The 107,863-nt window shown below is 50.7% G+C and overlaps 3 protein-coding genes across 14 annotated transcripts; 2 read left to right on the top strand and 1 right to left on the bottom strand.

Annotated features, from left to right (window-relative positions):
- The first annotated feature begins 18,766 nt into the window (after positions 1 to 18,766).
- On the top strand, positions 18,767 to 38,863 carry LOC127587029 (cdc42 effector protein 2-like). Of its 9 annotated transcripts, none has more exons than XM_052045169.1 (4): positions 18,794 to 18,827; positions 21,773 to 21,892; positions 28,070 to 28,274; positions 37,503 to 38,863. In XM_052045169.1, the coding sequence occupies exon 4, from the start codon at positions 37,653 to 37,655 to the stop codon at positions 38,358 to 38,360; it is 708 nt and encodes a 235-aa protein (XP_051901129.1). In that variant the 5' UTR covers positions 18,794 to 18,827; positions 21,773 to 21,892; positions 28,070 to 28,274; positions 37,503 to 37,652; the 3' UTR covers positions 38,361 to 38,863. The 9 variants fall into 9 exon arrangements, with proteins under 9 accessions (XP_051901126.1, XP_051901129.1, XP_051901124.1 ...); XM_052045164.1 differs by having other exon boundaries at positions 21,773 to 21,970; XM_052045168.1 differs by lacking the exons at positions 18,794 to 18,827; positions 21,773 to 21,892 and adding exons at positions 18,905 to 19,236; positions 22,553 to 22,602.
- Positions 38,864 to 50,800: 11,937 nt separating this feature from the next.
- Positions 50,801 to 96,541, top strand: LOC127587024 (zinc finger protein ubi-d4-like). Of its 4 annotated transcripts, none has more exons than XM_052045152.1 (12): positions 50,801 to 50,875; positions 63,259 to 63,419; positions 64,887 to 64,994; positions 66,064 to 66,227; positions 69,255 to 69,347; positions 70,004 to 70,088; positions 82,205 to 82,336; positions 87,731 to 87,769; positions 88,972 to 89,100; positions 91,529 to 91,641; positions 92,253 to 92,334; positions 93,007 to 96,541. In XM_052045152.1, exons 1-12 carry the CDS (start codon positions 50,826 to 50,828, stop codon positions 93,087 to 93,089), a joined length of 1,239 nt encoding a protein of 412 aa, XP_051901112.1. In that variant the 5' UTR covers positions 50,801 to 50,825; the 3' UTR covers positions 93,090 to 96,541. The 4 variants fall into 4 exon arrangements, with proteins under 4 accessions (XP_051901112.1, XP_051901110.1, XP_051901113.1 ...); XM_052045150.1 differs by having other exon boundaries at positions 82,205 to 82,342; positions 93,007 to 96,443; XM_052045154.1 differs by lacking the exon at positions 50,801 to 50,875 and adding an exon at positions 56,671 to 56,753 and having other exon boundaries at positions 82,205 to 82,342; positions 93,007 to 96,443.
- A 4,110-nt stretch (positions 96,542 to 100,651) lies between these two features.
- On the bottom strand, positions 100,652 to 101,779 carry LOC127586917 (muscarinic acetylcholine receptor M5-like). Its single transcript, XM_052044945.1, has one exon. The coding sequence runs from the start codon at positions 101,777 to 101,779 to the stop codon at positions 100,652 to 100,654; it is 1,128 nt and encodes a 375-aa protein (XP_051900905.1).
- Positions 101,780 to 107,863: the final 6,084 nt, after the last annotated feature.

The following is a 107,863-nucleotide window of genomic DNA, read 5'->3' as shown; positions in this document are numbered from 1 at the left end:
ATTCTCTGCACATCCATGTGCCTGTCTAAGAGCCTCTTAAACCCCTCTATCGTATCTGCCTCTACCCCATCCCTGGCAGCACATTCCAGGCACTCACCACTCTGTGTTTAAAAAAAAATCTGCCCCACACATCTCCTTTGAACTTTCCCCCTCATCTTAAATGCATGCCCTCTATTATTAGACATTTCAATCCTGAGGAAAAAGATACTGGCTGTCTACTCTATCTATGCCTCTCATAATCTTATAAACTTCTATCAGGTCTCCCAGTTATGGAAGAAGGAAATGCAGCAGCCAATTTGCACAAATATTTATTCATTGGTCAAATGTACATCACAACACACAGAGAAATGCGTCTTTTTGCGTTACTAAGAATGTGCTGGAGGCAGCCTGCAATTGTCGCCACTCTTCCGGCGCCAACATAGCATGCCCACAACTTCCTAACCCGTACATCTTTGGAATGTGGGAGGAAACCGGAGCACCCGGAGGAAACCCACGCAGATGCGGGGAGAACATACAAACTCCTTCCAGACAGCAGCTGGCTTTTGATCAGTTGGTGTTTTTGTGCTATTGGTTGAGGGATGAAAGTTGGCCGGATCACTGGGTGAATTCTGTTGCCAGTACTGCTGTGAGAGCTTAAGCTTCAACTGAGTTTATCCTACCTTAAGGAGGAACACCAGATTGTAGAGTCATACAGCATGGAAACAGGCCCTTCGGCCCAACTCGTCCATGCCGACTATGTTTCCCAGCGAGCTCATCCCATCTGCCCACATTTGGCACATAGCCCTTTAAACCTCTCCCATCTATGGACTTATCTAGACGGCTTTTAACCGTTGCTGATGTGCCTCTCAATCACTATTTCTGGCAGCTCATTCCAAATACGCCCCACCCTTTGCCCCGATGTCCCTTTTAAGTCTCTCACCCATGATCTTAAACCTATTTTAGTACCCCCTTCCTGGGAAAAAGACTATGTGCTTTCACCCTGTCTATGCCCCTCATGATCTTATACACCTCTATCAGGTTGTCCCTCATGATCTTATACATCTCTATCAGGTCACCCCTCAATCTCCTATGTTCCAGGGAATAAAGTCCTCATCTACACACCCTCTCCTTGTAACTCAGGCCCCCAAGTCCAGGCAACATCCTGGTAAACCTTTTCTGCACTCCTTCTAGTTTAATAACATCTTTCCTATAACAGGGCGACCAAAACTGTGCACAATACTCCAAGTGCGGCCTCACCAACATCTTCTACAACTGCAACGTAACATCCTGACTGGTGAAGGCCAGCGTGCCAAGCGACCTGTGATGAGCTACGGGCTAGTTGGTAGAAATCACATAATCTGAATCCTTGGAGTTCATTGCTTTAAATTTGGCGCTGAATGTTGTTTTTAATATAAAGAGCAGCTGAAATTCTGTGGCATCACTGACAGAAAGGGAAGCTTCTGCACAGAAAGGACCTGTCACTCACATGGGCCAAGAGTCCTCTGTAGGATCTGGAACCAAAGAGGCTAGGGTAAAACTTCGGAGAAAAGTTCAACGCAGCCCTCATCAAACATGTCAATAAACAAAACCTTTTGTAATGAAGAGCAGAAAATGATTCAGGAAGAACTCAGCAGGCTGGGCAGTATCTACAGGGAGAGTCCCATCCGTAATTTTCATTAGAACAGGGTAAAGCGGGAAATCGAATAAAACCTTCCAGGTGGAGACACGAGAGATGGCAGACGTTGGAATCTGGCGCAACATGCAAAGCGCCAGAGGAACTCTGCAGGTCGGGCAGCGTCTACGGAGGAAAATGGACAGTCGACATTTCGGGTCGAGGCCCTTCATCTGGCCTGAAAGGTATGAGGAGATAGCGTAAAGAGGTGGAGGGGAAGGAGTGGAGCAAGAGCTGGCAGGTGAGGGGGGGGATAGGCAGGTTGGGGAGAGTGGGATTGGTGTCAGAAGCTGGGAGGTGAGAGGTGGAAGGGCTGAAGCTGATGGAATCTGATTGGAGAGGAAGGTGGGGCGTGGAATAAAGGGAGGGAGGTGGAGACGGGAAGCAGTGGGGGTAGTGTGTGGCTGATGGGCAGATGGAGAGGGAGGGGAGAGAGAGTGATGGGGGGCCACGTGGATCGGGAGAGGCAAGGTGACAGGGGGGCCACGTGGATCGGGAGAGACGGTATTGGTTTAATATTGTCACTTGTACTGAGGTACAGTGAAAAACTTGTCTTGCATGCTGATCGTACAGGTCAATTCATTACACAGTGCAGTTACATTGGGTTAGTATAGAGCGCATTGATGTAGTACAGGTAAAAACAACAGTACAGAGTAAAGTGTCACAGCTACAGAGAAAGTGCAGTGCAATAAGGTGCAAGGTCACAACAAGGTAGATCGTGAGGTCAGAGCCCATCTCATTGTATAAGGGAACTGTTCAATAGTCTTATCACAGTGGGGTAGAAGCTGTCGTTGAGCCTGGTGGTATGTGCCCTTGGGCTCCTGTATCTTCTACCCGTTGGAAGAGGAGAGAAGAGAGAATGTCCCGGGTGGGTGGGGTCTTTGATTGTGCTGGCTGCTTCGACAAGACAGCGAGAGGTAAAGACAGAGTCCAAGGAGGGGAGGCTGGTGTCCGTGATGCGCTGGGCTGTGTCCACAACTCTCTGCAGTTTCTTGCGGTCCTGGGCAGAGCAGTTACCGTACCAAGCCGTGATACATCCAGATAGGATGCTTTTTATGGTGCATCGGTAAAAGTTGGTGAGAGTCAAAGGGGACAAACCAAATTTCTTTAGCCTCCTGAGGAAGTAGATGCACTGGTGAGCTTTCAGACAGGGAGCGGTTACCAGAAGTCTGAGAATTCAATGTTCCTGCTACCAGGTTGGAGACTGCCCAGGCAGAATATGAGGAGCTGTTCCTCTTATTTGTGGTACAAAACCTTCCAGGTGTTTGTAACTCTGTGAACTGGTTTGCACCTCCCACAGATATCTGTATTTCTTAGTTACACAGGACAGGAATATGCCCTTTGGCCCAACACGTCCCTTCTGGCCATCTCTCTGGGCTCAGGTGAAGGGATGACCCCAAAATCAAAGTTATAAAAGGCTGAACAAGCTGGAGCTCTTTCCTCTACAAAAGGATGGTTGGTCTGTGCAGATCCTGAAAGTTGGAAGTGTTGATAGTGATAGACAGAGGGAAAGTTTCCACTGGCAACCATAAATGTAATAAAGTCACTAAATACAGGAGGGAATTCAGGAGAAACTTCTTTATCCAGAGTGGGACTAGGAGGGGTTGGGTGTGTAACATGCATTTAAGTGCAGGCGAGAGGGGAGAGAGGAATGTGGCCTTTAACGATCTCTGGATGTCGAACAGCACTTTACAATCAATTGATGCCCTTCCTGGTGAACGGCCTCGACCCAAAATGTCGACTCTTTATTTCTTTCCATAGATGTTGCCTGACCTGCTGAGTTCCTCCGGCAGTTGTTGTTACAATCAGTTAAGTACTTTTTGTGTCCCTGATTGTTATAAAGGGAAGACATCGCTCATTCTTGTCCAATCCAACAAGCAGAGGTCAGTTCCCGTTATCACCTTCCCCACTTAGCAGATTCCAGCCTGTGTTCCTGCCTATCACACCCCTAGCTGTCTCCACCTTCACCCTCCTCTTAGCTGGCATCATCTGCCTTTTGTTTCCTTCTGCCTCCCCCTATCATCTGCCTGCTTCTTGTCTCCCAGCTCCACTTCTCCCCCTCCCCTACCCGGCTCAACCTGCCCATCAATCTTCACCCCACCTCGGTCCACCAATCACCCACAGGCCCCTGTCTCTCACCATTTTCCCCCCCTCTCCTCTCTATTACCGGTCATCTCGTCTCCCAACTCTCAGTCCTGATGCAGGGCCTCGACCCGAAGCTTCGACAATTCCTCTCCCCCTTACAGATGCTGCTCGACCCGCTGAGTTCCTCCAGCAGATTGTTCGTTGCTCCAGATTCCAGCATCTGCCGTCTATTATGTCTCCAACAGAGGTATGATAATCTTGTAGGGCCAGGGATATAAGTCAGCTCCAGGAAACCAAGGAGAGCTTCCCACCTCCCTGAAGATGGGTCATGGACTCCTTTACTAACTCAATGTAACTTCACTGTGTAATGAATTGACCTGTACGATTGGTATGCAAGACATGTTTTTCAGTACCTTGGTACAGGTGGCAATAATAAACCAATACCAATACACCTGTCTGAGAAGGGAAGCTGGGATCTTTGATTTAACATCTTTGGCACTAACACTTCAGAACTCCTCAGACATTGGAACACTCCCTCTTTGCTGCTTCCTCAACAGCACAGTGCTGCTTCAATCCTCTCCTTCCAACTCTGCAGTGCTCCCTTTGTACCATCCTTCCACAGCAGAGTGTGGTTAAAACTCTGGTCAGACCACACTTGGAGTACTGTGTCCAGTTCTGGTCACCTCATTATAGGAAGGATGTGGAAGCGTTGAAAAGGTGCAGAGGAGATTTACCAGGATGCTGCCTGGTTTAGAGAGTATGCATTATGTGGAGAGACTAAGGGAGCTAGGGCTTTACTCTTTGGAGAGGAGGAGGATGAGGGGAGACATGGTAGAGGTATACAAAATATTAAGAGGAATAGATAGAGTGGACAGCCAGCCCCTCTTTCCCAGGGCACCAGTGCTCAATACAAGAGGGCATGGCTTTAAAGTAATGGGTGGGAAGTTCAAGGGAGATATCAGAGGAAAGATTTTTACCCAGAGAGTGGTTGGGGCATGGAATGCGCTGCCTGGGGTGGTGGTGGAGGCAGGTACATTGGTCAAATTCAAGAGATTGCTAGATAAGCATATGGAGGAATTTAAGATAGAGGGATCTGTGGGAGGAAGGGGTTAGATGGTCTTAGGCGAGGTTTAAAGGTCGGCACAACATTGTGGGCTGAAGGGCCAGTATTGTGCTGCACTGTTCTATGAGTGGTCGCTCAGCACTGTCCCTCAGATGGAAGAGAACTGTCCTGGTACAATGCCCCCTCAGTACTGCCCTTCCACCAGCGCAGAATTTGTTCAGTACGTCCCTTCAGACGATGGAGTGGTCTCTCAGTACAGGCTGTTTCCAGGTTACGGACAGCCTTCCATACAAACGAGCTCCCATAATATTAAATTCAAGAGTCCGACGTACGTGCATACATTCGTTCCTGCAAACGGCAGAACCAGTTTTCTCCCTTTTTCGACACACAGCGTGCTGAGAAAACGGAACATGGAAGTGGTCGAGGCAGGTACAGTTACAACATTTAAAAGACACTTGGACAGGTACATGGATAGGAAAGGTTTAGAGGATTATGGGCCAAACACAGGCAAATAGGACTAGCAAAGTTGGGCAATTTGGTCGGCATGGATGAGTTGGGCCGAAGGGCCTGTTAGCTCAGAAACAGGCCCTTCGGCTCGGTGTAACTCTGGGCATCTATTCAAAAGCAACACACACAGTGCGGAGCAGGCAGCACCTAAGGAGGGAAATGGACAATCAGCATTTAGGGTCGGTTGGAAGTGACAAAGGGCTGAAGAAGTGGAAGAGACATCGGAGAGGACAGTGGACCATGGAATAAAGGGGAGGAGGGGGACTGGAGGGAGGAATGCGTGGGTGATGGGCAGATGGGGGGTGGAAAGAGAAGGGGCGATGGGGGCCGGTGGGATAAGGGGAAAAAAGGGGGACAGAGGGGAGTGGTTACTGGAAGTTGGAGAAATCGATGTTCACGTCATCTGTTCAAAACCTCCCTTTAGTCCCTTTAGTCCCTCCAGAACCTGTCACTTCAGCTAAGCTTGCAGATGACTATTCATTGCTCTAGACATTTAGGAAACAAAATATCAACATGCACTGATCTAAAGTCCAAAGTTTTATTAGTTTGAGAAGTATTTGTAGCATAATACACTGCTGACAACTTGTTTATCAATGGCAAAGTTAATGGTTTTGTGGTTTCCCTTGTTTTGAAACTTCTAGTAAACTGGAGTTGAGCCTGTTGATGTTTCAGACCCTAAACTGCTTCCTCAGTACCTCAGTTCCATTTGTGCCTGTGCAATGGAAGGGAACACAGCTTCCAAACCTGCCCTGAGTTCTGGCACAGTGTGTGAAATACGTCAGCCTGATTCGTTTTGGAGCAACGTTAGTTTGGATAAGCTCTGGAAGAGAAAAAGCCTGTTACTTTTTGGAACCTCTTCAATGATGAAGTCCTAAGCATCTTGGAATGCTGCGGCGAGTTTTTAAAAAAAGACAATTTGAAGATGGAAAACACAAATGTCAGGTAGGTTTAACCAAATTGAATTGACACCAAATGAATATTTTTCCAACCTCTATTACAATAGAAACCTTACTTCCAGCCAGGCGTCTCCCATGAGATTGCTAAAAGAAATTTCAGTTCATATTTGAAGTCATGTCTTTGGCTGATTTTTGTCTTTATACTTTCTTAAAAATCACACACTTCAAAGGCAAAGTCGAGTTTACTGTCAGACGCACAGGTGCAATGTAAAACTTACTTGCAGCAGCATCACAGGTATGTAGCATCAGAAAAGCAGCATTCACAAGAAAAACATAAATTATACACAATTTTTACAAGACAGAACACAAATAAAACAAAAAAAAAGCAAAGTGCATTTTAGTGCAAAGTGGTCCTAGTGTTGTTAAACTGTAGTGATTAGGGTTTTGCCAGTTGGTTCAAGAACCGAATGGTTGAAGGGAAGTCGCTGTTCCTGAACCTGGTGGTGTGGGGACTTCAGGCTTCTGTACCTCCTGCCCGATGGGAGCTGCAAGAAGATGGCATGGCCCGGATGGTGGGGATCTTTGATGATGGATGTTGCCTTTTTATATGTTATTTTTATTCTTTTTTGCCACGTTTATAGTTTCATTGAATTGGTATCTCAATATTATTTTCTGTTTAAGAACAAGTACATAGTTCCCTGCAAGTGGTGACACAGGTAGACAGGGTGGTGAAGAAGGCGTTTGGCATGCTGGCCTTCATCGGTCAGGGAACTTGAGTACAGGAGCTGGGACATCATGTTACAGCTGTACAAGACGTTGGTGAGATCGTATTGTGTGCAGTTCTGGTTGCCCAGCTATAGGTAGGATATCATCAAACTGGAAAGGGTACAGAAAAGATTCACAAGGACATTACCGGGACTGGAGGGCTTGAGTTTTCAGGATAGGTTGGGGCTATTTTCCTTGGACTGCAGGAGGCTGAGAGGTGACCTTATAGAGGTTTATAAAATCATGAAGGGTATAGATAAAATGAATGGTCGCTGTCATTTTCCCAGGGTAGGGGAGTCTAAAACTAGAGGGCACAGGTTTAAGTTGAGAGGGGAAAGATTTAAAAGGGATTTGAGAGGCAACTTTTTCACCCAGAGGGTGGTGGGAATATGGAATGAGCTGCCAGAGGAAGTGGCAGAGGCGGGTACAATAACATTTAAAAGACATTTGGACAGGTACATGGATAGGAAAGGTTTAGAGGGATACGGGCCAAATGCGGGCAAATGGGACCGGCTTAGATGGGAATCTTGGTCAGCATGGACCAGTTGGGCCGAAGGGCCTGTTTGATCCCCTATATCTCTATGGATGTATGCAACGTGAGGTTCAAGGTGTCACACACAGTAGGGCAAATGTTGCACGGGAAACATAGTTAAGGGCCTTTGCTCCGTGGTGACAAGGAACTTGGGGAGGTGGCAGTGGAGAAAGAGATGAGGATCAGGGAATCAGAGCTTCAAGGGCTGGGTTGAGACATGAGGGGGTGGGTGGCGGGGGAGAAATTGGCTGAGGGTGAGTTGGGATTGCAATCGTGGTTAGATGAGGGAATACTGGTGTTGGTGGGTCCCTGAGGAACAACAGCAGAGAGTAAAACTCCAATAGTCCAGCACCCTCAACTCATTTCTAATTCACTTTTATATTACTGTATATCATCCAGAACATAAGAAATAGGAGCAGGAGTCGGCCATCTGGCCCGTCGAGCCTGCTCTGTCCTTCAATAAGATCATGGCTGATCTGGCCGTGGACTCAGCTTCACGTACCTGCCTTTTCCCCACAACCCTTTATTCCCCTACTATGCAAAAATCTATCTAACTGTGTCTTAAGTATATTTAATGAGGCAGCCTCTACTGCTTCCCTGGGCAGAGAATTCCACAGATTCTCTACTTTCTGGGAAAAGCAGTTCCTCCTCATCTCTGTCCTAAATCTATTCCCCCGAATCTTCAGGCCATGTCCCCTAGTTCTAGTCTCACCTACAATAAATTTTGCAATGAAACAAGTCAGTTTAACAGGAGCATGTGAAATAGGGCTCAGCAGATGTGAATCGGGATCCTGGAGAGTGTTAAGGGAGGTTGGGAAATGGCTCTGAGTTGTTTAAAGGTAGAACGGGGAATGGGGCCATGGTGTATTTAAAGGGATCACAGGAAAGCTCAGCCAGGGGGTCATTGTAGGGGCAGCACGGTAGCATAGCGGTTAGCGTGACGCTATTAAAGCGCCAACGACCCGGGTTCAATTCCCACCGCTGCCTGTAAGGAGTTTGTACGTTCTCCCCATGTCTGTGTGGGTTTCCTCCGGGTGCTCCGGTTTCCTCCCACATTCCAAAGACGTACGGGTTAGGAAGTTGTGGGCATGCTATGTTGGTGCCGGAAGTGTGGCAACACTTGTGGGCTGCCCCCCAGCACGTTCTTAGTAATGCAAAAAGACTTATTTCACTGTGTGTTTTGATGTACATGTGACTAATAAATAAATATCTTATCATTGCCAAACCCTCATCAGTGGATTATCAGAGTGTTACTGTACACAACTGAAAGGCAACCTACCTGTGGTGGTCCCCAGCAGCAGACTCCACAGCCTTGGCTCTGCTCTGAGTAGGCCCCTACTCTGAAGTGACTATCGAGTTCAGAATCAGGTTTATTATCACTGACATATAGAACATAGAACATTACAGCACAGTACAGGCCCTTCGGCCCACAATGTCGTGCCGACATTTTATCCTGCTCTAATATTTATCTAACCCTTCCCTCCCACAGAGCCCCCCATTTGTCTATCATTCACGTGTCTTTCTAAGAGTCTCTTAAATGTCCCTAATGTATCGGCCCCCACCACCTCTGCCTGGATTGGAGAGCACGTCTTATGAAGATAGGTTGAGTGAGCTAGGCCTTTTCTCTTTGGAGAGAAGATGAGAGGTGACTTGAGAGGTGTACAAGATGATAAGAGGCATTGATCGAGTGGACAGTCAGAGACCTTTTCCCAGGATGAAAGTGGCTCACACGAGGGGGCATCATTTTAAGGTGATTGGAGGAAGGTATAAGGGGTATGTCAGGGGTAAGTTTTTTTACACAGAGAGTGGTGGGTGCGTGGAACGCACTGCCGGCAGAGGTTGTGGGGGCAGATACATTTAAGAGACTCTTAGATAGGCTCATGAATGATAGAGAAATGGAGGGCTATGGGAGAGGGAAGGGTTAGATAGATCTTAGAGCAGGATAAAATGTTGGCACAACATTGTGGGCCAAAGGGCCTGTACTGTGCTGCTGTGTTCTATGTTCTATTCTTTTTCTGGGATGCAAGTGTTGGAGGTTAAGGCCAGCATTTATTACCCATCCTTGATCCTCCCCCTGAGGAGGTGGTAGCCGGTGACGGTGGAGGGAATTCTTGTCCCTCTCGGTAACCCCTGGACACAGCCAGAGGCAACAGATCCTACGCCCAGGAGGAGAGGGGAGGAAACTTTGCAGTTTAAAAATACAACAGGCTGAAGGAGTGAGGGATTTAACCTCAAGGGAATTAGCTGAGAATCTGCGCTATGTCTTAAACGATTGCTTTATGGCCTTGGATACTTTCCATCTGGATTTTTTTAAATCTAACTCATTCTTGCAGAATATTTTGCAACTCCCTGAGAGGGAAAGTTTTAAGTATTAGGAAAAGTTGACTGAAATTTCATTCTTTTATTATATTACGTTTTCTATGCTTGCAGAAAATAAAAATACCATGTTGTCCACTTACCGTGAGGTATAACCTCCTGACCAATCAAGAACCCGTCAATCTCTGTGACTTGGCCTCCACAGCCCTCTGTGGCCACGAATTCCACAGATTCACCACCCTCTGGCTGAAGAAATTCCTCCTCATCTCAGTTCTAAAGGGACGTCCCTTCATTCTGAGGCTGTGCCCTCGGATCCTGGACTCTCCAACTGATGGAAACATCCTCTCCACGTCCGCTCTATCCAGGCCTTTCAGTATCCGGTAGGTTTCAATGAGACCCCCTCTCCCCACCCCTTCATCATCGGACACAGAACAGTACAGCACAGGAACAGGCTCTTCAGCCCACAAGACAAGACAAGATTTCTTTATTAGTCACACATACATCGAAACACACAGTGAAATGCATCTTTTGCGTGGAGTGTTCTGGGGGCAGCCCGCAAGTGTCGCCACGCTTCCGGCATGTAATAACGTTGCATTAACCGTTACACCACCATGCCTGCCCTTAGGAATAGTAAAGGGGAAAAAATCACTGGTGGGAGTTGTCTATAGGCCACCAAATAATAACATTACAGTGGCACAGGCAATAAACCAAGAAATAGATGTAGCAGAGGATGCGGAGAGTCTACAGAGAGATATAGATAGGTTAAGTGAGTGGGCGAGGGTGTGGCAGATGGAGTACAATGTTGGTAAATGCGAGGTCATCCACTTTGGAAGGAAAAATAGAAGATCAGATTATTATTTAAATGGCGAAAGATTGCAGCGTGCTGTTGTGCAGAGGGACTTGGAAGTGCTTGTGCATGAATCGCAAAAGGTTGGCTTGCTGCAACTCTTTGTGCTGAACACGATGCCAAATTAAACTACCTGTATGTGTCCCATATTCCTCCATATTCATGTGCCTAACAGCCTCTTAAACGCCACTATGGTATCTGCCTCCACCCCCACCCCTGGCAGCACATTCCAGGCACCCACCACTCTCTGTGTAAACAAAAACTTGCCCTGCACATCTCCTTTAAACTTTCCCTCTCTCACACTGAATTCATGTCCTCCAGTACTTGAAGATGCCAACTGTCACTCCTACTGTAGAACCTCTGAATGGAGTTGCAGGAAACAACTCATCGCCACTTTCTTCTCAACTTCCTGCGAACTCTCCTCTCTTCCCCCCCCCCCCACCTTCCAACTCTAATCACGCTGCTCCCACCCTCTACTCTTCCCCCACCCAGTCCAAATTGCAAATGAGGTCCCGTCTGCCCTCCTGGGTAGATGCAGATGAAATAGTCCTCTCTGGTGTCCAGAGACCAGCATTGATCTCTCGGTCAATACCAGTGGGTCAGATAAACACTGCCGTTAGTGGGAGCTTGCTGTGTACAAGTTGGCTGCCACCCTATCCCACTTTGTGTCAAGGACTTCGCTAGGCAGAGTCACAGAGCAACACAGCACAGATACAGGCCCTTCGGCCCAACCAGTCCATACTGACCATGGTGCACACCCAGATAGTCCCAATTACCTGCATTCGGCCCATATCCCTCCAAGCCCTGCCCCTCCATGCACCTATCCAAGTGCTTCTTAAATGATCCTGTCGTACCTGCCTCACCCACTTCCTCTGGCAGCTCGTTCCACATACTCACCACATTCTGCATGAAAAAGTTGCCCCTCAGGTCCCTGTGAAATCTTTCCCCTCTCACCCTAAACCGTAGTTTTAGACTCCCCTACCCTGGGGAAAAGACTGTTGGCATCCACCTTATCTATGCCTCTCATAATTTTAAACACTTCTATAAGGTCATCCCTCATTCTTTTACGTTCCAAGGAATAAAGACCTAGCCTGGCCAACCTCTCCCTCGAGTCCTGGTAACATCCTCGTAAATCCTCTCTGCACCCTTTCCAGTTTAACCATGTCTTTTCTATAACAGGGCGACCAAAACCGTGCACAGTACTCCGAGTGTGGCCTCACCAACGACCTATATAGCTGCAACATGACGTCCCAACTCCTGTACTCATTGCCCTGACTTTGAAGTGCATGGGTGCATCCAGTGGTCAGATGGATCGGGCAGCTGTTGTAGTCTGAAGCAATCATCTCTTGGAAGGTCAGGGGGTGTCCCACTGTAAACCAATCTGGTGTGTCCCATGCCAACCACGCAACACAAGGTGCAACAGTTGACCCTTCCAAAGCTGCATGCTGGGCAGTGAGACAGTATACTGTAGAAAGGGGAGCCCGGACTCTTTATATAAAGCGATTTGAACCTTGAGATTGTGTTACAGCCCGCAACCACTTGTTTCCCAGCCAGAATCATTTGGAGCTTCTCATCAGACCACATTCATCAGAGCCTTAACTTAGTTCAGGAGCCTGTGGTGATGAAAATTTCATTGGTTTTACGGGGTGGTGTGGAACGAGTATGAATTTATGGAATGTAGTTTCTCCAGTGTCAAAAGTCAAACCAGCGTAGGACTTGTACTGTGAATGGTAGGGCACTGGGGAGTGTAATGGAACAGAGGGACCTAGGAGTACAAGTGCACAGTTTGTTGAAAGCAGCGTCACAGGGAGACAGGGTGGCGAAGAAGGTGTTTAGCACGCTGGCCTTCATCAGTCAGGGCAGTGAATACAGGAGTTGGGACGTTATGTTGCAGTTGTACAAGTTGTTGGTGAGGCCGCACTCAGAGTACTGTGTACAGTTTTGGTCGACCTGTTAGAACATAGAACAGTACAGCACAGAACAGGCCCTTCGGTCCACGATGTTGTGCCGACATAGTTAATCCCTCCTACCTACAGAATGCCCATGTCCCTCCATTTTCCTCTCATTCATGTGCCCATCCAAGCCCCTCTTAAAAGCCCCCAGTGAATTTGCCTCCACCACCCCATCAGGCAACACATTCCAGGCATCCACCACTCTGAGTAAAACACTTACCCCTCACGTCTGTTCTGAACCTACCCCCCTCACCTTAAGTGCATGCCCTCTGGTATTGGATCGCTCAATAATGGGAAAAATATATTGCTTGTCCACCCTATCTATGCCTCTCATAATTTTATACACTTCCAACAGATCACCCCTCAGCCTCTGTCGCTCCAGAGAAAAAAGCCCAAGTTTCTCCAGCCTCTCCTGATAGCTCATGCCCTCTAATCCAGGCAGCATCCTAGTAAACCTCCTCTGCACCCTCTCTAAAGCCTCGACATCCTTCCTATAGTGAGGTGACCAGGATTGCACACAGTATCCTGAATGCAGCCTAACCGGAGTTCGATAGAGATGCATCATAACTTCTTGACTCCTGTACTCAATACCATGATTAATGAAAGCAAACATTCCATAAGCCTTCTTAACCACCCTGTCTACCTGTGTAGCCACTTTCAATGAGTCATGGACTTGCACCCCGAGGTCTCTCTGCTCTTCAACACTGTTAAGGGTCTTGCCCTTAAGAGCGTACTGCCTCTTGACACATAGGAAAGACGTGGTTAAACTGGAAAGAGTGCAGAGGAGATTTACGAGGATGTTCCCAGGACTTGAGGGCCTGAGTTATAAGGAGAGGTTGGCCAGGCTGGGTCTTTATTGCTTGGAACGTAGGAGAATAAGGGACGACCTTATAGAAGTGTTTAAAATGATGAGAGGCATAGAATAAGGTGGATGGGAACAGTCTTTTCCCCAGGGTAGGGGAGTCTAAAACTAAGGGGCATAGGTTTAGGGTGAGAGGGGAAAGATTTAAAAGGGACCTGAGGGGCAACTTTTTCACGCAGAGGGTGGTGAGTGTGTGGAACGAGCTGCCAGAGGAAGTGGGCGAGGCAGGTACAACAGGATCATTTAAGAAGCACTCGGACAGGTACATGGAGGGGAGGGGCTTGGAGGGATATGGGCCGAACGCAGGAAATTGGGACTAGCTGGGTGGGCACTGTGGTCGGCATGGACTGGTTGGGCCGAAAGGCCTGTATCCGTGCTGTGCTGCTCTATGACTCTAATAGAGTTTAATCACAGCCTTCTCTAATATCAGAAGGTTGAAGAGTGAAAGGGTCAAGGTGGTTGGGATGACGGATCGATAGAAGCTCTTTCCTCTGATGGCGAATGTTCAGAATGTGGGTGATTAACTGCAAAAATAACAACCAGGTCAGCAGGGGATGTCAGTCAGGAAGGCAAGTAGGAACAGAAAGTCGCTGCACAGAATCCTCCTGAGACTGGGCCTCGATAAGGGATTTAGAGGGAGCTGAATAACTTTTGAGGGGTACGGACAGTGGGGGTTATGGAGTTCAGGTTGGAAGTGGTCCCGCTGAGCGGACTGGTGGAACACGGTCAGGGAGCCGAGTTTGTCCACCCTTCCTGGTGACTGAGCCGGCTAACACAGTGCAACTGAAATACACACATCTGTTTCAATTCCTGGTCGTATCAAGTTAACACTTCTCGACCAGACCTGTGAGGGAGGAACTGTAATTGTCCACTTCACCTGGTCAAGGGTTCCACTCCTTATCACTAACCTGAGGGGGTGGTGGAGGCAGATACTCTCACGACATTTAACAAGTATCTAGACAAGCACTTGAATGCCAAGATATAGGATCAGACTCAGAGTTATTATCACTGATTTACATGACGTGAAATGTGTTGTTTTGCAGCTGCAGTACAGTCCAAAGACATAAAGTTAACTATAAATTACAAAAATAAATAATGCAAAAAAAGGAATAACAAGGGAGTGTTCATGGGTTCATGGACCGTTCAGAAATGTGATGGCAGAGGGGAAGAAGCTGTTCCTGAATTGTTGAGTGTGGGTCTTAAGGCTCCTGTACCTCCTCCCCGATGGTAGTAACGAGAAGAGGGCATGTCCCGGGTGGTGAGGGTCCTTAGTGATGGATGTTGCCTTCTTGAGGCACCGCCTCTTGAAGATGTCCTGGATGGTGGGGAGGGTTGTGCCCGTGATGGAGCTGGCAGAGTCTACAACCCTCTGCAGCCTCTTGCGATCCTGTGCATTGGAGCCTCTGTACCAGGCGGTGATGCAACCAGTCAGAATGCTCTCTACCGCACAGCCATAGAAATTGGCGATGTACTGAATCTTCTCAGATTAAAGTAGAGCCACTGGCATGCCTTCTTCATGATTGCGTCAATGTGTCTGACCCAGGATAGATCCTCCGAGATGTTGAAGCCCAGGAACTTGAAGCTGACCCCTCAATGAGGACTGGTGTGTGTTCCCCCAAAGGCTACAGACTGATAAATGGGATCATGTAATGGGCACTTGATAGTCAGCATAGACATGATGGGCTGAAAGGCCTATTTCTCAGCCGAATGACTGTACAGATTGTCTGTTTGAGGTAGTCGGGCAGGGGCAAGGTCAGGTTGGGCTCTGACGCTCACCTTAGGGAGCCCCTTAGGGTCAGTGCAACTTTCTTTTGTTGTGTTGGAAGATACAAATGCGTGATTTATGCTTCCATATGGAGTAGCAATTGGTACAGTGAAAAGCTTTGCTTTGCATGCCATCCATGCAGGTCATTTCATCACATCAGTGCATCGAGGTAGTACAAGGGAAAAGCAATAATAGAATGCAGAATAAAGTGTTACAGTTACAGAGAAAGTGCTATGCAGGCTGACAATAAGGTGCAAGGGCCACAACAAGGTAGATTGTGAGGTCAAAGAGTCCATCTTATCATACTAGGGGACCGTTCAATAGTCTTACAACAGTGGGATAGAAGCTGTCCTTGAGCCTGGTGGTACATGCTTTCGGGCTTTTGTATCTTCTGCCCGATGGGAGGGGGGAGAAGAGAGAATGTCCTGGGTGGGAGGGGTCCTTGATTATGTTGGCTGCTTTACCGAGGCAGCGGGAAGTGTAGACAGAGTCCATGGAGGGGAGGCTGGTTTCCGTGATGTGCTGAGATGTGTCCACGACTCTCTGCAATCTCTTGCGGTTCCAGGCAGAGCAGTTGCCGTACCAAGCCGTGATGCATCCGGATAGGATGCTTTCTATGGTGCATCGGTAAAAATTGGTGAGGGTCAAAGCGGCCATGCTGAATTTGTTTAGCCTCCTGAGGAAGTAGAGGCGCTGGTGAGCTTTTGTCTACGGTGCTGTGAAGTGCAGAGATCCATTCGTAGCCCACAGTTATTGAGGGAACATCCTGTAGGATGTGTCAAAGTCGAGTTTATTGTCGGATGCACGTCCATGTGTGCACAGATGCAGTGAAAAACTTACTTGCAGCATCATCACAGGCACATGGCCTCATAGAAACATCATTCACAAGAAAAACATCAATTGTACACAATTTTTACAAGAAAGAACACAATTAGAACAACAAGAAAACAAAGTCAGTTTTAGTGCAAAGTGATCACACCAGTCCGCACAAGAAATTCTGCGGATGCTGGAATCTGGAGCAATACACAAAAAGTGCTGGAGGAACTCAGCAGGTCAGGCAGCATCCATGGAGGGAAATAAACAGTTAACGTTTCAGCATGAAACATCAACTGTTTACTTCCCTCCATAGATGTGATCAAACTGGTCGTATTGTTGCTACAATGAGGTAGTGATTAGAGTTTTGCTGGTTGGTTCAAGAACCAAATGGTTGAAGGAAAGTAGCTGTTCTTGAATCTGGTGGTGCAGGTCTTTAGGCTGAGGAGGTCTTGTGAAGGAGCACTTGCGGGGCAGGGATAGACCTGTCGGACCAAATGGCCTGAGGGAGCTCCACGCAGCACAAAGGTTTGCCTCTGGCAGCGATCAGATTCCCCTTGGCTCCCACCATTAAGGGGGGTGGGGGGGTTGCCTGTGGGATATTCCTGGCCCAGAATAGCTCATTGCATAACACTAGTCTCTGCGCTTTGCAAAGGAATGAGCTGTCTGAAGCTCAGCAAAGAGGCGATAGAAAGGAAGCCTTGCGTTTGTCTCACAGCTTGCACCACCTCACAACAGCCAAAATGTTTATGTGGGACATTTTTCTTGCTGGCAGGCAAGAGACAAATAATAGAATACATTCCTGAGTGCGGGGGAAAGAGAGGACTTGCAGTCCCCTTTAACCTAGCCCTCCACTCCATTTTATTTGCTCTGGGGAGTTGCTTGGGGTTCTTTTTCCCATTGCTTCTGTGGGAACACTTTCTTCAACCCTGTGTGTTGATCCATCGACCTCAAGAAAACAGCTGCTGAAATTTAAAACCTTCCTGAAGGAGGTCCCCTTCTCCAAACACACCAGAAAAAATCAATCTCTGCTGCACATTTGCTTTTCGCCCTCATTTCCCTTTCTTCTCCACACCACCTTTGCTGGACGTACACTCCCATCATCTCCTCCTGCCTCAGGATGTCCCACCAATGTGGTATTTTCCAAAGCGTAGCCGCAATGTAGTATTAGGAAACACTGTGCCCAATTTGAGCTCAGCAAGATCCCAAAACCACCAGATGGTATTGTCTGTGTTGTGTTATAGACGGACGGAAACAGGCCCTTCGGCCCAACTTGTCCATGCCGACCAAGTTGTCTGCTTGGGTTAGTCCCATCTGCCTGCATTTGGCCCATATCCCTATCCAAGTACCTGTCCAATTGTCTTGTAATTGTACCTGCATCTGGCAGCTCATTCCACACACCCAACACCCTTTGCACCTCAGGTCCCCTTTAAATCTTTCACCTCTCACCTTCAACCTGTGTCCTCTAGTTTTAGACTCCCCTACCCTTGGGGAAAATAGACTGTGACCATCCACCTTATCTACGACCTTACATACCTCTGTAAGGTCACCCAGGACTCCTCGATGCCCCACGGCCAAACATCACCTCTCAATGCCAAGGGCAGTCTCTCTCTCTCACCTCATCCCCGGGGTTCAGCTCTTTGGTCTGGGTGTGGACCAAAGCTGAGGTGAGCTCTGAAGCTGTGTGCACCTGACAAACACCAAACTGGGCATTGATGAGCAGCACATCAGTAAGTTCTGCCTAAGAACCTGATCGAGGACATCTTCCAGCAATTTGCCAATTGAGCGATTTGACCTACTTTTTCCAGACACAACGTTCCCAGTTAGTATTCCACGTGGTAAATTGGATTATTATTGTCACATGTACCGAGATACAGTGAAAATGTCTTGCATGCCATCCATACAGACCATCAGTTCCCTTTGAAGGTGTTTCTGCACCACTCCTACATCCAGATCGTCACTACTCTGCCTATTAGTCTTTGCTTATATCCCCCTTGTGTCCCCTGTCCAACTTTTTAAATGGGTGTCGTTGAGCCATCCACTGAAGGAAACAGCTTCCTCCGCAGACCCTGTGCAAACACGTCACTGTCTTGGAGATGGTCTGCCAGGGAAACCTCTGCCCTGTGCCCCACCTGAGATGCAGACGGGCACTGGGGGCCGTTTTGACACACAACTCTGCTTCCCCCACCTCAAACCTACCGGTGGTGTTAACTGGAGGCGACCTTCAGTGGGGTTTGGGAGGTTAGAGTCTGGGGAGGAGGTCGGGTGTGGAGAATAACCTTAACGACTGAAGAGCAGATCAGAGGTCACGGGCAGGGGCCTGCACTGCTTTGGCAACCAAGCCCTGGGACTCGGCAGTTGAGGTGAAGAGGAGGAGGAGGAGGGGTTCAGTTAGACCATCTGTCGGCTTCAATGCATCAAAAACAGACAGAAGACAAAAGGCCTCTTCTGGTGAGTCTGCACAGTGCTGTAGAACAGATTGAGGATGACATAATTGAGATTACGTGCTGTCCTGCAGTTGCAGGGTGTGTGTGCTGGTTCTGTCAGGGTTGTGAATGAGTTAAGTGTGTTGATATCAGGCTGCGTTGGGAACAATACAGCTGAAAGCATCTGCCTTGGGAGTCCCATTCTCAAGAAGTTGACGGTGGATATGTGCCAAGGATCTTTGCAAAGGATAAACGTCCTCTTCCCAGCCAAGGCAAATTGCTGAGGTGGCAGCATTGGAGTAGCGATTCCAAGACAAAAAGGTCATCCACGGCCCATTGTACATCAGGTAGTGTGTGTGTGTGTGTGTGTGTGTGTGTGTGTGTGTGTGTGTGTGTGTGTGTGTGTGTGTGTGTGTGTGTGTGTGTGTGTGTGTGTGTGTTCAAGGGCTGGTGTAAGTAGAGAGTTTCAAAGTTGCTTTACTGGAGCTTGCAGCTCACAGCAAGACCTGAGTGAGCTCTGGACCTCCCGATGAAAGCAAGGACAGTGAATTTATGAGAGATTTTGGGCATCCGTGGGTCGCTCTGTGCAGGGAGACGGGACTCAGGCAGGCTGTGTGGATGGATGTGTCCAAACCCAATTCACTTGTATATTAAAAAACCCCAGGGAGAGTGGGAGAATTGGCAAGATCTGCTGCGTACAACTAAAAGCTGGAGAAGTGGAGGAAGTTTTATTAACTGCTGTGAAGCTGGTGCAAGGTTGGTCTTAAAGTGAGAATGTATACTCCTGGTAGATACAATTAATTTAGTCCTTTATTACATTCCAGTATTGATTTGCTACCCTCCTTCCCACAGTGCGTTGCTCCCTCCTCACCACCCCTCCCGCAGTGCCGCGCTCCCTCCTCACCGCCCCTCCCGCGGCATGGCATCCCCTCCTCACAGCCCCTCCCACAGTGCATTGCTCCCTCCTCATTGCCCCTCCCGCAGCATGGCGCTCCCTCCTGGCCGCCCCTCCTGCGGCACAGCGCTCCATCCTCACCACCCCTCCCGCACCGCTCCCTCTTTGCCGCCCCTCCCACCCAAAACGTCAACTGTCCATTTCACACCCTAGATGCTGCCTGAGTTGCGGAGTTCCCCCAGCACCTTGTGTGTGGCTCACGAACCTTGAGACAGCGTACTCTGTTATGGGAACGTGATATGAAAATCTAAAGTCTGCAGATGCCAGAAATCTGGAATAAAAACAGAAAATGCTAGAAACACTCAGCAGGTCAGGCAGCGTCTGTAGAAAGAGAAACAGTTAAAAGTTTTGTGTCAGGTTTGTAAGCTGTTGTTCTGGGTGGCATTTTTCTTGATATGATCAGTGATAGCTTGACGTCGACACTGAATGAGACAGGACTGTACAGACAAAGTTAGCTCTGGTTTGTCTCAAAGGTTCCCTGATGCTAGCAGTTCCCTAACCACCCATTCTTCAAACCTCCAGCTCTCTGTTCCGATTGTTGTCTCCAGACCTCCCTGGGTGCTTGGGTGGGAGGAGAGGAGATTTCCCTTCACATCCTGTTGAACTCTTCAAACTCCTTGAGAAACGTTTTGATGTTTGGTTTTTCTCGTCAGGAAGTTCCGGCAGCTGTGTCTGGTCATCTCTCCCCCACCAACCCCCTCCCTACCCCCCCACCCTGCCTCACCCCAACTCAATACATGGAAAAACACATCTGTCCTTAAGACACATGGTTCGTTTCACATCAAGAGCGCAGTCACTGTACTTACTGCTACTTCAGACAGGGGTGGGTGCCTGGAACGTGCTGCCAGGGGTGGGGGTGGAGGCAGATACGATAGAGGGGTTTAAGGGGCTCTTAGGTAGGCACATGGATGTGCAGGGAATGGAGTGATATGTTTAAGTTGGGCGTTTATTAATTTTGGCATTGAGTTAGGAGAATCCTTGTTCAGCATTTAATTACGGCACAGCAATCTACATTAGCTCATTTCTCCCGACAAGGATGTTTGGGATTTGCTTGCACTTCTGTTTTCCCGCCCCACTTGAGACAAGAAACCCAACATAAAATAAGGAGGCCCAATTAGCCCCTCGGGCCTACTCCACCCCTCAAACGTGATGTTTGACCCCAGTCCCATTTTCCTGCACTAACCCCATATCCATTAATTACCTTAACATTCCAAAACCAGAATCTTCCTTGGAAGCACTCTAAGCCTCTTGGGTGGAGAATCCCAAATGTCAACCACCCTCTGGGGGGAAGAAATTTCTTCCCATCTCAGTCCTGAGCAACTGATCCCACAGCCAGAGGAGTCAACGAATCTGGATCTGCCCTGTCGAGCCTTGTGAGAAGCTCGTGCGGGAGGACATAGTCCAAATTGCTGGTGTGGGTCTTCAGGCTCCTGTACCTCCTCCCCAGTGGTTTGTAACGAGAAGAGGGCATGTCCCGGATGGTGAGGCTCCTTCATGATGGATGCCGCCGCCTTGAGGCACCGCCTCTTGAAGAATGTCCTCGATGGTGGGGAGGGTTGTGCCCGTGATGGAGCTGGCTGAGTCTACAACATCTGCGTCCTCTTGCGATCCTGTGCATTGGAGCCTCTGTACCAGGTGGTGATGCAACCAGTCGGAATGCTCTCCACTGTACATCTGTAGAAATTTGCAAGAGTCTTTGGTGACGTACCGAACCTCCTCAAACTCCTAACGAGGTAGAGCCTTGCATCAATGTGCTGGGCCCAGGATAGATCCTCCAAGGTGTTGACACCCAGGAACTTGCTCACCCTTTAAGGACTCCTGACTTGTAGGTCAAAATAGGTGCTGCCCATTTCTTGTTACTGCAAAGACGAAGCTTTACTCCCTCTCTGCTTTTGAGTTGGCATTGGTGTCTTCTGGGAGGGCAGAATCAACGGCAGCACATTGACGCAGCGGGGAGAGCTGCTGCCGTCCCAGCTCCAGAGACCTGGGTTCAATCCCGACCTCCGGCGCTGTCTGTCTGTGCGGAGTCTGCACGTGCTCCCTGTGACCCCGTGAGTTTCCCGGGTGCTCCAGTTCCTGCTGCAGTCCCTACGATGTGGCCGCTCAGTAGATTAATTGCCTGCTGTAAATTGCTCCACTGAGGGGTAGAATCTTGGGGGGGGGGGGGGGGGGGGGGGGTGGGAGTTGACAGGAATGTGGGGAGAATGAAATGGAATTAGTGTTAAATGTGTGTAAAAAGTTAGTTGATGCATCAGCAGGTCTCTATGGGCTGAAGGGCCTGTTTCTGTGCTGCATGACCTTGAGATTCTGCCTCCAGAACTTCCTGCTTTATTTCAGATGTCTGGCATTTTGGTTTTGGCCCATCGGTCACCAAGAAATCGGGGGGAACAAACCTCCTGACCCAAAAGCGAGGAAGAACATGGGATCTGATCGTACAGAGAGCGGCTCCGGCGAATGGTGTGTAGGTGCACGGGAGGGGAAGGCTGGGAGGAGAACGAACCAGAAGGTCACTCTGACTGAGGGAAAGAGGGAAACGTGAGTGCTAACATTATCGGCTGGGCCGAATGGCCTAACTCTCAGCCGTATAGAGTTGCACGGCACAGAAACAGGCCCTTCGGCCCACCTTGTCCGTGCTGTCAATCAAGTATCCATCTACACCAATCGCACTTGGTCTGCAGCCTTCTATACCGTGGTGATTTAAGTGCTGCCTCATCAGTGCTGTGAGAGTCTCTGCCTCCATCGCCCCCTCAGTTCCTCATTCCAGCCACCCTCTGGGTGAAGAGATTCCTCCTCAAATCCCTTCTGAACCTCTTACCCCTTTACCCTAAACCTACACCCACTAGTTTTAGATACCTCTCTTGTGGGGAAAAGTTCCCTGCTATCTACAAACTGCTGGAGGAACTCAGCAGGTCAGGCAGCATCTGTGGAGGGTCGATGTTTCGGGTCACGACCCTTCAGCTGGGGGAGAGTGGGGTCTGAGGCCGGGAGTGTGCTGTCAGGGCTCAGGGAGAGCACAGTTGTTTTTCTGGAGGCTGTGGGGAGGCCTGTTGAGGGTGGAGGGACAATGATAGGGTTGTGATTGTTGGCTTGAAACGAAATCTCTTTCTCTCTCCACAGACGCTGCCTGACCTGCCCAGTGTTTCCAGCATTTTCCGTTTTTATTTCAGGTTTGCAGCATCTGCAGTTTGTTTGACCTTCATCAGTACAGAGCACAATCCTAGCAACTCGCTGGTCTGTAGTAATGTAGCTAAAGTACAAAACTTTGTCCAGCGATTCCAGACATTCCTTCTTAGGAGCATATCATAATGAGATAATATTCATTGTAGATACAGTACGTCCAGAGCACAAACTCAAGCTGCTAAATATCAGCAGCTTCTAAAATGTTCTCAATTGTCAAATGTGTTCTTTTTATAAAAAGATTAATAATGCTGTAAAAATAACCTGGCTAAACAAAATGACCGCAAATTCAGAGGCCATGTGAATTCTAATCTTGCAAAACACCAAAGGAGGCCATTCAGCCCATCAAGGCTATTGCGGCTCCCAGCAGAACTACCTCGTGTCCTGTTCTCCCCCCCCTTATTTCCCTGCACCCCTACTTGTTCTCTCCCAAACATGCCCATTAATTTCCTTCCCCCCACCCCCCCCCCAATTTCTCTCACCACATCTCTTCATTAAAGGGGCAGTCTGCAGCCGCCAATTAACCTACCGCCACATCTGTGAGGAAGCCCACACGGTCATGGGGAGAACGTGCAAACTCCGCGCGGGCAGCATTGGAGGTCAGGATTGAACCTGGGTGTCCAGCGGCTACACACACACACACACACACACACACACACACACACACACACACACACACACCCCGCCCCCCCCCCCCCCCACCCCGCCGGAGGTATTGGTTTATTATTGTCACTTGTACCGAGGTACAGTGAAAAAACTTGTCTTGCAAACCGATCGTACAGGTCATTCATTACACAGTGCAGTTACATTGAGTCAGTACAGAGTGCATTGAGGTAGTGTAGGTAAAAACAATAACAGTGCAGAGTAAAAGTGTCACAGCTACAGAGAAAGTGCAGTGCAATAAGGTGCAAGGTCACAACAAGGTAGATCGTGAGGTCAGAGTCCATCTCATCGTATAAGGGAACTGTTCAATAGTCTTATCACAGTGGGGTAGAAGCGGTCCTTAAGCCTGGTGGGACGTGCCCTCAGGCTTCCTGTATCTTCTGCCTGATGGAAGAGGAGAGAAGAGAGAATGTCCCGGGTGGGTGGGGTCTTTGATTATGTTGGCTGCTTCGCCAAGGTAGCAAGAGGTAAAGACAGAGTCCATGGAGGGGAGGCTGGTTTCTGTGACGCACTGGACTGTGTCCACAACTCTCTGCAGTTTCTTGCAGTTCTGGGCAGAGCAGTTGGATTGAACCCACGTCGTTAGGGTTGTGAGGCAGCGTCCCTATTCACTGCGCCACCCTTCATCTGCACAGTCCTTCCTCATACAGTGTGAGGTGTTGCACTTTGTTAGGTCAAATGAGAGGAGAAAGTGTAACAGTCAATGGTAGGCCCCTAAATAGCATTGAGGTACAGAGGGATCTCGAGACCAGGTCCATATTCACTGAGAGGGGCTACGCAAGTGGCTAAGGTGGTAAAGAAGGCGTACGGCACGCATGCCTTCATTGGTAGGGGTGCTGAGTATAAGAGTAAGGAAGTCATGCTGCAGCTGTATTAAACTTTAGTCAGAACCGCACTTGGGTGCAGTTCTGGTCGCCCCGTTACAAGGAAGGGTGTGGGGGCTTTGGAGAGGGTGCAGAAGAAAGTCACCAGGATGTTGCCTGGATTAGAGGGCATGAGCTTTCAGGAACGGTTGGACAAACTTGGGTTGTTCTCCTGAGAGTGTCGGAGGCTGAGGGGAGACCTGCTAGAGGTTTTTAAAATTCTGAGAGGCAGAGATAGAGTAAACAGAATCTGTAGAAATGTCAAACACCAAAGGACATGCTTTTAAGTTTAGAGGGGGGGATTTTAAAGGTGACGTGAGGGGCAAGTTTTTTACACAGAGAGGGATAGGTGCCTACAGTGGGTCAGCAGGGGTAGGAGTAGTGGAAGCAGACAGTTTGGTGGAGTTTGAAGCTTTTAGATGGACACATGAATATGAAGGGAATGGAGGAATGTGGATGATACACAGGAGGGGGACATTTAGTATAAACTGGCATCAAGATTGGCACAACATTGTGGGTCGAATGGCCTGTCCAGTGCTGTACTATGTTCTAGGTACAGTATAGGAGACCATTTGGTCCGTCTCAGACATGCTAGGTCTTTGAAAGAGTTTTCCAATTAGTCTCACTCACTTCGAAACTTTCTCCACAAGCTGGACTCTCACAAGAGTGAGTCTTGCATTTGAGACTCGGACCAGAGAGAGAGAGAGAGAGAGAGAGAGAGAGAGAGAGAGAGAGAGAGAGAGAGACCAACTGAGCAGCAGTTGACTTCGTAAAACCTCGGTGAATAAAGCATCCAGCAGCGATGCAGTTCTGTCCACACTCCCCCTGAAGATTCCAGGCCCAAGTTTATTTAACTGGAGCTCCTGTAAGTTCCGTCAGGGTGTTCAGGAACTGGCCGTTGGAATGAGCAGTACACGTCACCCACAAGGTGGAAGGGTTGTACAGGAAAAGGGCAGGTCACGCCCTCCCCTGCGTGAACCGAGACAGTGGGTTAAAGGGATTAAGGCTCAGCGCAAACCCTTTAACCCCGTGTTTGCCAGAAGCAACAGCGAGCAGTCAGAAAAACCCGAGGGCCTGTCTAGTTCCAGTGAATGTTCACTTACTGCCCTTGACCAGACCCCAGTACGAAGCCCGTCCTATGTCACAAGTAGAGTCACACAGCAAGGGAACAGGCCCTTCGGCCCAACTGGTCCATGCTGACCGAGATGCCCATCTAAGCCAGTCCCATTTGTCAGTGTTTGGCCCGTATCCCTCTAAACCTTTCCTCTCCGTGGACCTGTCCAAATGTCTTTCAATTGTAGCTGCCTCAACCACTTCCTCTGGCAGCTCGTTCTATATACGGACCACCCTTTGTGTCAAAATAGTTCCTATCAAATCTCTCCCCTCTCACCTTAAACCCATGTCCTCTAGTTCTTGATTCCCCAACCCTGAGAAAAAGACTGAGTGCATTTGCCCTATCGATTCCCCTCACGATTTTATACACCTCTATAAGATCACCTCTCAGTTCCCTATGCTTCAAGGAAGTCCCAGCCTGGCCAACCTCTCCCTAATAACTCAGGCCCTCAGGTCCTGGCAACATCCTCGTAAATCTCCTCTGCACTCTTTCCAACTTAGTATCATCTTTCCTATAGCAGGGCGACCAAAACTCAACACAATGCTCCAAGTACGGTCTCACCAACGTCCTGTACAACTGCACCATGACCTCCCAACTTCTATACTCATTGCCCTGACTGATGAAAGCCAGTGTGCCAAACGCCTCCTTCACCACCCTGTCTACGTGTGACTCCGCTTTCAGGGAACCATACACTTCAACTCTGTTCTACTCACTCCCCAGGGCTCTGCCATTCACAGTGAAAGTCCTACCTTGATCTGACTTTCCAAAAATGCAACACTTCGCACTTACTGTATCTGAATTAAACTCCCACAGTGTTCCTCTCCCTGCTCGCTGGCACCTGGTTGTGAAGGGGTGGGAGTTTAAGAATAGGGAGGTTTTGTTACAGTTGTATGGAGTGTTAGTAAATCCACACTGGAAATACTGTGCACAGTTTTGGTCTCCTTACCTGAAAAAAGGGATATATTGGTATCAGAGGCAGTCGAAAGCAGATTCACCAGGCTCATTCCAGGGATGAGGATGTTGTCCTATCAAGAGAGACAAGACAGTTTGGCTCTGCATTCCTTCACCGAATGAAGAGTGACCTTATTCAAACGTAGAAGATCAGAAGGGAGCTGGACGAGGGTAGGCGTTGAGATGTTTCTACTGGTGGAAGAGTCTCAAACGATGGGACGTAGTTACTCAGTAAGGGGGCGGTCATTTAAAACATTGGTGCTAGAAATGTCTTCTCTCAGAGGCGGGGCGTGAATCTCTGGAATCCTTTGCCCCCAGAGGCGGTGGAGACCGGATCATTGGATATATTTCAGGTGGAGCTGGATAAATATTTGAAAGATCAAGGGATTGAGGGTTACGGGGAACCGGCACAGAAGAGGGGTTGAATGGCAGGGTAGGCTTGAGGGACCGAGTGTTCTTGCGAAATGCGGACGTGGCCTTGATGGGATCGCGCCTGGTCTAGGGTCTTAGGGAGCACACGATGTCCTGGAATCAGTAAATTCACCAGGTTGATGAGGACCGAGCGTCCTGCCTGACGAGAATAGGTTGAGCGAGACTGACTTGTTCTCACCTGAGTTCAGGAGGGTACATAAAACTGAGAGGGGCCAGATCAAAGTGGCAGTTTGTAGTGAGACTGGATATCCAGTGAAGAAAACAACAAACACCAGAGAATTGTGATTGTTGGGGTGGAGAATTAACCCTCAATTCCTCCACCTTATCTCAAGAGTCAGTCCTGTGGGAGTGCTGCACTGTTGAAGGAGCAGTGTTGACTGCTTCATTCTCGATGTGCCATTAAGTTGAGGCCCTTTTTCCCTTTCCCTGGGAAGAAGACTGTGTGCATTCACCCTATCTATGCCCCTTGTGATTTTATGCACCTCTATTCATCTCTCATCCCCAGTTCTGACACAGGGTCCCACACTTGAAATGATTACCTCTCCACAGATGCTACCTGACTTGCTGAGTATTTCAAGCATTTTCTGTTTCAGAGCACAGAACAGTACAGCAAAGGAACAGGCCATTCAACCCACCATGTTGTGCTGGGCAAATCAAGCTAATGACACCTAATCCCTTCTGCCTGCACAATGTCCACATCTCTCCATTCTCTGCACATCCATGACCCTATCTAAGCACCTCTTAAAACCCCTCTATCATATCTGCCTCCACCCCCACCCCGGCAGCACATTCCAGGTACCCACCGGTCTGTGTTTAAAAAAAGTTGCCCCACACATCTCCTTTGAACTTTCCCCCCTCCCCACCACCTTAAATGTATGCCCTCAAGTATTAGACATTTTGACCCTGGGGAGAAGAGATACCGGCTGTCTACTCTATCTATGCCTCTCGTAACTCAATAAACCTCTGTCAGGTCTCCCCTCAGCCTCCACCGCTCCAGAGAAAACAATCCAAGTTTGTCCGGCCTCTCCTTATAGCACATGCCCTTTAATCCAGGCAGCTGTTTTTTATTAAATACTTTGCATTGTTTCCCTCCCCAAACTCTCCCAGGACAGGTACAGCAAGGGTTAATTTCCCTTTTACTACCCTCCTGATGGTTGCCACTGGTTTTAGATTGCTTCAGGCTGTTAGACCTGACAGACCGTGTTTTTATCTGATCAGTCTGTGGTACAGGATTGGTCCCCGGAGGTTAAGAGGAAGTGCTTGCAGTATCTACAGGCAGGCTGCAGGGAGTGGGTACAGAGAAGTCAGCTGAACACCGCTGTCAGCTTTCAGTTTTGGGTCTCGGAGATTCGTACACGTCTCCCTGGATCAGCAGACTACAGCAGGAGCTCGTCAGCGCTGTCTTCAGAACTTTAAAACTTTATTCTTTGGCAGGCCGCCCGATTGAGTCGTGGGCTACAAGCTGGGCTTGGTTCATCAATAACAAGCGACCACATATTTGTCTCCAAGCTGTGCAAACACACCGATCGCTCCCTGGGGCTGCCCTTCAGTTTGTCAATCAACACGCTATGCATTGTTACTACTGTGGGACAGAGAAGGAGTTAAAGATTTGTACCCCGTGTCAGCGGATGCAGTGCTGGTACGTACAAGTTTGTGGTGATGTTGGATAAAGAAGAAAAATAGTCTGAGGAATGATTATGTGAACTTTGTAACTGGGTGTTTGCCTTTCTCGCTTTCCCGGAGGATAATGTGTAACTGAGTGTCACAGGACTAACTAGTCATAGTCTAATGTGTAACTAACAGTGTGAAAATATCGCAGGTCAGTGTGGAATAAAAACAGAAAATGTTGAGAAACATTCACCAGGTCAGGCAGCATCTGTGGAGAGGCAAATAGATGGAGTTTCCGGTCACTGAAATCAACTGTGCGATGACAGGTCAATGATACCAACTCCGCTTCTCTCTCTGGAGACACCCACTGACCTGTTCAGATCTCCATCATCTGCAGGTTTTTTTTCCTGACAGGCAGACGTACAACAGGCTGTCCCGGCTGACGAGCCTCAAACTGTAACAGGCAAAAACACACAAATGTCACGTCCCGAGCACAGAGTCAAAGAGTCACACAACACGGAGACAGGCCCTTCGGTCCAACTCGCCCATGCTGACCAAGTCGTCTGCTTGAGCTGGTTCCATTTGGCCCACGCCCCTCTGAACCTTCCCTACCCATGAACCTGTCCAAATGTCTTTTAAATGTTGTAACTGTCCCCGCCTCTACCACTTCCTCTGGCAGCTCGTTCCACACACCCACCACCCTCTGTGTGAGAACGTTGCCCCTCAGGTCCCCTTTAAATCTCTCCCCTCTCGCCTTAAACCTGTGCCCTCTAGTTTTAGGCTCCCCTACCCTGGAGAAAAGACTGTAACCGTCCACCTTATCTGTGCCCTTCAGGGTTTTGTAAACCTCGATAAATTCACCTCCTAAACTCCAGGGAGAACAGTCCCAGCCTGTCCAGCCTCTCCTTATAACTCCAGCCCTCCAGTCCCGGCAACATCCTGGTGAATTTTTTTCTGCCCCCTCTCCAGCTTAATGATACCCTTCCTATAGCTGGGCAACCAGAGCTGCACACAGTACTCCAGGTGCGGTCTCATCAATGTCTTGTACAGCTGTAACGGGACGTCCCAACTCCTGACCGATTAAAGGCCAGCGTGCCAAACACCTTCCTCACCACCCTCTCTACCCCGTGTCACGTAACTAACTGTCACGGGCTAATGTGTGACTGTCGCAGCCTAACATGCATTTGCCACAGAATAAGGTGAAACAGCTCACAGTGAGCATCACAGGTTAACGTGTGGCCAGTTCAGTGGGGCGGTCAGGAAATGCTGGCACTGCCAGTGACACCTACACCTCGTGCTTAAATAAATGAATACAGAAAGGCTTTGGTGCTGGGTTGGAAGTCTGATCATTTCTCCAACAGGGGTAATTGTGGCCGGTGCTCGTTGGAGGTTGATACTGTGCGCAGAACGTAGAACAGTACGGCACAGGAACAGGCCCTTCGGCCCACCGTGTCTGTGCTGAGCACGATGCCAAATTAAACTCACTCCTTTCTGCCTGCACATGATTCATTGCCCTCCATTCATCTGCCTATCTCAGTTTGGGCCACATATCTCTGGCGTTGGAGAGGGTCCAGAGGAGGTTTACGAAAATGATCCCGAGGTGAAAAGGTTAATCTCTGAGGAGTGTTTGATGGCTCAGGGCCTGTACTCGCCAGGGTTTAGAAGGATGAGGGGGGATCTCATTGAAATCTACCAAATATTGAAAGGCCTGGATAGAGCGAACATGGAGAGGACGTTTCCCTCAGTGGGAGAGTCCAGGATCCAAGGGCACAGCCTCAGAAGGCAGAGGTTTAAGGTGCAAAGCAAGGTTTGGAGGGGATCCAAGGAAGAAATTTTTCCCATCCAGAGGGGGGGTTGGAATCCACCTCAGAATAAAAGGGACGTCCCTTTAGAACTGAGATGAGGAGGAGTTTCTTCAGCCAGAGGGGTGGTGAATCTGTGGAATACATTGCCACTGATGGCTGTGGAGGGCAAGTCATTGGGTGTATCTAAAGCAGAGGTTGGTAGGTTCTTGATTAGTAAGGGCTTCAAAGGCCACGGGGAGAAGGCAGGAGAATGGGGTTGAGAGGGAAAAATAAATCAGCCATGATCGAATGGTGGAGCAGACTCGATGGGCTGAATGGCCTAATTCTGTCTTATGGTCTATCTAACAGCCTCTTAACACCCCAATCGTATCTGCCTCCACCATCACCCCTGGCAGCCCATTCCAGGCACCCACCGCTCTCTGTGTAAAAAAAACTTGCCCCACACATCTCCTTTGAACTTAGCTTAAATGCTTGTCGTCTAGTATTAGACATTTCGACCCTGGGGATAAAGATATACCGGCTGTCTACTCTGTCTATGCCTCTCATAATGTTATAAATCTCTATCAGATATCCCCTCAGCCTCTGCCGCTCCAGAGAAAACAACCAAGTTTGTCCAACCTATCCTTATAGCTCATGCCCTCTAATCCAGGCAGCATCCTGGAGAACCTCTTCTGCATGCTCTCCAAGCTCCCACACCCTTCTGTAACGGGGCGACCAGAACTGTACACAATGCTCCAAGTGTTGGAATAGAAGGGAGCAGAGCCACAGATGGGTGGGATAGTGAGATACTTCACCCGTTACGGAGACATCTAAAACCAGAGTTCAGTGGTTTAAGGTGAGGGGTAACAGGGGTAAAGGAGATCTGAGGGAATATTTTATCCCCGAGGGTGGTTGGGGTCTGGAACGCACTGCCTCGGGTGGTGGTGTTAACAGCAGTTAACAAGCTCTGGACTGTTTCACAACAGTTAACAAGATCTGGACAAGTGCTTGAATCGTCAAGGTATAGAGACCGACTGCTGGGAAATGGGATGTGCAGATGGGTCAGAATGGGCTGAAGGGCCTGCTTCTGTGCAGTATGACTCCATGTGGTCAACGAGTAGAACTTACTGTCTGCATCTCGACCATGGACTGAACGTTCACACGGATAGGTTCATTTTCTCCCTGCAGTTCAAACGGAAGGAATTTGACCCAAAAAGTTGACAGGCTGGTATTGGTATTGGTTTAATATTGTCACTTGTACCGAGGTACAAAGTGAAAAACTTGTCTTGCATACTGATCGTACAGGTCAATTCATTGCACGCTGCAGTTACATTGGATTAGTACAGAGTGTATTGAGGTAGTTACAGATAAAAACAATAACGTTACAGAGTAAAGTGTCACAGCTACAGAGAAAGTGAAGTGCAATAAGTGAAAGTGAAGTCACAACAAGGTAGATCGTGAGGTCAGAGCCATCTCATTGTATAAGGGAACTGTTCAATGGTCTTATCACAGTGGGGTAGAAGCTGTCCTTAAGTCTGGTGGTACGTGCCCTTGGGCTCCTGTATCTTCTATCCGATGGAAGAGGAGAGAGAATGTCCCGGGTGAGTGGGGTCTTTGATTATGCTGGCTGTTTCACCAAGACAGTGAGAGGTAAAGACAGAGTCCACGGAGGGGAGGCTGGTGTCCGTGATGTGCTGGGCTGTATCCACAGCTCTCTGCAGTTTCTTGCAGTCCTGGGCAGAGCAGTTGCCATACCAAGCCGTGATACATCCAGATAGGATGCTTTCTATGGTGCATCGATAAAAGATAAAAGTTCTCTCTCCCCACGGATGCTGTCTGTCCTGCTGAGCACCTCCAGCAAGTTTTCCTGCTTTGTTTTACCCAGATAGGGAGCTGGCTGATGGTACAGAAGCTAGTTTACATCCACGCATAGTTTGTACACCAGTGACAGGCCTGAAGATATCAGTCACCTTCTGGTACAACGACATGTCTTGCCTGAATGTGAGAGGGGAGGAGAAATGCCAGCGAGGCCAGTGGAGGTTCACGGTAGATGACTAAATAAAGCACACAGCTAGTAGAGTCCTGATAAAGGGTCTCGACCTAAACGTGGACTGTTTTACTTCCCTCCATGGATGACCTGCCTGACCTGCTGAGTTCCTCCAGCATTGCTTCAGATTTCCAGCATCTGCAGAATCTCTTGGGTCTCAGCTGGTAGAGCCACTGCCTCACACCTGCAGCCTCCGCCGCTGTCTGTGTGGAGTTTTCACCTTCTCCCTGTGACTGCGTGAGTTTCCCTCCCACATCCCAACGACACGCGGGGTCGGTGGGTTAATTTGGCTCCCGGTGTGTGGGTGAGGGGTTGAATCTGGGGGGAATGGGAGGAGAAGAAAATGGGTGCTTGTGGCACGGAATTGATGGGCCGAAGGGCCTGTTTTGGTGTTGTTGTCTTTCGGAGGCTCTTGCGTGTTGTTTAGCCATCCTGATTGCCATTTGGAGACACGAGACAGCAGATGCTGGAATCTGGAGCTAAATTGGTTTATTATTGTCACGTGTACCGAGGTACAGTGAAAAACGTTGTTCTGCATGCTGTCCATACAGATCATTTCATCACATCAGTATGTCGAGGTAGTACAAGGGAAAAGCAATAACAGAATGCAGAATAAAGTCAGATAAGGGATTTCTTTATTAGTCACACGTACATCGAAACACACAGTGAAATGCATCTTTTCTGTAGAGTGTTCTGGGGGCAGCCTGCAAGTGTCGCCACGCTTCCGGCGCCAACGTAGCATGCCCACAACTTCCTAACCCGTACGTCTTTGGAATGTGGGAGGAAACCGGAGCACCCGGAGGAAACCCACACGGACACGGGGAGAACGTACAAACTCCTTACAGACAGCGGCTGGAATTGAACCTGGGTCGCCGGCGCTGTAATAGTGTTACGCTAACTGCTACACTACCGTATTACAGAGAAAGTGCAGTGCAGACAGACAATAAGGTGCAAGGCCATGATGAGGTAGATTGTGAGGTCAAGAGTCCATCTTATCCACAAGAACCAAACTGCCAGAGGAACTCAATGGGTCAGGCAGCTTCTGCGGAGGGAAATGGATAGTTGATCTTTCAGGTCAGAACCAGAATCAGGTTATTATCGCTGACTTATATGTCATGAAATTTGTTGTTTTGCAACAGCTGTACAGTGCAAAAAAATTACTATAACTTCAAAGATAAATAGTGCATAAAAAAAGGAATAACGAGGTAGTGTTCATGGACCATTCAGAAATCTGATGGCGGAGGGGAAGAAGCTTTTCCTGAATCACTGAGTGTGGGTCTTCAGGCTCCTGTGCCTCCTCCCTGATGGTAGTAACGAGAAGAGGGCATGTCCCGGGTGGTGAGGGTCATCAGTGATGGATGCCACCGCTCTTGAAGATGTCCTCGATGGCGGGGAGGGTTGTGCCCATGATGGAGCTGGCTGAGTCTGCAATCCTGTGCATTGGAGCCTCTATACCAGGTGGTGATGCAGCCAGTCAGAATGCTCTCCACTGCACATCTGTAGAAATTTGCAAGAGTCTTTGACGTACCAAATCTCCTCAAACTGGAAACGAAGTTGTGACACTTCCTCTGCAGCTTTGCTCAGTTGGAGGGTGGCACTCTCTGCTCTGATCCCAAGGCGTAGTGAGGTTCATGCCCCTTTCACAGGCAGTGATCCTGGCAGTCACCCCCACTGCCGCACGGAGGGAGCCACACACTGTCAGGGCTGCTGCCTTTTTGAGGTGAGGTATTAGTGCCTGTCTCACTGCCACTGTTGAAAAGTCTGGGGGAGAGTTCTCTGATACGGTTCTCCTGCTCAATGTTAATTGCTCAACAGAACAGAGATGAACACGGAACCCATCTCATTAGTTTGTGGCTGATATCATGTCCAAACCGCCCGCTTATGTTCCTGAATTACAACATCAGTGATTCTCCTTCCAAAGTATGTGAACCTGACGTGAGGAGACGATATCAGAAAAGCAGGTCGTTTTGAACGGATGTCTGTTAGCTCCAAGCAACGGCCTTGAGCTGTGGGGAGGGTGTGGTTCACATCTGTTCCTGATTTTGTGAGGTCAGATCGCACTCGACAGATACCATCTCAGTCAAAGTGACGCGGGAATTTCTAGACTGGTTTCTCACTTGTGAAACTTCTTTTTCCCCCTTGGGGTTATTTCTCTGATTAAGTTTCGATTGCCGACTCCACTCCCTCTCTCCCATATCGTGAGCACCCAGCTCCCTCCCTCTGTTTCCTGTCTCCTCGCCCGGTCCCCTTCCTCCTGGACAGGCACGGTAGTGTAGCAGTTAGCGTGACGCTATTACAGCGCCAGCGACCCGGGTTCAATTCCCGCTGCTGTCTGTAAGGAGTTTGTACGTTCTCCCCGTGTGTCTGTGTGGGTTTCCTCCGGGTGCTCCGGTTTCCTCCCGCATTCCAAAGACGTACGGGTTAGGAAGTTGTGGGCGTGCTATGTTGGCACCGGAAGCGTGGCGACACTTGCGGGCTGCCCCCAGAACACTCTACGCAAAAAGACGCATTTCACTGTGTGTTTTGATGTACGTGTGACTAATAAAGAAATCTGATCTTACCTCTTCCTGCACCTCCTCCACCCCCCCCCCCCACTGCTAACTGTTCCTGGAACGGAAAAGAACGGGGGTGATCTTATTGTCAGCTCCTGAGGGGCAGGACAGGGCAGAAGTGGGGCTGTTCCCATCAGTGGGAGAGTCTCGAAGGAGAGGGCAGAGTTACCAGATTAGGGGGGGTCCTCATTTAAAACTTGAGGTGTGTTGGAACTTCTTACGGGGAGAGGTGGTGAATGTCTGCAGTTCTCTGCCCCAGAGGGTTGTGGAGTCTGGATCACTGGGGGCATTCGAAGAGGAGGTGAAGGGTTGGAGAACTGGGGAACTGGTGCAGAGGAAGAGGTGAGTCTGGGGTGCAGATCATATCGGACAGGATTGAGGAGGCGAGCAGACTATTCCTGCTCCTTTCTTGTGTTTTTATGACACCCACCACCCCAATCTTAAATTGTAAATTGGTTTATTATTGTTACGTGTACAGAGGTACAGTGAAAAACTTTGTTTTGCATACCATCCATACAGATCATTTCATCACATCAGTGCATTGAGGTAGCACAAGGGAAAACAATAGCAGAATGCAGAATAAAGTGTTACAGTTACAGAGAAAGTGCAGTGCAGGCAGACAATAAGGTGCAAGGGCCACGACGAGGTAGATTGTGAGATCAGGAGTCCATCTTATCATACTAGGAGACCATCCAATAGTCTTATAACAGCAGGATAGAAGCTGTCCTTGAGCCTGGTGGTACGTGCTTTCAGGCTTCTGTATCTTCTGCCCGATGGGAGGGGAGAGAAGGGAGAACATCCGGGGTGGGTGGGGCCTTTGATTACGTTGGCTGCTTTACTGAGGCAGCGAGAAGTGTAGACAGAGTCCATGGAGGGGAGGCTGGTTTCTGTGATGTGCTGAGATGTGCCCACTACCCTCTGCAGTTTCTTGCATTCCCGGGTAGAGCAGTTGCATTCCCAAGCCATGATGCATCCAGATAGGATGCTTTCTATATTCGGGGTGGGAGGGGTTTTTGATTATGTTGGCTGCTTTACCGAGGCGGTGAGAAGTGTGGACACCGCCGATGTTGGGCAGATTCCGATGTCCTGGCCATACCGGAGCTTTGGAGCGGACAGCACAGTGGCGCAGTGGGTAGACCCGCTGCCACACAGTCCCAGAGACCCCGGTTCAATCCCGACCTCCAGCGCTCTGTGTGTGTGTGCCTTGGGATGGTTAATTTAAGGGTCAGTCTCCCCCCACCCACCATCACCACTGTACACTGGGCTCCCTCCTGTGACTGCATCCCCGTGAGACAAAACAGGAGGAAGACGAGCAACAGGAGACCTGGTGGTCATCCCAGAGGACGGCAGGGTGCGGTTGGTGCAGCAGACGTGGTCTCTCTGGTCTCTGGCCTCAGAGTGAGACACTCTCTCTCTGTGACATCGATCTCCCTTCTGCAGCTGGATCAGGACACAGTCTGCGTGCATTTACACACTCTCTGCAAAATGTTGACTCATGCTGAATGCATTCCATTGTGCAACTGCCTGTGAGATTCACTGGGTCAGATTAATGTCGGAGCCCTCATGCACTGCCCTTTGCTAGATTGGGCACTGCTCCCCTTATGTGGCCTCAATCCAAGAGAGAGCTGACATACGTGGTGTCATAGCTGTGCGTGTAACATTGAGCATCTGAAACCTTTAAACACCTCTCCACAATGACCGTACACTTTACAATGTCCTTCCCCTTCCTGTCCAGCCCAGGAGAGTGGTTGAACAAAGACTGATTTGCATTTATAAATCATCCCACCGATCTCTGCAAGTCCCAAATCAGTTTGGAAGTTTTGGAGTGGTACATTTGCAATGCAGGAGAATAGGTGGATCCCACACGAAGCAGTGAGGTAAATGTCCAGGTCCCAATGTAAGAGGTGTTGGTTCATGGTTAGTTACTGTGGCAGTGGGAAGAGCCTCGAGCTCTTGAGAAAGTGGGCACTGTGGGAGGGGCGGTGAGGAGGGAGGGTCGCACTGTGGGAGGGCGGTGGTGGGACGGCACTGGGAGGGCGGTGAGGAGGGACGGTCGCACTGGGAGGGCCGTGAGGAGGGAGGGTCACACTGTGGGAGGGGCCGTGAGGAGGGAGGGTCACACTGGGAGGGGCGGTGAGGAGGGAGGGTCACACTGTGGGAGGGGCGGTGAGGAAGTTCTGGTTGCACTTCAGCCCGGCGCTGTTGGTCTACGGGCACCCGGTGCGGCGCGGGAAGGGGCGCGCGGCGGATCTCCTGGTGGGTCTCCTGCTGGGCCTGGCCAAGCTGGCCATCCACCACAGGTCGGCAGGTCGGCCTGCCTGCCCGTCTTCCGTGCTTACATGCGCGCGTGGGTGCGTCTAGAGAGGGAGCACACGGTTTCCACGGGCACCCTAGCCGAGTTCCGCGCTCAGTGGGCCCCTCGGGATCGCGTGTGGCATGGACGGTACGGACACGATTCTTATTTGAAGTGTCGCGTTGACGGGTGTAGAGTCGCGTGTGTGTTTCGGTAGTATTAGTTTGCATTCTCTACCGTAGTATGTCGTTGCATAGTTTCTTCTTTTCTGTATTAGATGTAGTGTATTGACACTGGTTGTCTTTTGTAGTGCTTTTAGTGAATAAATGTTTATTATTAAAAAAAAGGGGCGGTGAGGAGGGAGGGTCACACTGTGGGAGGGGCAGTGAGGGGGGAGTGCCGCTGCAGGAGGGATGGTGAGGAGGGAGCATCTCAAAGACTGTGTCTGACAATATTGCGCTCCCTCCCCACCACCCCCTCCCACAGCGCGGGGGCGCTCCCTCAGTGGTGCCGAGGGCCTGCTCCCCTGGGTGATGGACCCCCACCCCCCCCCCCATTAAATCTGCCCCTTTTGCCTCTGCAGACTCCAGGCGTGAGCGAAGGGCAAGAGCAGGGAACTAGACCCTCCCCCCACCCTGGGGTGAAACCATCGACTGCACCCCCCGAGGAGAGACACCGGATCAACTCCCCCCCCCCCCCCCCCCCCCTCCAGACAGCGGACTCCAAGAAGGGAATGTCGACCAAGGCTCCCGTCTCCCTGAAGCGGGGCAGCCAGAAGGGGAAGAGGAAGCCACCGGACGTCCTGAACTCAGAGATGATCAGCCCGCCGCTGGGAGACTTCAGGCACACCATCCACATCGGGAGCCGGGGGGCGGACGACGTGTTCGGGGACCTTTCCTTCCTCGAGGGGAAACTTCACCTGCTCCCTGGGCGGTTGGGTCAGATCTCCCCCCGGGGTCTGTCCTCCAAGACAGCCAGCTTCCGTGAGGGCGGACAGCCGCAGTCCCTCTCGCCCCTGCTGAAGAACGCCATCTCCTTGCCTGCCATCGGGGGTCCCCGGGCCCCCCCCAAACCGCCCAGGCTCCACCTGGACAGCAAGGAGGGGGAGAGCAGGGACAGAGGGTCCTCCCCAGACCCCAGCCCGGCGGACGGCCCTTCGGGAGAGAACTTCTCCACCAAGAAGGTCCCGGGCAGGACGGAGACCTTGCTCCCCCATGCCGTCTCCCTCCTCTCCCTCCAGCTAGACCTCGGACCATCCATCCTGGACGACATCCTCGAGGTCATGGATCAGAAACAGGATTTACCGCCCGGCGTGAGTCCCTTGGTCTGCCCGGATCCAGGTGCGAGATCCTCACCTCGGAGTAGGGGACCTCTGGGGTCGGGATGGGGCGGGGCGGAACAGAAAGAGACTTGGCCCCAACCCAATGACCCTCAGCCATAACCACAAGGAGTCCCAAGAAGTCCGGCCAAGCACACCAACCCTACCACGCTGAGGGCCAGCAGGACACCAAACCCCCTCCCCGCCTGGGTAAACACCGGTCTCATCACGGCGGGCTGTTCAACCAGGACGACCCCACCTCTTGTGGCTGGACCCAACAGTTCAGCTGCCTTCCCTTCCTCTTGGGAGCTTCCTCTTGGACTGAGAGCACATTGGGACAGAGACACCTGATCGAGACTTGCCCTGTAAGGCGGCCGTGTGACACCTCATTGAGTCAACTAAAGCCATCGACCTTCAATAAATATTGAGCCTCATCAGAAGACTTTAACCCCCGAGAAGAACAGTGAGACCTTGATTTATCTTCCACTTCAGACATCCTGTTTCCCAATGACTCAAACAACCGCGTAATATAACTTTTATTTAATTCGACGTCTTCAACGTAAGAAGGAGCTTGAAGATGCTTCCCACAGTAATTACCAAATTAAATTTGCAGTGTTGAAGCCTTGGTGGTTGTAGGAGACATTTTTTATTTACACTGTGTCTTCAGGGTGGTTTTAAAAGGTGTGTTAGTCTTGTTGGTGCTAAGGCAGGATTTTCATCAGCTTTGCATTTGATATGATGTGGATATTACAGTCAAGGTCAAAGTCGAGTTTATTGTCAGATGCACAAGTCCATGTGTGCACAGGTGCAATGAAAAACTTACTTGCAGCAGCATCACAGGCACAGCGCATCAGATACACAACATTCACAAGAAAAATATAAATATGAAAATATACACAGAAAGGACACGATTAGAGAAAAAAAAATGTCCATTGTAGTGCAAAGCAGTCCCAGTGTTGCTCCACTGAGGCAGTGATCAGGGTTGTGCCGGTTGGTTCAAGAACTGAATGGCTGAAGGAAAATCGCTGTTCCTGAACCTGGTGGTGTGGGACTTCAGGCTTCTGTACCTCCTGCCCGATGGGAGCTGTGAGAAGGTGACACGGCCCCGGATGGTGGGGATCTTTGATGATGGACATTGCCTTCTTGAGGCAGCGCCTCCTGTAGATACTCCCGATGGTGGGGAGGGATGTGCCCGTGGTGTATTGGGCTGAGTCCACTACTCTCTGCAGCTTCTTATGTTCCTGCACATTCAAATTGCCATCCCAGACCCTGATGCAACCAGTCAGGACGCTTCCAATAGTACATCTGTAGAAGTTTGTTAGAGTGTTCGGTGACAAGCCGAACCTCCTTAACCTTCTAAGAAAGTAAAGGCACTGGCGCGCCTTCCTTGTGGTTGCATCTATGTGTTGGGCCCAGGACAGGTCGCCCGAGATGTTAACGCCCAGGCACTTAAAACTGCTGACAGCACATACTAAACAGGTCCGCCAAATCCACAGGTCACTCAACTGCACTGATCCCATTTTATTCTCCCCACATCCCCATCAACTCCCCCCAGATTCCACCCCCCCGCCCACACACCGGGGGGCAATTTACAGGGGGAAATTTACCCACCGACCCCACACGTCATTAGGATGTGGGAGGGAACCGGAGCACCCAGGGGAAACCCACGCGGTCACAGGGAGAACGTGCAAACTCCACAGGCACACACACACACACACACACACACACACACACACACACACACACACACACACACACACACACACACACACCCCACCCCCAATAGAACCCAGATCACAGGAGCGCCTCCACCCGAAACATCTGGGTCAAGTCATGTGATGTGAGGTCAGGTAACCAGAGACCAAGTAGGAAAGGTTGGTTTCGGGGAGAGTTGTAGTGGAGGTGGGAGGGAGGGTGGTTTGGAAGCTCAGACAGCTGCTGGTACAGCTGCCAATGGTGAAGCGATGGGAATCAGGGATGAGAGAGCAGTGCGAATTCCAGGAGTACAGAGATCTCAGAGAGTTGCAAACCAGGGCAGGTGACAGAGACAAATTTAACATTGAGATATCGGTAAATTGGTTTAATATTGTCACCCGTACCGAGGTACAGTGAAAAACTTGTCTTGCAAACCGATCGTACAGATCAATTCATTACACAGTGCATTGAGGTAGTACAAGGGAAAACAATGCAGAATATAGTGCCACAATTACAGAGAAAGTGCAGTGCAGGCAGACAATAAGGTGCAAGGTCATAACGAGGTAGATTGTGAGGTCAAGAGTCCATCTTATTGTACCAGGGGATCGTTCAATAGTCTTATAACAGCGGGATAGAAGGTGTCCTGACAGGGAGCCAGTCTTGGTTTGTGATGGATGAACAGGACTCAAGCCAAGCTGGGATGGAGAGAGGCCGCAAGCTCGAGTTTACAGAGAGTCAGAAAAATTAACCATTCCAGTCCATTGACAAGGCCCCACCACAGGCTTACAGGCTGTCCCAGGGCTGCAGCAGGTATCCATTCCTGAGAACTAACTCTGAACCTAAAGATGCTTGCAGAGGTGGATTGTCCCAGAGGACTAGTCTGGAGAAGCATTTTAAATATCATTTTGCAGTTGTTAACAAGAAAGCCGATCTTAACAAATTTAGTCCGAGCCTATCTTGGGGTAATAATGATATTCCTTTCAAAGATTTTACTGCAAATGAGGTTTTAAATGCTGTCAACAGTTTTAAAAAGCACATTGCTGCTGGTTAGGATGGCGTGTATCTAGATAGGATTCACAAGATGGACATTGACGGGTTACCTAGAATGGATTCTTTGTGGGTTCGATGTGGCAAAGTTCCAGCCAGCGTAGAGAACATCTGCCTGCAGCACCTGGCAAGTCCATCCGCTGGTTTCTCAAACACTCATTCGTACGTATAAGCTGTTCGTGAGTCCAGTGTACGTCAGGTGGGGATGTCCTGAGTTTGTATCTCTCTCTCTCGCTGACCGTTCTCATTAACCGAACAACCAATTGGATCCGTCTTACAGCTTGTCCCCACAGCAACATTGGTCTCACCCTATTAAGAAGGCATGCCAGCGGCTCTGCTTCATTCGGAGTCTGAGGAGATTCAGTACATCATCAAAGACTCTTGCAAATTTCTACAGATGTATGGTGGACAGCATTCCGACTGGTTGCATCACCGTCTGGTATGGAGGCTCCAATGCACTGGATCGCAAGAGGGTTGTAGACTCAGCCAGCTCCATCATGGGCACAACCCTCCCCACCATCGAGGACATTGAGGAGCAGGCATGGTCGTGTAGCGGTCAGCGGAACGCAATTACAGCGCCAGCGACCCGGGTTCAATTCCGGCCGCTGTCTGTGAGGAGTTTGTACGTTCTCCCCGTGTCTGCGTGGGTTTCCTCCGGGTGCTCCGGTTTCCTCCCACATTCCAAAGACGTACGGGTTAGGAAGTTGTGGGCGTGCTATGTTGGCGCCGGAAGCGTGGCGACACTTGCGGCTGCCCCCAGAATGCTCTACGCAAAAGGTGCATTTCACTATGTGTTTCGATGTACATGTGACTAATAAAGAAATCTTATCTTCAAGAGGCGGTGCCTCAAGAAGGCGGCATCCATCACTAAGGACCCTCACCACCCGGGACATGCCCTCTTCTCGTTACTACCATCGGGAAGGAGGTACAGGAGCCTGAAGACCCACACTCAATGATTCAGGAACAGCTTTTTCCCCTCCGCCATCAGATTTCTGAATGGTCCATGAACTCATGAACCCTGCCTCATTATTCCTTTTTTTTGCACTATTTATGTGCACTGTACTGCTGCCACAAAACAACAAATTTCACGTCATCTAAGTCAGTGGTAATAGACCTGATTCTGATTCTAAAGATATTCCCTTTTGTCCATCCCGACTTCACTGAACTCAAACCCAGCTTGTTTTCTATCTTCTTCAGTTCTGACTGTCTTTAAACTGAGACGTGAGCTCAGCTGCTCTTTCCACAGACCTGTTAAAGTGTTCCCAACCCTTTCCGCAGGGAGAGAAGCGAGTTGGGGTGAAAAGTTTCTGAGGGTCGTCAGGAATGCTGAGCTGAAGTTACAATCAATTTTCCTGTCAGTGTAATGAAGAGGCAGTACGGGCTGGATGGAGCGATTGGCCTTGATCTTCTGTTCACAGTCAAATCAGCTGCTTGTAGGAATGGATCTTTGGATGGCTGTTTTAGAATCAGAATCAGGTTTATTATCACTAACTTAGATGAGGTGAAATGTGTTGTTTTGCGGCAGCAGTACAGTGTAAGACATAAATTTACTATAAGTTACAATATAAATAAACAGTCTCAAAAAAAGAAATAACGAGGCAGTGTTCATGGGTTCATGGATCATTCAGAAATCTGATGGCGGAGGGGAAGAAGCTGTTCCTGAATCACTGAGTGTGCTTCTTCAGGCTCCTGTACCTCCTCCCTGATGGTAGTAATGAGAAGAGGGCATGTCCCGGGTGGTGAGGGTCCTCAGTGACAGATGCCACCTTCCTGAGGCACCGCCTCTTGACGATGTTCTCGATGGCGGGGAGGGTTGTGCCCGTGATGGACCTGGCTGAATTTAGCGACTTCCCATTTTCAGAAAAACTTTTATTACCTTTCAATCTGTAGATCACTGCCCTTCCAAAGGCGCATCTGGAAGGGTAGATTGCAAGGGATTCAGGGAGAGCTCGCTGACTGGATTCATCATTGGCTCGATGGTAGGAAGCAGAGGGTGACGGTGGAAGGTTGTTTCTCAGACAGGAGGCCCGTGACTAGTGGTGTTCCCCAGGGGTCAGAGCTGGGTTGTATGTTCTGTATGTAAACGACTTGGATGAGAATGTACAAGGCATGGTTAGTAATTTGTGAGATGATAAAAACAGGTGGTGTCACAGACAGTGAATACAGTTATTACAGGGGGATCATGATCATCTGGGTAAGTTGGCCAAGGAATGGCAAATGGTGTTCAATTTGGATAAGTGCAAGGTGCTGCATTTGGGGAATCAAACCAGGGTAGGACTTAAGAACTTTAAAACTTTATTTATACAGCACGGTAACGGGCCCTTCCGGCCCAACAAGCCCAGGCCGCCCAATTTCACCCACTAACCCATTCGTCTTTGGAATGTGGGAGGAAACCAGAGCACCTGGAAGAAACCCACGCAGACACAGGGAGGATGTACAAACTCTTTATAGACAGTGGCGGGAATTGAACCCGGGTCGCTGGTGCTGTAATAGCATTACGCGAACTGCTACGCTACCGTGCCGCCCCAGTGAATGGTCGGCCCTGGGAGTTTTGTAGAACAGAGGGACCTGTGAGTACAGGTACATAGTTTGCTGAAAGTTGCATTGCAGGTAGACAGGGTGGTGAAGAAGGCGTTTGGCACGCTGGCCTTCGTCGGTCAGGGCACTGAGCACAGGAGTTGGGACGTCACGTTGCAGTTGTACAAGTCATTGGCGAGGCTGCACTTGGAGTACTGCGTACAGTTTTTGGTCGCCCTGTTATAGAAAGGGTGTCATTAAGCTGGAAAAAGCGTAAAGAAGATTTACCAGGATACTGCCGGGACTCAAGGGCCTGAGTTATAGGGAGAGGTTGGGCAGGCTTGGACTTTATTCCTTGGAACGGAGGGGTGACCTCACTGAGGTGTATAAAATCATGAGGGGCATAGATCGGGTGAATGCGCACAGTCTTTCTCCCAGGGAAGGGAAACCAAAATCTAGAGGGCACAGGTTTAAGGCGAGAGGGGAGAGATTTAAAAGGGACCTGAGGGGCAACTTCTTCATGCAGAGGGTGGTGAGTTTATGGAACGAGCTGCCAGAGGAAGAGGTTGAGGCAGGTACAATAAGAGCATTTAGAAGACATTTGGATAAAGATATGGATAGGAAAGGTTTAGAGGGACAGGGGCCAAACGCAGGCAAATGGCACTGGCTTAGGTGGGCACCTTGGTCGGCATGGACGAGTTGGGCCGAAGGGCCTGTTTCCGTGCTGGATGACTCTATGACTAAAATGTCCCCTTGATCGCCTTAATTCCCCCTCCCTCTGGTCTCCTGAGGAGATAAAAACAGAAAATGTTGTCAGGCAGCATACGTGGAGAGGAGAAACAGTCAACGTTCCCAGTCTACGACCATTTGGCAGAACTGGGGAAGCGAGAGAGGCAAGTAGGAGAGAAGGTGGGGGAGAGTGGGGTAGAACAGAGAAAATATAGAATCATAGAACTTGCCCCTCAGGTCCCTATTAAATCTCTCCCCTCTCACCTTAAACCTGTGCCCTCTAGTTCTTGATTCCTCATCCCTGGGGAAAAGGCCGTGCCCATTCACCCTATCGATGCCCCTCCTGATTTTATACACCTCTATAAGGTCGCCCCTCAGTTTCCTACGCTCCATGGAATAAAGTCCCAGCCTGCCCAACCCCTCCCTATAACTCAGGCCCTCAAGTCCTGGCAACATCCTTGTAAATATTCTCTGCACTCCTTCCAGATTAATGATGTACACAGTTCTGTGCACAAGAATTGTGTACACCAAAACTGTACACAATTCTCCAAGTGCAGTCTCACCAACATCTTGTACACCCAGAAAAGTGTGAAGTGATACACTTTGGAAGATTGAATTTAAAGGCAGAATACAAGGTTAATGGCAGGACCCTTAGCAGTGTGGAGGAACAGAGGGATCTTGGGGTCCACGTCCATAGATCCCTCAAGGTTGCCGCGCAGGTCGATAGGGTTGTTAAGAAGGTATATGGTGTGTTGGCCTTCATTAGTCGGGGTACTGAGTTCAAGAGCCGCGAGGTGATGTTGCAGCTCCGTAGAACTCTGGTCAGACCACACTTGGAGTATTGTGTTCACTTCTGGTCGCCTCATTATAGGAAGGATGTGGAAGCTTTAGAGAGGGTGCAGAGGAGATTTACCAGGATGCTGCCTGGATTGGAGAGCATGTCTTATGAGGATAGGTTGAGCGAGCTGGGGCTTTTATCTTTGGAGAGGAGGAGGATGAGAGGTGACCTGATAGAGGTGTACAAGATGATAAGAGGCATAGATCGAGTGGACAGTCAGAGACTTTTTCCCAGAGCGAAAATAGCCAACATGAGGGGACATAATTTTAAGGTGATTGGAGGAAGGTATAAGGGGGATGTCGGGGTAAGTTTTTAACACAGAGAGTGGTGGGTGCGTGGAACGCACTGCCTGCAGAGGTTGTGGGGGCAGATACATTAGGGACATTTAAGAGACTCTTAGACACATGAATGATAGAGAAATGGAGGGCTATGTGGGAGGGGAGGGTTAGATAGATCTTAGAGCAGGATAAAATGTCGGCACAACATTGTGGGCCGAAGGGCCTGTACTGTGCTGTAGTGTTCTATGTTCTAACTGGTACATCTTGTGCCACTGCAACAAGTGTTGGGACCTGTGCCTCATTAATATTTTGTATGGGAAATTCAGCACAGAAACAGGCCCTTCAGCCCAACTCGTCCATGCTGACTAAGATTCCCATCCAAGGCAGTCCCATCTGCCTGAATTTGGCCCCAATTCCTCTAAACCTTTCCCCTCCATGTCCCTGTCCAAGCGTCTTTTAAATGTGATTAATGTACCTGCCTCAACCACCTCCATTTTACGACCACCCTCTGGTGAAGAATTTGCCTGTCGGGTCCCTTTTAAATCTTTCACACAGCGCGGTCCTCTTTTCCACTCGCCTCTCAGACCCTCCAGCAGCCTCCCCTTAAATCATCTGTACCCTTCCCCTCAAACCGTCCCAGCAGGGGATCGAGCTTCACACCCGCCCCACTCCCTGGGAAAACGAGTTTCCCACTGAGTTGCTTCCCAACCAGCCGACGATGCGGGGGACTCCAGCAGCTTGGGGCTCTCAGTGAGGAGCCGTGTGTTCTCTTGAACAGAGTTCGGCGCTGACTTGTGGGACAGGATGTGAACAGGAGGAAGCGGAGGTGAAAGTAGCCTGGGAAAGTCAGACAAGGGCACAGATGATCCCGATTCCTGGAAATGAGTCCCAAAGGCCCACAACTTGATCTAGTTTTTTTATATATTCCATATTTTTAATAAGCTTTTAAACTTGCAGCAGCTGAGGTTGGCTCGGAGACATGGTGTTTGCAGAAGGACTTTGCAGCAGCTGGTGGGGGGTGTTGCTGAGGATTCCCGGGCCTGGGGTTTGTCCCACTGGGGTGGCTGACTGGGGACGTTTGTGGGATCTTACTGTGTGCACACATTGGCTGCTGTGTTCCCTGCAATAGGGGATGCACGAGGTGGTTAGGACTGGGAGTAGGTCGCAGGGTCAGAGAGAGACACAGTGTGGAAACAGGCCCTTCGGCCCACTGTGTAATGTTAACCATTAACTATCCATTTGCACCGATCCCATTTTATTCTCCCCACATTCCCACCAACTCCCCCCAGACTCTACCCCTCACCCACACACGGGGGGCCAATTAACCCACCGACCCCGCACGTGGTTGGGATGTGGGAGGGAACCGGAGCACCCGGGGGAAACCCACAGGGGTCACAGGGAGAACGCGCAGACTCCACATGCACACGCATGCATGCACATTCACATGCATGCACACACACACGGACAGACACACACACGGACACACATACACGCGGACACACATGCATGCACACGCAGTGTCGGAGGTCAGGATCAAACCCAGGTCTCTGAAGCCACGAGGCAGCAACGCTACTGCCGTGCCACTGAGCCACCCAAGTGTGTGTGTGTGTGTGTGTGTGTGTGTCTGACTGTCTGTGCGTCTGTCTGTGTGTCCATGTCTGTGATTAAGTCCACGCGCCACAATCTGATGTCAGCGTTTGGACCTCAGGCTCGTGAGTCTGTGTAGTAACCTGTGTCCCTACATGGGGATCTCCCACTCTCCCTGCTTCAGCGGAAGCACCTTGAGGGACCACCGATGAATTAGAAGTTCCCCAAGTGCAGCAGCGCAGCCCACTCCCCACTGACCCTTCACCTCATTTCCAACATCATCGTCAGCCTCCTTACCCTACACTCCCACTGCAGCCTCTGTGCGCTGGTGAGGGAGGGAGGGAGGGAGGGAGGGAGTGTTCGGGGGGTAGATGAGGTGCTGATCGCGCGGGCTGCTTTGTCCTGGATGGTGTCGATGTCAGAGTCATGGCAAGATGCAGCACAGGAACAGGCCCTTCAGCCCACCTACCCGCTTACACCAAACCCGTTTTCATCAACTCCCCACAGATTCTACCCCTCACCCCACAGTAGAGGCAATTAACCCACCGACCCCGCACGTCATTGGGAGGTGGGAGGGAACCGGAGCACCCGGGGGAGACCCACGTGGTCACAGGGAGAACGTGCAAACTCCACATAAACATCAACTATGTAGACGCCACGGCCAAGAAAGCTCACCAGCACCTCTACTTCCTCAGGAGGCTAAAGAAATTTGGCATGTCCCCTTTGACAATGCACCACAGAAAGCATCCTATCTGGATGCATCATGGCTTGGGACGGCAACTGCTCTGCCCAGGACCGCAGGAAACTGCAGAGAGTTGCGGACAATGCCCAGCGCGTCAGGGACACCAGCCTCTCCTCCATGGACTCTTGTCTTTGCATCTCGCTGTCTTGGTGAAGCAGCCAGCATAATCAAAGACCCCACCCAGCTGGGTCATTCTCTCTTCTCCCCTCTCCCATCAGGCAGGAGAGACAGGAGCCTGAGGGTACGTATCACCAGGCTCAAGGACAGCTTCTACCCCACTGTGATAAGACTATTATATGATGAGATGGGCTCTTGGCTGCACAATCTACCTTGTTTGACCTTGCACCTTATTGTCTACCTGCAATGCACTTCCCTGTAGCTGTGAGACTTTACTCTGTATTCTGTTATTGTTCTTACCCTGTACTACCCCAATACACTCTGTACTGCCTCAATGCACTGCTGTAATGAATTGATCTGTACAAATGGTATGCAAGACAAGTTTTTCACTGTACCTCTGTACAAGTGACAATAATAAACCAATACCAAGTGTGTGTGTGGGCGCGTGTGTGGGCGCGTGCGCGCGCATGCGCGCGCACACACACACACACACACACACACACAAAACACCGGAGGTCAGGATCGAACCCAGGTCTCTGGAGCTGTGAGGCAGTGGCTCTACCCACTGCATCATGTCTTGCCCTCCTTAAGAGCTGTTGCCCTAATCCAAGCCAGTGGAGATTGTTCAATCACACCCCTGACCTGTGCCTTGTGTCAGGAGGTGAGTCACTCACCAGGTTGAGCTGCTTAATGCCCCTTTGAAGAATAACTGGTTGACCTTTGTGCAGAGGTAGGACATCCCCGAGAAAATGAGACAAGGGCCAATCACCAAAGGGGGTTCTTGTGACGATGGTGCTGATAGGAGTTAACTCAATGGGAACACTTTGGCTTTCAGTCACAAGACCTTTGCCTGAAGATTGGGCATATTTGCTGTCCACTGCTAACTCCCTTCTCCTGAGTGCCAGGGCAGCCTGGATCTCTCACTGGGGCCGCTCGCTGCAGGATCAGACAGAGACCGTTCACATTCTGGACAGGCGGAAGTGAAAGTCCCGGGATCTCCCTGTTCAGGACATCCAGAAACCCCCTCACCGACGGGGAAGGGCTGTCTGAAGAGTCACAGTGCGAGCGAACTTGCTCGTAGCAAGCTCCCAGTAGTCGCTTCTCCCCACATTCCCACCAGGAATCCTAACCCCACAGGGAAGATCCTTTCTCCCATCTCCATCTGGACCCCTTATCCTAGCCCTTCACCCCATTCTTGGACATTTTTCTACAGCCCTCACTCGCTTGAAGATGCCGACCTCGATATCGTCGTCACCCCCTGCTGACGGGTGGTGACGGGCTGTTCTCCGACACTTCTGTCTGGACCGCAATTCAACCCGGGATCCGTTTCCAGAGGAGATCTTCCCTCCGCAGCCTCCGTCCTCACCTCAACCACCTCCTCCCCAAGACCCAAGCAGGACTTGTGCACCGCCTACGGTACGCCCCGCGGTTACCCACCCGGGGGTTTCAGGGTGTTGAGGTAGTGAAGCACTGTTGGAGGGGTGGTACTGAGGGAGCGCCGAGGCACGGCGAGGAGGGAGCGCCGAGGCACGGCGAGGAGGGAGTGCCGCGGGAGGGGCGGCGAGGAAGGAGCGCTGCGGGAGGGGCTGTGAGGAGGGAGCGCCGCTAGAGGGGAGGTGAGGAGGGAGCGCCGCGCTGCATTGTCTTGTGTATCTAAATGATCTAATCTGTCCTCACCAACTTCTTTTTAAACGAATCCTTATTTCCTACAGTTCCTTAATTAGTAATTGGGCAATAGTAATTGGTAATTGGTTTATTATTGTCACATGTACTGAGGTACAGTGAAAACCTTTGTTTTGTGTGCCATCCATAGAGATCATTTCATCACATCAGTACATTGAGGCAGTACAAGGGAAAAACAATATCAGAATGCAGAGTAAAAGTGTCACAGCTACAAAGAAAGTGCAGTGCAGGTAGACTATAAGGTGCAAGGGCCACAACAAGGTAGATTATGAGGTCAAGAATCCATTTTATCGTACTAGGGGACCATTCAATAGAAGCCGTCCTTGAGCCTGGGGGTACGTGCTTTCATGCTTTTATATCTTCTGCCTGATGGGAGGGGGGAGACGAGAGATTGACTGGGGTTGGAGGTGTCCTTGATTATGTCGGCTGCTTTCCCGAGGCAGCAGGAAGTGTAGACGGAGTCCATAGAGGGGAGGCTGGTTTCCGTGATGGATCCCTGTTCTCTGCAGTTTCTTTGCATTTTTCTTCCATTCAGACAGACACCATGGTTATTGTTTACATCCATAGAGATACAGGGGATCAAACAGGCCCTTCGGCCCAACTGGTCCATGCTGACCAAGATTCCCATCTAAGCCGGTCCCGTTTGCCCGCATTTGGCCCGTATCCCTCTAAACCTTTCCTATCCATGTACCTGTCCGATGTCTTTTAACTGTAATCGTACCCGCCTCTGCCACTTCCTCTGGCAGCTCGTTCCATACTCCCACCTCCTTCAGTTACTGAGCAACACACAAGGGGAGTGTGTCCTTCCCTTTGTTCGAAACTATTGGAGCTCCCAGACAGGGTAGTGAGATGTCTTTGTGAATGAAGTTTTAAACATTCGTTGTGACCTTGCACCTTATTGCACTGCACTTTCTCTGTAGCTGTGACACTTTACTCTGTACTGTTATTGTTTTTACCTGTACTACCTCAATGCACTCTGTACTAACTCAATGTAACTGCACTGTGCAATGAATTGACCTGTATGATCGGTTTGCAAGACAAGGTTTTCACTGGACCTCGGTACAAGTGACACTAGTGACCCAATCCCACCACCACTGTAGCGCACCTCATCCTCCAGCCCAGTGTGGGCTGTGCAGTGTACCTCCCGAGCGCCAGGCGGCGCTGTAGACCACCAGTCCGTCGCCCTGAGGCGGGGAGCCGCTGCGCTCAGGTCACGTGGGTCCACGACCACGCAGGCGCCGATTGGCCAACGCCGGCTGGGTGAGGACAAGCCCCGCCCCCCCGCCGCCGCAGCCAGGCGCACGCGCAGTCCGACCGGCCCGCCCAACGCCCTGGCCGGCCGCGCATGCGCGCCGATGGAAGGGGCGAGCAAGATGGCGGCGGTGATTCAAAACGTTGTGAAGAAGTAAGTTTGTGGGAGGGAGCGCGGCGGGGAGTGAGGGAGCGCCGCGGCGGGTGGGGGGGGGAGCGGGGGGGCGGGGCTGTGGGGGAATGGGGGGGCCACCGCGGGGCGGCCCGGCGCCACGGACTGGGGCCCGGGGCAACTTCTGGGAGCAACTTGGGTCGGGGCCGCGGAGCGGACTAGGCCCCGGCCCCCCCCTCCCCCTCCCCCGGTCCCCCCCCCCACTCCCCCTCCCCCCCCCCCGGCCCCCACCCCCACGCCCCCTCCCCCTCCCCCCGGTCCCCCTTCCCCCCCCTCCCCCCCTGGTCCCCCCTTCCCCACCCCCACGCCCCCTCCCCCCGGTCCCCCTTCCCCCCTCCCCCCCCCCCCCCTCCCCCCACCCCACGCCCCCTCCCCCTCCCCCCCGGTCCCCCCACGCCCCCTCCCCCTCCCCCCGGTCCCCCCACCCCCACCCCCCGGTCCCCCCACGCCCCCTCCCCCCGGCCCCCCCTTCCCCACCCCCACGCCCCCCCCTCCCCTGGTCCCCCCACCCCTCCACCCGGTCCCGGACCCCCCCCGACCCCCCTTCCCCTCCTCCCCCTCGCCCCGGCCCCCCACCCCCACCCCCCTCCCCCCGGTCCCCCCAGCCCCACGCCCCCTCCCCCCCCCACTCCACCCGGTCCCGGACCCCCCCCCCCGACCCCGGTCCCCCTCCCCCCGGTCCCCCCACCCGGTCCCGGACCCCCTCCCCCGACCCTGGCCCCCCTTCCCCCCCCACTGCCCCCCCCCCGCCCGACCCCCCACCCCGTCCCGGACTTCCCGGACTCCCAGACCCCACCCCATACGACCCCCCCCCCCATCTGACCCTCCCCACCCGATTTCCCCCCACTTCCCGGACCCCGTCCCCGCCCCCCCCCAGTCCCGGAGCCCCCCTCCGACCCGAGCCCCCTCCACGACCCGACCCCCCACTCCCGCCCCCAACGCCCCCCCCCAACACCCCCATCCCTCCCTGACCCCGATTTCCCCCCCCCCCCACCCGGCCCTGACCTGACCACTCCTCCCCCTCTCTCCTCCCCACCAGACCCTTACCTCGATCCACCTCCCCTTGTCAGCTGCCCTAGTTCTCACCTCCCCAAGACTCCCCACAACCCGACGGAGGACACTCCTGGGTTCCCTTCTCAATGGCCCCACCCTCACCTTCAGCTGCCCCTCTCCCCCACCCACTGCCCCCCTCACCCTCTATGTCTCGACTGCTTTGTACGTACATCCCAAAACAAGGGAGACGACCAGTCTATTCCGGCCACCTCCTGAAATCCTCAACCTGTTTCCCCTAAACCCGAAACAGAAAACTTCATTCTCCAAACTCAATGCTTTCCCAAATCAAATCCAACCCCAAAGTTTTCATCCTTGCAACCACCCTCTCCCAGTACCCAGACTCTCCACTAACCCTCCCGACCACATTTGTTTCTGAGTCCATTGCTTTACAAATTACGTACAGTAAGGTCTAACAATGGGAAAGAGAAAAACTTTGTTTTGTATGCCATCCATATGGATCATTTCACCACATCAGTGCATCGAGGTGGTGCAAGCAAAACAATAACAGAATGCGGAATAAAGTGTACAATTACGGAGAAGTGCAGTGCAGGCAGATGGTAAGGTGCAAGGCCATAACAAGGTACATTGTGAGGTAAAGAGTCCATTTTATCACACAAGGGGTCCATTCAATAGTCTTGTAACAGTGGGAAAGAAGCTGTCCTTTCGCCTGATGGTACCTGCTTTCAGGCTTTTCTGTCTTCTGCCTGATGGGAGAAGAATGTCTGGGGTGGGAGGGGTCTTTGATTATGTCGGCTGCTTTCCCAAGGCAGCGGGAAGTGTAGACAGAGTCCATGGAGGGGAGGCTGGTTTTCGTGATGCGCTGGGCTGTGTCCACAATTCTCTGCAGTTTCTTGTGGTTCTGGGCAGAGCAGTTGCCTTACCAAGCCGTGATGCATCGGGATAGGGTGCTTTCTGTGGTACAACAGTAAATATTGTTGAGGGTCAAAGGGGATGTGCCAAATTTCTTCAGCTTCCTGAGGAAGTAGAGGCACTGGTGAGCTTTCTTGGCCGTGGCGTCCATGCAGTTGGACCAGGACAAGCCAGAAATGTTCATTCCTAGGAATTTGAAACTTTCAACCCTCTTGACTTCAGCACCATTGACGTAAACAGGAGCATATGCACCCCCCCCCCCCTTCCTGAATTCAATGATCAGCTCTTTTGTTTGCTGACATTGAGGGAAAGGTTGTCATGATGCCATGTCACTAGGCTCTCTGTCTCCCTCCTGCACTCCAACTTATCGTTATTTGAGATACGGCCTACTACAGTGGTGTCATCTGCAAACTTGTAAGTGGAGTTAGAGCAGAATCTGGCCTAGTCGTGAGTATATAGAGAGAAGAGTAGGAGCTGAGGACAGGGGCTGGGGCACCAGTGCTGAGGATAATTGTGGCAGAGGTGTTGCTGGCTATCCTTACTGATCGTGGTCTGTTGGTCAGGAAGTCAAGGATCCAGTTGCAAAGGGAGGTGTTGAGTCCCAGGTCTAGGAGTTTGGAGTTGAGTTTGCTTGGAATAATAGTATTGAAAGCGGAGCTGTAGTCAGTAAACAAAAGTCTAACGTAGGTGTCTTTACTGTGCAAAAGCTCCAGAGGTAAGTGTAGGGCCAGGGAGATGGTGTCCGCCGTGAACCTGTATTGACAGTAGGCGAATTGCAGTGGGTTGAGGTTATCTGGAGACTGGGGTTGATGTGTCCCATGGCCAGCCTCTCAAAGCACTTTGAAGCTATTAGTCACAGAGTTGTACAGCACAGGAAACAGGTTCATTGACCCACCACGTCCATGTTGGTTTTTTTCATCTATACTAATTCCATTAGCCTGCATTAGGACCATATCCTTCTATGCCTTGTCTATTTAATTGTCTAAATGCCTCTTAAACGTAGTCATTGTATCTGATTCCACTTCTGGCTGCGTGTTGCAGGTGTCAACCACTCTCTGTGTATACGTAAAAAATCTTACCCCTTAGATTCCATTTAAAACTCCTTCCTCTCACCTTAAATCCATGCCTTCTTGGACACCCCTGAAATAATTGTGAGTATCCACCCTATTTATGCCTGCCTCTCATAATCTTGTATACTTTTGTCAGGGTAACCCACTGTCCTTTGCTCCAGGCCTATTCAATCTTTCCCTATAACTGTGTCCAGTTAGGGAGAGAGTCCCTGTTAACTCTTGTGGCAGGTGAGTTATAGTGTGTAAGTCATCTTGATGATCAGAAAGGACTGTTAAAAAGCTCTGGTGCTGTGAAATCTGCGTCATCTTATTCATATGGATCACTTTTTAGCGCAACATCATGTATGCACAAGTACATGTATGCACAGGTGCAATGAAAAATGTACTTGCAGCAGCATAAGACAAGATTTCTTTATTAGCCACATGTACATCAAAACACACAGTGAAATGCATCTTTTTGCATAGTGTTCTGGGGGCAGCCCGCAAGTGTCGCCACACTTCCGGTGCCAACATAGCATGCCTACAACTTCCTAACCCGTACGTCTTTGGAATGTGGGAGGAAACCGGAGCACCCGGAGGAGACCCCACAGACACAGGGAGAACATACAAACTCCTTACAGACAGTGGCTGGAATTGAACACAGGTCGCTGGCGCTGTAAAGCATTACGCTAACCGTTACGCTACACTACTGTGCCTCCCCACAGGCACATTACATCGTACAAGCAGCATTCACGAGAAAAAGATAAATTAAACATCAATTATACCTAATTTTTTACCAGAACGTAATTAGAACAAAAAAAATGTCCATTTTAGTGGCAAAGTGGTTCCAGTGTTGCTGTACTGAGGCAGTGATCGTGATTGTGCCGGTTGGTTCAAGAACCGAATGGTTGAAGGGAAGTCGCTGTTCCTGAACCTGGTGGTGTGGGACTTCAGGCTTCTGTACCTCCTGCCCGATGGGAGCTGCGGGAAGATGGCACGGCCCGGATGGTGGGGATCTTTGATGATGGATGTTGCCTTCTTGAGGCAGCGCCTCCTGTAGATACTCCCGATGGTGGGGAGGGATGTGCCCGTGATGTATTGGGCTGAGTCCTCTGCTCTCTGCAGCTTCTTACATTCCTGCATATTCGAATTGCCGTACCAGACCCTGATGCAACCAGTCAGGATACTTTCAACAGTACATCTGTAGAAGTTTGTTAGAGTGTTCAGTGACAAGCTGAACCTCCTTAACCTCCTAAGAAAGTAAAGATGCTGGCGCGTCTTCCTTGTGATTGCATCTATGTGCTGGGCCCCAGGACAGGTCGCCTGATACATTAATGCCCAGGAACTTAAAGCTGCCGACTGTCTCTACTGCCACTCATTAGAATCAATGGAGTCATGGGCCTTTTGCCCAACTCTTCGATGCCGACTAAGCTGTCTATCTGAGCTAATCCCATTTGCCTGCATTTGTCCCATATCCTTTGAAACCTTTCCTCTCCATGTATCTGTCCCAAATGTCTTTTAAATGTTGTTAATGTACCTGCCTCAACCACTTCCTCTGGCAGCTCGTTCCATACACCTACCACCTCTGGGTGAAAAAGTTGCTCCTCAGGTTTGTATTAAATCTCTTCCCTGTCACCTTAAACCTATGTCCTCTCATTCTGATTCCCCATCGCTGGGAAAAAAGTCCCTATCTATGCCCCTCGTGATTTTATAAACCTCTTTCAGGCCACCCCTCAGCCTCCTTTGCTCCAGGGAAAACAGTCCCAGCCTGTCCGGCCTCTCCTTATAACTCCAGCCCTCCAGTCCCGGCAACATCCTTGCGAATCATTTCTGCACCCTTGAGAATAAAAAACCGTGCCTCGCTATCCAGCATACGTCATGGGATATCTATAATAACGTTGAACAAGGTGTGGGATAATGTGTTCATGAAAATCAAAAAGAAACTGCAGATGCTGGAAATTTGAAACAAAGCAGTAAATGCTGCTCAGTAAACTCAGCAGGTCAGGCAGCATCTGCTGGAAGAGAACCTGTCAAATTTCAAATCTGTGACCCTTTGCCACCATGAGGCTGATGTTGAAAATCAGGAAAAAACTGCAGATGCTGAAAACCTAAAATAAAAACAGAAAAATTAGGTATTGGAATTACTCAGCAGGTCAGGCAGCATCTGTGGAAGAGAAACAGAGTTAATGTTTCAGGTTGAAGGACCCTTCTAGTTCTGATCTAATGTTGGCTCAGCGTTTATTGTCCTACTCGCATTAGTCTAATCTGCCAGTTCCCGTCACCCTGGCATGAACAACTCATTACCTAAAAGCTTAATGTGCTGATATCATTTTGACTCATCCTTTCACAGACACTTTCTTTGTCTACATGTCCAGCTAGGGGCAACACAGTGCCACAACTCGTAAAGCTACTGCCTCATGGCGCCAGAGATCCGAGTTCAATCCTCACGTGCTGTCTCTATGTGGAGTTTACACGTTCTCCCTGTGACTGTGTGGGTTTTCCCTGGGTGCTCCAGTTTCCTCCCACATCCCAAAGCTGTGCAGGTTGATAGGTTAATTGGCCGCTGTAAACTAAATGTAGTGTGTAACTGAGTGGTAGAATCTGGGGGGAGTTGGTGAGAATGTTGGATTAATGTAGGATTAGTGTAAATGGGTGGTTGATGGGCAGTGTAGACTCGGTGGGCCGAAGGGCCTCTTTCTGTGCCGTATTGCTCCATGACCTTCTCTCCTAATAAGATAACTTGTATTTCTCTCTTTTCTCGATAATGTTCATCTCTTTTTTATGTTCCCAATCTAGAATTGAGGGATAGAATTAGGAAGGCAGAAGTCAGGATGAGAATCAACCATGACCTCAGTGAAGCATGTCTGATTTGGAGACAACTTGGCAGGGTACATGTACATCCTTGAATTACCATCCCCCCGACCTCCCCCTCACTGAGGCTGAGCGGTCTGCTGTCAGCAAAGGCCTCACCTTCGTACCTCTACGCCCCCACCTCAACGAATTCCGTGCCCGGCACGATGCTGAGCTCTTTTTCCTCCACCTCCGTGCTTTCTTCTTCGGTAAGGAGTCCTCTTCCCCCTCCTAATGACCCGTTCTCCTGCTTCCAGCCCTCTTCTTCCACCTGGACCCCCCTACCGGGTCTGTTACCTTCCCTGGACCTATTCATAGCCAACTGTCAGCGCAATATCAGCTGTCTTGACTTTTCTGCCCTGCACCACCTACTCCAACCGAAGGGTCCTGATCTGAAACGTTGACCACCTGCTTTTCTCCACGGATGTTGCCCGGCCTGCTGAGTTCCTCCAGCATCACCGTGTTTTTCATCAGGGTGGATGTACGTAAGGGTGGGGGGGAAGACCAGAAATGGTTGACGTTGCTCCTGGAAAAGAGTCACCCTTGAAACCAAGATGAGGAGGAATTTTGTCTGAGGGCCATAAATCTTTGCAGTTCCCCACCCCAGAGAGCTGTGGGGCAGGGTTGGGGTCAGCCAAGGCTGAGATTTAGGATAATGCAGATGCTGCAGGAAGGCATAGAGACCAAGGGTTGGACGGGCCATGACCTGACCCACTGACGCAGCAGGGTTAGGGACATATGGTGCCCATCTGTTTCTTTTACTTCAGTCCCACTCATGCAGACTGCAGTAAGTTACGCGCACCCGCTTCTGAATTGTAGAATTTACCCAATGTATCATGAGCTCCTCCAAATGTACCATTCCCCCTCTTTCCATTGCCTGGACATTGGGCTCTGAAATTTGCTCCCTTAACCTCTCCACCCCACGTCACCCCGCCCAATCCTAAACCTACCTTGGACCTAATTGTTCCTCCCATCAAGCTCCTGTAAAGGGGATAAGGATTACCGGGAGGAGGCAGGAGAATGGGGTTGAAGAAAATAATCAGCCATGATTGAATGGTGGAGTAGACTCGAAGGGCCCAATGGCCTAATTCTGCTCCTATGTCTTATGGAAGCTCCTCAGATACTTCCTCATAAGAACATAAGAAGTAGGAGCAGGAGTCGGCCATCCGGCCCGTCGAGCCTGCTCCACCATTCAATAAGATCATGGCTGATCTGGCTGTGGACTCAGATCCACCTACCTGCCTTTTCCCCATAACCCTTAATTCCCCTACTGTGCAAAAATCTATCTGTGTCTTAAATATATTTAATGAGGTAGCCTCTACTGCTTCCCTGGGCAGAGAATTCCACAGATTCACTACTTTCTGGGAAAAGCAGATCCTCCTCACCTCCGTCCTAAATCTACTCTGAATCTTGAGGCTATGTCCCTGAGTTCTAGTCTCACCTACCAATGGAATCAACTTTCCTGCCTCTATCTTATCTATTCCTTTCATAATCTTATATGTTTCTATAAGATCCCCTTTCATTCTTCTGAATTCCAGTAAGTATAATCCCAGGTGACTCAATCTCTCCTCATCGGCTAACCCCCTCATCTCCGGAATCAACCTGGTGAACCTCCTCTGCACTGCCTCCAAAGCCAGTGTATCTTTTCTCATCTCATGTGAATGCAGCTGAGTAAATGTTTTATTCAGAGTGGAGAGCATGGGACTCGCTCAGAGAGTGGGTGTGACAAAAGGCAGGGATGCAATCAGGGGCAATCTGGCTACACACAGGAGAAAGGAGGAGAATATGATGATTGGATTCAGCAGCACAATACAGGTACAGCACAATACAGGCCCTACGGCCCACAATGTTGTGCTGACCAAACCTCGCCTAAGACTATCTAACCCCTTCCTCCCACATATCTATTTTAAATTCCTTCTTAGGCTTATCTAGCAACCTCTTGAATTTCACCCACGTACCTGCCTCCACCACCGCCCCAGGCAGCGCATTCCATGCCCCAACCACTCTCTGGGTAAAAAACCTTCCTTTGGTATCTCCCTTGAACTTCCCACCCATTACTTTAAAGCCATGCCCTCTTGTATTGAGCATTGTTGCCCTGGGAAAGAGGTGCTGGCTGTCCACTCTATCTGTTCCTCTTTTGTACGCCTCTGTCATGTCTCCTCTCATCCTTCTTCTCTCCAAAGAGTAAAGCCCTAGCTCCCTTAGTCTCTCCTCATAATGCATACTCTCTAAACCAGGCAGCATCCTGATAAATCTCCTCTGCACCCTGTCCAATGCTTCCACATCCTTCCTATAATGAGGTGACCAGAACTGGACACAGTACTCCAAGTGTGGCTTAACCAGAGTTTTGTAGAGCTGCATCATTACCTCGCGGCTCTTAAACTCAATCCCATGACTTATGAAAGCTAACACCCACATCTACTGCACTACCCTCATCAATCTGTCTGCTCACCTCCTCAAAGAACACCATCAGGCTTGTGAGGCGTGATCTGCCCTTCACAAAGCCATGGAGAGATGGAAAGGGTGAGAGAAGGTCGGCAAAGCTGAAACACTGAATGGTTTCTGTGTTCATAGAAACATACAGCACAGAAATGGGCCCTTTGCCCATCTCATCCATGCTGACCCTGATGCCTATCTACACTAATTCCATTTGCCTGCATTAGGCTCCATATCCCTCTACACCTTTCCCATCCAAGCGCCTTTTACATGTTGTAGTTGTATCTGCCTCCACCACATTATTAGCTACAAGGAAAGGTTGGATTCTTTGTCAGCTCGTTCCAGATATTCACCACCCTCGGTGTGAAAAGCCCACCCCACAGACCTCCTTTACATTTCTCGCCTCTCACCTTGAAACTGTGCTGTCTAGTTTTAGTCTCCCTTATCCCGGGAAAAAGACTCTTATCTATCCAATGTATGCCACTTATAATCTTATAAACCCTCTATAAGGTCACCCCTCAGCCTGCTACATTCTAGTGAGAATAAACCCAGCTGGTCCAATCTCTCCTTATAACCACATCCTTCCGTTCCAGGCAATGTCCTGGTGTCTGTAACTTAGCCATGAGTCTGAAACCTGGGAACTGAAAGTTAACTGGCACCAGACATCAGCAGGAGTTATGTTACTTCCTCTACTAATTACAGCCTGCAGGACATGATTGGAGTCGCAGGGAGTTGATGTGGTAAGGGAGTGGCCCTCTATATTACCATATATGTACAGAGGGAAGTAGGGGCTGGGTGGTAGGTGAGGGCAGATCACAACAGCAGTGTGTGTAAAACAAAATGGACTTGGACTCTGTGTCCAAGTCCATAGCTCCCTGAAAGCGGCAACACAAGTAGACAGGGTGGTAAAGAAGGTGTACGGCATGCATGCCTTCGTCAGTTGGGGCATACAAGAGTCAGGAAGTCATGTTGCAGCTGTATAAAACTTTGGTCAGGCTGCACTTGGCGTATTGTGTGCAGTTCTGCTCACCTCATTACAGGAAGGATGTGGCGGCTTTGGAGAGGGTGCAGAAGAGGTTCACCAGGATGCTGCCTGGATTAGAGGGCATGACCTACAAGGAGAGCTTGGACAGACTTGGGTTGTTTTCTCTGGAGCGGCGGAGGCTGATAGAGGTTTATAACATTATGAGAGGCACAGATAGGGTAGGTAGTTAGATTCTTTTCCCCAGGGTAGAAATGCCAAATACTAGAGGACAGACATTGAAGGTGAGAGGGGGAAAGTTCAAAGGAGATGTGCTAAGTTTTGTTTTACACAGAGTGGTGAGTGCCTGGAACTGGCTGCCAGGGGTGGTGGTGGAGGCAGATACGATAGTTGTGTTCAAGAGAGATAGGTGCATGAATATGGAGGGATATGGATCATGTGCAGGCAGATAGGTTTAATTTAATTTGGCATCATGGTCGGCACAGACATGGTGGGCCGAAGGGCCTGTTCCCGGGCTGTACTGTTCTCCTGCCAATCAGTTTGTCCTTCTGATGACCAACCCTCCTATCACTGGAAGCAGGTTTACGTTTATCAGAGCGCCTCAGTTAAATCTCGCCTTAACCTTGCTCGCTCCAAGGAAAATAGCCTTGGCTTCTCCAGTCTCGCAGCATTAACTGAAGCTCCCAGCTCCCGTAAATCTCCCCAGCACCTGCTGCACCGCCTTGTTGTCCTATCTAAAGTGCGGCGCCCGCATTAAAAACCTCACCCAGCGGTTTCTTGAAAGGTTTTGCAATAGCTTCCACGTCTTTGTTCTGCCTGCATCCATTAATCACCGTGTCCTCCCAAGTTGAAATACTTGCATCGAGCATCCCTTGGTGCCCTTTGAACCTTCAGAAGCTGTGCCTTTTCCTTTATACTGCCTCGCCTCGATCTTTCTTTCAACATGCATCACTTCACCCTGCTCCGTATTAAATTTCAGCTGTGCTGTGCATGCCCAATTCACCAGTGGTTGCTTCAGCAGGGGCTCAGGAAGGAGCTGAGGTTCATTAACAATGCTATACACTGGGCGTGTAGTTTAAAGCTTAAGTGCACACATTAAATCCTGAGCCTAAGCCTATGTGCATTTGCCAAATGCACATTGTTTTCTCTGAGGCAATACAACTGTATTCCAGTTCCTGCAGGAGTTTAGTGGCTGAGAAGTCTTCACAAGTGGATTGGGAAGATCCCACCACTTTTGTTTGGGGTGTGGTATGTCCTTCCCAACGTACTGGGAATGCCCCCCCCCCCCCACCGCCCTCACACCTTAACTCCTGAGGATCCCTGGCCCACGCTCTCTCAATGTGTGGAAGGAGCGTGTTGGGAACCTTGAGTCCATGTAGCAGGAGCTCACCGAAGCCCTGTAGAAACTATCAGATGGCCCGCCTCCCGAGCTACCAGCCCACCCCATCAGGCACCTCCTGCTTCATCTGTGGAAGTTTCTGTCGTTGGCCTCAGAACCCACAAAACAAGCAGTGGAAACGAGTCATCCTTGACCCTCAGCGATCAGGAGGAGAAGAACTGCGATTGACAATAATCCCTTGGCCAATGTCACCACCATGACAAGTGAACCAGGACCATGGGGGTCATCAGGTTGTTAACCCGTTGCCATTTGTGGGAGCTCGCTATGGCACTTGGGACTGTCTAAGGTTGTGAAAGATGCTGTATTTCTTCATTGGAGTTGCATTGGAGCTGCAGAGAGCTCCCTGCGGTGTTTGGATAGTTATAGCTTGGAAGGCAGAGAACGATCAAGAATAGAGGCACAAGAGAGACAGCAGGTGCTGGAATCTGGAGCAACAAATGACCTGCTGGAGGGACTCAGCAGGTCGAGCAGCGTCTGTTGGGGGGGGGGAAGGAATTGTCAACGTTTCAGGTTGAGACCCTGCATCAGGTTCAGCATCCTGTAGTAAGGTTTTGACCTGAAACGTTGGCAATTCCTTCCCCCACCCTGCTGAGTTCCTCCAGCAAGTTGTTTGAAGCATCAAGAATATTTTGGAGGAAGGAGAGGTGAACAGCGTGCCGACGACGGGAAGAGCAAAGGAGGACTTGAAGGGCTCAAGGTTGAGAAGAGGGTTTTCTGGAGATGTGTTGTTGGAGGTGGGATAAACCTGGTGGAGATGCCAAGGGAGGGAACTGAAGGCTCGATTGGTGGATATAGTGACTGAAGATCAAGGCCAGGGGTTGTAGAGAGCACAATGGTGTAGAGGGAAGGTGTGACGATGTGAAGCAGAGTGGTGTGAGGTGAGGCAGGCATTGTCCTGGATGATCGCTGCTGGCTGAGTCCCTTTCACCCCGCCCCTGTGCTCACTGACCCACGCTGGCTCTCACTCAGGCAGTGCCTCTGTTTGAAAGTACTCATCCATGTGTTCAAGTCCTACCATGGCTCTCGTCTGCTCTCTCTGTAACCTTCTTCAGCCTGACCACCCTTCGAGACCTCTGCGCTCCTCCAGTCCTGGCCTCGATGTTATTCCCTGACTTCCATCGTTCCAAGATTAGTAGCCGTGACTTCTCCCCAAGTTCTGAGATTCCCTCCCTAAACCTCTCTGCCTTGCTTTCTCTGTCTTGTTACTTCAAGCTTACTTGTCATGGAATGTAGAACAGGCCCTTCGGCCCACCATGTCTGTGCCGAGCACGATGCCAAATTAAACTAATCTCTTCTGCCTGCACGTGATCCATCTCCCTCCATTCCCTGTATATCCACGTGCCTGTCTAAAAGCCTCTTGAACGCCACTATCGTATCTGCTTCCACCACCACCCCTGGCAGCCCGTTCCAGGCACCCACCACTGCTTAAAAAAAAACTTGTCCCGCATATCTCCTTTAAACTTTCCCAACTGTCCTAATATCTCTTTTTGTTCATTGCTCCTGTCAGGGGTGTTTTGCTGTGTTGAAGGCGGTGCATAAGTGAGATGAGATTAGGTTGACAGCAATACTGCTGTGGGGCATACAAAAACAGTGACCCACAACCTGACGTCAGGTGAAGCTGCTGACACATTAATCCACAGCTGCCGGGAAACTGCCCGCCGTCCCGTAATGCCTTGTCCCTCTCCGATGCCAATCCTCAATCAATTGTCCCGCTCTCTCCCTGCAGCATCGGCGAGCAGTACTACAAGGATGCAATCGAGCAGTGCCACAACTACAACGCCAGGCTCTGCGCGGAGAGGAGCGTGCGCCTCCCCTTCCTCGACTCGCAGACCGGAGTGGCCCAGAGCAACTGCTACATCTGGATGGAGAAACGGCACCGGGGGCCAGGTAAGGACAGCTGGGCTGCCATCCACAACACGACCCCTCCCTCGTCCATCCTGAGTCGTTCAGGCCCCAGATTGGCCACTCCCAGGGAACTTGTAGTAAGGGTTGGAACAGTGATCACTAAAGCCTATCAGACAAGCAGTGAAATGGGTTCTAAGTAGATAAGATATCTTTATTAGTCACACGTACATCGAAACACACAGTGAAATGCATCTTTTTGCATAGTGTTCTGGGGGCAGCCTGCAAGTGTTGCCACGCTTCCAGTGCCAACATAGCATGCCCACAACTTCCTAACCTGTATGTCTTTGGAATGTGGGAGGAAACCGGAGCACCCGGAGGAAACTCACGCAGACACGGGGAGAACGTACAAATTCCTTACAGACAGCGGCCGGAATTGAACCTGGGTCACTGGCGCTGTAATAGCGTTACTCTAACCGCTACACTACCGTGCCTGCCTCACGATTAAACATTAATTGTTGGACTTTATCTCGGTATAGCTGGAACACAATTTGGAGGCAGGACTGTCAGACTCTTATAAACACCCCTCAGTTCTGGGCTGGGTGGATATGTTGGTGCAACAAACAATCCTCTGGAGGAACTCAGCAGGTCAAGCAACATCTGTGGGGGGGAAGAATTGTCAACGTTTACATCAGTCCTGATGCAGGGTTTCGACCTGAAATGTTGACAATCCCTTCCCCCCACAGATGCTGCTCGACCCGCTGAGTTCCTCCAGAAGATCCTTTGTTGCTCCAGATTCAAGCATCTACTGTCTCTGTGGATATATTGGCCTTGGAACAGAGGAAGTGGGACTGCATGGGTTCACCGGGATTTAAGGAGTTAAACTTTCTGGGCTTGAAGTCAGACTGTTGTGATCTAAATGTGGTGTTTAGAACAGATGACAGAGGAACTCTTTCTTCTGGTGGTTGGGGAGATGAAGGGGACGGTTGGGAGTGCAGAACGAGCAGATTGAAGCAGGGTGGTTCGGAAGTGGGAGTACTTGCCCACACAGAGGGGTGGGGGGTGGGAATTCTCCCCACCACTCCCCAGAGACGACCGATGAGGGCAGGGTCACGGGTGAATTGGGTATTGGAGGTACGTAGCCAAGGCGGGTAAATGTGAAGAAGGTACAGATTACCATTGAGTTCAAAATCCCACCGTGATGAGCCAAATGATCTCTCTCTTCCAAGTCACGGTTACTGTATCGATGGAGAGAGGCCATTCAGCCTGTCGAGTGTTGTGCAACATTCATTAAGTTGCAAAGCTGTGCCCATAACGCCATCAAGTAGCAAAGTCACTGATTTAAAATGACCCAACATCAGTTGCCACCCGCAGGAAGGAGTCTGAGGCTTCCCTCTCAGTGGTGGCGGAGGTTGCCACAGGGTTGTCAGTGGGATCGGGTTGGGCAGGCCGTGGGAGATGTTCCTCATTCTCACTCTGGGATGTTGTTGCATTTTCCCCCTCGTGCTGCAGGGATGGCTCCTGGCCAACTCTACACCTACCCTGCCCGCCGCTGGAGGAAGAAGAGGAGAGCCCACCCACCAGAGGACCCCCACCTCAGCTTCGCAGCCCTCAAGCCAGGTAGTGTAGGGCGCGGAAATCCTGCCCGCCTGCCTTTCTGTTCAGAGCCTGGTTAAATAATGCATGTGAAGGAGCCCAGAGAGAGCCAAGCGACCCCACAGAACAATTTTAATGGGTCTGGCGCAGAGCCAGTTGCCGTGGGTACGCTGCACCAACCATTCCCAGATGAGTGACGTTGCCACGGTAACAAACGTCAGACTTGGCCCATGTGATGCACAAGATCCTGAGTTTTAGCTCTCCCCTTTCGGTTGCCTGGAGGCTGTGCCCATGTATTGCAGCAGTGTGGGACATGGATAGTTTGCCAATTAATTGAACAAGGGGGCATCAAGGACTTGCCAAACCGAATGGCATTTCTGACTCTGAATGGCTTGAACATCACGGAGACACTGAAGCAATCCATTTAACCCATACCTACATCACCAGTTAGCTCTCAAACTTCAACTGGTACCTTTTCTGCTGCTGTTTGCCCTGGTGTGAGCACCTGTTCGCCCTCCTTCCATCTCCCAAAACTTTTACCCCACCTCTACAGGCTTGCTGTATGTAGCCTAATGTCCCGTCCTTATTAATCTCTCACCCCCAACCTCTCCAATCCTAGTGTACGAAACTGTACTGTCCCTGCCCTGAGAGTGTTTGAGGGAGCAGTGCAGTGGGAGTTTGACTCTGTGCCTAACCCTGGGGGTATTTGATGGGACGGTGCAGAGGGAGCTTCACTCTGTGTCTGACCCCGGGAGTGTGTGATGGGATGGTGTGGAGGGAGCTTCACCCTGTGTCTGACCTCGGGAGTGTGTGATGGGACGGTGCAGAGGGAGCTTCACTCTGTGTCTGACCCCGGGAGTGTGTGATGGGACGGCGTGGAGGGAGCTTCACTCTGTGTCTGACCCAGGGAATGTGTAATGGGGCGGCGTAGAGGGAGCTTCACCCTGTGTCTGACCCACGTGGTCCCTGCCCTGGAAGGGTTTGACGTCAGGAGTTCAGAGTACAGCCTCTCTCCACCCCCCACATTAACTGAACACAAGATCTTCAAAGGAATATTTTACGAGCCCTCGGTGGTGGTCCCTTTAATCTCCAGATCTGGACTTAGGAGTGAAGAAGGACAGCCTTGTGCCGCCTGATGGCAGCAGCTTGGAAGCCTTGCTGCGTGGGGAGGCGCTGGATAAACAGAGAGGGATGTCCGATCACAGGGATGACGACAGCCTTAATGACTACCCAGTGAACAACAGCAGGGCACGGAAGGTTGGCAAGCATTTTGTCTGTGTTTCATCCACTCATTGGTATTTTCATTGTTAACTGTCAACGCACTTGGTACCCTGACACTGATGTCTCAAATAATAAGTGGGGAGTAATATTCATGCCATAACTGTGCCGGACGGCGAACACCTTCAATGAGTGAGAGTCTAACCATCTACCCTTGGCATTGCCACCAACAAGACCCCCTCACCATCAACGTCCTAGAAGTCAAGTTTAAGAGCCACGAGGTAATGATGCAGCTCTACAAAACTCTGGTTAGACCACACTTGGAGCACTGTGTCCAGTTCTGGTCGCCTCATTATAGGAAGGATGTGGAAGCGTTGGAAAGGGTGCAGAGGAGATTTACCAGGATGCTGCCTGGTTTGGAGAGGATGCATTATGAGGAGAGACTAAGGGAGCTCGGGCTTTACTCTTTGGAGAGGAGGAGGATGAGGGAGACATGATAGAGGTGTACAAAATATTAAGAGGAATAGATAGAGTGGACAGCCAGCGCCTCTTTCCCAGGGCACCAATGCTCAATACAAGAGGATATGGCTTTAAAGTAATGGGTGGGAAGTTCAAGGGAGATATCAGAGGAAGGTTTTTCACCCAGAGAGTGGTTGGGGCATGGAATGCGCTGCCTGGGGTGGTGGTGGAGGCAGGTACATTGATCAAATTCAAGAGATTGCTAGATAAGCATATGGAGGAATTTAAAATAGAGGGATATGTGGGAGGAAGGGGTTAGATAGTCTTAGGCGAGGTTTAAAGGTCGGCACAACATTGTGGGCCGAAGGGCCTGTATTGTGCTGTACTGGTCTATGATTTCAACACTGATCAGAAAATCCAGTGGTTGGCTCAAAGGCTTTCCACCACTTACTCAGGGGTGTCACTTGTGGTGGAGTCCTCTCCACTTGCTTGGATGAATGCCACTCCCAACAGCTCACAAGAAGCCCCACTTCATCCAGTGCATGGAAACCCACTTGATTAGTACCCATTCAATCACTCTAAGCATTCGCTTCCTCCAGCATCAGTGCACTGTGGCTGCAATGTGTGCCTTCTTGGAAAAGCCCCTCCGTTCCTTGCAGAGTTTGTTCTTAACAGCACATCCCAAGACTTCCACCACCAAGAAGGGCAAAGTCAGCAGGCCATTGGGAATGCAGGCTCCCCTCTTTGTTTCACACCATCCTGACTTGGAAATATATCACCGTTCCTTAGGTATAAGTCCTGGAAACCTCTTCCCAACGTCACCAGAAGGATCTACAGATTGCTGGGCCTTGGAACTCAATGTAATTGTGGCTGATCTGCCCCAGGCCCCATCTCCTCCTGTGCCAGTTCCGCATCGCCCTCAATTCCCTGATCTTCCAAAAATCTATCTACCCCCCAACTTTAAGTACCACCTCAATAATCCAACCTCTACAAGACCGATATTTATTGACAATTCCTCCTTGCCTATGGGAAGATGGTTATGTGCTGCTCTGAAGACTTGTGTGAATGCAAGAAGAGTTGTCAGGGTTGCGTTATTTGTTCCTTGAAGATGATGCAAAATCGACAGGGAGTCAGGGGCATGGGGTCATTTACATCCCTGAGGAGGGTATCAAGGCTGTGGCCTGATAACCCGCCGAAAGATAGTACCTCCAGCAGCACTGCCCTCTGCCCTCACCTCCCACCCTCTCTCCATCTGCACAGCAGTACTCCTGTGCTGCATCAGACACATTTGCAAGGATTGCGAGCTGTCGAATGCAAACCAGAGCTTCGTGACTTAGAACATCGAACAGGACAGCACAGGAACAGGCCCTTTGGCCCACGATGTCTGTGCCGACCATGATGCCAAATTAAACTAATTCCTTCTGCCTGTACATGATCCATATCTCTCCATTCCCTGCATATTCACATTGTCTGTCTAAAAGCCTCTTAATCACCTCTATCGTATCTGCTTTCAACACCACCCCTCGCAGTGCATTACAGGCACCCACCACTCTCTGTGTGGGAAAAAAATTTTGCCCCATACATCACCTTTAAACTTTACCCCTCTCACCCTAAAGCTATGACCGTCTATCTGTGCCTCTCATAATTTTATGAACTTCTATCAGTTCCCTGCTCAACCTTCGACGCTCCAGAGAAAACAATCTAAATTTGTCCGACCTCTCCTTGTAGCTAATGAGCTTCAATCCAGGCAGCATCCTGGTGAACCTCTTCTGCACCCTCTCCAAAGTATCCACACCCTCCCTGTAACAGACCGACCAGAACTGCACACAATACTCCAAGTGTGGCCTGACCAAAATTTTTATACAACTGCAACATGACTTCCTGACCCTCATACTCTATGCTCCCAGTGATGAAGGCAAATCATGCGCTTTCTTTACCACTCTATCTACTTGTATTGCAACTTTCAGGTAGACTTGTTCCATCGTATATGGATCTGTCAAAGTGTAAGAGCAATAAGGAGTGCTCCTGACCAGCACACAGACACCCCATTAAACTGGTGTAAACTTTAATGCTCATAAATGGGAAATCAGATTGGGTGGCATTTTACCGAGTGAGGGGAGAGTGGGATTGCACCGTGTGAGATATTGAAAGATAAGATAGTCACATGTACATCGAAACACACAGTGAAATGCATCTTTTGTGTAGAGTGTTCTGGGGGCAGCCCGCAAGTGTCGTCACGCTTCCAGCGCCAACATAGCATGCCCACAACTTCCTAACCTATACGTCTTTGGAATGTGGGAGGAAACCGGAGCACCCGGAGGAAACCCACGCAGACACGGGGAGAACGTACAAACTCCTTACAGGCAGCGGCCGAAATTGAACCCGGGTCGCCGGCCTGGGATTGGACTGCACGGGATATTGAAGGGGACAGGGTGCAAGGACGTGGTGGGAATTAGAGGTTGTGGAGAATGAAAGAGTGTGATTCAACTGGCTGGAATGTTGAAGAGAGAGAGAAAGACAGGTCAAAGACTTGTTTGGCAATGACCTGTTTGGGTGTTGGATCATCGTGGGGCAGAGTGGTGCTTGACTTTCTGGTCCTGCTTGCAGAGAATCCTGGATCCTGATGACTTTCTGGATGATCTGGACGACGAGGATTATGAGGAAGACCTCCCAAAGCGCCGAAGCAAAGGGCGAGCCAAGGTAAGCTGCTGTTCCCGGGGCAGTGCACTGGTGATGGGTGCCGCATCATCACCTTCTGAGCGACCAGGCAGTTGAGGTGATGCTCATACTATCCACTGTGGTTTCACCTAATCACCAGCCATCATCCTTTAGACCCAACTCCTGCCGTCTACTGGTCCCAGCTCTGCCCGCTGCTCCTGTTGTGGTTGCTGTTATCGGAGGCTCCAACCTGATTGAGTTTGTGGCCTTGCTCTGTAATCTCCTCCCAAGTCTTATGCGCTTCTTCAGTTCTGGCCTCTTGCTGATCCCCCTTCTTCCCCTCCCACTATTTTCCATTGCTTTTCCAATGACAGCTGGCTCTGAAGTACCTCCTCTAAGCGTCTCTCTCCTTTTGAACACCCCTTAAAACTGACACCGTTGACCGAGCTTTCGTCAGATTCCTCGTTCATCTTTTAAGTGCTCCGGGACGTTTTACATTATTGAGAACTCTGTCTAAAAGCAGGCTGCTTCCCCTGACTGTCTTGCTGAACTCGCCATGACTCCCAATTTATCTACATCCTTATGCATAATTTAAAAATTAAAAGCTCGAGCCATCCGTCCCTTGAGAGGAGCTTTCAAAGCCCGTTTTGATGGGAATTGCTCAGGGCAGCTTGGTCTTGTGTGTCTCGCCCCGGCAGGGAAAAGGAGTCGGCAGGAGCGCGAGGAAGAAAGCGATGGATGCGGCTGCCATCGAGGACCGTGAGAAGCCATATGCCTGTGACAGTAAGTACTCCGGCTTGGCACGTGACGGCTGCCTCTCTTGCTGCGTTTGCCTGTAATTAACTTTTTCTCTTCCTCTGCATAATTCAAGCTCTCTCTCTCTCATTACCCTGATGTAATGCTCTCTCTCCTTGATTTCTCTCTCTGCCTCTCTCCTCCCCGCTCATCCCAATCCTGGTTCCTTCTCCCCCATCTCCACTCCCTTCCATCTCCACCCCCACCACCCTAGTACCCTTTCCTTCCTCCTCGGCTCCCTCCTCTTCCCTTTCCCCGTCACTCCCCCTTCACTGTGAGAGGAAGGTTGTGCTGGCCCTGTGTGCGTGCCCTGGTAGTGGGACTGAGTAGCCTGCACAGAGGCAGATGAGAATCCCAGTCAATCTTGGCAGCAGCCATGTGGTTCTGGTGCTCCCACTGCTGGTACCTGGAGTACAGAGAAATGGTGCCGGCTTTGGAGTGTTGCTTGCCCGGATCTGCTCCCCACCTCCCCACTTGTAAAGTGCACAGACGTTCGGGGTGGGGACTGAGAGTGTATTAAGGCACGGCACCGCTTGGTCTTTGGCTGGGCACGGCACACTGATGGCTTCTATATGCAGGCTGTCTGGGAGCCCCGAGTCCCCAGTGCTTCCAGCCAGTCCAGTTAGCAGCGCCTCATGACTGATGATCAACGCCTCTGCGGTTATACCACTAATCTGTCAAGTGGGTTCAAATCCCACCAGGGACAGTGTGGAGTTTGTTGCTCCAGATTCCAGCATCTGCAGTTGCTTGCGTCTCCTGGAGAATTATAAGAATCACTGAACCACTCAGTTTGTCATAAATCCCAACTGGGTTACGAATGCCTCTCCTTGGAGATGAGATCCAGCCGTGTTCTGACACGCTCCAACGTGGTGAGTGCCTGGTGAAGTGTTCATTGTACCAAACAGGCAGGCAGAGATTTGAACCAGCAGCACCCCGCTGTGGTCTATGCACTACGTGCCGAGATCCCCAGCCAGAGAATGAATAAAAGAAAATTTGCCAGGGGGTAATTGGCCCTTTGGTGACTCCAGGTTCCAAATGACTAAACATTCAGTTTAATCATGAGGTTTATTTAGTGCACTGATTAACCAGCATGCAGCCGGTGGCACAGAAAAGACAGACCATTCATTTGCATTGTTGCAAGGTGGATCTCTTTTTGGTGGGGTTTGACGAACCCTTTGTTCCTGAAGCCATCCTTAGTTCCTTCCTCCTGGCTGGGGGCTCTGCTTCTTGGCCGGCTGCTCCATTTGGTTCCATCGGCTGGCGGCTGACTTTGAGTTGACACACACCTGGCTTGGGACCGAGCAAGGCAGCCCCCACCGGCTCCTCTTCTTCCAGCCCACACCTCCCCCCCCCCCCCCCCCCCCCCCCCATTAGAGATGTCGTGCATCCTTCTGCACATAAACACGCAAATCATGCCAGCTGTTTCTACATGGGAAAAGGTTCGGAAGTGGTGCAGGTAGAATGTAGGAGTGGGACTGGTAGTACACAACCTCTGTTCCACCATCTAGTAAAATAGTGGCTGCTGGGATCTCGACCTTGACCTCGTTTTCCCTGACTGATCCACTTCACACTTGATTCACCAGTGTTCAGTCTCAGCTGTGGATATATTCGGTGACTAGACACCCACGGCTCTCTCAGGGAGGGAATTCCAAAGATTCACAGCCCTCTGAGAGGAGAAACTACTCCCTCACCTTCGTCTTATCCTGGCACTCTCCCCTCTGGCTTCAGAAACCTCTGCACCACATTCACCCCGCGAGAGTTGACTGCTGCACAGCCTGCAATAGCATTAGAAAGAAGTTATTGCCTCCTGGAGAAGACCCACCAGCTGTGACTTGGACTCCTGAGGCTCTACCTTGAAGAAGGACTCCATACATTTCCTGAGCGTTGTTCCCCTACAAACCAGGATTGATTGGCCTCTCAAATCATCCTTGGTATTCCTGACTCTGGGGAGAGGCCAGGTGTGCGCTGGGGAGGGTCCCACCCCCTGAGATGTAACCCAGGTAACATTGCAGGCTTCTCCTTTTAAGGAGTTGGGTCACTACTGGGAATTCCTTGGAATCCCCCGCGGTCCCACAGGAAGCTAGTCTGCCGGGTATATTTCTGTTTTTTTTTTGTGAGCATTCTAACTAAATCACTAATGAAGCCTGTCGGATACCTGTAATCGTTAGTGCCTCACTCCTCCCACCACCGACAGGGCGTCCCGCAGCCCACCTTGAGAACCACTGCCACACGACATCTTCAATAACCTTTGCAATATCTGTACAAACCCCACGTAAACACGGGTGCTGGCACTCCACACTGGGTTAGAGATAGCAACCAATGCAGAATCAGGAGCGGTATGTCATACAGAATCAGGTTTATTAGCACTGACGTACAATGTGAAATCTGATGTTTTGCGGCAGCAGTACAGTGCAAGGCATAAAAATTACTGTAAGTTACAAAAATAAATAAATAGTGCAAAAGAGGAATAACGAGGAGGTGTTCATGGGTTCACGGACTGTTCAGAAATCTGATGGCGGAGAGGAAGAAGCTGTTCCCGAATCATCGAGTGTGGGTCTTCAGGCTCCTGTACCTCCTCCCCAATGGTAGTAACAAGAAGAGGGCATGTCCCGGATGGTGAGGGTCCTCAGTGATGGATGCTGCCTTTTTGAGGCACCACCTCTTGAAGATGTCCTTGATGGCGGGGAGGGTTGTGCCCGTGACGGAGCTGGCTGAGTCTACAACCCTCTGCGGCCTCTTTCGATCGTGCACATTGGAGCCTCCATACCAGGCGGTGATGCAACCAGTCAGAATGCTCTCCACCGTACATCTGTAGAAATTTGCAAGAGTCTTTGGTGACATACCAAATCTCCTCAAACTCCTAATGAAGTAGAGCCACGGGTGTGCCGCCTTCGTGATTGCATCAATGTGTTGGGCCCAAGATAGATCCTCTGAGATGTTGACGCCCAGGAACTTGAAGCTGCTCACCCTTTCTGCCGCTGACCCCTCAATGAGGACTGGTGTGTGTTCTCCCGACTTCCCCTTCCTGACGTCCACAATCCATTCCTTGGTCTTGCTGAGGTTGAGTGCGAGGTTGTTGTTGTGACACCACTCAACCAGCCGATCTACCTCAGTCCTGTACACCTCCTCGTCACCATCTGAGATTCCGCCAACAACAGTGTCATCAGTGAATTTATAGCTATCGTGATAACCCATAAATCAGAAGATAACTCATGCACTGTCCCTGATAGCCTGTGCAATGTTAGTGATACAGCTTGTACTGTACTGTATCACTAATAACTTGACAACATTGATGCAGTCCTACACAGATCCAATATACTCAGTGCACTGACTGCCTCTTTAATACTGCCAGTAGTAAAATAACTTACGCGGTAATAATCATACAATATTTACAGCTGTGTTATACAAAATCAATAATATCCATCCAGTATTATCAGCCCTTATTAATGTATCTTGCAAATTATTGGCTTTATCCATCTATAAAATCTTGGTACAGTTCTGTTTTAGGCAGTGGCAGGAGGGGTTGACATTTCCCCATTTTGTTTTATTCCTGACAGGCTGAGAACGAGCCACTGTTCCAATTTTTGTCAGCACTGTCTTGTCACACCCACATGCAGATGGGGGGGCTGTCTTCTTGCACCCCACCCCCCCACGTCCTGAATCTCTGCCACACAAACTGCTCTCACCTCGCCAGAATACACGTACTTCTCCCCCCCTCCCCGCCACCTGAGCTAAGATAAAGTTCTAAACAGTCCACATTGAGGAACGAGTCAGATTTATTTCAGGGATTATGTGAAATCCACTGCATCTGAGCTCTAAGGTGTTGTTGGAACATATAACAGAGTAAGAGCTGTTTACCCTGCTCTCCGACTGATCCTGGGCTAACAGCGTATTGTAACGGTGAATTAGTTGGCGGGATCTGCATGACCTATTCCATCCTCCCTCTCACCCCTCCCTTCCATTCAGCACTGATTGATTCTGACTCCCTACTTCTTTAGAAAAGAGAAAATAATTTGTACGTGTTCTTTAAGATCTTTTTCACTCTCTTTATCTTCTCTGTTGCAGATAGATGCAAACAAAAGCATAACTCCAAACCTTCTGAAAGAGGTATTCTGGAGCTTCTCGCCGTTCTGTCTCGGCCTGTGTTTCTTGCTTCTGTCTGTGACTTTCCTTGTTCCTGTTTTGTACGTGTTGCTACGAGGTCTGGGGGCGGTGCGGAGCCTTGATATAAAACAGACCCGCGCGAGCGAAGACTGCCGAGGTTATTGGTTCAGTGGCTTAGCCTCAGCTCATTTCACCCAGGTCAGGGGGGCGTGGGGTGGGAGGTCTCTGCGGGAACATCGCAGTCAATTGCAGCAACTCTGAGCTTCTGCAAAGGCGGGATGTCTAGCAGGGGGAGGAGGAAGTAATTGGCTTATCGAGGTACAGTGAAAAAACTTTGTTTTGCATGCCAGCCATACAGATCATTATACCACATTGGTACATCAAGGGAAAAGCAATAACAGAATGCAGAATAAAGTGTTACAGTTACAGAGAAAGTGCAGTGCAGGCAGACAATAAGGTGCAAGGGCCATGACGAGGTTGATTGGGACGTCAAGAGTCCATCTTATTGTACAAAGGGTCCATTCAATCGGGATAGAAGCTGTCCTTGAGCCTGGGGGTACGTGCTTTCAGGCTTTTGTATCTGCTGCCCGATGGAGGGGGGGAGAGGAGAAGAGAGAATGTCCGGGGTGGGAGGGGTCTTTGATTAAGCTGGCTGCTTTACCGAGGCAGCGAGAAGTGTAGACAGGTCAGTGGAGGGGAGGCTGGTGTCCATGATGTGCTGAGCTGTGTCCACAACTCTGTAGTTTTTTGCGGTCCCGGGCAGAGCAGTTGCCGTACCAAGCTGTGATGCATCCGGATAGACGCTTTCTATGATGCATCGATAAAAATTGGCGAGGATCACCAGGAACGTGCTAAATTTCCTCAGCTGGAGTAAATAAAGAGCTCCTGTTTCTCTATCGCTACCCAGTGACCCATGTTGAAAAAATGTGGATGGTGTGATGGTCTTTGTAGTCAAATAGCCCATTAGCACACACAACAGCTGGTGTATCATACTGGTGGAGCAGAGTGGTGTAAGTTGAACAGCAGGTTCTTGGTATCCGCAGTTCAGTGCCTGCCACTTGATCTCCTGAACCTGACGGTGATCTGTACGTTAACAGTAGCATGTATCACTCAAGCATGAAGCACTCAATCTTACTTTTCCAGCTTGGTATGACCTTCCAACTAGTGGTCCACATCAGCTCCAGTTGCAAAAACTAAGTGTGCAAATCTGTACATTTTTAGTTCTGCCTGAACCTTTGTGCAGCTAGAATTGTGTGCTAGTGCACAGATTACAGGTGATGTAAGTATGCGTATAACTACGGAAATTATGCCTAGTGTTGTCCAAGCTTCTGTGTTGGTACAGTCTTAGATTTGTTGCTTGGAGTTAATGGGGGGAAACATTCACTGTTTAATCAAAGCTTGACTTTAATCTCCAATTATTAATTGATCCAAGTGTTCCGATGCAAGCCACAATGCTATGCAGCCAGCCCTAACAACGTCTCGGATTATATAGCCCCTTTAGTTACCCAGAAGCTTTATCAGTATAGATCTGATACCCAGAAATATTGAGACAAAAAGTTGGGTTTTGATCTTGTACTTCATATATTTTTTTATGCATGGAAGGAGGTCATTTGGCCCATTGAGTGTCCGAGCAATCCAGTGCTCCCTTCTCCCACTCATTTCCCAGTCACCTATTCTCCCTCACACGCCCACCGAACCCCCTCCCCTTGATTCTCCTGCCACCCACCTACACTGGAGGCAATCTGCAATCGTTGGGGACGTGGGAGGAAACTGGGAGAATCTGGGGTGGATGCACGCCGTCACAGGGAGAGCGTGCAAACTCCGTACAGACAGCACCAGAGGTCGGGATCGAACCCGGGTTGCTGGGATGCATTCGAGAGCATCTGCTGTGCTGCCAGTTGGGTTCCATGGAGTTGGCGGCCCCGGTGGTAGAGCGATGACAGGAAGCCGAAACTGGATGGGTGTGGAGACCCAGGAAGGTTGCAAGCAATGGAGGAGGGTACAGAGATCAGAAGGGCCATGGAAGGAAAGGAACATTTTTTAAGTGGAGGTGTTGCTTAACTGGGAGCCAGAGTTTTTAGATACCTCCAGGACAGATTATTTCTTGAGAAAGTACACAGTTAATGGCAGGACACTTAACAGCGTTGATCTACAGAGGGGTCTAAAGTCTATAGTTCCCTGAAAGTGGCTACATGTCAATAGGGAGGTAAAGAAGGCATACGGCATGCTTGCTTTTATTAGTCGAGGCACTGAGTTCAAGAGTCCAGAAGTCACTAAGATTGAAAGAGTGCAGAGGAGATTTACAAGAATGTTGCCAGCTCTTCAGGAGTTGAGTTATAAGGAAAGATTGAGCATGTTAGGACTTTATTCCTTGGAGTGGAGAAGAATGAGGGGAGATATGATAGAGGTTTATAAAATGATGAGGGGCATAGACAGAGTTAATGCAAGTAGGCTCTTTCCACCAAGATTAGGAGAGAGAAGTACGAGAGGACATGGCTTTAGGGTGAAAGGGGAAAGGTTTAGGGGGAACATTAGAGGGAACTTCTTCACTCAAAGAGTGGTGGGAGTGTGGAATGGGCTGCCATCTGATGTGGTAAATGCGGGCTCGCTCTCAACTTTTAAGAGTAAATTGGATAGCTACATGGATGAGAGAGGTCTGGAGGGGTATGGGCTGGGGGCAGATAAATGAGACTAGCAGAATAATGTTTCAGCACAGACTAGAAGCGCCAAATGGCCTGTTTTCTGTGCTGTAGTTTTCTATGGTTTCTAAGTTACGTTGCAGCTTTATAAAACTCTGGTTAGGCCGCATCTGGAGTATTGCATTCAGTTCTGGTCGCCCTATTATAGGAAGGATGTGGAGGCTTTGGAGAGGGTGCAGAAGAGGTTCACCAGGATGCTGCCTGGATTAGGAGGGCATGAGCTATAAGGAGAGGTTGGACAGACTTGGGTTGTTTTCTCTGGAGCGGCAGAGGCTGTGGGGAGACCTGAAAGAAGTTTATAAGATTATGAGAGGCACAGATAGACAGTTGGTATCTTTTTCCCAGGGTTGAAATGCCTAATACATTTAAGGTGAGAGGGACAAAGTTCAAAGGAGGTGTGTGGGGCAAGTTTTTTTACACAGAGAGTGTTGGGTGCCTGGAACAGGCTGCCAGGAGGGGGGGTGGAGGCAGATACGATAGAGGTGCTTAAGAGGCTCTTCCATAGGCACATGGATGTGCAGAGAATGGAGGGAGATGGACCATGTGCAGGCAGAAGGGATTAGGTATCATTAGTTTAATTAGTTTGGCACAGCATTGTGGGCTGAAGGGCCTGTTCCTGTGCGTGCTGTTCTGTGTTCTATAAGACATTATAAACGGAACAGACCAAGACTGTAATCAGTCTGAGGAAAGAGAACCCTCTGGGCTGGATTATCTATTGTAGTTTTTTAGAATCCTGTGCGCTCCATATTGTACTGGGAAGTCTACTGTTTTAAAAGAGATTATCGTGTACAGTTCTGGTCGCCACACTACAGGAAACAATAGGGAGTGCGCAGAAGAGATTCACCAAAGTGTTGCCTGGAATGGAGGGCTGTGGTTATAAGGAGAGATTGAATAGGCTGAGTTTATTCTTACTGAAACGTAGGAAGCTGAGTGGTGACCTTACAGAGTTTATAAAATAGAGGGGCATAGCTAGGTAGTCTTTTTCCCTGGGGAAAGGGAGTCTACAACTAGAGGGCACAGGTTTAAGGCAAGAGGGGAGAAGTTGAGGGGTATGTTTTTCACACACAGGGTGGTAGTTATCTTGAACAAACTTCCAGAGGAGGCAGATACAAAGTTTGAAAGGCCTTTAGAAGTACTTAGGTAGGAAAGTTGAAGAGGGATACAGCCCAATGTAAGCAAATGGGATTAGTGTTGGTAGGCATCACAAGATGGGCTGAAAGGTCCCATTTCTATGCTGTAGGATTCTCTGACTAAACTCAGCTCTTTACAGTTAAAGCAATCTGCAGTGATTTTTTTTCCTCATTGGTTTAAAATGGCTGTGGAAGTGTCCTGAACGTGTGCTGCTGTTAATTTTCATTCCTTTCCGCTCTCTGCACATTTTCTACCTTTGTTTGTCTCCATTATCCTCCTGCCACTCTCCTGTAATTCCATCCACGCCCAACACCTTTGATTTTTCACTGATACAACTCACTGGAAACAAAAGGTTTGGGATTCCTATTGTCTTCACAACTTCGGGACATCCCTGCTTTTATACCTGTTTAGGGATTTCTCTTTGTCAAAGTTATGATCTATGGACACCGTCCATAAAGTCCTCTGCTGCTCAGTGCCCCACTGTTTATAAGCCACAGCTTTCTTCCTTGTTGTTAACCATGCAGCCAGTTTTTCTATCAGCTGTATCTCTCTGTGTATTGTCCCCTCCATTTAAATCTGATTTATCGATATTCCAAGAAAAAAACAAAGGACTGAGTGCTAATCCTTGCAGAACCCCACTGCAAACAGCTCTCCAGTTACCGAAACCCCCTATGATTCCCACCAGTAATCCGACTTTTCCCGTTCTCCTTGGATTCCTTCGGCTTCTGGTTCCCTGACCAGACTTCCTCGTAGAACCTTATCAAGCTTCTTGCTAAATTCCATCTAGACTGGGTCACATGGACGACACCTTTGTGTGCGTGACCTTCCCTTAACAAATCTGTACATGCGTTTCTTGATCCCGTCAGTTTTCTGATGATAATTAACACCACATTTTAATTTTCTTTCCCCCAGCAACTTGTCCAGTGCTAATGTTAGGTTGACTGTCCTGTTATCACCTAGTTAATCCAGATCTCCCTTTGTCATCTAGTTAATCCAGTTCCCCCTTTTAAGCAGTGTGTACAATGTAAACTGCCCCGACCCCACCCACCCCACCCCACCCCACCCCATCCCATCCCTCCCCACCCCATCCCTCCAAGACCACAGAGAGGATTAGAAAGGGGTGGTCAGAGCCCTCAACATTCTGATCCTTGCTTCACTTAACAATCTTGTCCGGGCCTGGCGGTCTATATAGCTTTAAGAATGGATAAACCAGTTAATATTCCTGCTCTTTACTTCCTCTGATACTTAACTACAGCATGGAGACCCCTGGTGACAGATGCAAGGCACCCATTAAGGACCATTGTTAAATCCACCCAGTTATTAGTTTGCCCTGTTACAGCCCTCAGTCTTTCTTTCCGTTGTTTTACTCCTGATCATCTTGGAGTTATCCTTGGTTTTACTTGCATTTTTTTTTCCCTCTGCTCTATTTGCCTTCTGTTTTTCTTTGTAATTTTGCCACTCCATGTTCCTGTAGCCCTGCCATGTTTTTGTGGTATTGAACCCTTGGTCAGACGCAGACTTCCTTTGGGAGGGGGACGGGGCTCCAGGCATCGATGGGAAGTCAGTGAGACCCACTGTCTTCCTTTGGAAGTTGCCCGCTGGGCATCAGCCCTCTGGCTGTGTGGCACTCCCTGGGCACTGCCCCTCCAATGGAGCAGCGTTTTTGGCACTGCAGCCCAGCAGAGCAGTGCTCCCTCAGCATTGCCCTCCAGTGGTGGGGTGATCCCTCAGTACAGTCCTCCAGTGGCAGGATGCTCCCAGAGCACTGTCCCCCAGTGTTGGATGCTCCCTCAGCATTGTCCTCCAGTGCTGGGGTGTTTGGCAGGGTGCTCCCTCAGCACTGCTTCTCCAGTGATGGGACGCTCCCTCAGTACTGTCTCCCAGTGGTGGGCACTCCTTCAGCACTTCCTTCCCTCAGCACTGCCCCTCCAGTGTCAGGAAGCACGCACAGCACGGCCCCTCGATGGTACAGCGCTCTCTAGCCCTCAGCCGGTGCAGTGCTCTCTCAGCGCTGCCCCTCCAGCGATGCAGTGCTCCCTCGTCACCACCCCTCCGACAGTGCACTCAAGTTGAACTGAACTTTCACGGGTAGAGCTTGAGCCCCTGACCTCCTGACTTGGAGGCACCTTACCTGCTGCTCAACTCCCCTGCCTCGGAAAAGTGAGTGTGTCTCTCCTCGAGGCGATTTGCGTTGGGCTGTGCAACGGGGTCCTGGTGGGACGTGTGTCCCTCTGCCCGGATGCATCTCAATTCCCTGCAGCCACCCATTATCCAGATCCACGGTCGTTTGCCTTAGCACCAGACAGGAGAACCCTGCTGTGATACTTAACCGGCATCTCACTTTGAATATCAGGGTGGTGGCTTGGGCGACGGGTTGGATAGTGGCTCAAGTAAAAGCCGCAAATCTTAAGGGAGTTTCAGTCAGCACTGGCAGAACAAGCCTTCACGGACTGGCTTCTCAACTGCAGTGTAAACTCGACCCACCGCATAGTGCCTGAGTTTAATCTTCTTTGTGCTGCTTTTACTTTTTACGCTGCCTGTTGGGGTGTCTCTGTCCCACTGCATCAGTGATGCGCAGTGTTGACACGCGAGGAAACCTCAGCTTGAGCCCAGAGCATTACCACACGACACTTCCTCCTCACAAGCGACGTGATCTCCCAAGGAGCCAAAAAAAAGCCCCACTCCGCAACATCTCCAATCAATCCCCACCCCACCTGGGTGATCAATTTGTGGGTGTTTTTATTGTGGGTCCATTTGATTCTCCCCACATTCCCCTCAATTTCCCCCCACTCGCGTACACACCAGGGGAAATTCACAGTGGCCAATTAACCCACCAACCTGCACGTCTTTGGGATGTGGGAGGAAACCAGTCATGGGGGAGCGTGCAGACTCCACACAGACAGGATTAAGCCCAGGGGGTCACTGGAGCTGTGAGCCAGCGGCTCTACTAGCTGCGCTCCTGTGTCCCTAGTTGGAGAAGAAAAGATTGAAAGAGAAATGGGGGGGGGGGGTGTTTCTATTACAAGATCTGGAAGCTACTGATGAGACCAGCGTATCTTGCCCATTCCTCGTTGCCCTTGAGAAGGTGGGAGTGAGTTGCCTTCAGTTGCTGCAGTCTGTGTGGAGAAGGTGCTCCCATACCTCAAGGACCGCAGCGGTTCGAGAAGGCAGCTCCCCACCACCTTCTCCAGGGCAGCTAGGGGGTGAGAAATTAAATGCTGGCTCAGCCTGCGAACCCTATGTCCCTTGAGTGAATAATTAAACAAAGCCAGGTGTCTCTTGACGCTTGAGAGAATTATTCAAGAGAATCTGAAATAGTAAGTCTGCAGGTGGAGACGGCAGGACCTGTGTCTTGATATCAGGCAATCTGAGTGTACAGATAAAACAGCAAAGTGCTTGTAAATTTAATTGAGTACTCTGCCCCGTTCCCCACAAGTGTTTGGCCAGAAAGAACGTCTTTCTCTGGGACCTGTGTGGGAGGGTGGTCCCAGTAATGAGAGGCTACCTTTCAAATAAAATATCAAACAGGTTTCAACCCTCCCTCCTCAGAATGAGTGAGGGGGGAGTGAATTGGATGCATTCAGAATTCGGACAGGGGTTTGATGAGGCTGACATAGGGGGAAGATGTTGCCCTGCCCAATTACAGCATTTGTAGATGAAAGGCAGTCCCTGAGAAATCCGGTCTGAAGTCCTGGAGGGTGTTGAGAACGTGTAACTCAATTCCACGGGAGTAGTAGGGGGAAGGGGCAGAAGAGGATGGTGATAAGTAAGAGGAAGCTGACGAACAGAGGGGCTGGGTGGCCTGCTTCTGTGCCGTACATTTGATGCAAGTCAATTGTCAGGTCACTGCCAGCAACTTGGCAGCAGCCAGTGGTTCATATAGCCCCAGTTTTATTTTGCCAGCTTCTCCTCCTTCATTCAAACAGCCCGCAGGTCGGAAATAACCCCTGCTTTGCCATAACAAACAGGCCAGGAGCATGGCAGTCCTGGTCTCGATGTCTGCTCAGCCTGTATGAACCCCCCGGACACTTGGTTGTATGCCGTCGGTCCAGTGTTTGGTTGCCTGTTTCTGGTTTCTTGAACTCTTCCTTTTGTCTCCTTCCCCCACCCAACCCCCCCCCCCCCACCCCCCCGCCCCCCCCCCAATCCACCTCCCCAACTTCATAACAGTCTGCGGAAAGCGTTACAAGAACCGCCCGGGACTCAGCTATCATTACGCGCATTCCCACCTGGCAGATGAGGAGGGAGACGACGACAAGGACTTGGAGCCACCGATTCCGGTGTCGCAGCGGAGAGAGGAACGTAAGTGTGCGTGGCTGCAGTCTTTCTCATCTTTGGGGGTGGGCTGAGGGACTTTGGTGCAGGGATGCAGTTGTGGTACGTGTGCTGTGTGTGTTGGCCCTTAATAATTCTTGTAGACAGGGATTTAAACAATAGGAGGGGGGAGAGACCCAAGAACAGGGTGTTTAATAAATGTAGAGGAGATGAGAGAGCAGCGGCAGAGGATAGCGAGGGGGAAATTGACAGGCAACGTGTGACAGGCTGGGGCAGAAAATGTAAAGGCAAGTCCTGCAGCACGGAGCAAACCCAGAGTTAGCAAAAACTAAAAAATCAAAGCTTACCGGTCTTTATTTGAATGCACGCAGCCTGTGCAATAAGACAGGTGAGTCGATGGCACCGATAGCATCGTATGAGTGAGGTCTAACAGCTATTACGGAAACGCGGTTGTAGGGTGACTGGGACTTGGGGGCTCAGTATTCCAGGTTGTACAATGTTCCAACAGCACAGGCGAGGAAAGGGGGCAGGGTAGCAGTGTTAATCAAGGAAGGTATCAGAGCAGTGTTGAGTTGTGATTTAGAGGCAGTGGAGAGTGAGGCAGGATTGTTGGGTCGAAACCATGAACAGCAGGGGTGAGAAGACGTGGGTGGGAGTAGTGTACAGGAACCCTGAACATGGCCACTTGATGCGACGGAACATAAATGGGGAAGGATAGGGAGTATTTGAAGGGAACTGCAATTGTCCTGGGAGATTTTAAACTACATACTGATTGGATGAACCAAACTGGCAAGGGGGTCGTAGAAGAATTGTCTGTGGAGTGCGTCAGGAATTGCTTCTTAGAGCAGTATGTTACTGAAGCCACCCAGGATCGGGTATTTTAGATTTGGTCACAGGTAATGAGGAAGGATTAATAAAAGATTTTGTGGTTAAAGATCCCCCAGAAGGCAGTAACCGCAGTGTGATAGAATTCCAGATGGAGTTTGAGGGTGAACGCCACAGGACCAAAAGCACTGTCTTCAACTTCAGTAAGGACAGTTCTAATGTTACGAAGGTGGGGTTGTCTGTAGAGGACTGGGGAAATAAGCTGAGAGGCAGGTGAACAGTCTCAGGTATTCAAACAGCTGGTCCAAAACACTCAGAGGGAATTCCAATTAGAAAGAGGGATTCCATGAGAAAGAGGCCCAATCTGTGGTTAACAAAGGAGGTCAAAGATAATGTTAAATTCAAGAAGTGGGCATACAAGTGGTAGGGCAGGGGAGTGGGAAGTTTTTAAGATCCAGCACTGAAGGATGAGAAAGCTCATGAGAGAAAACGTTGATTTTGAGAGAAAACTTGATTGTAATGTCAAAGCGACAGCGAGAGTTTCTGTGGGCAGACAAGTAGGAAGGTGGTTAAGGGAGGTGTGGGATCTCTAGAGAACGAGGCTGGTGAATTAATAACGGAACAAAGAAATGGCAAGTATGTTGAATCTGTTTTATGCATCAGCCTTCACCACGGGGGACACTGCAAACATTCCCCAAGATAACAGGGGCTAATTTCACATAACAGGGAGGAACTTGTAAAAATTCCCAATCATAAGGGGTTAAGTACTGGAGAAACTCATGGGGCTAAAGGCGAGCAAATCACCAGGATCCAGTGACCTGCACCCAAGGGGATTTTTTTAAAGGAAGAATCTGGAGAGACACTGGAGCCATTGGTTGAAAGTTTTCAAAACTCGCTAAATTCCAGAGGGGTATCAGAGACTGGAAGTCAGTCAGTGTGACTCCCTTTTTAAAAAAGTGAGGGCAAGGACCTATAGGCCAGTTCGTCTAACATCACTTGTTGGCAAGCTGCTAGAGTCAATAATCAAAAAAGAAATAATTAATTGTTTAGGAAACCTTAATATAATGAAACCTGTAGTCAACACGGATGTGTTAAAGGTAACTCTCATTTGACAAATTTGCTCAAATCTTTGAGGATGTGACAGACCCAGATGACAGCTGTGCTCTTTAACTCATTGCACCAGTGGATCAGAAGGCCGTGAGTCTTTCGCATTCTTCCTTAGAAGGCAGGATCTGATACTTCAAAGTCAAGGTTAAGTTTATCGTCACATGCACAGGTGCACATGCATGCACAGGTGCAATGAAAAGCTTACTTGCAGTAGCATCACAGGCACATCATTCACAAGAAAAACATAAACACAGTTTTTACAAGAAAGGTCACAATTAGGACAAAAAAAAACAAAGTCCATTGTAGTGTAAAGTGGTCCCAGTGTTGCTGTACTGAGGCAGTGATTAGGGTTATGCTGGTTGGTTCAAGAACCGAATGGTTGAAGGGAAGTCGCTGTTCCTGAACCTGGTGGTGTGGGGACTTCAGGCTTCTGTACCTCCTGCCCGATGGCAGCTGTGAGAAGATGGCATGGCCCGGATGGTGGGGATCTTTGATGATGGACATTGCCTTCTTGAGGCAGCACCTCGTAGATACTTGATAAGCAGAGGGCGAGAGGTAGGAACAGATGGGTTGGCAGAGTTAAGGTCGCAATTGCCGTGATCTTATTAAATGGTGGAACAAGCTCGAGGACTGACTCACTGGTTACTGCTCCTAATTAATTTGTTTGATGTAGAAAAAGAAATTGGATAAATGGAGTCATACAGCATGGAAACAGGCCCTTCGGCCCAACGAATCTCTGCTAACCTGTTTACACTCATTCTACACAAAATCCATTTGATTCTCCCCACATTCCCCTCAGCTCCCCCCCCCCCCCCCCCCACCTACACGCCAGGGGCAATTCACAGTGGCCAATTAACCCACCGACCTGCACGTCTTTGGGATGTGGGAGGAAACCAGTCATGGGGGAGCGTGCAGACTCCACACAGACAGCACCGGCGGTCAGGATTAAGCCCAGGGGGTCGCTGGAGCTGTGAGCCAGCGGCTCTACTAGCTGCGCTCCTGAGTCCCTGGTTGGAGAAGAAAAGATTGAAAGAGAAACGAGGGGGGCTGTTTCTATTACAAGATATGGAAGCTACTGATGAGACCAGCATATCTTGCCCGTCCCTCGTTGCCCTTGAGAAGGTGGGAGTGAGTTGCCTTCAGTTGCTGCGGTCTGTGTGGAGAAGGTGCTCCCATGGTTTTGTTGGGATGGGGGTTCCAGGGTTTAGACCCACGATGACGTAGGAACAGCGATATATTTTCACCTCCAAGATGATAACCTGGAGGGGAACCTGTGGTGTTCCCCTCCACCTGCTGACCTTGTTTTTCATGGCAGTAGAGATTGAGGGTTTCAGAGGTGCTGTCGGAGTAGCCTGGGTGAATAATTGCAGAGCGTTTTGCGGACAGGATGCACACTGCAGCCACTGTGTGCCGGTGGTGGAAGGAGTGGGTGGTGTACAGGGTGCTAGTCAAGCGGGCTGCTTTGTCCTGGACGGTGTCGAGCTTCTCGAGGGTTTATTGGATCTGCCCGCACCCAGGCAAGTGGGGAGTGTCCCGTCACACCCCTGACTTGTTCCTTGCAGATAGTGGAAAGGCCTTGGGGTGTCAGGAGGTGAGTTGCATCCTGCACGATACCCAGTTCTGACCTGCCCTTGTAGCCGTGGTATTTTTGTGGCTGGTTGAGTTTCTGATCTGTCATTACCCCAAACTCCACCCCTCTTCCCCCTACCTCCCAGCACGCTGATGGCAGTGTCCTTGGCTATGGTGAATGCCAAGTGTGGAGGTGGTTAGAGTGGACTAGTTTTGAAAGAGCTGGCACCAACCTGATGGACAGAAAGTCCTGTCATACATTCTGATTCGACAACCCTGTTTTAGTCGCATTGCCTGAGTGTTGCACTTTGTGCTCACTCACCCACTGAGAACTTGGCTGCCTCTCTTTCTGTAATGGCTTTTGCTCTTTAGCTTCTACTGAAAGATAGTTATTCTAATGGTACTGCACCCACTAGGCACTGCTTCTTCCCCAGCCTGCTAGTCCCTCCTCACCGCCCCTCCCGCAGCGCGGCACTCCCCCCTCACCGCCCCTCCCGCAGCGTGGCACTCACCCCTCACCGCCCCTCCCGCAGCGCGGCGCTCCCCCCTCACCGCCCCTCCCGCAGCGCGGCGCTCCCTCAGCACTATCACTCCCTTCCCAGGAAGTGTTGATCTACACTGTGGGACTCACGACTCAGACCGGAGTCTCAAAACCTTGTCCTGCCGACTCCGAAGAGCTGCAGCAAATAGATTGTTGCTGAACGGTGAGCTTACTTTACACCGCGCCAATGATAATGATGTTCATTAATCTGCTTTTTTTTCTCTCGCTGGTTTGGCTGCTGCCAACAGCAGCATCTTCTGCCCTTCTGTGAATGTCAACCCGCACTGTAATAAATCAGACACACAATATACGACCAATGCTTTATTATTTAACGCTAGCAGGAGTGAGGGATACAGAGAAAGAGTAAACAGTGTAACCCGAGCTCTGTACTGATCCCCACTCGGAGATCTGTCAGTGTCCCTACTCTTATACCCACTTCGTGAGAAACCTTCATGGGAAGTTGCACTTACTGAAGTAGTTGCTTACAGCAAGCTTTTAGCAAAACAAGATACCTGTATATCTAAAAAAATTCTTTCTTTCTCACCCACACCTGGACATTTTTACAGCCATAACTATAGTCACCCCATGGTTTAGGCATTATCACACCACGGGAAGAACAGCTGCACACCATTAACCCTTACATTGCCAGTTGTTAACCCTCGCATTCCTAGTTACCTTTTACACTTCCACAATTCGTTAGTTGTTCTTCACTCCCCTAACGACTGCGCGGGAGGTTAAACCACGAGAGCAGGTTGCAGGAAACCCAGCCTGTATTTGCCTGAGTTTAGAAGGTGTCTTTTGTCATTCCGTGACAGGGTTTTGTTAGGAGAGAAACCATTTCCACTGCTGGTCGCTCGAAACATTGAACATCAGAGCTGTGCCCACCAGCAGTAAAACAGGAAGCACTTTCTCTGGGAGACTGTCCCGCAGAGGTGTGGACTGATGGGGTTTTAACGGAGCACTGAATTGGGAGCACTGGCAAGAAAAATGAAGGGGGGAGCTGATAAAATGGGGTGTGGCAGCTTTGAGGGACTGAGTGTCCGATCTATTCTTAACCCCTGGAGACCTGTGCCTTTTTCACTGACTTTCCAAGAGAACCTCCAGTCCCAACCAGCGTGGTCCACGTGCATGGGCATTGGTGCTGAGAGCCTTGTTGGATCTGGCTCGCTCGAGTCTGGGTGGGGTGGTTGGCACCCTTTGAAGTGTGTCCCCCACCCCCTCCCTCCCCGCCCCCGTCCCCAAACACAAGTTTCCGGACCCTGGAGTGGTGATGCGGCCCGGGTGCCTGGTGTTTAAGGGAGAGTGGGTGTCAGGGATGTGAGCAGGGCTCCTGCCCAGGATGCTGGTCTTTTCTCATTCTCCCCTTCTCTTCGTTGCAGTGGGTCGACCTCCAGGCGACTTGAGAAAATTGAAAGCAGGTCTGGAGCCAACCTCTCTTACTGCCTTACTGTGCGTCAGGGGAGGGGCGCGAGAGGGGAGGGGCGGGAGTCGTGCTGGTGAGCGAGCCTTTGTTCCTGTACGGGCCACCTTGCCTCGAGGAGAGTCGAGTCCTGCCCCCAACACTCGTGGGAGCAGAATAACTACCCTCCTCGCACGTCCCATCCTGACTGCCTTGACAGCGTGGCTGTAAACCGCTTAAAACATCATCGGGCAGTGACTTGCTGGGTTCTCATTCCATCCAGTTCCCCTGCTCCACCTAATTCCCGGACCGCACAAGAGCGGTTTGCTCCGTGCAGTTCCAAAGCCCTGTAAATTCGCTCTTTGTAGAAACCCCTCCACCCCCGCACCCACATTCTCCTTGATGTGAGGCTGTCCCCTCTCTTTCCCCCTCCTCTCCAGGGTTCTGCCTGTCTCAGCTCCCCAAAGAAATTCAGGCTGAAATACTCGCCCCCTCCCCAAGAGACCAGGAAGGGTTAAAACACCCCGTCGACCTTGGCAGTGAAAGGCAGAGACAGCTTTAGCTGGGTTTTTGTTTGTTCATTTCTGGGCACCTGGGAGTCACTGCTGGTTTATTGCCCATTTCAAAGGCTGTCAACTTGCAAGTTATACAAAACCTGAACCTGGTTAAGGAGGGGAGATGTCCTTCGCCGGAGGACCTTAGCGAACCCGGTGGTTGGGGCACAGTTTGTGGGTGCAGGAGACATGGGGGGGGGGGGGGAGTTCTTTGAGGGCCAGGGAAGTCTCTAAGCGAGCAGCAGAGGACCCTTGAGGCAGGGTTGGGGAGGAGCAGGGAGGGGGCTTAGGGACGAGTTCTGGGTGGGGGGGGGGCCGAGGAGTGACGAGACAGAGTGGCTGTGGTTGGCGAGGGAAGGAAGGGCGGGTGCCCAAGCCGGATGGGTTGAGCTACCAGGCAACCTGGCCAAGTGGGGGAGGGAGGTGGGAGACTGTGCTGTGCTGTTGGAGGGGTTGTAGGTTGACTTTGGGAGGAGATGGTGCTGATGCATCACTCGTCAGCATCAGAGAGGGTGTACAACGCTCCTCTCTGTAATCAGTTACGGTTTATAGCGAGTGTGATGATCGCCAAGCCAATGAACTGTTTGGTAACTGACTGAACGTGCGGTCTCACTCTCTGAAGTCTTCAGACGTCTGATCTCTGCTGTTTCCTGCTTTGAACTTGCAGCCAAGAAGGGACCGGACGGCCTGGCCTTGCCCAACAACTACTGCGACTTCTGCCTGGGTGACTCGAGGCTGAACAAGAAGACGGGGCAGTCGGAGGAGTTGGTGTCGTGCTCGGACTGTGGCCGCTCAGGTACACCACTTCACTTGCTCTGAAGGCACTTGGCAGGTGGAGGCCTCGCACCCCACTGCTTCGAGTTGTTGCTCCTACTCCGCATGAGCCCTTATTGCGATCTCGGCCCTCACTCCCAGCAGGAGTGAGTTCCATCCCCATCCTTTGCATAAAGATGTTTATTTTGCCCCCAAATGGTCATTCGATTTACTCATGACTATCTTGTACCTGTGGCCCCTAACTCTGGATTTTGCCCCACCTAACACCCAGAAATGGAAACACTTGCTCTGCATGTAATCTGTAAGTTAGCCTTCAACCTTCTGTTTTCAAAAGGAAACAGCACAGTCTGGTCAATTCTTTTCTGAAAATTATAACTTCTCAGACTTGTGAATCTTCTCCAGGGTTCAACACGCCAGTAAGTGTATAAATGTAGCCCAGAACAGTGTACAGTGACTCCCAGTGTGGGATACAGAGACCCGGAACTGTGTACAGTGACTCCCTGTGTGGGATACGGAGACTGGAAACTGCACAGTGACTCCCTGTGTGGGATACGGAGACTGAGAACTGTGCACAGTGACTCCCGGTGTGGGATACGAAGACTGGGAACTGTGCACAGTGACTCCCTGTGTGGGATACGGAGACTGAGAACTGTGCACAGTGACTCCCGGTGTGGGATACGAAGACTGGGAACTGTGCACAGTGACTCCCTGTGTGGGATACGGAGACTGGAAACTGTGTACGGAGACTCCCAGTGTGGGATACAGAGACTGAAAACTGTGTACAGTGACTCCCAGTGTGGGATACAGAGACCCGGAACTGTGCACAGTGACTCCCAGTGTGGGATACGGAGACCGGGAACTGTGCACAGTGACTCCCGGTGTGGGATACGGAGACTGGGAACTGTGCACAGTGACTCCCGGTGTGGGATACGGAGACTGGGAACTGTGTACAGTGACTCCCGGTGTGGGATATGGAGACTGAAATTGTGCAAACGTAGTATGTGTAGTGGTATCTGTGGTGTTCTGCATTTTCTGTTTATTGTCTTTGAGCATATTTTCCAAATATTAACACTTGAATGAAATCTGAGTGAAAGAAAAAAAATCAGTTGAACTCCAAGCTGGGGCCAGTCTCCACTTGCCAAGCCTGCTCTTGCTCTGAGCTGGGGCCAGTCTCCACTTGCCAAGCCTGCTCTTGCTCTGAGCTGGGGCCAGTCTCCACTTGCCAAGCCTCCTCTTACTCCAAGCTGGAGCCAATCTCCACTTGCCAAGCCTGCTCTTGCTCTGAGCTGGAGCCAAGCTCCACTTTACAAGCCTCCTCTTTCTCTGAGCTGAGGTCTGATGGAAAGTCGTCAAGTTCCCAACAAATGGTGATGCACATCCCAAAGTTTTGAAAGGGATGGCTATAGACATAATTAATGCACTGGCTAACATCTTCCAAAATTCCATAGATTATAGAATAGTTTCCACAGATTGGGAGGAAGCAAATGTATTTAAGGTGAGGGAAAATGAGGAAATATAAATTTTTAGCCTGACACCAGTAGCAGGAGACATAAGAGATTGCAGCTGCTGGAATCTGGAGCAACACACAAAATACTGGAGGAACTCAGCGGGTCAGGCAGCGTCTGTGGAGGGAGATGGACAGTCAACTGCCCGTCCAGATGGAGGGTCTCGACCAAAAACGTTCATTTCCTACCAGTAGAAGGAATTTATTATTAAAGGTTTCCCTTGCTATTGATGTCAGGCTAACTGGTCTCTGGTTCCCCCTTTTATACCTCGCACTCCTTAAATACTGGGGGTTTGCAATTGCTTCCCTACACTTCGTGGGAAGTGTTCAAGAATCTGTGAAATTTTGGAAGATTTCATCCATAGTTTTAAACTTGCTGTTCACAGATCCACATTGACTTTTTTTAACAGCCTTCCATAGATCCCAGTGCACCATGTCCACTGTTCTTCCTCTTGTTCCTATTCTCAAGAAAAAAATATTTGTCAAACATAGTTTCCTTTGGGTCTAGCCTCTCAAGTTTCAGAAAAACGAGAGGTGTTCTCACTGAAATTTGCAGCATTTTAATGGGTTACGACAGGGTGGATGCAGGTGTAATGTTTCCCTGTGCTGTGGTGTTTCAAACCAAGGGTCAGGGTCTCAGAATAAAGGGCTGGCCATCCAGGACTGAGGCGGGAAGAGATTCCTTCAGCCAGAGGGTGCCGAATCTTTGGAATTCTGTACCCAAGAGGTCCGCAAGTACATTCCAAACAAAGACTGGTAGGCTTTTGGATGGTGAGGAGGGAGCGCCACGCTGTGGGAGGGGCGGTGAGGAGGGAGCGCCACGCTGTGGGAGGGGCGGTGAGGAGGGAGTGCCGCACTATCAAAGGGGATGTGTCTGGAGTGTGGGTGCTGGAGCAGGGAGTTGCCTGTGAACTGCTGGACAGTAAACCAATGGATGCTGTTACAGGACACCCCTCATGCCTCCAGTTCACCCCAGTGATGATGGCTGCGGTGAAAACCTACCGATGGCAGTGCATCGAGTGCAAGTGCTGTAACCTATGTGGTACCTCGGAGAACGACGTGAGTACGGGGGGTGGGGGGAGTACGGGGTGGGGGGGGTAGGGGGCGAAGGTGCGGGGGAGTGGAGGAGGAGCCAGAGCGAGTGCTCCAAGTAACTTCTACAGCGGGATGCTGGAAGGATCGATGACTTGTCCAAATTCCTGCTGGCTCTTCAGGACCCTTCCGATACATGCCGATAAAACCTCCTAATGCGGTGTTGGTTGTGGTTTGGTTTACAGTGCTCTGGTCTCAGAGAGTGCTGCTGCAGGAGGGGCGGTGAGGGAGCTCCGCGCTGCGGGAGGGGCAGTGAGGGAGCTCCGCGCTGCGGGAGGGGCGGTGAGGGAGCTCCGCGCTGCGGGAGGGGCGGTGAGGGAGCTCCGCGCTGCAGGAGGGGCGGTGAGGGAGCTCCGCGCTGCGGGAGAGGCAGTGAGGAGGGAGCGCCGCTGCACTGCGGGGCATTGTAAGACAGGTAGAGTCATTTTGCTGAGCGGGTTTATTGCTGAGTACTCTACACTATCACTGGGATGGCTCCAGAATAAGTGGGTGTGGGGAGCTTCGGGACGTGGTGGGAGGTGTGGAGAGAGCCCTGTGGGAAGTGTTATCCCCACTGATGTGTGCTCTGCTTCCTCTAGGACCAACTGCTGTTCTGCGATGACTGTGACCGTGGCTACCACATGTACTGCCTAACTCCACCAATGTCAGAGCCTCCTGAAGGTGAGACTTCATTTTATGTCCTCTAGTTCTTGACCCTGTCCTCCTCACTGCTTTGCTGTCCGCCCTCTTGCTCCCAGCCACCCTCCATCCCTCGCTCTCTGTCTCCGCCCCCTCCCTCACTCCCCGCCCCTTGCTCTCTGCCCCCGCCCTCGCTCCGCACACCCTCCCTCGCTCCCCGCTCCCTCCCTCGCTCTCCGCCCCTCGCTCTCTGCCCCACTTCTCCTCTTGCTCTGCTCTCTCCCCTGTGCTCTGTCCCACTGCCCCCGCATTCTCTCTGCCTCTTTCTCTTGCTCTTTGCCCTTTCCCTGGGTGGGAGCTTTCCCTGCTCTGTGAAGCCGCAGCTTTGGACTTGTAGTGGCAAAGCTCTGTGTTTTAGATGTGGCTGAGTGGGCTTGCTACCTACCATGGTCCCAGAGAGAGAAGGACTCTGTCACTGCAGTAATGAGGTTGTGAGACCAACTACAGTCCGGATCCTTTTGATTCCAGGGCAGAAAGTTGATGTGACACCAGGAACTACCTGCAGGGAAGTTGTCCTCACTCCTGGGACATGAGTTTGCTGCTGAGACTCAGCTCTGGGCAGTAACACTACAGATGAGCTGTCACAACGAAGAGCAGAGAGCGCTTGCAATGTGCCTGCAGCCTGGTGTAACCCCTGCCTTCTGTCTGTTACAGGGAGCTGGAGCTGCCGTCTCTGCCTGGATACGCTGAAAGAAAAGGCGTCGATTTACCAAAATCCCAACCCTCCTCCCTCCTAATTCACCTGCTGTGGGACAGGAGGGCTTCCCGGCAGGGCTGGGGCGAGGCTGGAGGGTGAGGTGGGGTTGGAGGAGCTCCCAGTAAATCTCAGTGGCAGGGGGTAGAACTCTCTGCTCTTCTCAGTCAGTCACCTGTGGAACAGGTCTTCGCGCGCGCGCGTGTGTGTGTGAGCATGCACGCCTCCGTGTGCACCCGTGTGTGGGTGTCTGTGTGTGTGCGCGCGCGCCTATGCATGCATGCGTGTCCACATGCATCTGTCTCCGTGTGTGTGTGTGTGTGTGAGAGAGAGAGATCTCTAAACCCCCTGTGGGAACACTACAATTTTAAGCCTGAGATGATTGGTGAGACTGAAAGTGATCTCCCCATCCCAGTGCAGTCAGGACCACGGTGACCCCCACACCCCTCAGCCCTGGGTTGCGATCCAGAGAACCAGAGACTTCAGCAGAAGCCCTCCACTCTCCGCCCCTGACTGAGCCAGGTTACCTCTCCGACCATCCTTTGTATGTATGGGGTTGAGACCCAGTGAGCCCCTTCCCCCCACCCCCCACCTTCCACCCTCCCAAGTCCCCTTTAGCTGCTGGGTGAACCCCTCACTGCCCAGGGAGGTCTGTATCCAGCCCCAGTTATTGCTGCTTCCCCCCAGCCCCCACACTATCCCAGCATAACCGAGACTCTGCACTGGTTCCAAGGGAAGCGTATCTGCGCTTTCTGTCGAGTGTGGGGTGGCTTGTGGGATGACTCGGGCAGCCCGTATCTCCTCCGAGATCTTCTGGTTACCTTCTCGGCACAGGGAGGGCGCCCAGAACAACGGGCGAGCAGTCGCTCGAACGATAACTTTGCTCCCAGCCTGGCCGTTAGCTCCACTCCCCCATCTGTGTCAGTGCTGTCTCCTCCTCCCACCCCAGTCCGCAGAACCCACGCTTGTCTGCTCCCTGAGTCCGTCCCAGCTCTTTAACATTCTTCCCCTTTCGGTGAGCGGTGATCTGACAGGAAGACCCCCAGTACTTCAACAGGAGGGGCTGACTAACTCCTAGATGGACTCCCCCTCCGATGACAGCTGCAGCTGCCATCGAGCCCAATCCCTTTGGGAGTCCATGGGTGTTTCCTTCTCGAGCAATGGTTTGCCCCCTCTAACCCTGACCGTGACTGATTTGTAAATTCAGCTCCCCGTCTCACATAACGTCCAAGACAAAATCTTCTCACGGTGTTTCTCCCCGACCTCCTGCTCTGGCCCCAACCACCCCTTCCCCACAGTCTGAACAAGTTCCAGACCGCTGCACGTCTTGATATAAGGTGCTTCCTGATGTCTAAACGGGGTCATATTTTTCTTTAAAGTAGCTGGGGTTAGGTGCAGGCTAAATTCCCCACTTAGTGCCAAAATCCAGCACAGCTCCAGGTTCGATCCCAACCTCCGGTGCTGTCTGTGCGGAGTTTGCATGTTCTCCCTGTGATCCCGTGGGCTCCCCCCCCCCCACCCCCACCCCCACCGTGCTCTGGTTTCGGGTTCCCTCTCATCCCAACGACGTGCAGGGTCGGTGGGTTAATCCGCCGCTGTAAATTGCCCCCTTAGTGTGTGGGTGAGGGGTAGAATCTGGGGGCGTGGTGGTGGAGGTGAAGTTGATGGGAGTGTGGGGAGAATAAAATGGGATCAATGTAAATGGGTGGTTGGTGGTCAGTATGGAATTGATGGGCCGAAGGTCCCTTGATCGTGCCTGACGGTCAGACAGCTGAGGGGTCCTGTGTGACAGAGGAAGCCACGTCGCATTGAACGGCTAAGATACCTTGGGCGTGAAAGCAGATCCCTTTGCTGTTTGGAAATTCGTCTTAGGGGTAAGGAATTGGATGTCAGATTGTACCCAGTGGAATTGGTCTCCCTGGGAACCCCAACCCTCCCCCAGTAAAGAGAAATGGACATTGGTAGCTGGGACCAGAAGACGTGGGGACAGAGCAACCAGTCCGTCAGGTGTGAACCACCCAGTGACAGGCAAACCAGATCCTCCCGCAGGCCATCCAACCCTGTTCGGGAGATCACCGCGCGTTACCCTTCAAGGTATTTACTCATTTTCTTAAAAAAAAGTTTGTGCGCACCAACTTTGCACAAAGTCTTGTCACTGTGTTCCAGCGTTGGCAAAGGGATACAGCTCGAGTGTACAGGTAGAGCTGGCCATTTCACACACAGAGTGCACCAAGCTCTCGTCTTGTACCCTGTAACCTCTCTGTCCCATGTGCAGGACTCCCCGGGAGTGCTTGAATCTCAGATGCCCTGCTATTCTGAGGAGGAGATGGCTCTCCTCGCTGGCAAAGGGCCAGGTTCTCTTCACCCCCACCCCTTCCATCAGCTCGCCCTCCAGTTCAACCCTTACCCATCCTAACACCTTTGAATCCTCTACCTCACCTGTCCTGAAGTTCCAGATACCTAACGCCCTTATGATTTTCTTCTGTCTGCGTAGAGGTGTGTCTGTGCGCGCCTGTGTCTGTGTTTGCGCACTTGTAGCTGTGTGCACGTGGGTGTACGTGTCTTTGTACTCACCATGGTGTGTGTGTGTGTGTGTGTGTGTGTGTGTGTGTGTACACGCACCGTCCAGCTCTGTAAAGTGTGCTGACTCTTAGCCGTTCCTGAGGCAGGGGAGGGGCACAGATTTAGAGTTCCTTCCTCTCAGCAACCAATGTGCCTCCACAGATCATCCTCCGCCCCCACCGCATCCCCTCCCCACCCTTCCAACCATCTCCAAGAATTGACCACTGGCCATCCGGGGCGCGTTGGAGATTCTTGAACTCGAGGCCATGTTGTGTTGGGGGTTCTTGTGGTCCACAGTCAGTCTGAATAGGCGCCCTCCAACCCTGAAGCTCGTGGTTCACACAACCTCTCCGGGGGCGTGGCTCCACTCCAGTCAGTTCTTCTCCCCTTCCTCAAAGGTGTCCCAACATCAAGTGCTTCCTTCCTCGCCCCCTGGGAGCCTCGTAGCCAAACAGTGGGGTGGAGAAGCTGGCAGTCGCCAGTCCCGTCTCCTCTATCAGGAGTGGTGACTGAAATAGTTTTAAATGAGTGCACAAAATATTTGCACAAGAGGTTTTAGTGAATTTAGAAGCGAGATTCCCCGAGAATGGAGCCCGTCCTGTCCTCTGGGGTGAGATATTTTTTTATCTATAGATATATATCCACACTTTAGTTAGAGTTGTAGAGACTAATGAGTCAATCCTTCCGAAGAATGTTACTAATTTTAAAATTGAATTGTACCATATATTTCAAAGGTTATTTTCCCTCCTCACATTTATTGCGACAGAGTATTTTTCCAATCTCATAAGGCACAGGCCACAATCTTTTTCCAGTCTAGTTTTTTGATACTTTCTTCTCTTCTTTGTTCTTTTACTGGGGAAAAGGGTGGGTGGGTTGCTGGTTTCCAACAGGTAACAAACTTTGCTTCTTTTCAATGTTAATTAAAGTTTCCACAAAATAAAACAGGCCTTGCCTTGTGATTGGGGGACGCTTGCCTGCTTCATTTCCCACTCCCTGCCCTCCACATTTGTATTTTCTTGGGCCAGTGGTGTGCTGTGACCATCCACAGTTTCAGCAACGTCACCCTCTAGAGACACAGCAGTCTGTCTGCTGCTATTTTTCCAGGGGGTTATGAGTGCCTCTGAGCCATCTCCACAGGGGCATTGCACATCCACCCCATTGCTGTGGGTCTGCAGTTATATACAGGCCAGACAGCTAAGGGTGAACCAGGTGGCCTTCTATAACAGGCCAGTAGATATGTGGTCACTGTTAGTGCTGCCAGTGTTTTTATTCTGGATTTATTTAATTAAATGATTTAATTCCCCAGCTGCTGTGAGGAGATTTGGACTGGTGTCCTCCGGTCATTAATCTAGGCCAGTTGCTTCCCAGGGAACACGTGTTGCTGATCCCAGCATCTACAAGTGGCTGCTGCTGGGTTTGGGAGTGGACAGTTGGTTGAGTTCCTGCAAACACCTCCCATCCCACCGCGTGTACGCACGCACGCACGCACACACACACACACACACACACGGTCACAAAGCAGGGGCCCCTGACCAACAAGCCTGGCCCGTGTGACAGGGTGAGCATTAGGTCAGGACCCGAACCTTTTGCTACTTCTCTCCGTGACTATGTGGCTTTCCTCCTCCCTCCCAGGGATGAGCTGGAAGGTGAACCAGCTCTTGTAATTTACCCCTCGGTGTGGGTTTGGAAATGGAGATCAAAGGGGAGTCAGTGGGGGAAAAAACCAGCAGATACTGAAAATCTGACATAAAAACCAAACCCTCAGCAAGTCAGGCAGCGTCTGTCGGGGAGTTGATGGGCAAGTGTGAGAGAGAGTCAGTTACAGGGGTACAGGGAAGTGGGGGAGTGGCACCAATGGAACTGCCTGCCTCATGGACCCAGCGAGCTCCTGTGAGCCCTGGATTACTGGAGAACCAAGTCCCAGTAAATGAGTGAACCTGTACCTTAGGGTGAATGAAAACCTCTGAGTGACGGAATAAAAACTTCATGATTTTACTGACAGATATATTCCGAGGTATATTGAACACAGACCTAAACAAGAGACCTTTCTCTGAGAAGAAAAGTAATTAACAACATTTAAAAGACACTTTGACAGTTACATGGTTAGGAATGGTTCAGAGGGATATAGGCCAAATGCTGGCAAGTGGGACAAGTTTAGATGGGAGTCTTGATTGGCATTGACCAGTTGGGCCGAAGGGCCTGTTTCCATGCTGTATGACTCTTAAGAGACTGGCTCCTCGATGTCAGTGGTCGAGTCAGTCGGGTTTGAAGCCTGTTGGATATCATTACCTTACATTGGAATTAACTAAAAGTACCATTAGAACGTTAGTGCAAAACGGAGTGATTTCCTTCATAAAGCCAGTGTAGTTTCCTTGCCACATCTTGAGGCTTAAGATAAATCCGACAGTGTTCCATCGTGAGGTGTGACCCAAACACAAGTCACTGGGCTGCAGGGTGCTTGCTCTACCATTGTTTTAACGTCTAGGATCCTGCAGCCCCAGGAGGAAGAGGAGGGAGAGCTGTCTTCAGTTATAGGAAGATAAGAAATAGGGGCAGGAGGAGGCCATCCGGCCCGTCAAGCCTGCTCCGTCATTCAATAAGATCATGGCTGATCTGGCCGTGGACTCAGATCCACCTACCTGCCTTTTCCCCACAACCCTTAATTCCCCAACTCTGCAAAAATCTATCTAACTGTGACTTAAATATATTTAATGAGGTAGCCTCTACTGCTTCCCTGGGCAGAGAATTCCACAGATTCACTACTGTCTGGGAAAAGCAGTTCTTCCTCATCTCCATCCTAAATCTATTCCCTGAATCCTGATGCTATGTCCCCTAGTTCTAGTCTCACCTACCAGTGGAAACAACCTTCCTGCCTCTATCTTATCTATCTCTTTCATTATTTTACATGTTTCTATAAGATCCCCTCTCATTCTTCCGAATTCCAGCGAGTATAGTCCCAGGCGACTCAATCTCTCCTCATCGGCTAACCCCCTCATCTCCGGAATCAACCTGATGAGCCTCCTCTGCACCGCCTCCAAAGCCAGTATATCTTTCCTCAAGTAAGGAGACCAGAACTGCAGGCAGTACTCCAGGTGCGGCCTCACCAGTACCCTGTACAGTTGCAGCATCACCTCCCTGCTCTGAAATTCAATCCCTCCGGCAATGAAGGCCAACGTTCCATTTGTCTTCTTGATAACCCGTTGCACCTGCAAAACAACCTTCTGCGATTCGTGCACAAGCACTCCCAGGTCCCTCTGCACAACAGCACGCTGTAATCTTTCACCATTTAAATAATAATCTGATCTTCTGTTTTTCCTTCCAAAGTGGATGACCTCACACTTACCCACGTATTTCTCGGCCAACGTGACCAATGATGTCATCTGGTCACTTGTCGTGGATATTTCACGTGGGATCTTGCTGTGCCAAACGGCTGCTGCTGCCTCATTTCCTTCCAACAGCGGTGACGGTCCTCCCCGGGTTACGGACACTCCATAGGTACAAGCAGGCGTTCGGGAGATGGTGGGGTGGTGGATGGACGGGGATGGATTTGCAGGCTGCTGCGGGTGTGAGTGGGGTATTTACCCATGCCTCCTCTCCGGCCCCTCCAAGCCGCAACAGTCAGGGGCTGGGTGGAGCTGAACAGAGCCGGGAGCACCGAGCAGGCTCGCTCACTCACCGAGCCAGTAAGGCCGGCTGGCGGCCGTTCTTCCCACGCCTGCTCGCCCCCCCCGGTCACTGCTGTCTCTGTTCATTCCCCACTTGCGGACATTTCTCGGGACCAGAGCCCTGTTGTAACCCAGGGACTGCCTGAACTTCCATTGGCTGTGCACCGGCACATCCCGAGCGCAAGAAAACGGGAGCAGGAGAAGGCCACTCGGCCCCACAATCCTGCCCGCACCATTCAATGTGATCATGGCTGATCTATGCAGGCCTCAGCTCCTCCTCTGTGTCAGTTGCCCGTAACCCCCAATTCCTCGGGGGTGCACTGATGCCCAAAGGTACGAAGCTTCCTATAATTCCAACTGGTCGGAGACTAAAAACGGGAAACGTTCCGGCCGTAAAGTGCAATTCTTAACGTGCAAGTTACAACTGTCTACTGGGGAGGCCACAGCCCTACCTGTCCTGGTAGGGAGTACTGTGTGCAGTCCTGGTCGCCCCCATTACAGGAAGGATGTAGAGACTTTGGAGAGGGTGCAGAAGAGGTTCACCGGGATGCCGCCTGGATTAGAGAGTATTATCTAAAAGGAGAGGTTGGGTTGATTTCTCTGGACTGTCGGAAGCTGAGGGGAGACCCAATAGAGGTTTATAAGATTATGAGAGGCAGAGATAGGGTAGATAGTCTTTTTCCTTGGGTGGAAATGTCACATACGAGAGGACATCAGGAGAGAGGGGGCAAAGTTTAAAGATGTGCGGGGCAAGTTTTTCGTTTACACAGAGAGCGGTGGGTGCCTGGAACGGGCTGCCAGGGGTTGGGGGTGGAGGCAGATACGATAGAGGGGTTTAAGAGGCAGAACAGAGGGATACGGACCAATGTGCAGGCAGAAGAGATTTAGTTGAATTTGGCATCGTGTTCAGCACAGACATTGTGGGCTGAAGGGCCTGTTCCTGTGCTGTCTTTTGTTCTAAAAGGCATTTAAGGGGCAGGCACAATAGTGTAGCGGTTAGCGTAACGCTTAACGCTTTACCAGCGACCCGGGTTCAATTCCAGCCGCTGTCTGTAAGGAGTTTGTACGTTCTCCCCGTGTCTGCGTGGGTTTCCTCCGGGTCCCCGGTTTCCTCCCACACACCATGGGTTAGGAAGTTGTGGGCATGCTGTGTTGGCGCCGGAAGCGTGGTGACACTTGCGGGCTGCCCCCAGAACACTCTACACAAAAGGTGCATTTCACTGCGTGTTTCAATGTACATGTGACTAATAAAGAAATCTCATCTCACTTAGGCAGGGAACAGAGGGATGTGGATTCTGCACAGGGAGATGGGGTTTAGTTGGATTTGGCATCGTGTTTAGCACAGACACGGTGGGCTGAAGGGCCAGCCCCCCTCGCGTCACGGACACGAGCCTTTCCTCGCCTGAGGCCACTTCCTCCAGTCCCAGCGGCATACCAGCAGCATCCTGAAGGTGGTCCTGAAGTCCCGGTTGCACAGGGCGTAGCAGACGGGGTTGACGGTGCTGTTGATGTAGCAGAGCCAGTAGCCGAGCTGCCAGAGGTGGCCAGGGATGCAGCCTCGGCAGAAGGCTGACACCAGCACCATGATGTTGTAAGGGGTCCAGGTGACTATGAAGGCCAGCAGGATGGCACAGAGGGTCCGGGCCGCCTTCTTCTCCCTCACTAGCGGCCTGCCCTTGGCCTCGGGCCCTCGGGGGCTGAGGGCCGGGCTGGAGCTCTCCTCCATCTCCAGGCCTTCCCTCAGCTGGCGGCGGCGGCAACAACAACTCCGGGCCCTCGGCTGCTCCGGGCCCGGCAACAGGCCACGCTCCGCCGCCCGGCTGTACACCTGACAGTACAGGACGCACATGGCGGTGGCGGGCAGGTAGAAGGCAGCGGCGGCCGTGCCCAAGGCGACCAGGGGCACGGCCAGGAACTGGACGTAGCAGCGGTCAGGCCTCACTGTCCGCCTCCCCTCCAGGTAAGGCCAGCAGACGATGGCGGGGCCCCACAGCAGCAGGGAGACGGCCCAGGCCAGTGCAATCATGGCCCCGGCCCGCCTGGCCGTGCGCTGGGCCAGCCACCGCAGCGGCTGGCTGACGGCCAGGTAGCGGTCCAGGCAGATGGCCAGCAGGTTGAGCACCGAGGCATTGCTGACCACGTAGTCCAGCACCAGCCACAGGTCGCAGGTGGCCGGCCCTAGCGGCCAGCTGCCGACTGCCACGTACACGGTGAAGAGGTTCATGGAGACGGCACCGATCAGCAGGTCGGCGAAGGCCAGGCTTAGCAGGAAGGAGTTGGAGGCCGTCCGCAGCCGAGGGTTGGCCCAGAAGCAGAGCAGCACCAGGGCGTTGCCCACCACTGTGGCCAGCGACACCAGGGCAGCAGGCAGGGTGATCAGCGCCGGCCAGAGCCACGACCCCGAGCTGGAGTTGCCTGCAGAAACATTCATGCCGACTTCAGGCAGGTGGTCCGGGCTTCCATCTTCAGTCCAGGCGTCAGTCAGCGGCCTGGGGAGAGGGCACATGGGATTGGGATTGGGATTGGTTTATTACTGTCACTTGTACCGAGGTCCAGTGAACAACTTGTCTTGCAAACCGATGGTACAGGTCAATTCATTACACAGTGCAGTTACATTGGGTTAGTACAGAGTGCATTGAGGTAGTACAGGTAAAAACAATAACAGTACAGAGTAAAGTGTCACAGCTACAGAGAAAGTGCAGGGCAATAAGGTGCAAGGTCACAACAAGGTAGATTGTGAGGTCAGAGTCCATCTCATTGTATAAGGGAACCGTTCAATAGTCTCATCACAGTGGGGTAGAAGCTGTCCTTGAGTCTGGTGGTACGTGCCCTCAGGCTCCTGTATCTTCTACCCAATGGAAGAGGAGAGAAGAGAGAATGTCCCGGGTGGGTGGGGCCTTTGATGCTTTGGTTATTTGAGCCTGGCTACAGGAAAGGCCGAGCCCACTGACCCTCCTCACTGGGGGGAATGGAATTGGTTTATCATGGTCACTTGTACTGAGGTACAGTGAAAAACTTGCATACTGTTCATGCAGATCAATTCATTACACAGTGCATTGAGGTAACAGGTAAAATGCAGATACAAAGTGTCACAGTTACAGAGAAAGTGCAGTGCAGGTAGACAATAAGGTGCAAGGGCCATGACGAGGTAGATCGTGAGGTCAAGAGTCTTATTGTACTAGGGAACCGTTCAGTAGTCTTATCACAGTGGGGTAGAAGCTGTCCTTGAGCCTGGTGATACATGCTTTTGGGCTTTTGTATTTCCTGCCCAACACCATTGTGTGAGGGCAGAGAGACGTGCCTCATGGAGACAACAGGGGACTGCAGATGCTGGCATCTGGAGCAACACACAGGATGCTGGAGGAACTCGGGTCAGTCAGCAACATGGACAGTCCACCCTTCATCCGAAGGGCCTGTTTCCGTGCTCTGTGACTCTATGACCCACTGAGTTATTCCAGCATTTTTGTTGCTCCAGATTCCAGCAACTGCAGTCTCCAGACGAGCCTTATCATCCGGCTTGACCCTTGCAATGGCAGTGTTGAGGGCGCATTACTCAAGAAGAGGCCATTTGACCCTTTAGGCCTGTGTCAGCCCATTGGGTCCACGCTGACTTGCAGGGGAACAGTTCCAGGAGCCCCATCCCCCCACCTTCTGATCACCTCTGACACATGGCCCTCAATTCCACTTTGATTCCTTTGGCCATTAACCCACACTTTAGGGGCAATTTACAGCGGCCGATTAACCCACCGACCCCGCATGCCTTTGGAATGTTGGGAGGGAACCCGGGGGAGACCCACCCAGTCACAGGGAGAACGTGCAAACCCACCCCGTGTTCCAACCCAATGAGTGAGCCAGGTTCCAGGCCATCAGGCTTTGCAAACAATGCGATGAGATGGACTCTGACCTCACGATCTACCTTGTTGTGACCTTGCACCTTATTGCACTGCACTTTCTCTGTAGCTGTGACACTTTACTCTGTACTGTTATTGTTTTTACCTGTACTACATCAATGCACCCTGTACTAACTCAATGTAACTGCACTGTGTAATGAATTGACTTGTACGATTGGTTTGCAAGACAAGTTTTTCACTGTATCTCGGTACAAGTGACAGTAATAAACCAATACCAATCAGATGCTGGATTATCGGAGTTTTACGGCTTTGAACTTAATACTTTCACCTCCAACACCCTCGCTGACAGATTCACCCACCTCAGAGAAGAAATTTCAACGCGCCTCGGTTTTAAATGACCAGCCCCTCACTCTGTAGCTGTGCTCCCTTTTTAGTGACTCTCCCACCAGTGGAAACATCTCAACATCTACCCAGTCTCTCTAGGATATTGGAAGAACTCAGCAGTTCAGGAGGGGAAATAGACAGTCGACCTTTCGGGTCGAGACCCTTCATCCGAGCTGAAAGATTAGAGGGGAGGCGTCTGGTGTACAGAGGTGAGGGGGAAGGGGCGATGGGCGGATCCAGCTGAGGAGGGGTAATAGGCAGAAGGAGGAGGGCAGAGTGGAGGTAGCAGCGGAGCCTGGGGGCTGGGAGGTGAGAGGTGGAGGTGACATGGTGAGATCTGATGGGAAAATAAAGCAGAGCATAGGATCAAGTGAGGGAGGTGGGGAGGGCAGAGGGGGACTAGGGGGAGGGGATCGTGCCCCCTTAGGATCTTGTATCACTCCTCATTCTTCCGAACCCTCCCAACCTGTCCTGCCTCTCTTCCCAGGACAACCCCGTAGTGTAATTGTTACCCTGACGGGGTTGGTCTCCACCCTATCGCGAGGCACTCCCTCTGTCCCCTCCTCACTCTCCGCAGCTCGTTTTCCCACTGCTCCCGGTCTAGCCAAGGGTTCGTGACCCAAAATGTCAATCCTATTCCTTCGCCAGCAGCCGCGGCCTGTAAACCCCTCGGCGGCGTTCCCAGCCTGCGGCATGCTGCTTGAGGAGCAGACCATTTGGCCCCTTGTGTCTGCTTTCCCGTTCAATAAGACCATCTTTTACCTCAGCGTCACCCTCCTGCCCGAACTCCATATCCCTCAGTACTTGAGTCTCTTGGGGAGAGAACGCGACAGGTTCAAAACCATCTGAGTCCTGAATAAGTGTCCACTTACTCTGAGACAGTGATCCCTGGTTCCAGATAAAGAAAGCACCAACTGCACCAAAGGATGCTGCCTGGTTTAGAGAGTATGCATCATGAGGAGAGATTTAGGGTCTTACTCTTTGAAGAGGAGGAGGATGAGGGGAAACATGATAGAGGTGTACAAAATATTAAGAGGAATAGATAGAGTGGACAGCCAGCGCCTCTTTCCCAGGGCACCAATGCTCAATACAAGAGGGCATGGCTTTAAAGTAATGGGTGGGAAGTTCAAGGGAGGTTTTTTACCCAGAGAGTGGTTGGGGCATGGAATGCGCTGCCTGGGGTGGTGGTGGAGGCAGGTACGTTGGTCCAATTCAAGAGATTGCTAGATAAGCATATGGAGGAATTTAAAATAGAGGGATATGTGGGAGGAAGGGGTTAGATAGTCTTAGGTGTGGTTTAAAGGCCGGCACAACATTGTGGGCCAAAGGGCCTGTACTGTGCTGTACTTTCTATGATTCCAACTCCACAATTACTCTGAGAAGGCCCTTGAGAATTTTGTATGTTTCATTGGGATGTGGGAGGAAACCGGAGCACCCGGCGTGGTCACTGATGGGCTAGGACAAGGCAGAACGCCCAAGAAGTTTCCTGTCTCCACAGACGCTGCCTGACCTGCTGAGTGTTCCCAGCATTTTCTGTTTTTATTTCAGATTTCCAGCATCTGCAGTTTTAAACAAAAATGCATCTACTGGTTTACATTCCTTGCTGCAAAAAAACATCTGGAGACGCACCCTGGTTCAGTAAGCAGCTCCTTCAAGGTCTGATTATCCCAGCCTGATAAGGGAAGCATATCGGCAACTCCTGTGGTTGAATAGTTGGTACAGAAGAGGTTCACCAGGATGCTGCCTGGATTAGAGGGCATGAGCTACAAGGAGAGGTTGGACCAACTTAGGTTGTTTTCTCTGGAGCGACAGAGGCTGAGGGGAGACCTGACAGAGGTTCATAAGATTATGAGGGGCACAGGTATCTTTTTCCCAGGGTCGAAATGTCTAATACCAGAGGGCAGGCATTTAAGGTGAGAAGGGGAAAGTTCAAAGGAGATGTGCAGGGCAAGTTTTTTATATAGAGAGTGGTGGGTGCCTGGAACATGCTGCCAGGGGTGGCGGTGGGGGCAGATACGATAGAGGTGTTTAAAAGGGTCTTAGAAAGGCACATGGATGTGCAGGGAATAGAGGGATAGGGGCAGTGTGTAGGCAGAAGGGGTTGGTTTAGTTAGGCGTTTAATTAGTTTGGCACATCATGGGTTAAAGGGCCTGTTCCTGTGCTGTGTTGTTCTGTGTACACCTGTCCACCACACTAATATTCAGATCTCCAACATCCACGTTTGTCTTATAAATCCAGATAGTAAAACGGAAGGGAACGTGGAATCGGAGGGGCAGTGCTGAGGGAGCACTGAGAGGCAAGAGCTGAAGCAGGCAAAGCAACATCAGGTCCAAGCAACAGGTTTCAGTGCTGCGCTGAAGGCTGACTGCAGAACAAGTCAGACCAGTCCCTCAGTCTCGGGTGTAGCAGGTAGCAAAGGGGCTGGCAGCCAGTTCAGCGTTGCCCTGAAACTCCTCGGTACTCTCCAAAAATAACCATGTGTCCTGGCACCTCTGTAGATGTCACTGATCAACCCTACAGGGAACTGGTGCTTTGTGCCAGCCCCCAGGAGAGCGGCGTTGGATGTTGGCTGAAGCTGGGGGCTCGATTGTAAGAGGCGATGTTTGGCAGTGGACACACCCTCCATCGCTGCTGCGCTGGCATTATCTTCTGGCGCACTGGGTGAGTATCGTGTGTGTTTACATTGCAACCTGTGTAGAGACGTCAGACAAGGAAGCCTGGTCTCCAGACAGGTTCCAATGTAAACACACACACACACACACACACACACTACTGGCTGTGGCAGCCCTGCTGGCTCCTGTCCACAGCTGTTTGGAACCGACCCCAGTATTGTGGGATGATTATAGCAAGGCAGGAGGCTGCTCTGCCCATTCTGCCTGTGCTAGCTCGCTACCAGAGAAACTCACTCCTTTTCCTGCAAGAGCGAAGATCTAATTTTCCTGGCATTTACACCCTGTATATGACAACAATAAACTTGAACTGGTAAGCCTTGCAAATATTTCCTCACTGTATATCTATCCAAATTTCACTTGAGGGCCACATTGCACACCTGCAGGGAGTGAGTTCCAGATTACAACCACGTACTCTGTAAGAAAGTCCTTTCTCTTTCTACTTGTAACTTGAGGTCCATGATCTCCTCAGGAGACAGCACATTGGCGCAGTGGGTAGATGCACTGCCTCGCGGCTCCAGAGACCCGGATTTGATCCTGACCTCCGGTGCTGTGTGTGTGTGTGTGTGTGAGAGAGAGAGACCCGTGTGGGTTTCCTTCCACATCCCAACAACATGCGGGTTGGTGGGGTTAATTGGTCGCTGTAAATCGCCCCTAGTGTATGGGTGAGGATCTGAGGGAGCACCACGCTGTGGGAGGGGCAGTGAAGAGGGAGCACTGCGAATGCTGCACTGCTCTGGGAGGAGATGTCAAACCAGGGCCCCGTCTCCCCACCTGAAGTGGACGTAAAGGTATCCCACAGCCACAGTTGGCAAAAAGTGTGGGGAGATCCTTCAAGGATCCATCACCAAAAAAAAAACTAATGGAGCAACACTGGAAGAATTCAGCAGGTCGGGGAGCATCTGTGGAGGGAAAAGACCCTTCTGATTCACAGTGGGAGCTTGCTGTGTATAAACCTGTCACAGTTCCTACACTCTGTAAACCGTCTTGGTGCTAAAAGAACTTTGAGAAACAGGGGTCTTGTTGATGCCTTAGTTGAGTATTCACTTTAAAGTCTGCGATCCGGGTTTCTGTACACACTTACACCAAGTTATGTCGGTAACCACAACAGAAGGCTGGAGATCTGTCTGCTGAATCAGTCTCACCCTTCACGAGAAATAAGCAGCAAGAGGCATTCCTTTGTCTCCGCACGCACCAAGAGCTTCTAAAAAAAGGCTTTTGGTCTCTGCAGTGAGTTGTGATTTGGAATGAAATACCCGATAGGGCAGAGGGAGCAGATTCAACACGAACTTCTCCAAGGGAATGGGCGATGGCGAGGTAGAGGGACCGACAGGGGAGAGTGTTCAGAAAGAAAATCCCCCTCTGGGATATTCTGTGTCCCTCGGACACATGTACACAGAGAACACACTCTAAAGCGAAAGCCCTTCACTGAATGTGGACATTAGCCAACTTTCTAGATAATTGATTCAGACAGAGGTAAGGGTTCAAATCTTACCTTGGCTGTTGGGGTATCTACACCCAAATAAATCTGCATTTAAAAAATAAATGCATAAGGACTGTGGAACTACAGGGTTATTGGAGAAATGATCTGGGTTCACTGTGCCCTACTAGGGAAAGAAATCTGCCGATATTACCCGCTCTGGGTCTATATGTGACTCCAGACTGACCTTAGGAGACCCCAGACC

Source organism: Pristis pectinata, chromosome 38 (assembly GCF_009764475.1).
Source record: "Pristis pectinata isolate sPriPec2 chromosome 38, sPriPec2.1.pri, whole genome shotgun sequence".
In the NCBI taxonomy this organism is placed as follows: Eukaryota; Metazoa; Chordata; class Chondrichthyes; order Rhinopristiformes; family Pristidae; genus Pristis; species Pristis pectinata.
Note: the sequence above shows the minus strand (reverse complement) of the source record. Positions and strands in the feature narration are given on the sequence as shown.

What these genes read in the sequence shown, in the direction of transcription:
- LOC127587024 (XM_052045150.1), top strand. Translation starts at nt 50,826, where the DNA reads ATGGAAGGGGCGAGCAAGATGGCGGCGGTGATTCAAAACGTTGTGAAG. An exon ending in GAAGCAAAGGGCGAGCCAAG is followed by an intron (nt 69,348 to 70,003) that starts GTAAGCTGCTGT and finishes TCGCCCCGGCAG; the next exon opens with GGAAAAGGAGTCGGCAGGAG. An exon ending in GAAGCCATATGCCTGTGACA is followed by an intron (nt 70,089 to 82,204) that starts GTAAGTACTCCG and finishes ACTTCATAACAG; the next exon opens with TCTGCGGAAAGCGTTACAAG.
- LOC127587029 (XM_052045166.1), top strand. Translation starts at nt 37,653, where the DNA reads ATGTCGACCAAGGCTCCCGTCTCCCTGAAGCGGGGCAGCCAGAAGGGG.
- LOC127586917 (XM_052044945.1), bottom strand. Translation starts at nt 101,779, where the DNA reads ATGTGCCCTCTCCCCAGGCCGCTGACTGACGCCTGGACTGAAGATGGA.